Here is a 144,179-nt window from a genome sequence, read left to right as displayed (position 1 = left end):
TCTCATTCTTCATGCACCACGACCAACTCATTGCCACTAGATTTCACATTAGACGACTACGACTCCTGCGTAAGCTTCAGCAGACACAAGAGGACACTGGTATGCGCAGAAAAGGAAATGCAAAGGTAGGAAAAGAGGTATTGCAGCGTATCTGACGAGCAAAGGTGCTAAAGCCTGCACGAGCATATTTAAGGAAATGTAAGAGCGTTTATTTTGCAATTATAGCCACGGTAAACGTAAAATTTGGTCGTAAACAGTAGCTTCACTGTTAAGAAGTTCGCAGATCTTTAATTGCAGGCACGGTTGCGCCTTACAAATAAAACATTTCGTTGTTTAAAATAATACTGTGGCTCCTTCACTATCACTATTTCCAAGCAAATAAAACACGTTTAGAAAATGCTCCATGCAACAAATGTACGTTTTCAGAAACCACGTCCGATTCACTTCCAGGTGCCAGTATCAAAAGTAGACTCACTACCGATTCCATCACAACGACTATCACTATTCGATTCTGTGCCATTTCCCACATGTGGTCCAGTGAACCTTCATTTGAAATATACTGCCCTTCAAACTTATTTCCCTGCTCATTGCGTCGCTTGCAGCCTTCTTTCGTTATGGAAGCAATTTGTCCATATATATATTTCTTGGTGACGTGTCCATTCTGAATGCCACATTACGTTCAGCAACGCCGTTCTTGACTCTTGGGCATATCAGCCCTTCTGGATGGTATGGAGGAAATGGTAACATAGTAACACGTTCGGGTAAAACGTTCTCTACTTTAAAAATGATGTTTCCTGGTGTGTTAATTTTTATCGATGAATACAACTGCGATCTCAGCACGACGCTGTGGAAAGGAATTCCCTTTGTTGTTAACCATGACACTATGTCTCTTGTCGTGGAGCTTGATGTTGGAGCACTAGTCAGTTCTTTGTTGTGGTATGGGGAATTATCTATTACGAGGACGGTACGCGGCAACAGACTACGTATTACTCTCTCTCTGAGGCAGTTTTCGTAATTTTGAGAAGTCCATGTCGGTATGTTAACACTTGTTTTCTCGCCAGATTTAAACAATACGTAGCCATTCGGTGCAAAATTTCCCCCTTGCCAGTATGGATGATGACAATTCTTCTTTCTTTCGAAGCGGGTTTCAACAGACCGTGAGTGAATTGTCACGCCATGTGTATGTCATGTGGGTCATTGAAGTGAAATGGAAAGAAGACAAGGATTTCTGGCCAGATGATTGTAGGATTTGTATCAGCAGCAGCAGAAAATGATATAACTGGAGTTTGATTCGTTATGAAAAGGAAGCTAGGCAAGAGAGTGTGTTACGACGAACAGTTTAATGACACGATTATCCTTACCAGAATCTAAAGAAAACCAACACCGACAACAATATTTATGACGACAAGCTGTATATGAAGAGAAAGAGAAACTATGTGAGGATATGGAACGGGTAATTCAGCACGTAAAGGGTGATGAAAGTCTAATACTCACGGGGAATTGGAAAGCGGCTGTAAGAGAAGAAGTAGAAGGAAAGGTTACCTCAGAATATGGGCATCGTACCAGCAAGGAGCGAGGAGAAAGACTAATTGAGGTCTGCAGCAAATATCAACAAGTAATACCCTGTTCAAGAATGGCAAGAGGAGGGGGTAGTTCTAAAGACCGGGAGATACAGGAAGATTTCAGTTAGACTATATCAGGATCAGGAAGAGAACCCGAAATCAAATGTTAGATTGTAAAGCGTACCAAGAAATAGATATAAACTCAGATCAAAATTAAGAAGTGATGAACAGTAGGCTGAAGTTTGAGAGACTAGCCAGGAAGAAGCAATACGAAAAGTAGTGGGATGCGTAACTATAAAGGAATGAGGAGACAGGCTTAAAGTTCTCCAAGGCTACTTGTACTGCGATAAGGAATAGCTCAGTAGGCAGGACAGTTGGAGTTGAATGGACATCTCTAAAAAGGGGAATCACAGAATTTATATATCTTTAACATATTGCAGCGTGTCAGCAACTGTGAAATGTACAGCAAATAAACAATGTTTTCAGCCTTCAGTTGCAAGGTAATTTTACTCGTTTACCTAGGTTTCGATTCCAGTAATGGAATCTTCTTCAGAACAAAAAATTAAATTATTTTGTGAGCCAAACACTGGCCAAGTCACAGATTAAAAATTAAAACAATAAAGATGCATAATCGTAAGATTATGTCAGTCAAAATTAAAACCATTAAGGCGAACGTAGACAGAGCTACGCCGGCCAGAAATCAGGACCACACGTAAGCGGCTCGAGTTTTCGAGCCGCTTACGTGTGGTCCTGATTTCTGGCCGGCGTAGCTCTGTCTACGTTCGCCTTAATGGTTTTAATTTTGACTGACATAATCTTATGATTATGCATCTTTATTGTTTTAATTTTTAATCTGTGACTTGGCCAGTGTTTGGCTCACAAAATAATTTAATTTTTTGTTCTGAAGAAGATTCCATTACTGGAATCGAAACCTAGGTAAACGAGTAAAATTACCTTGCAACTGAAGGCTGAAAACATTGTTTATTTGCGGAATCACAGAAGTTGGAAAGGAGGAGGTAACATCGAAGAAACCATGGAAAGAGAACAAATACCGGGTGATCAAAAAGTCAGTGTAAATTTGAAAACTGAATAAATCACGGAATAATGTAGATATAGAGGTAGAAATTTACACACACGCTTGGAATAACATGGGGTTTTATTAGAACCGAAAAAATTCAAAAGTTCAAAAAATGTCCGACAGATGGCGCTTCATCTGATCAGAATAGCAATAATTAGCATAACAAAGTAAGGCAAAGCAAAGATGATGTTCTTTACAGGAAATGCTCAATATGTCCACCATCATTCCTCAACAATAGCTGTAGTCGAGGAATAATGTTGTAATGTTGTGAACAGCACTGTAAAGCACGTCCGGAGTTATCGTGAGGCATTGGAGTCGGATGTTGTCTTTCAGCATCCCTATAGATGTCGGTCGATCACGATACACTTGCGACTTCAGGTAACCCCAAAGCCAATAATCGCACGGACTGAGGTCTGGGTACCTGGGAGGCCAAGCATGACGAAAGTGGCGGCTGAGCACGCGATCATCACCGAACGACGCGCAAGAGATCTTTCACCCGTCCAGCAATATGGGGTGGAGCGCCATCCTGCATAAACATCGTACGATCCAGCAGGTGTTTATCAGCCAGGCTAGGGATTATGCGATTCTGTAGCATATCGGCGAACCTCTCACCCGTCACGGTAGCAGTTAAAAAACCAGAATCACGCATTCCCTCGACTAAAGACGGCCCAATAACGGGAGATGTGGTAAATCCAACCCATACCGTGACTTTCTCGTCGTGCAATGGAGTTTCCACGTCAGTTTTAGGATTTTCGGTAGCCCAAATTCTGCAGTTGTGTGCGCTGACAGGTCCTCGGAGCGTGAAATGAGCTTCGTCGGTCCACCACACGTTACTCAACCAATCGTCATCTTCCGCCATGTATTAAATCGCCCACACCGCAAATGCCCTCCGCTTAACTAAATCGCCAGGTAACATTTCATGATGCTGATGGAATGAGGAGACAGGCTTAAAGTTCTCCAAGGCTACTTGTACTGCGATAAGGAATAGCTCAGTAGGCAGGACAGTTGGAGATGAATGGACATCTCTAAAAAGCGTCGGGGGGTACGCCTCAGTCCCAACCAAACAGTAGTGTATGGAATGCCGGTGCGACGTGCGACTGCACAAGCGCTGAATTCCCCGTGCATAGACGAACCCGCTACAGTCTCCATTTCCTCCTGAACTGTCTCAGCAGCATTACGCCTTGTGCTCGGTCGGCCACTACGGGGTCTATCGTCTAAACTACCCGGGGCTTCGAACTTCGAAATCATTCTCGCCACAGCTGCATTTGTCAACGGACCTCTACCCGTTCGAATCCCCTTCCTATGGCGACAGGATCGTAACGCTGAACTAGCACATTCCCCATTTTGATACTACAGCTTCACTAAAAGCGCCTTTTCAGGTAACGTCAACATGCTGCGACTGCTGGTGCATCTGATTCTCTCTCTCATTACAGTTCCTTTTATACAGGATTGTCATGCGCAGTCACTGACATTTTGCTGTCCAGCGCCATCTGTCGGACATTGTGTGAACTTGGTTTTTTATGGTTCTAATAAAACCCCATGTCATTCCAAGCATGTGTGTCAATTTTTACCTCTCTATCTACATTATTCCGTGGTTTATTAAATTTTCAAATTTATACTGAATTTTTGATCGCCGAGTACTTCAGTTGATCGATGAAAGAAGGAAATACAAAACTGTTCAGGGAAATTCAGGGATCATCATCAGTTATCTGCTATATTAGCAGGTCCTTTGCCTCTCCATTTTCTGCGATCCATTGCTTCTTTCTTAAGGCTGCTGTATGTTGTACCGTCCATCATGTCATCCAGTATCTGGAATCTCTTCCTTCCTCGCTTCCTTTTCCCTTCTACATAACCTTCTAAAACTGTTTTTATCAGTCCGTCATTCTTTCTTAATATATGCCCAATCCAATTTCTTTTTCTTCTCTTTATTACATCTAGTAACTGTCTTTTCTCTCCCACTCTTCTCAGTACCTCTTGATTTTTTACTCTGTCCATCCAACTTATTCTTTCCATCTTCCGCCATGTCCAGATCTCAAAAGCCTCCAGCCTTTCTCTGTCTTTTTTCCTCATAGTCCATGTTTCAGCGCCATATAGAAGAACACTCCATACAAGACATTTTATGAGTCTCTTTCTGAGTTCTCTGTCCAGACCGCTGCAGAAGATTCTCCTTTTCTTATAAAACGCCTCTTTTGCCATTGCTATCCTTGTTTTAATTTCTGTGGTGCACTTCCAGTCGGTGTCTATCCTGCTTCCAAGATACTTAAAATTTTGCACCTGTTCTAGTGTTTCTCCATTCAGCACAATTTTTATTTCCTTATTTCCTCCTATTGCCAATAATTTTGTTTTATTTGTGTTAATTTTCATTCCATATTTTTTCCGTTAGTTGCAATGGTGTCCACCAAATCCTGTAATTCTTTTTCCCCTGTGGCTAGAAGGACCATGTCATCAGCAAATCTCAACCATCCTACTCTTCTTCCTCCAATTTCTACTCCTTTGTCATCTAATGAGCATTGGTCAATCATATTTTCCAAGTACAGGTTGAAAAGAGTAGGTGATAAACAGCATCCTTGTCTTACTCCTTCAGGGATACATAACTATAAGTCACTTAGGAATTAAATGAGTAGGAAATGCAAGGAGGCTAAGGGAAAATGGCTGCATGAAAAATATGAAGCAATCGAAAAGCAGATGATTGTCGGAAGGACTTGTTATGCCACTTCCTCGGACGAGAAATAGAAATCAAAAATTAGCTCCCAATACCCCAAAGATTTCCCCCCAAGTCCCAAATTCCCAGAAAAATGAATAAGCGAACGAAGTTCCATTTTTTACTATTATTAGGACAATAACAAGTAATTAAATCAGGAATCTAAGACTTGACAATTTAGCAATCTACGAAAGAAAGATTAAATTTCAGTAAAATAGAAACAAAATCATAATAAATCGCAGAATTAGCATAAATTAACATTCGTAAAGTAGAACCAACGATCCCAAAGAATACTCCGTATGAGTACTCTTTGGGAAGCGGGGGTAATGACTAAGTATAATTCAATGCATTATCACTACGTTACGAGAGTTAGCCGAAGTAGGTCATATATTTGAGTGCTCGTACATGTAGATGCGCTTAGATTGTTTTTGAGATTGAATAATTGCGATATATTATGGCGCAGTAATACGATCTTCTGACTTCAAATATCACGACATTAGAATTCGAACGGAGGACTTTTACCTACTAGAATAAAGTGAACTTTTAACTAGATAATTGAACTAATCATTACTTAGACAGTGATTTAGGCAACGAACAGTGATAGACAATTTTCATTCATAATAGCCAGTGGTTTATGGAACTTCAGTGATAGATCCGAAGCATATAATTTAAATCCCCCCAACACCTGGGAATGTTTTCTTCTCAAGGCTCGGTTAGGAAGTGACTGATATTGTGCAATAAAACACCCTCTCGTACCAAGTCGTGCATTTGTGATTTAAAATTCTATTGACATGAAACTCCCGAGTAATAATTACGCGCAGCGATAATATTTGACTGTAGCGCTCGGCGCTTGTGTAGAATCTTTGACTCGAATAACAAGCCCAGGTTACAATTTCTTAGATACTTGAAATTACGACCAACTTGTAGGGAATTTGTTGTGGATGTGACTGTATTGGTTTTATCATTAATATTTCATCATTAATCAGTTAAACATCGATTACGAACGATTAATTACGATTCTTGGTGAAGTGAATATTTCATGCACGTCGACGTTTCGGTTCAGCACTTATTTTGTGTAACGTCGTCTTCGTAACTTGATAACGATCTCAACACTCTACCGACTGTCGCCGAGTTTTAGCCGAGGCCAAGTACAAATCAAACCAAATCATCAAGAAGAAGAGGCGTTATAGACTGACTCAGTATACAGTAAAGTCAAGACAACATTCGGTGAAACTAAAAGCAAGAGTGGTAACCTTAAGAGTGCAACGGCAATTCCACTGTTAAAGCAGAGGAGAGCGAATAGGTGGAAGGAGTACATTGAAGCCCTTTATGGGGAAACAGACTTGTCTGATGTGACAGAAGAAGAAACAGTAGTCGATAGGGAACAGATAGGGGATCCAGTATTAGAATCAGAAGTAAAACAACTATGGAAGACTTCAGATAAAATAAGGTAGAAGGTATAGATAACATTCCATCAGAACTTCTTAAGCCATTGGGGAAATGGCAACAAAACGACTATTCACGTTGGTTTGTACAATGTATGAATGTGACAATATGCCATGGGATTTTCAGAAAAATATCATACACACAGTTCAGAAGACTGCAAGACCCAGCAGATGCGAAAGTTATCGCACAATCAGGTTCACAGCTCATGTATCCAAGTGGCTGGCAAGAATAATAAACAGCAGAAAGGAAGAGAAAATTGAAGATGTGTTGGATGAAGATCAGTTCAGCCTTAGGAAAAGTAAAGGGACGAGAGGCAATTCTGATGTTGCGCTTGATACTAAAAGCATGACTTAAGAAAAGTCAAGAAATGTTCATTCGATTCGTCGACCTTGGAAAAGCGTTCGACAATGTCAAAATGTGCAATATGTTCGAAATTCTGAGGGTAAATAGGAACATGCTCTAAGGACAGACGGATGATATATAGCACCTACAGGAGCGAAGAGGGAATAATAAGAGTGGAAAAAAAGAACGATGTTCACGAATTAAAAATAGTGTAAGACAGCGGTGAAGTCTTTCGCCCCAGCTGTTCAATCTATACATCGAAGAAGCAATGATGGAAATAAAATAAACTTTCAAGAGTGGAAATAATATTCATGGTGAAACGCTCCGTGAAAGTGAACAAGAATTACAGAACCTGTTAAATGGAATGAATAGCCTAATGAATACAGAATATGGATTGAGAGGAAATCAAAGAAAGACGAAGGTAATGAGGAGTATCAGGAATGAGAACTGTGGGGACGACATCGGGACTGATGATCACAAGTTGGATAAAGTTAAGGAATTCTTCTACCTAGGCAGCAAAATAACGCATGACGGACGGAGGAAGGAAGACCTCGAGAGAAAACTAAAACTGCCAAAAAAGCCCCCCCCCCCACCCCCCACCCCTGGCCAAGAGAAGTCTACTAGTGTGAAACACAGGCCTTAATTGGATTATGAAATTTCTGCGACACTTCGTTTGGAGCACAGCATTGTGTGGTATTGAAACTGTGGGAAAACTGGAATAGAAGACAATCTAAGAATTTGAGATTCAATGGTACAGAGGAATGTTGAAGGTTAGGTGGGCTGATACGGCAAGGAATGAGGAGGTTCTACACGGAATCGAAGAGGAAAGGACTATGTGGAAAACACTGACAAGAAGAAGTGACAGGATGATAAGTTATTAAGAAAGATACAAGTGTTATTAATAGAGCAAGTTTCTTACCAATTTGCGTACCCTGATTTATTTCCCTAGCAAGGAACTTTTACAATGTGTTCACGGTGTCCTTGTTACGTTGTTACCAGAATGAGCCTGAACTCTAGTGGCAAAAGGTCGGAGGTTATCGAGAGACATTTTCTTAGTATGTTAGTGTCAGGTACTCGTGGTGTCCGGTGGGTTGTAACTGAGTAATAACGTAACTAACATTTATTCGCTTGTTACCCCTGTTACTTTTGTTTCTGTGTAAAGTAAACAGGGCCGTAAGCAAGCAGAAAAACGTGCCACACAAAGCTTCGAGTAATGCAAAGGGACTCTACTGTAGTGGTCGTCGCTGTGGGAACACATCAGCGTAGCGTCATTGTGGCGCTCTTTCATTCCTTTCAGCGAATTCAGACACGAGGTGTAAGATCACTAAACCTATTGTTACTCCTGTGTGAGGCTATTACCTTATAAGAAATACTGCTAGATAAACGAACACGAGACAAATCCTTGTAGCAATGGATGCCAACATCAGGATGAAGAATTATGTGCACATTACTATCGTCAACTGCGAGTTCCGTGAGCAAATGGAACAAGTTTGGCTCCACAGGCTCGAGCCGACAGCCGCAAATGTACTGATAGAAAAAGATATGAAGCACCCAGAAGAGGAGGAAGGAATGAACGGAACCTTTACGGACTGAAAGATTATGTGATATCATACCAGCGCGTAAAATATCGACTCAAATATAGAAAAGGCTTGGCAGTATGACCCCACTTATCGTTCATTCAGGCCTGGAAGTATGCACTGATTGATTTGGTAAGCATGTGACGAAGTCGTTATCTCTTCTCCTGAGGCAAGCTCACAACTTTTGTAACTGGTCCTTCATATCATGGATATTGGCACTTAGCTTGATATCATGGATATTGGCAATGGGACGGAGTTGACGTCCGATCTGAACCGACACATCCTCTATAGGCAACTTGTCTGGGATCTTTTGCCCGCTGGAGTACCTCATGATCACGCAGACTGTTCATAGAGAACATGATCCTCGAATGCACGAATGTTCCACTGATAACAGATCTATGGACCCCGCTGGCCACGTTGGTGGCTTAACACTACGCAGACATTTCATAAAGACACGTTCCTTGTGTGGACCAACATTGTTCTGTTGAAAAATGTCACCGCAATACTCTCGCATGCGATGTAACACACATACAGTCATTTCATCAGAATCTACACATTCAATACAAGCTTTGTCGTAAACCCATACCGGGATGTCTCCCCCGGGCGCTGCCGCACTCGCCTACGGTGGTCATTCGGGGTAGTGCAGAACCATAATTCATCGCTGAACACAATGATACGTCATTCATCAGCAGTCCGTTCCTTCCGGTTACAATATCACTCCAAACGCAGCCGTTCGTGTTGTGGGGCTAGAGGCAGCGTATGTATCGGGCGGTAACTCCCTAGTACAGCTACTACCAGTCTCCGGTCAGTGGTGCAGGAGACCACAGAATGTGGCGAGGAGCCCGTTACTTGTACTTCAACTGTATGCGCAGATGTGAAGGGACTACGATGTGCTTAGTGCACAATACGAGAGTCCTCCCTTCTGATGTTCAGACTTGGTGGGCCGGTACCCTGATGAGGAGTATGCCTGTCCTCATGTTTCCGTACGGTCCCTCATCGCACCACTGCCACACCTGAATGGCTTACAAGTCTGGATAATGCATGATTCGAACAAATGACAAAACGGAGACACACAATGACGCCCCTTCCGAAGTCTGTCAGTTGGTGATACCACAGTCGCATTCGAGTTCGCGGTATCTATGTGTTTTTTCACAGTGATCACTCAAAATCTGATGCCGTTCACGCCCCTCATGTAAACCACCAAGCCTGGTAAAACACTAACCACGAACAACACTAATGGTCTCTAGTGGCCATTGTACCAGTCATAGAGAGTTGCAACTCTAATCAGTTACTCACCAGCTGATGGTGTCTACGTGTACGACAATCGATCATATTTTCTGGGTGCTTCAGTTATCAAGCTGAGTATTATTAGTGTGACACAGGTAAAAAATTACTGAAGCTAAGAAGTTAAAAAAGCGCTGTCGGGCGTGGCCGGCGCTTGGATGGGTCACCATCCCGCCGCCATGTGCTGTTGCCATTTTTCGGGGTGCACTCAGCCTCGTGATGCCAATTGAGGAGCTACTCGACCGATTAGTAGCGGCTTCGGTCAAAGAATACCGTCCTAACGGTCGGGAGTGCGGTGTGCTGACCACACGCCCCTCCTTATCCGCATCCTCCTCGGAAGATGACACGGCGGCCGGACGGTCCCGGAAGGGCCCCTTGGGGCCTAAAGACGGAGCTTTTTTTTTTTTTTAAGAAGTTAAAAGCAATGAAAATAGTCTGAAAGGAGACATTGGAGTCCACATAAGCCTGGCATATACGGAAAATCCTCGTGACCAACGTTCGAAATTTAGTTGAAAATCGAGTTCACCCTGTTTATTATACCGATATCGCAGTAGTGAATCAGTTCATTTTCTCTTGAAGTGCTCTTCCCTTACAAAGGTTAGAAATCGAACGTGATACAGAAATTACTTTGATGTTCAACTCAGAGCCACTATACTAGCGAAAGGAATTATTGTAGTTGTATTTCAATATAATAATCTGTGTGCTGTGATAAGAGTCTCTACGTTGTTTGGACAAGACTTTCTTATAAGTCATCTGGGTGTAAACAAAATTAAGACACGATTCCGGAAACATTTGAGATTAGGCGACTGCACGTATGCAAATCACCAATCAATTCTTCAGTTGGAATTTGTGTCCAGTACGCTGCGCTAACTGCAAGTATAGTGCAACGATGCACGTCTTCATGTAACAAAATTCTGTAGCGTATCTCGAATAACAGAAATTTCGAAATTTTGGCTCATTGAGATCCTCGTCCCGCTACTGCGAAAGCTGTATCGGATACGCTAATTATAAGCGATCTTGTTTCGACACTCGTTAAGCGTAACATGTATGTTCTGCACGTTTTCACGTCTTCTCTCTTAAAAAAAAAAAAACTATTATAGCTGTTGCCGACTTTTCGTTAATTGTTGCTTTTATAAAAATATATGGGAAGAGTGACGTGAAATTCTTTTAACAATGCTGTGCTTTTAATTGCTTTATCATCGTTACCTTTTTTAGCAAAATAAAATGATGGAAGTATTATTGTTCTGAATCTGGCCTACAATTTAAAGAACGATTTTTAGGTAACTGCAACTCATGCTAAGTATCAATATATCTTTCCTACTTCATAATTATTCAAAGTTGAAATTAATGTCCTATGATCACTGATGTTACAGTTCGTACGATCGTTCACAAATACAAGTTTGCAGTGGGTTTTATTTCTTACTAAAATGCTATTTCATACCACGGCTAGCCCAAGAACATGAGACTCTCATTAAAGAAAATTACGTATTCACTATAAAATTTAGCCAGATCAGAACGGAGCACAGCAAGTTTCCTATCAGATTCTTTAGGTACATAAAATTATTTGCACTGAAAATTATATCCTATCAGCAGCCCGCGTCAACCTGCAACACATCATAAAATCTGCTGATCTTCACTGCCAGCCTGGGATCTAAAAGAAATAATATTATTTTTTACTATTATTTTACCGCTTCCTTGCGGTATACTCGACTATATTGTAAGTCGTTTAAATACGCCGCGGCAGCGGCTCTTCTTTCTCCACACAGCTCAGCTCCACAGATAATATTTTTATATGGCTGAAAAATATCTTAACAGGATGGGATAATAGGCAGGCACACTTTAACATTTAAGTAATACAAGTTTTCATTCAAACAACTCTATTTAAACATTTAAATATCTTAATAATTACAGACCTGTGTACATTCACGCGCAATGGCGTCCAATTCACAATCTCGACAAAAGAATGCTACCTTCGCGCTCTCTACGACAACAACAGGAGATCTTGATCTCGCAGCTTCCAGATTACGAAGACAAAGACATTGCATTACATCATGCCTTATATACAAATTCAGTTGGTGATCTCTGTACAACATTTATCTTCTGTGTCGGTCTTATTACTCGCCGACACAGACGTTCTCAAAAATAAAAAATAAAGAAAATAATACATAATTTTACATAATGACACAATATGACACATCTAATATTTTAATTATTACATAATATATTGTCTTTGTTTATTACAAGACGTTACACTGCCCCCTGGCAGCATTTGACTAACGATGAAAATGTTCGGCAATATGCTGCCACTAACGTCTGTCTTGTTTATGGTTTATTACTTTGGTTGGAACATTCACTTTACACTACTCAGTTCTTTTACACTGTAGGTTTAATTACACTTCATATACTGTTCTTACACTTTGCGAGGTGACCGTCAACCTAGTCCCAGGGTCATTACATTTATTTGGCTCCCCCATTCGGGCTACGTGCGATCAGAAAACCTGGGAAAACTGCGCCGGAGCCATGGTCATCTCACGAAAAGTTTAGACTCTATTCAATGTCCACATATAACAAAGGCTATTTGTGATAGCATGCTACACTTTTAGTCTCTTTGTTATCAATATACTACTTGTATTCTGGATTGTTATGAAAGTCACTTATTACACATTTTTACAATAGTATAATGAACCGTCTTTGCACTTACTCGCGACAGTTGGTTTAAAATGTCTAGCATTCATGCGAGTACCTTTCATTAACATGACGCAAACATATTAGATCGATACATCACTAAATCCATGAATATTGTGAGTTCGTGTTGGATAACAACAAAAAAAGATGTTTATCACGTCATTGCGTGTCCATTAAACACCATTCATGTTAGCACATTATACATATAGTTAATAGTTCATTTGAATGACAACAATGTGGTATGGAGCTGGCGGCGCGAAGCAATTGTTGAGTAGCGTCGTCTGGAACGCCGCGTACCGACGGCCGCTGGGTTCGACGACCGGCTCTCAATAACAGTGAGGTCGTGCTAGCGTGGCGCCCAAGCAGTCGCGAACCGCGCTGAACCATTCGCTGTTGTCGGCGAGTGGCAGTAGTTTACCGCAACCGGCTGGATGGCGGCACGGCATTCGTCTCTGCTTCTCCGCATGGCTCCCCGTCGTGGCGCATGAAACAAACATTCCACAACGGTGTACTGTCTTTAAGGACACAGATTACTAGCTGTGGAAGAAGAGGCAATTTGTTAAAAGCGTTTATTGTTCAGTAAGCCGTCGCTTCACTGGTATGCACAGGATGTTTTGGCGTGATAACAGGTTTTTTCGTGGCATCGTGACACTGGTATTCAGAGTTCGTCACACGCACATTGTACTACACGTTTTCACTCACTTCCACGGTTGATGCACTGCCAGAGCGTCTTTCAACACGCGAAAATGGTTCGTTACACTCATACTACATATCTCCGTTGAGCGATGTTTGTGTAAATCGTCTCCGAACGGATCAATAACTACTGTTTTTATACACTGTCTATTGTTCGTTGAGCGCTGCACTAGGACAGTCTATCACTCAACACTAGATTTATCGACGTATATATTGGTGCAGATACAACAGTCATTTTCTGTCCCTACTACACACAATATTCCGTCCTGTCCTTAAGTGTTTATGCACACAGTTTATTTTTTAACACCTTTTAACTGTTATTTGCATAGTCACTCTGATTTACATAGCATTTATTTGTTTTCACTTTATCACAACATACTCTTCATATTGTTGCTAGGCGTATTTGGCCCTTTGTAAATTTATATATATTTTTTTTTTTTTTTTTTTTTTAATACATATTTTTTTTTTCTTAGTGTAGCTTGCCTGATTATCACCCATCTATCAAACAGATTTTACCATGTGCATGACAGCTTGACTTGGGCATATTGTTCAATAAATACTTCGTTCAGCAATAACATTATTTTTAATGATTTTTCCTATATGACTACAGTGTAGGTTCTGCATTGTCTGACTTAACTCGCGTATCGCGTAATGAATATTCAAGGTCGTGTACCAAGTACACAGGCTTCAATTGAAGCATTGCTACATACAGAACGGAGTTTCCACGGAACGGGCTCGTTTTTAATTAGGTTCTGCTCCAGTGTCGTTCTCAAATCACTACTGGCAGCCAACATCACATTACATCATTGTTGCATATTGCAAAGTTAATGTCTGGCTAGTAAAGACTCTCTCTCTCAGGGTTTCTTATCCTAATACAATTACAGCAATTCCCTTACTCTATAAGATTGCATCATTGATTGCACTTACACACTACACATAGAAAATGGTTCAAGAAATTAATCCTTTATACAACAAGAAAATTGTTCATTTTTTAATAAGCACATAATATCTTAATGACTAATCGTCTGTAAACAAAATCTGTCCTGTGTAAGCTATTGCTCACTTTCTGGTTCCACTTCCTCCCAGCTTCATTACACACAAATTTCTTTCTAAATACTAACACACTTATATTCTAAAACACAATTAAAATCTTTTTACACCTATTACTCTTTATATATTATGTGTCACTGAATAAATAACTTCACGTCTTTACGTGGATATAATCCTTTGATCTTCCCCGTATGGAGATGTGCTAACAAATAGCTACTAATTCCCTCCTCGACCAAGGGATGGAGTAGGTTGCGCGACAGTATGTATTATGGGGTATCACCTCTATGTGATAGTGGTACCCTTTGACTATTCCTGGACGGTCGGTAAATACTATAGTATATTCCGATAGCAGCTGCGTCAACTGTTGCTTTTGCGTATCATTTAAACCTTCCGATTCGTGCACTTTAGTCTGAAATGCCTCAACATTTGTTTCGAAATTTTGATCCTCTAAATTCGGGTAATAGAGGTCTGTTGCATGTGAAAAATCATCGATGTGTAGTACCCAAGGGTTCCTACCTTTAATATCGATTCGATTACAGCACGGCACAAGTACCTCCTTCGATTTCATCATAGATAATTCAATCCTTCTACCCCTATTAATTATGCTTAGTTTCCCCACGGAGAGGTCGATCAATGCGTCCCTCTCACGGAGAAAATCTACTCCCAGAATGCAGGCCACCTTCAATCCTTTAACCACGAGGAACGAGCTCACTATGGCTTCGCCCTCCTTATAAATCTCCACCTGCACCTGGTACTTAACTGATTGGCTCTGTGCACTAATGGCTCCAGACACCTTACAATTATTAACCGGGAAGGTCGGAATACTATGTCCCTTTCCCAGTGCTTTAAATAGCTCCATACTCATCACACTTACTGAGGCACCTGTGTCGATAATTATGTTTACTGCAACATCATTGATTCTAGCTTCAATAATAGCTTGCACATTTTCGTTATTATCCTTCTTACATTCGTGCGGTTCGTTCAGCAGATCTTTATCCATACTGACACCTTCGTTGTATCGCAGCATGCGTATCCCAGGTCTATTACTGTTATTACTCGAGTTGCTCTCACTCCATCCCTCGGCCGTCGATGGAGAGCATATCGAGGCCGATTCTAGTTTGTTGGATTAGTTACTTGGGAGGTACTTGGACGTCTATTGTCCGCGACCTCCACTATATGTACGTTCTGATTTGTAGGTCGCCACGGCTGCGCAATAGGCGCGTTTTGCGGTGGTGGTCTATTGTTGTCATACCGGTCACTAGCCTGTCGCTCTGGGCTTCTACACTGATTCTGTTGCCAATTTCGATTACTATCATTATAATTACTCTGCCACTGACCTCGCGCATTTTTCCAGCGGTTGGTCCCTGACATTCCGGATTCGTATCTGTCGTCAAATCGACGCTTTTTGTTATAATTTGGTTGTTCATACCCGTTTTGGCCTCTACCGTTACTACCATTTTGCGATTGTTCTTGTCGCTTGCTACCACCCCCACCATTTCTATGGTTGTGGTTCTGTGCACTACTGTTTCTGTCGTGATTACATCCTGACCCATTATTCCGCAAATGGTCGCCCGCCGATTTTACATCTTCCTGTATCAAATCTATGGAATCTAGGACCGACAGGAAGTTTTCCATGTCGCTTTCTGGTACATGTATTAACTTCTCCTTGATCTGAATTGGTAAATGGGATTTGAGTAGTCTTATTATGTCTCTCGGTGATATAGGCTCGTCCCAGTAGCGTGTTTTGTTTATATATTTTTCAAAGTACCGCCTCAAATTCCCAAGACGGGGTGAGTACGGTTCGGGATTATATACCTCTTTTCTTAGTCGCTCTTGTATACACGGCGACCAATATTTCGATAAAAATGCCCTTTCAAACTGTTCGTAAGTCTTGCAGCTGTCTGCTACTTCTGTAGCCCACAGTGCTGCGTCACCTTGAATGTACGACATTACGTATTGGATTTTCTGTGTTTCGTTCCATACACTGGGTAAGATATTTTTAAAGCTTTTTATAAATACTACTGGGTGTACTGATTTCCTTTCAGTAGTAAATGTTTGAAATTGTCTATTTTTAATTAAACTTTCTTCCACTAATATTTTTGAACTACATGGGTTTGCTGCTGGGACATATGCTGTGTGCTCCGAACCGGAGCTACAGCTCTTCGCATTATCGACTACAGATTCCCCATTGTTGTATCGCATATAAGTTTGTGCGTTGCCAAAGCCATGGGCTGTTGGCGACAGAGGTTCCTGTTCCACTTGTTTCCTGGTTTGTGCTAAACCTTTCTCCAGTTCGGATATCCGTTTGTTAACATTCACTTGCCACTGCGGAATATCCTCACTGAGTATTTGTTTAATGGTTTGCACTTCGTTCCGTACCTGACTATTTACGGCGGTACTGAACGATTCTGAATCTCTATTTGCTATTGCTGCTTCTACTTTAGAATTAATATTCGTGTCGATCTCAGTCTCCTTCACTTCTAGCCATGAGTTAAATTCTGTTTCAATTTTATTTGCCCGTTCATTCCACTTCTGCTCTACAAGCTGTGTGGAATCCATTTCTAGCTTTTCTACTCTGTTGGCTAAGACACCTATTTCATCTACCATGTTAGTGTTTGCTACTTGCAGGTGGGTGACCTGTTCAGTCAGCTCCTGCACGGCCTTAGGTATCGACTCGTAATTCTTTTTCATATCTGCTATCTCTTTTTTCATACTTTCTATCGATTGCACAAGTTGCTGGTCTCGCTCAGCTAGCTGTTCAAGTAAATTTTCTCTTAATTGTCGATCTCGCTCAGCTTGCTGGCGATCTCGTTCAGCTTGCTGGGCAAGTAAATTTTCTTCTAGCCTGCGATCTCGCTCGGCTTGCTGGGCAAGTAAATTTTCTTCTAGCCTGCGATCCCGCTCAGCTTGCTGACGATCTCGTTCAGCTTGCTGGCGCTCTCGCTCGGCTTGCTGTTGCGCAAATTTTGCCTGGTAATTTAGCACACGCTCTAATATAGCCTGAATTGCATACCCACCAGGCAGATTACCACTCTCTGGTTCCTGCTTTTCTGGTGGTGGTACAATTTCTTTATCAACATCGACTTGATGACTAGTGGGCGGTGGCACTACTTCCTGTGGCCCTGCCCCCACACTTTCGCCAGTTATATCTTCAAAGAGCGTACTAGTACTACTTGAGGCACCCGGTTCCACATTTCCTTCACTAGCTAATTGTTGTTCTTCAGTATCCATATTGCTTGGACGTTGACTACGCAACTTAACCATATTCCTAAATTGCTTACTAAAACACAAAATCTAACAGTTTTTCCCCTTGCACACAAGATACATCACTTTATATACACTACACGGCACACTAAAAATTACTATCTACATCAACTTTGTCCTGTCACAAATACTAACATCAAACTACGTACAGTATGCACACCACTAGCGATATGAGATTACTTCACTGGAGCTCAACTTCTACAAACAGGACAACTACACTGTAGTCTTACCTTTAGTTTCTATTATCTCGGGGTCCGGCTGCCCCCGGATTACGTGGTCGTTAGAGCTTCTCAGTACAATCAGGATCGTCTTCTCAAACTCGCTTGCAGTAGTACGTTTTGTCATGTAAGAGTGTTTGAACATTCATTAATACATAGTATAGATCATGATATACATACATTTAACACTAAATACATATACATATACACCTACATAACAATAGACACTGAAAGAAAATACATAAAATTTTATAATTGTGGCCACTGCAAATTCGGGCCCCGCGTTTTTGGGCGCCAGTTTCACGTCTTCTCTCTTAAAAAAAAAAAACTATTATAGCTGTTGCCGACTTTTCGTTAATTGTTGCTTTTATAAAAATATATGGGAAGAGTGACGTGAAATTCTTTTAACAATGCTGTGCTTTTAATTGCTTTATCATCGTTACCTTTTTTAGCAAAATAAAATGATGGAAGTATTATTGTTCTGAATCTGGCCTACAATTTAAAGAACGATTTTTAGGTAACTGCAACTCATGCTAAGTATCAATATATCTTTCCTACTTCATAATTATTCAAAGTTGAAATTAATGTCCTATGATCACTGATGTTACAGTTCGTACGATCGTTCACAAATACAAGTTTGCAGTGGGTTTTATTTCTTACTAAAATGCTATTTCATACCACGGCTAGCCCAAGAACATGAGACTCTCATTAAAGAAAATTACGTATTCACTATAAAATTTAGCCAGATCAGAACGGAGCACAGCAAGTTTCCTATCAGATTCTTTAGGTACATAAAATTATTTGCACTGAAAATTATATCCTATCAGCAGCCCGCGTCAACCTGCAACACATCATAAAATCTGCTGATCTTCACTGCCAGCCTGGGATCTAAAAGAAATAATATTATTTTTTACTATTATTTTACCGCTTCCTTGCGGTATACTCGACTATATTGTAAGTCGTTTAAATACGCCGCGGCAGCGGCTCTTCTTTCTCCACACAGCTCAGCTCCACAGATAATATTTTTATATGGCTGAAAAATATCTTAACAGGATGGGATAATAGGCAGGCACACTTTAACATTTAAGTAATACAAGTTTTCATTCAAACAACTCTATTTAAACATTTAAATATCTTAATAATTACAGACCTGTGTACATTCACGCGCAATGGCGTCCAATTCACAATCTCGACAAAAGAATGCTACCTTCGCGCTCTCTACGACAACAACAGGAGATCTTGATCTCGCAGCTTCCAGATTACGAAGACAAAGACATTGCATTACATCATGCCTTATATACAAATTCAGTTGGTGATCTCTGTACAACATTTATCTTCTGTGTCGGTCTTATTACTCGCCGACACAGACGTTCTCAAAAATAAAAAATAAAGAAAATAATACATAATTTTACATAATGACACAATATGACACATCTAATATTTTAATTATTACATAATATATTGTCTTTGTTTATTACAAGACGTTACAACGTTTGAAGCAGAAATAAAAGAGAATTAACACGTTATACGACAGAAATCAGCCGCTTATAATTACTCCAGTCGGAACGTTCGACAATAATTAAGTATACATAGAATGGGTGACGGCTGCTATGAATACAGGCAACAATTTGCTGTCCGTACGCACACTCGCTTACTCACACTGAGCTACGATGTAAAATGTATTGACGTAATAAAACACCCCCAGAGTGTTTACTCCCAGTGGTTGTATCAATGGAAAAGCTTTAAATTTACATCAAGTCAGTCCTAATAACTACTTCGTTGTTAATGGAACGAACAATAACATCAACTGAATTCCATTAAAGCAGCAGATAGTGCCAGTTACAACATTCCGGCTTACATGCACACTTTTCTCTAAACGCATAAGCGAAAATTAAACACATTAGGTCGAAAAATTTAACAATGATGCACTGACGGTTTAGTAAAATAAGGATGACATCACCCCAGTAAATTTACTTAAAATGCACTGATTAGCAGCAACTGCAGTACAGTAGCCGTTTATCATCATTTTCGTGGTCTTAAACAATTTCTCAATTTTTTAACAAGTATCTTCGAAGTCAAATAATGCAGCAGAACGTAGACAATCTAGAATTACTTAATACACTCGACACAAAGAGAACATATTTCTAAATATTGCTCAAAAACTTGAGATGGTGAACTTCTCCAGATAGACCCAACTATCCCTAGAAACCTTGCTTAGAAATAGAGTTAAGTGGCAGAACGTTAAGACACTATGTGGTATTTGGAAGGATGGAAGTTGCCGGCCGCGGAGGCAGAGCGGTTCTAGGCGCTTCAGTCCGGAACCGCGCGACTGCTACGGTCGCAGGTTCGAATCCTGCTTCGGGCATGGATGTGTGTGATGTCCGCAGGTTAGTTAGATTTAAGTAGTTCTAAGTTCTAGGGGACTGATGACCTCAGATGTTAAGTCCCATAGTGCTCAGAGCCATTTGAAGAATGGCAGTTCGAACTATGTTCCAGATGGAACCGGAAGAAACCCTTATACGTTATACAGCGGACTATAGTCTCCTTCATGCTGTACACAGTGGTTGGCCGATTATCAGTGTGGATATAGAAGCAGATAATTCAGGTACGTAGAAATATACTTGTTCGTCATATGTTAGCACAATCAGTGCCTGTCTTAGAGGCCGCTTAATAATCCCGTGGCATGCTGTTGACAACCAATGAAGATCAACTAAGTGTAGCAACCGGATGTACCGTGGAAGTAGGCACGCATTTCTGCACATTATCAGGTCGTAGGACTGGCCCATGTTGCTGCTTGGCATGGGCGTGTGTCTATCTGTGGTGCCACTTGTCCAGTGTTTTGCCCATTTTGCCCAACAGGCTGTTTTAATCGATATAGGACCTTGGCACGTAGTCCCACTCCGCAGAAGCTGGATAATACGGAGAAAATCATCTCGTTTTCAGCTGTTGGGGACGGTGGTGAGACGTTCGAATGGAGCACCTTTTCAGAAAGGATCAAACCACAAGTGCGGAAGACTTCTGTTGCTGGAGTCAAATGCGTCACTGAGTTACCTGAGACGATCACTTCGCAAATGCGGAGAGGTACCGTGGGTCGCTTCGACGCGCTGATATTCCGTTTCCTAATTGGCAGACGGTACGGAATGCAGGCCATCATCGAATAGCAACCACTGAGGTACGTTCGACTGCCGAGGTCGTAGTTGTTTCGCTGGCAGTAACTGTTCTTGAAACTCGAAAGAAATACCATAATGTCTCCAGTCGGCTACGATACATCATTCCACTCACACTAAATGAAACTCGCTGTTGCAAATCATCTAGGAAAGCACTTTTGCACTTCTGTCAACAAGGAATTAAATATCATTCAACAGTATGCCGTAGATTGTCATAAGTAAGCGCATACTATGATGGTTATCCTAGTAGCGAACTTTTTGTTGTACCTAGTTACACTCTTATCTGTTACTTAAAAATAATCAGTGTTTACAGCAAAATTTAAACTGTACATGTATAATTTAAGTTTTCTTCGAAAAATGTTGAATTGTAACGTGAAACAGAGGGAAGGGTTATTATAAATTAGAAACGTTACAGGTTCATCATATGAAAATAAAAAAAGTAAAATGAAAACATTTCAAATATCGCTTCAGTACTTGCTGAGTTTATATAAAACATGTTTCTTTTATTGATAACTAACTTTCACACTTATGAATAATAACAGGAAGCTCTTGCCTTTGATCTTGATGAAAAACGCTTGTTGAGAACGAAATAACAACGATAATTACATAGATTCCTTTATATTTGTCCATGTAAACTGTACTTGCATCAAAAGAAATTGCTTTGGTTCGATGAAAGCGCAGAAGTTATTCCATCAACTAATTTTCATTTAATATAAAATGCAATTTATATTTTGTAAAGATATAAAATGCACAATGGACTAACACTGAACGATTTACAATTATGTGCAAAACAAACGAAGAATCAAAAATTAAAAACAAAGGGAGGTCGGCTTCCAGTTTCTCTCTCACGCATTCATTTACGTTTCTTTCCCCAGTAAGCTTCCAATACTATCGGATATCCTACCGTTTACAACGTCAGTTATGTACTGCGCTGTAAGCACTAAATCGTGCTTTTGGTAGAACGCAGCTCAATTCAGAAATTTTTAATGGAGTACCCTATAATGAACCCAACATACACTGACGGATCTAGATCGATGGAAGGAAAATTATTTGCATAATTCTGTACCACTATGTGAAAGAGATGTGAACAAACCACGGAAACGAGAAGATTTACGCCGGTTTATAGGAATAAGAGAGGCATTCAGACACATACGAAATAATTTCAACGATATTCTACGACTACCAGATTCACGGAGCGTCCTCGAAAACCTAGAGCCTCAGTCCTGGACCTTTAAAACTAATTACTGTGTCTTCGACGTACAGTAGCCATCTATCAGGGCACTTCGCTGAGCTACAGGGCACTGCAGAATCATAGATAATGGAAGATATGCCCAATTAGTGAAGGATACCACCACAGAAGGAATACTTTTTACAAATAGGTGTCAGGAATGGCTTAGTGCGGGCGGTGATTCGCTACTGGAAGCTCACATAGGAGCAGCAGTGTAAGGTAGCTCGTTAACACAAGAATCTCTTTAGTGCTTTTTTTTTCATTCGTACCGCATTAGATCTGTACATGTTGATCCGGCGAGTGCAGTGAATACACAGACCAGGTGTCTCCCAGCCCTGTCAATGGTGGCGCAGAACGTGCGCCTCCACTGCTTCTGTTGTGGCCAAGCAATGGCTGCTGTCACCGGGAATATGGGAGTCTGCACCTCACTCCACTGGCACAGGACGATGAATCCCTCGGTGAGATGCTTGGCAAATGCGGACATGGCTGGAGAACAGCGTCGTAGACACGTGGAAGTGGCAAGGTGCTGAGATGTCCAAGTGTTCAGGTGGTCAGGTGGCGGTCGAGGGTTCGAGGCTAAGTGACGGTGGTGGCGGCAGCGTCATCGATATGGCGTTATTTGGCGCAGACTGTACGTCATATTATAGCCAAGCTGTTCGATGACGACAAGATGACACCAGATGGGTTTAAATGCAGTTGGTCAGGACGGGTCATGTGGAAGAAGTCACGTTTCTATGTCAGGCAGAAACGTTTCGATATGAGGCCAGCGACACAGACGCTGCTGTTGCGACACGCGAGGCGGTGGAATCACGAAGGAGCCTCTCTCATGCTGCGTGCTGCGTTGGTAGCTCGACGACTGTGCCCGGCTTAGATGGCTGCTAATGTCTTGGATGCGATTCTTGTCTGTGGCTCGTGCCGTTACACATTTTTCGTCTACCTCATACAAACGTGGCAGTTAATGTAACGATAGCGGTGTCTGATGAATTACACTAATTCTAGCAAATTTCTCAGGTGACAAAAGGAGTAAACTTTTCAAAAATTCAATCATTCATTCTTAATAAAAGTTGCTGTCAAAGTTAAAAACTCATATGCCCACATAAAACATCAATCATAATAATGCGAAATGGACACAGGAGTTATCTTTCACTTTTGTATAAAATAAGTTTTTTAACCTACCTCATCAAGAAGACTGTCCCTCATAATTGGCAGATCTAAATCACTTACTGTTCGGCTGTTCCCACGACGCCAGTCAGCAGTCATACTCAACAAGGCCATCGTTAAACGGTAGATCCTATCCACAAGTGTCAATAGACTTGTCAGGCAGCCAAAAATCGCATAACAAGGCGGATAGTCACAACTAACTTCAAAAACGTGAAGATACAGAGCCGCAGTACTCGATTAACTCCACAAGCGCACGCCAGCAACTGATAGTAGAAGAAGAAAACGTTTGCGGTAATTACACAACTGGTTATTTGTGAGAGTCTTAATCGCTTGCTCGACTGGTTATTTATTTCCAGTGATGAACCGCATAAATTTTGCTCAAGTGAAATATTTTTGCCAACTATAAACAGCCTCAGCATAAGAATAAAAAAAGCTTATCATTGTGCCATTTGGAGTCATAATACGTAATTAAGAATTAGAGTATGAGTAATTGCAAATATAGTAAACTAGCTGTGTACCTACTGTTTCGCTCGCATGGAATGTATGGTCTGCATATATTGTTTTTCTTCAATCAAGTCCTTATGTTGTTTACAAATTGTTCACACTAATTAAGGCCTTAGAAGCAAGGCCTTTCTGAAAGTACTTGTAACCAAAAAGCGATTATGGTGCAAGGTCTTCTGGAGATATTTCCATAAAAACTTTCATCCCCTACACACATTTATTTATATAATCGAGATGTGAAATACAAACTTTCCTAATTTAGCTTTAATTTTTTAAATGTAACTAGATATTTTCTTAAAAAACTTCATTCCCTGTTTCACTCCCTTAGGGGTTGAAATCGCAAAAACAATAAAATGCGTATTTTTATACTTCTAACAGAGGAGCCAAACACAGATTTTCATAGATTTACCGTCGAAAATGCTTGCATAACGAAATATTTCATTAAAAATTTGATCCGCTATTTCTCCCTCATAATGTTCGAATTCTCCAACACAGTGAAACAAGTTTTTTTTATCTGTAACCGAGAAGTCAAATACCGTATTTCATAGATCTAGCTTCAAAAATACTCTAGCAGTTCTTTAATAATCATTTATAAAAAAACTTCATCCACATTTCTTTATTTCAGACCGAGAAACCAAATAGCAGTTTTCATAGATCTAGATTCAAAATTGCTTTACATGCGACATATTTCCAAAAATGCTTTCCCATTTCACGGCCTTAGGGGTGGAATTTCGAATAATCCCTTCTTAAACGACACCTACAGTAGAAAATCAACAACCTCTCAAAAATATCGAGATCCTGTCCTTGGCGGCTTAGGCTGGGCGATAGTGAGTTAGTCACTCAAGACATTTCCTTTTACATGCACAGACTCCGCACCCGCTGTATCGCGTAGACTGCATAGTCTCCTGCGCAGACATTTTTTTCGTTAAACGAATATTTATGTTGTTCACAAACTGCAAGGCCTTCTAAACGTTTCACGCTAATATGGCCACAGCAGCATGGTCTTTTTCGATTGTACTTTTGACCAAATAGTGATTCTTGTAGCTTGAGTCCACGGTTTTTGTTAATCATGCCTTTTTGTGTTCTTGTGGGGACGTTTGCGTAGAAAGTTTCATGACCTAATACAGATTTCTTTATCTCTAACCGAGAAGGGAACAATTTTTATAGCTTAAAAATTTTTAATATATAAAATATATTTAGAAAAATTTTCGTTCTCAGTTTGACCCACTTATGGGTTGAATTTCAACAAAAAGGGAAACACATATTTCTTTCATTCCCAGTCGTGAAATTAAATTAAGATTCTCATAGATTTAACTTTAAAGATACTTTCATAATGAAATATTTTCATACAAATGTTTTCCTCTTTTACGCCCATTAGGGGTTGAATTCCCAAAAACACTGAAAAACATAATTTTTTTTGTAGCTGGGGAGTAGCTTCAAAAATATTTCAGTAATTCTATCGTTATGGTGTATATACGAGGCCTGTTCAGAAAGTAAGCTCCGATTGATTGCCAAATTGAAACCACAGTGAACATCAGAAATGTTTTACTTGTAACAATTAGCCACACCTTTCAGCTACTTCTCTACGTAGTCGCCGTTCTGACTTAGACTTTTGTCATAGCGTTGTACCAACTTTTCAATAGCCTCATCATAGAAGGCAGCCGCCAGTGCTTTCCGTCAATTCTCCACGCTGGCCTACACCTCGTTGTCTGTGTCAAAATGTTGTCTTCAAAGACAGCGGTTCATGTGACCAGAGATGAAACCCAGGGGGAGAAAATTGCGGACTGTATTGTGGGTAATCTCACATTTCCATTTGAAAACGATGCAGGAGCATCTTCATTGCCCCTGCAGAATGCGGCTGAGAATTGTCTTGAAGAAGAAACAGCACGACAGTTATGTAATGTTAGCTGCATAGCTTCAGGCGAAATTTCTCACCAGGCCCTCGTACTTGGCGGCAGACACTATTTTCTAGACATCTTTACGCACTCACTGCGAGCTCAGAAATGAGAAGAGCGACGTGATGCTAACTGGGGTTATACTAGAGACACTACTCAACACATCTGTGCAAAGCTTTATCGGATTTTCATAGTCGTTTCCATTTCGCGACCGATCGGAGCTTACTTTCTGAACGCCCCTCGTATATAAGAAAACGTTCACCCACTATTTCACCACCATAGGGGTTAAATTCCCAAAAATTCTGAGTACTTCTTCATTTATGATCCAGAAACCAAATACCTAGCTACAAAACTGCTTTCATAGCAACTATTTCTCAAAAACTTTCGTCCCATATTTTACCACCTTAGGGATGAAAGTTTCGTAAAATACCGTTTTAAACGACGCCCACGGTATACAATCAACACCGTCTCCAAATATCAAGTTTCTGTCCTTAGCGGTTTGAGCTGGCCGATGATGAATCAGTGAGGCTCTCAGTCGGGACACTGTCTTTCATATATAGAGATAACAATGATAGTGGCAGCATAACTGGGCGGTTAGAGGCCAAATAAAGACAATAAAATTTCCTTGCAGAAGAGTACTCGTGTGCACTGCCATCATAAAGTGAATTACAAACATAAAGCAAAGAAAACTGTTAGCCAAGACCCTTGGTAAAAGAAAGAAACTTTTAGTTGGATAAGTGCAACAGTAAGTGTGCGTAGTGGCACTGAATAGCGACGAACCGCTATGGGGAACTGATACCCCAGAAGATGTGGAGATTTGACAGTTAAGTTTACTAAAAAAAGAGAGAAAATACTCTGTCATAATGCACTGATAATCCAAAACATTATGACCACTGCCCATCGCGACGTTGGACGTCATATGGTGGCATTGCGGGCACACGAGGCGGTAAAAAAAGGGTGTGAGCGACAGACCTGGACAGAGGATCACCATCGAGAAGATATGGGCTACAAAGGAAAAATCCATTGAGACAAGCGACTTTGACAAACAGCAGATTATTACACTGCTGTCTATTAAAACTGCTACACCAGGAAGAAATGCAGATGATAAACGGGTGTTCATTGGACAAATATATTTTACTAGAACTGACATTTGATTGCATTTTCACGCAGTGTGGGTTCATAGATCCTGAGAAATCAGTACCCAGAACAACCACATCTGGCCGTAATAACGGCCTTGATACGCCTGGACATTGACTCAAACAGAGCTTGGATGGCGTGTACAGGTACAGCTGCCGATGCAGCTTCAACATGTTACCACAGTTGATCAAGAGTAGTGACTGGCGTATTGTGACGAGCCAATTGCTGGGCTACCATTGACCAGACGTTTTCAATTGGTGAGAGATCTGGAGAGTTTGCTTGCCAGGACAGCAGTCGAACATTTTCTGTATCCAGAAAGGCCCGTACAGGACCTGCAACATGCGGTCGAGCATTATTCTACTGAAATGCAGGGTTTCGCAGGGATCGAATGAAGGGTAGAGCCACGGGTCGTAACACATCTGAAATGTAACGTCCACTGTTCAGAGTGCCGTCAATGCGAACAAGAGGTGACCGAGACGTGTAACCAATCGCACCCCATACCATCACGCCGGGTGAGACCCCAGTATGGCGATGACGAATACACGCTTCCAATGTGAGTTGACCGCTATGTCGCCAAACACGTGTGCGACCATCATGATGCTGCAAACAGAACTTGAAATCATCCGACAAAATGACGTTTTGCCATTCGTGCACCCAGGTTCGTCGTTGAGTACACCATCGCAGGCGGTCCTGTCTGTGATGCAGCGTCAAGGGTAACCGCAGCAATGGTCTCCGAGCTGATAGTCCATGCTGCTGCAAACGTCGTCGAACTGTTCGTGCAGATGGCTGTGGTCTTGCAAACGTCCCCATCTGTTGATTCAGGGATCGAGACGTGGTTGCATGATCCGTTACAGTCATGCGGATAAGATGCCTGTCACCACGACTGCTAGTGATACGAGGCCGTTGGGATCCAGCACGGCGTTCCGTATTACCCTTCTGAACCCACCGATTCCATATTCTGCTAACAGTCATTGTATCTCGACCAACGCGAGCAGCAATGTCGCGTTACGATAAACCGCAATCGCGATAGGCTACAATCCGACCTTAATCAAAGTCGGAAACGTGATGGTACGCATTTCTCATGCTTACACGAGGCATCACAACAACGTTTTACCAGGCAACGATGGTCTAATGCTGTTTGTGTATGAGAAATCGGTTGGAGACTTTCCTCATGTCAGCACGTTGTAGGTGTCGCCACCGGCGCCAACCTTGTGTGAATGCTCTGAAAAGCTAATCACTTGCATATTACAGCATCTTCTTCCTGTCAGTTAAATTTCGCGTCTGTAGCTCTTCATCGTCGTGGTGTAACAATTTTAATGGCCAGTAGTGTAATACTGAAAGCATGTGAACCAATGTCTCGAAAATGGTGAAACTGTTCGAATGCTCGCGTTCTACATTTATGAGCATCAACGGAAAGAGGTAGAAACTACCATGAGGCGCTAAATGGTTGGACGTCCACGACTCTTGACGGAACTTGGGGTTAGGAGCCTTGTCCGCTCTATAAAGTAGGATACATGGTAATCTGTGGCATCTCTGCCCAAAGAACACAATGCTGGTGAAAAAATGTTCAGGAGCACACCGGTCATCGTACGTTGTTTGTCATGAAGCTCCACAGCACACCACCCCTACCCCCACCTGCTCACATGTGGACCCAACTACATCGTCAAACAGTGGACGCAGGAACATTCGCATTCGTCCAGAGATTAATAGAAACGTGTCAGCTCTTCGGGTGACTTACATTTTTGCTAAACTAGGTTGCTGGTAGTTTCCACAAACGCCATCATCGAGGTGAACGGTGTCTGGATATGTGCAGAGCGCCACAGACGCAAGCTGGTGGGAGCAGTATTGTGCTGCGGGAGACATTCTGAAGCGCTTGCATTAGACCAGCGGTAACAGTCGAAGACACACTGACAACGCGAACCACCAGATTCTTGATGTCTTATCCTACAGCGATGAAATCTTTCAGCGGAATAACTGTCCGTGCCTTGGAGCCAGAAGATACTAAGCTGGTTTGAGGGTCATGATAGCGAAATCACGTTGATGTCTGGGGGAGCAAATTTGCCTGATGTAAATCCTATGAAGCCCATTTGAGTCGCTTTCGAGTGCCATCACCACGTACGCAAATCAGCGGCCAGTTATTTAACCGAATTAGATGACCTGCGCGTAGGCATCTAATGCCACATACTTCCGCAAACCTACCAACAAACTAATGGATCCCTAATACGTATAACCAGTGATGTATTTAGTTTCAGAACGGACAAATAAGTTGTTAAGCAAGTGACCGTAATGTTTTGGCTCATCAGTGAATATGGGAAAGCGTATGGTAGCGGTAGGAAATTCTGTGACTATATGCTCTAAAATTTATTGATACGGTACATTTCGCTAGAGGGTCGTATGACTGTGAAATTAATGCTCAGGTAACAGAAAACTCTTCTTGTTCGGGGCTTTCATTTTGACCGGTATGCAGACACAAGAGATGCAAAAAGAATACGTAGCATCGAAATACACTCCTGGAAATTGAAATAAGAACACCGTGAATTCATCGTCCCAGGAAAGGGAAACTTTATTGACACATTCCTGGGGACAGATACATCACATGATCACACTGACAGAACCACAGGCACATAGACACAGGCAACAGAGCATTCACAATGTCGGCACTAGTACAGTGTATATCCACCTTTCGCAGCAATGCAGGCTGCTATTCTCCCATGGAGACGATCGTAGAGTTGCTGGATGTAGTCCTGTGGAACGGCTTGCCATGCCATTTCCACCTGGCGCCTCAGTTGGACCAGCGTTCGTGCTGGACGTGCAGACCGCGTGAGACGACACTTCATCCAGTCCCAAACATGCTCAATGGGGGACAGATCCGGAGATCTTGCTGGCCAGGGTAGTTGACTTACACCTTCTAGAGCACGTTAGGTGGCACGGGATACATGCGGACGTGCATTGTCCTGTGGGAACAGCAAGTTCCCTTGCCGGTCTAGGAATGGTAGAACGATGGGTTCGATGACGGTTTGGATGTACCGTGCACTATTCAGTGTCCCCTCGACGATCACCAGTGGTGTACGGCCAGTGTAGGAGATCGCTCCCCACACCATGATGCCGGGTGTTGGCCCTGTGTGCCTCGGTCGTATGCAGTCCTGATTGTGGCGCTCACCTGCACGGCGCCAAACACGCATACGACCATCATTGGCACCAAGGCAGAAGCGACTCTCATCGCTGAAGACGACACGTCTCCATTCGTCCCTCCATTCACGCCTGTCGCGACACCACTGGAGGCGGGCTGCACGATGTTGGGGCGTGAGCGGAAGACGGCCTAACGGTGTGCGGGACCGTAGCCCAGCTTCAAGGAGACGGTTGCGAATGGTCCTCGCCGATACCCCAGGAGCAACAGTGTCCCTAATTTGGTGGGAAGTGGCGGTGCGGTCCCCTACGGCACTGCGTAGGATCCTACGGTCTTGGCGTGCATCCGTGCGTCGCTGCGGTCCGGTCCCAGGTCGACGGGCACGTGCACCTTCCGCCGACCACTGGCGACAACATCGATGTACTGTGGAGACCTCACGCCCCACGTGTTGAGCAATTCGGCGGTACGTCCACCCGGCCTCCCGCATGCCCACTATACGCCCTCGCTCAAAGTCCGTCAACTGCACATACGGTTCACGTCCACGCTGTCGCGGCATGCTACCAGTGTTAAAGGCTGCGATGGAGCTCCGTATGCCACGGCAAACTGGCTGACACTGACGGCGGCGGTGCACAAATGCTGCGCAGCCAGCGCCATTCGACGGCCAACACTGCGGTTCCTGGTGTGTCCGCTGTGCCGTGCGTGTGATCATTGCTTGTACAGCCCTCTCGCAGTGTCCGGAGCAAGTATGGTGGGTCTGACACACCGGTTTCAATATGTTCTTTTTTCCATTTCCAGGAGTGTACCATGCATAAAAGTAACTACAAAAAAAGCAATTAATCTTGATCATGTTCAGCGCTTAATTTGACACAAATGTTGATAATTAATGGAAAGCACCTCAGCAGTATAATTACCCTTTAATTTTGCTACGTTCGATCTCGTTCATAGAACATTTTTAGGTTGCCGATATTCTACGAATGAAACGGTCATAACGTAGTAAATGTGTAATAATACAGCTGAAGTGGTTTTCATTAGTCATTAATAAAAGTAATTCTGATTTAATAACGATTTACCTCACTTTGTTTCGTGGCCTAGGAAGATTTTGATCACGGAAAATACGCATTAAATTATTGTACAATCCAAATTTCTATTCCTAGAAGACTTCGTGTGTTGCTGTATAAGATTATTTCCTCTAGCTGAGAATCCCGGTGGCGGAGAGGGCCGTGCAGAATTTCCTCAAGAGATGAGTAGAGAGACAGAGAGAGAGAGAGAGAGAGAAAGAGAGAGAGAGAGAGAGAGAGAGAGAGAGAGAACTCACAAGGGAAAGTGCAGTTGCAGCGACTACAAGAAAGAGCAATACTACTCCTACGAAACAACTCATTCAGAGCTGTTGTACTGTGGAACAAAGTTTGCACGCAACGGAACGAACGAGACTGCGCGGCTAAGTTTTCTCAACTAACTTGTGCTGTCGGGCTCTGTGCACCGCGCGTATGGTGACTCGCCGACTCGGGAAAAGTTCGTCACTTTACATTTAGCACTAATACCTCTGATAAATCTTCAGCACAAACTAAATGTTATTAGAAAAGCAGCTGATCTTTGAAAAGAGTAAATGGAACAGACGTCGCAATCATGAACTTGTACAACCCATCGTTTGATGATCGAAAGTCAGGCAGGAAAAATGCCGCCCAATATTTTAAGATTTCTCTACATCTACATCTACATGATTACTCTGCAATTCACATTTAAGTGCTTGGCAGAGGGTTCATCGAACCACAATCATACTATCCCTCTGCCATTGCACTCCCGAACAGCGCGCGGGAAAAACGAACACCTAAACCTTTCTGTTCGAGCTCTGATTTCTCTTATTTTATTTTGATGATCATTCCTACCTATGTAGGTTGGGCTCAACAATATATTTTCGCATTCGGAAGAGAAAGTTAGTGACTGAAATTTCGTAAATAGATCTCGCCGCGACGAAAAACGTCTTTGCTTTAGTGACTTCCATCCCAACTAGCGATCATATCTGCCACACTCTCTCCCCTATTACGTGATAACACAAAACGAGCTGCCCTTTTTTGCACCCTTTCGATGTCCTCCGTCAATCCCACCTGGTATGGATCCCACACCGCGCAGCAATATTCTAACAGAGGACGAACGAGTGCAGTGTAAGCTGTCTCTTTAGTAGACTTGTTGCATCTTCTAAGTGTCCTGCCAATGAAACACAACCTTTGGCTTGCCTTCCCCACAATATTATCTATGTGGTCTTTCCAACGGAAGTTGTTCGTAATTTTAACACCCAGGTACTTAGTTGAATTGACAGCCTTGAGAATTGTACTATTTATCGAGTAATCGAATTCCAGCGGATTTCTTTTGGAACTCATGTGGATCACCTCACACTTTTCGTTATTTAGCGTCAACTGCCACCTGCCACACCATACAGCAATCTTTTCTAAATCGCTTTGCAACTGATACTGGTCTTCGGATGACCTTACTAGACGGTAAATTACAGCATCATCTGCGAACAAACTAAGACAACTGCTCAGATTGTCACCCAGGTCGTTAATATACACTCCTGGAAATTGAAATAAGAACACTGTGAATTCATTGTCCCAGGAAGGGGAAACTTTATTGACACATTCCTGGGGTCAGATACATCACATGATCACACTGACAGAACCACAGGCACATAGACACAGGCAACAGAGCATGCACAATGTCGGCACTAGTACAGTGTATATCCACCTTTCGCAGCAATGCAGGCTGCTATTCTCCCATGGAGACGATCGTAGAGATGCTGGATGTAGTCCTGTGGAACGGCTTGCCATGCCATTTCCACCTGGCGCCTCAGTTGGACCAGCGTTCGTGCTGGACGTGCAGACCGCTTGAGACGACGCTTCATCCAGTCCCAAACATGCTCAATGGGGGACAGATCCGGAGATCTTGCTGGCCAGGGTAGTTGACTTACACCTTCTAGAGCACGTTGGGTGGCACGGGATACATGCGGACGTGCATTGTCCTGTTGGAACAGCAAGTTCCCTTGCCGGTCTAGGAATGGTAGAACGATGGGTTCGATGACGGTTTGGATGTACCGTGCACTATTCAGTGTCCCCTCGACGATCACCAGTGGTGAACGGCCAGTGTAGGAGATCGCTCCCCACACCATGATGCCGGGTGTTGGCCCTGTGTGCCTCGCTCGTATGCAGTCCTGACTGTGGCGCTCACCTGCACGGCGCCAAACACGCATACGACCATCATTGGCACCAAGGCAGAAGCGACTCTCATCGCTGAAGACGACACGTCTCCATTCGTCCCTCCATTCACGCCTGTCGCGACACCACTGGAGGCGGGCTGCACGATGTTGGGGCGTGAGCGGAAGACGGCCTAACGGTGTGCGGGACCGTAGCCCAGCTTCAAGGAGACGGTTGCGAATGGTCCTCGCCGATACCCCAGGAGCAACAGTGTCCCTAATTTGGTGGGAAGTGGCGGTGCGGTCCCCTACGGCACTGCGTAGGATCCTACGGTCTTGGCGTGCATCCGTGCGTCGCTGCGGTCCGGTCCCAGGTCGACGGGCACGTGCACCTTCCGCCGACCACTGGCGACAACATCGATGTACTGTGGAGACCTCACGCCCCACGTGTTGAGCAATTCGGCGGTACGTCCACCCGGCCTCCCGCATGCCCACTATACGCCCTCGCTCAAAGTCCGTCAACTGCACATACGGTTCACGTCCACGCTGTCGCGGCATGCTACCAGTGTTAAAGGCTGCGATGGAGCTCCGTATGCCACGGCAAACTGGCTGACACTGACGGCGGCGGTGCACAAATGCTGCGCAGCCAGCGCCATTCGACGGCCAACACCGCGGTTCCTGGTGTGTCCGCTGTGCCGTGCGTGTGATCATTGCTTGTACAGCCCTCTCGCAGTGTCCGGAGCAAGTATGGTGGGTCTGACACACCGGTGTCAATGTGTTCTTTTTTCCACTTCCAGGAGTGTAGATCATGAGCAGCAGAGGTCCCAGGACGCTTCCCTGGTGAACACCTGTACCGTTTAGCAGAACCAACGTTCACTTCTGAACATGATGTCAGGGTTATCGGCCGTTATCATACTTGGTTTTGAATGTCTGTCTAGAAGATTACATTTAATTTGAAATATTGATCATATCAATTACAGTCCACGGAATTACATGTTTCTCTTATTTTCGGTGCTCCATAACACAAACCAGCAATGGCCCTCTATTTAAGTGGACAGTGTGTTCAGTTCAGTGGCTAACTCTTCAATTACGAGTCTCAAAAATTCGGAAATATAGTGTTAGACCGAAATGAATCTGTCCGAACTTTTATAATATTTCGCTTTTTCCACGGTTCCAAAATGTGCACGACAAATTTCATATGCAACTACACCTCTCCTCTTAGACTCTAGAACTGAGCAAGTATTGTGGCTCGTGGACTGAGACGAGCATTCGACGGGGAATCTAGATGATAGGACAACACAGAGAAGGTGTTTCCGGATGCACAACAGACCGTAGAAATGTCGTCGGTTCGGTTATGGTGTCTACAGAATTCTTGTTGTTGGAGTGCTCGAGTATCACATATGCTTCGCTTTGAGTGCCCTGTACTTAGGATTCATCAAGTGCAACACCCCCATTTCAATGACCGTCCTCTATTTTAACGAAAGTTACGGAAGTACAGGTGATGTTCACGCCGCCTGCACACGGCGCTGTTATCGTATCGCTCCGCAGTCAGCCGAGTACACAAAATTCGGACTGGCCGACACCGGAGGCTGCACTCGCTCTGGAATCTCCACCACTCGCCGGGAATCGACGCGCCATTAGCTAATATAGCTAGTAGTATTCATCCGCAGCTCCTAAAAAGTAACCACATGTGATGAACCTGGAGGAAATCCGCGACAAACATTAGAAGAAGCCTCAGAGAGATACGGACTGCATCTCAGTCAACAAGTACATTATTTAGTCATATGAATAACTGCCAGTTCAACTGAGAGAGATACATATTTTCTGTTATTTCTTTCGCAAGCTTGGCTACTTGTAATATTGTAAATAAAACTACGAAAATTATATTTATGCGACTGTATGTCCTGTTTGTATTTAGTTGGTGCATAAGTACGTAGCGTTTTTCCATAAGTGTAATGAACACAACAGATATACCTAACGGAGACTGTATTCGTCAATAATTTAATCTCCTATCTGCCAAAGCTGGGATATCTTTTCGATTGAGCACGTTTTTAATCAGAATGGGAGTTCGCTGAAGGTTGCCTCAGGTGAATAGGGTGGGTGCGGGATGAATTCCAACCCATCTCCTGTATAGTGTTAACTGTCAGTCTAGTAGAACGCAGGCGGGCGTTATCGTGGAATAACATCAGTTCACGCGGTCTTCTCTGTCATTCTTCTTGGACTGCGTCTGGAAGACGACTCAGTTGTTGACAATAAAGGTAAGTGTGATGGGAAAGAACTTTGTGGAACATCACACCGTCGCCGTTCCATAACATCTTTTGTGGACGCACGCAGGTCTTTGTAAGGGGAATTGCTGCTTCGTTTGGACTCAACCATTCCTTTCTTTCCCTTTTGTCAGCATAACTGTTTCTCGTCACTAATGACGACAGAGGATACGAGTGGTTGGTGTTGTTCACGAACCAATTAATGACGAGCAAGCAGAGATGCACATATGGCCACCCGCTGATTTTTGTGGCCTTAGCTTAGAGAATGCAGTACCCATTTACTCGATTTTTCAATCTTCCCCATTATATGCAAGTCTCGCACGATGGTGGAATGATCACAGTTCATCCCATTTGCCAATTCTCGATTATAGTGACGTTCATCATTGATGAAGATCCTTTAAAGTCATATATCCGGAAACTCCGAAAGGGCTTCCTGAACGTGGAACGTTACTAATGTCAAAATTATCCTCCTTATAAGGAGAAAACCATTTTCTTGTCGTGCTCCGTCCAGTGCTATTATCCCCATACACAGCGCAAATGTTCAGGCTATCTCCTCTGCTGTCACCCCTCTACCGAACTCAAATAAAAGAATACTTCGAAAGTGTTCCGATTTATCCACTTGGCACTCCATTTTCTAGCGTCCATAGTTCCACTAATTATCTCCAAATGACAATATATAAAATCAAGTGGCAACAGTGAACTACAAATTAAAATGACAATCGATAAATAAACCCATAGCAACTGCATTAGCAATATGGAACACAATAGCGCGTATGCACCAACCTAATAGTATAAAAGATCTACCGCGTATCCACGTCGTACAGGTATAGACAGGAAAATTCTGCCGTCGAGGGTGATACTCAAACATTTCTGCTGGCGATTTTTTTCTTGTTTTAAGGTTGGAACCTGATTGTATTACTTGTCCTTTCCAAAGACTGTCAGAAGCGACCCAGGTTTTATAATTACAGCTGCCTAGAAATAATCCAAGCTCACATAATACGACGCGGGTCCTGCACTAATAGAAAACTTTTTTCCCCAGAAACTTGTCAGCAGACGTTAATCACAGGAATTGCCTATTTTATTTTTCTTTCAGAAGGTGCAAGAAGAGTTTAATAATTCTTCTCTTCCAGAATGAAGTGTCATATTTAATGCTTTGGTATAAATGGCACTCAGTGGTGAACAATCGCTCACGACAGGTTTTTATTTTCTAAGTCTTCAAATAAACGAGCTGTTGGCAGGTATTACGCAACTGTTTCGAGCACAACAGAACAAGAAAGTAGCACAGAAAGCAGCTAATGAAGCTCAGTGTTATGGAGGTCCAATGCCGCGTCCACAAATTCGCCCAGCCGACCATGGTGGCCGAGCGGTTCTAGGCGCTTCAGTCCGGAAGCGCGACAGCTACGGTCGCAGGTTCGAATCCTGCCTCGGGCATGGATGTGTGTGGTGTCCTTAGATTAGTTAGCTTTAAGTAGTTCTAAGTTCTTGGGGACTGAGGACCTCAGATGTTAAGTCCCATAGTGCTCAGAGACATTTGAACCATTTGAACATATTCGCCCAGTCGACGCCAAAACAGAAGAATTGCTCAATAAAGAGACGCAGCTTGAGCAGCACTTCTCTGCATGCAACATTTAAAGTGCATCTCTTGGTTCGTTGTTATCTTGGATTGGAGCGAAAAACTTCAATCTGTGACAAAAATTGAAACTTCCTGGCGGATTAAAACTGTGTGCCCGACCGGGACTGGAACTCGGGACCTTTGCCTTACGCGGGCAAAGGTCCCGAGTTCGAGTCTCGGTCGGGCACAGTTTTAATCTGCCAGGATGTTTCATATCAGCGCACACTCCGCGGCAGAGTGAAAATTTCATTGTGAAAAAAATATTCCGGTTTTCCCAAAGTCCTTGTTTCACTACCATACAATGCTATACTCCAGCCGTACAGTCTCAGAAATTTCTGCCTCACATTAACGTCAATATTTGATATTAGTAGACTTCTCTAGGGCAGGAATGTCCTTTTTGGCATTGCTAATCTGTTTTTGATGTCCATCATTGGTTATTTTACTGCCTAAGTAGCAGAATTCCTTAAGTTGTTGTACTTCGTGACCATGAATCATGATGTTAAGTTTCTCGCTGTTCTCATTTCTACTACTTCTCACCACCTTCGTATTTCTTCCATTTACTCTCAATCCATACTCTGTACTCATTAGACTATTCATTCCGTTCAGCAGATCATGTAATTAATCTTCACATTCACTCGGAATAGCAATGTCAGCAGCGAATCATATCATTGGTGTCCTTCCACCTTGAATTTTAAATTCCACTACTGAACCTTTCTTTTATTTCCATCATTGTTTCCTCGATGTACGGATTGAAAAGTAGGGGAGAAAAGCTACATCCTTCTGCCTTATTTGGTCTTAAGTACTTCAAAGCTCTTTTAAATTCTGATTCTAATACTGGAACCCGTATCTCTTCTAAATTGACTCTAGTTTCTTCTTTTTAATAAGAGCACTTCGTTCTTGGTCGTCTATTCTTATTATTCCTTTTGGCTCTTGTACATACTGTATATGACCCGTCTCTCTCTACAGCATACCCCTACATTTCTCAGAATTTCGAACCTCTTGCACCATTTTACATTGCTTTTTCCAGGTCGACAAATCCTATGAAAGTGTCGCTACTTTTCTTTAGCCTTGCTTCCATTATTAACCTCAACGTCAGAATTGCCTCTCTCGTGCCTTTACCTTTCCTAAAGCCAAACTGATCGTCATCTATTGCATCCTCAATTTTCCTTAAAATTCTTCTGTATATTATCCTTGTAAGCAATTTGGAAGCATGAGCTGTGAAGCTGATTGTGCGGTAATTCTTGCACTTGTCAGTTCTTGCCGTCAACGGATTTGTGTTGATGATGCTTTTCCGAAAGTCAGATGGTATGTCACCAGACTCATACATTCTACACACCAACGTGAATAGTCGTTTTGCTGCCACTAACCCCAATGATTGTAGAAATTCTGATGGAATATTATCTATCCCTTCTGCTTTTTTTAGTCTTAAATCCTTCAAAGTTCTTTTAAATTCTGATTCTAGTACTTGATCCCCTATCTCTTCTAAAGCGATTCTAGTTTCTTCTTCTATCACATCAGACGAATCGTCCCCCTCATAGAGATTTTCAGTGTATTCTTTCCACCTATCCGCTATCTCCTCTACATTTAACGATGGAATTGCCGTTGCGCTCGTAATGTGGTCACCCTTGCTTTTTACGGCACCGAAGGGTGTTTTGACTTTTCTGTATGCTGAGTCTGTCTTTCCGACAGTCATTTCTGTTTCGATTACTTCACGTTTTCCCTGCAGTCATTTCGTCTTAGCTTCCCTGCACTTCCTATTTACTTCATTCCTCAGCGACTTGTATTTCTGTATTCCTGAGTTTCGCGGGACATTTTTGTGCTTTCTCCTTTCAGCGATCAATTGAAGTATTTCTTCTGTTACCCAAGGTTTGTTCGCAGTTACCTTTTTTGTATCTATGTTTTCCTTCCCTACCTCTGTGATGGCCCTTTCTAGAGATGTTCATTCCTCGTCAACTGTACTGCCTACTAAGCTATTCCAAATTGCTATATCTATAGCCTTAGAGAACTTCAGTCGTATCTCGTCATACCCAAGTACTTCCGTATCCCACTTTTTTGCCTATTGATTCTTCCTGACTAATGTCTTAAACTTCAGGCTACTCTGCACATCTACTGTATTGTGTTCTGAGTCTATGTCTGCTCCTGGGTACGCCTTACAATCCAGTACCTGATTTCAGAATCTCTGAGTAACCATGATGTAATCTAAGCGAAATCTTCCCTTATCAATCGACGTCTTCCAAGTATACCGCCTCCTCTTGTGATTCTTGAAGAGAGTACTCGCTGTTACTAGCTGAAAATTGTTACAGAACTCTGTTAGTCTTTCTCCCTCTCATTCCGTGCCCAAGCCCCCATTCTCCAGTAACCTTTCCTACTACTCCTTTCCCTACAACTGCATTCCAATCTCCCATGACTATTAGCGTTGCATCTCCCTTTACATATTGTATTACCCTTTCAGTATCCTCATTACACTTTATCCCTTCATCTTCAACTTGCGACGTCAGCATGTATACTTGAACTATCGTTGTCGGCGTTGGTTTGCTGTCGATTCTGATAAGTACAACTCTATCACTGAAATGTTCACAGTAACACACTCTCTGCCCGACCTTCCTATTCATAACGAATCCTACTCCCGTTATACCATTTTCTGCTGGTATTGATATTACCCTGTACTCATGAAACCAGAAATCCTCGTCTTCTTTCCACTTCACTTCACTGACCCCTACTCCATCTAGATTCAGCCTCTGTGTTTCCCTTTTCTGATTTTCTAGTTTCGCTACCTAATTCAAGATTCTAACATTCCACGCCCCGACTTGTATAACGTTATTCTTCCGTTGATATATTTAATCTCTTTTTCTCATAGTAACTTCCCCCTTAGCAGTCCCCTCCCGGAGTGCCGATTGTGGGACAATTCCGGAATCGTTTGCAAAAGGAGAGATCATCACGACACTTTCTCTATTACAGTCCACATGACCTGTGGACAGACGTTACGTGTCTTTAATGCAGTGGTTTCAATTGCCTTCTGCGTCCTCATGCCGTTGATTTTTGTTGATTCTTCCACCTTCAGGGGCAGTTTTCCACCCCTGGGACATGACAGGACCCTGAACCTCTGTCCGCTCCTCCGCCCTCTTTGACAAGGCCGTTGGTGGAATGAGGGGTGACTTCTTATGCCGGAAGTCTTCGGACGCCAATGCTGATTATTAATCAAAATTTAAACAGCGGCGGGATTCGAACTCGGGACGGAAGACATTTTGATTATGAATGAAAGCGTCTTCGGTCCCGCGTTCGAGATATAATCGAGACGTCAGTTCCGGCACAAAATCCTGCACCGGCAACACTTTCCCAATTTTGGACTACTATGGAGGCGGCGTGGCTCAGTATTTCTGCAGGGGACTTGCAACGAGTTGTTGAGTCCACACCACGTCGAGTTGCTGCACTTCTACGGCAAAAGGAGATCCAACACGATATTTAGAGATATATATGAAGATAGTAACTGTTCTTGAAAGAACAGGTACCATCGATGACCGTGCGGATTCTCTAGAATAAATGATAATTAATTGACACCCTCAGCTGCCGAATGGGTGTTGTTGATATCCCTCGATGGGGAAGCTGAAAATGTGTTCGCCGACCGGGACTCGAACCATGGATCTCCCGCTTATATGGGGGACGCTCTATCCATCTGAGCCAACGACTACGCATATGAAAAGAGCGACTGCCGGGACTAATCCCTTGCACGCTTCCCGTGAGACCCACATTCCCAACTGGAAGCTTGCCAGGCAGTCCCGGCAGTCGCGCTATTCATCTGCGTCCTCGGTGGCTCAGATAGATGCAGCGTCTGCCCTGTAAGCAGGAGATCCTGGTTCGAGTCCCGGTCGTAGCACACATTTTCAGCTGCCCCCATCGAGCTGTATCAACAACATCTGTCGGCAGCCGAGGGTTTCAAATAAATATCATATATTTAGGGGTGTCCTACGACTTTTGTCACCTCAGTGAATATCCCAAAAGAAGAAACTGTAGTCCTGATTCCTGCAACCATTACAGCATAATACTTTACTTCTCTTACATAGAGGACACTGGGGTAAAGCCAAAGGAAAACAGATAGCGCGCCAGCACAGTACTGGGCTAGGGATGGGCAATCAAACTGGAGTAATGACTTCCCATTTCCGCTCTTGTCGGAGAATCAAACAGCGGCATACCGAGAGTTTTTCGAATGGACAAGACCAGGATGCCCATGGCAACACGTGCAGATTGATTTTGCTGGTCCATTTTATAACATTACGTAGCTGCTTTCCGTAAGCATCCTTTTGTAATTCCCATGAATTCCACAAGCAACACTAACACTTTCTGACTTCTGTTTTCGGTATCGAAGGATTGCCTCATGTCATCGTTACAGCCAATCATCCCCAGCTACCGTAATTTGGATTTCATAGTTTCTGTCAACAAAACAGAATAGAGCAAATCAGAAAGGCTCCGTTCTCTCCTCAGTCGAAAGGAGAAGCCGAAAACTTTATGTGCACCTTCAAAGTATGTCAAAACACCTTCCTTTTTTTTAGTTAGTACTTATCGTACAGTGCGCTTTGGAGACAAATGTCATTTAGAATGGTTGCATGGTCATCCTCATCCCACTTTACTCATAACGCTACTACACAAACCAATCTAACGAAGTTCCACAAAAGTGACAAAGTGTGCAGCAAACCACACAACTGGGAGTCATTAATTCTCATTTAGACAACCAGCGGAGCAAACTACACAACACAGACAGAAACAGGAAAATGTAGGTGACACCATAACCAAATTTGTGGATATTTTAATCCTTCCATAGACCTCTGTTTTTCAGTGCCATTGTCCAGAAAAATAGACCGCTGATTTATGCAGGCATTCCGGTTGACGAAGGTCAAGTCGCATGGATCAACCGAAGACAGAGTGTCCATGGAGCGTCAAATCAGAACACCTTCAGCCGTCTATATTTCCAACTGTGTCTACTAATTTTTACCAGTTTCGGCTTTATGTCCTGCCATATTCAGGCCACCTGATGGCCGTGTAGGAAGACTTCCACCTCTTGTACGATCGAAATAGGGGTAGCAGACAATCCCTGGTAAGCGCGAACTCGATCATTTCGTTCATCAATTTCTGACAGTTTGATAATGATAATGTAGGACTTATGAATTAAAACATATTGATAACGTGAATTAAATGAATTAAAGCATAAGATATTCTGAAATAAAAATAAAATAATAGCCGAACTATGGACAGTCTTTTTTATATTGCGCATGCCTGCATAATTGTGAAACTAATATCTGCTGCGGCTTCAATACCGTTTATCTGTCTTCCGTGTATTGTAACATTTTTCAATTCTCATTAGCCTGCTGTCTTGGTGGAGGTCGAAAAGTTGCAACTGAAGCCACATATGGGGGCCAACTTTTCAGTTTGTGTACTACAATGGTAGCGAACGAACTAAATAGATCTTATGTCAGCACATAACGCAGACTAATCCATTCCATTGATTCCAGCTCCTGGAAAAATGCGCGCACGATGCGCTCGTGTATGGTAAGAGGAATTTCCCCCGAGATGTTGACTGTAAGTTTAGACAACAGGTTGGAGCGTCCTACCCTGATGAGCGTTACGAGAGCAATGAATCTGAAAGTAAAAATTTCCGAACAATTTGAGTAGAAGTCAAGTTTTAGGCTTATGTACAGTCAGTAATGATGTGTTCTCTTACAAAGTCATTAGACGATGACGGAAAGCGAATGGCAAAATTTATTCTTCCTAAATTATATCTCCGCGGAACTTCGCAGTCTGTCCTTTTAATCATACCACCAATGCTATAATGGCAGATATTAAGACAAGATATCGTGGAATGGAGAATCAACTAAATCCACACAACAGTTAAATGGCATATGGTTCGGAAGAGATACCTGTGAGAATTTACATGATTTAAAAGAGAAATATTGCTCCCTCTGTAACAGCAGTTTATCCTAGTCCGATGTTGCATCGGAAACACCTAGCGATTAGGAAAATTCTCAGGTTGTTCCCGTTTTCAAGAAGTGTCGCCAGGTGCATGTGTATAATTTGTTATAGGTCTGTAACGCTGACGTCATATCTCGTGCAATTATGGAACGCATTCTATATTCATGCATTATGATAATTCGGTGGAATGAAAATATCCTCTGTTAAAACCATTATGTATTCTGTAAGCAGAAATTTCGCGAAGCAAAACTCTCTCTGTTCGTCCATTAAATCCATGGCGCCGTAGACAAAGACACCTTGGTTGCTGGCGTGCTCCTTGGCTTCCGGAAGGGATCGGATGCAGTTTCCACACTGTCATACAGTAATCGGATTACGAGCTTACAGAGTGCCGGAACAAATTTATGACTGATTTCAGGACTGGGTTACAGACATGATCTACTGGACAACGTTGCTTGCTCCGTCACACTATTCGAGGGCGATGTTGTTGTCTGTAGGAAGGCAGCAACAACAGAGGACTGCAGCGAAATGCTGTAGACATGCAGACAATCGGCGACCGGTGTAGGTTTCACCCTGGTCGTAAATAAATGTAACGTCCTGCGCTTATATATGCGAAGAGATGCACTACTGTTCGATTACACTGTTAGCAGCAAGTGGGTGGAAACAGTAACTGCGGTAAAGTACCTATGAGTACCATTTCGGAGCAACATAAAATAAATAACAGGAAAAGCAGGTGCCAGGTGAGATTCACTGAGAGAATCGACGAAATAAGTGGCTTATGAGACACTCATTCGATCGATTCGTGAGTATTGTTCATTCGTCTGGAATCCTTACGAAATAGGATTAATAGAACAAATAGAGAAGTTCCAACAAATAGCGGCGTGTTTCGTTACGAGATCGTTACCTGGCGCGAGAACTCCAGCAAGAGACGCTTTATTTCAGCATCAGTACCTCGCAAGCCACCTAACGGTGTGTGGCAAAGGGTACTTCTGGCACCACTAACTTATCCATACGCCCAATTCCATTGGCAAATGGCGCTTGGTAAGAATGACAGTTGGTTAGCCTCTTATTAGCTCTAATTTCTAGAATTTTCGCGTTATGGTTATTTGGTGACACATGTGTTGGAGGAAGTAATATGTTGTCCGACTCATCCCGGAAAGTACTCTCTTCAAAAATCAGTATTTAACCTCCTCGTAATGCACAACGCATTTCATGTAGCGTCTGTCACTGGACTTTGTTGAGCATTTCTGTAACTCTCTCGCGAAGACTGAAGGCTCTCGCGATGAAACACTCGGCTCTTTTTTTGGATCTTCTCTATCTCTTCTATCGGTCCTACCTATCAAGATTCCAAGATAGACGAACAATACTTAGGATTCGGTGGAATAAGCGCCTTATAAGTCACTTCTTCACCCGAATGAATTACATTTCCGTAACATTCCTCCTATGAATCTCAGTCCGACATCTGCTTCTCCTACTATTTGTTTTATATGGTCATTCAACCTAAGTTCGCTCCAGGTAGATGCTCCTAGGTATTTTACGGTGGTTAATATTTCCTCCAGCAATAAGTCATCAGTATTGTAGTTGTACAATATGGGATTTATTTTCCTATTTACGTTCAGGGTCACCTGCCTGTCCCTGCGCCGTGCATCAATACTCCAGGCGCCTGTATATCCTTCTGCAAATCGTTACTGTTTTCTGACATCGCTACCTTGGTATAGGCAGCCATATCATTTTTAAATAGCCTATAAAATCTTCCAACGTATTGTACTAGGTAATTTACACATACTGTAAACAGTAACTGTGCTATCACACTTCCTTGGATTACCTCTGAAATTACCTTTAAATTAGTCGATTTTGTTCTGCTGAGAGCGAAGGGCTGTGTTCTATCTGCAAGAAGTGTTCTACCCAGTCGCAAATCCGGTCCGATACTCAATAAGCTGGTATTTTGTTCGCTAAACGACAGTATGGGCTGTCTCAAATGCCTGGCTGAACCCTAGGAACACGGCATCAATCTGGGTGCCAATGCGGTTCTCACGGAGGAACAGAGCGAGCTGAGTTTCGAAATATCTCAGTTTGCCGAATCAATGTTGGTCTTTATATGAAGGTGATCTTCATTTTCCTAAAACGTCGTAATTCTTGCGCATAAAGCATATTCCATAATTCTACAACAGATTGACTTCAACGATATAGGCCTAAAAATATGTGCATCCGTCGTACGACCCTTCTTGAAAACTAAACCTGCGCGTTTTTCGAAGCGTTCGTTCGTTGCTTCACCGACCTACAACATTCTGCTACTAGAAGAAGAGCCAGCTGTTTCGCACAGCCTCTGTAGATTCATACAGGTAACTCATCTAGTCCTGATACTTTTCTACTACAAAGCGATTGTAATGATTTTCCTATTCCGCGATCAGTTATCTTAAGATCTGCCATATCGAAATTGTTCATCACTGAAGATTTACTATTGAAATTCCTAGAGATTATTGTTTGGGAGGAGCTGAATTGTGTATTACTTTCTCCAAAATACATCTCGTGAAATGATCGCGCTCCTAAAACATGGAAATTAGAGCTCATACGGAGCTCTACCGATTGTTCCTATGTTCCATTCTTAAATGGAAAAGCGAAGGGAGGATAGGGTTCTGATACCAGAAGGATACTCCACAACACACGGTAAGGTTCCGTGCACACGTGTTCAGATGGATATTGGGACAACAGCTATTACTGTATTTTGCAGCTAGTAAAGATAACACTAACCGCTGTGTTTAAAGATTTTATTCACACTCAGCTGTTGTGTGAGGATAGGGTTGTGATACCAGAGGGATACTCCACAACACACGGTAAGGTTCCGTGCATACGTGTTCGGATGGATATTGGGACAACAGCTATTACTGTATTTTGCAGCTAGTAAAGATAACACTAAACGCTGTGTTTAAGGATTTTATTCACACTCAGCTGTTGTGTGCGAATAAAACAAGTAAATGTAGCAGTTGGTGTTATCCGTAAATTAGATGTAGATTCAACTTTGCTCTCAAATTATACTCGACAGCGATAAGAGGCGACCGACATCTGTACGTGACACTGATCAAACATATCATTCTCCCATCTTCCTGATGTACTTGTGCGATTGCATCCCTCAGACATGCATTCACACACGGCTGCCTCAGCACTGCCTACCACGATCATGATGCGCAAGACCAATCCTGCACTCGTCAGTGAACTGAATCTGACTTCACTGATCCCTTTGCGGTTCTTGGTGATTCCTTTCCCACCTTCTTCGCACACCACGGTAGCGGAGAAGTGTGCATAATATTCGTAATGGACGCCTAGTTTGACGATTTCGTGTGAACCATGGGTGATGGAAGACAGGTAGATTCTGTATTCCCAGATTTCCGGTAAGCGTCTAATGCGGAGTCCCTTTCAGACTATTAACGGAGGTCCGAGCTCACGGCTTCCAGCTTCCGAGATAAGTCAGTGGCTACAAGACCTCTTTAGAATAGAAGCCATTGGGTTGTCCTGGATGACGAGTGTTCATCAGAAACGACAACACCGTCAACAGTGTCACAAAGAAGTGTGGTAGGATCGATCTTCTTTTCTATACACTTAAATATTCGGACAGTACATGTTTATCGGGGATGGTAACCTGCCTTATCAGAACTACCACTTCCTTACGCTTTTTCTGCACTCTTTCAGCGCTTTTCAAAACTCGCAATTTTCGCACTTTTTCTCATTTTCAAAACTTTTTGCACTCTTTTCTAAAATCGCACTTCCTCAAAACTCGCAATTATTCCACTTTTTCATGCTCCTTCTTAGCTATTTCGGCAAGTCACAATTTTTCCCAAATTCATTAAAAACTAAGTGACACAGTCAAAAAATGACGAAAAAACCGACTTTTTCTATCACATGTTTTTAGCGCAGTTATAGCGCAGTTTCTCAAATTTGTAAATGTAGGATGAAAGGTCATTGAAAACTAGCTGATTAACAGGTTTCAGAATTGCACTAACTTTTTATGTTTACATTATCAAATTTTTGTTTATTAATTGAAGAAAAAGTTGAAAATTTTCTTTTCTTTCTTAAACATAAAAGTGCATGAGTATTAGCTCATTAATTATACAAAAAACTGAAAATTTCATTTTTAAAATTTTTACTTATATAAATAAAAAGCTATAATGGAGTGAAAAAACTCAGAATCAAATAAAGTTTTGACAACTAAGGTATGTAGAATTTGTGGTGAGAACAAGAGTATAGATTATTATCATCGTCAAAAGACTAGAAAATTTGACTATAGTAGATATTGTAAGGAGTTTAAAAATAAACAGTATATGGAATCCTTTAACAATAATAAGGATAAAAGAGTACAATACAATAAAAACTATACAATGAAACTCCCAGATGTAGTAAAAAGATGTTACAGATTAACAACAAAAAATCATGCTGAAAGGTTCTTTGTGAATGTGGGAAATATGTATGTAATTCTTATCTCAACATCAACAAGTACTCATACACTGAAGACCATAAATTTGGATCCATTGTATCAGAAAACTCTTTTGTGAGTGTGGAAAGTATATAAAGGAAACGCATTACAGCAAACATCTAGACAAAATGAAATGTGATCAATATACCTTTTTTGCAAACCACCAAAATTTTACTTGTCTCAGTCTGGAAAAATTGATCCTATCTTAAATATTTTAGAAAAAAATATTGTTGTAGATACAGGCATTGAAACAGCAGACATATATGGTGAATGAAACCAATAATATAAATTTTATTGTGGACCAACATAATCTAACAAATTTAAACATATATAAATTAAAGTGTTAATTCTCACCTTCCTATTGCTAAACATAGCTGTGAAAGATGATGGTACTAACGAAGAAAAAGTTAGATTATTATGGTTATCTATATTTGGAAACTGATAATATTCAACTAATTTCACAAAATAATGATAAAAGTAAAGAAGCCATTACCTTATTGCAGCAAAAATATAATTTAAATCCTATTGGTGAAATAAGTAAAGTAACACTGTATTTCATGAACAGACCTAGATGCAGTGTTGAAGATCATGTTCCAACACTTACATCACACATTTCCAAATGGAATAAAAGAATATAAAATAGACATTCAATAAGTTTCATTTAATTTATGTCTATGGTCACAAACTTTTTGTTAACAGATTATCAGTTTCGGGCTATAATGACCATCATCAGATCTGTTTTATAAAAAAAAAGTCCTAAATATAGTTTGTGGTCACAGATGTAAATTAAAGGAAACTTATTGTATATATGTGTCACTGTTTTACTCACAATAATGTTGCAGCTTGTGAAATGGATATGCTTTGGTGGAACCAAATGAATGCATGAAATAGCAGAACTAGCTTTTCAGACATGGCAAGACAAAAGTAATTTAATTTTTGAAAAAGGTGATAGAAATTATAATATTATAATATCCAATAAAAGGCTCTCATATAAAAATGAAGCTTCTGGTTGACATTTTTGTCCAAGATGTTTTGATGGAAAAGACAAAGTGTTAGCACATGCATTTTGACCAAAGATTAATAATGACATTACAGAAATTCATATGGATCAAGATGAGGCTAGGTACTTCAACACTGATACAAATTTCCGAAGGAACAAGTAAATTTAATGCAGTTTTGATTCATGAAATTGAACGTACATTAGGTTTAACACATTCGAGCACAGAAGAATGTAATATATAATTGTTCAATTATCGAGTTACAGAAAGATGATATTCTTGCACGACAGATTTTATATGGAAAACTGAATGTTCCTGATCAACCAAGTCAACCAGCAATAAAACATTATGTAATTGAAACTGCAACAGAGTTGATTGAATTGAATAATAAATTGTTGACCTATTGTTCTATATTTACTATGATAAAAAGGTTTGGCTAATGTATTTAGAAAATATGGACATAAATACAAAGGCACAGTTGATAAGGAATTGGTTAAACATTTTTCCAAATAATTTTCAGAATATAAGAGTGGCATATCAAAGAACAAATAGAGTAATCATGCTGTTTATTAACAATATGATTTATGCTATTGAAATGCCATTCTTTAGATTGAAACGTGCCTATCCTAAATCGTTAACAAACTTGGGACTGAGATAGAACACAGTTTTACATATTGCATTTAACACTTATTCTGAGAAAAATTGGGTCTCTCTTGATATTTCATAGAAACTGATGAATGTAAAAGCACCTATAATGGATTTGGAAGCATGAATAGTGAATTTCCAGATTTACTAGTTATCATAGAAATGGCATTTGGATTTACAAATGGATTCTTGTATTTCTTTATGGGCAAAAATTTCAATGAATCTAATGAATTTATTAAGACATTAATTAAAGCCAACAACCGTGATCTTTCTTTGTTTGGTTTAGATGGTTCAAAATGGAGTTAAAAATTTCAGATATCACAAACAATTTAAAGGACACAGTTAATCAGTTGAATTGAATAATGAAAGTATGGTAAAGTGTCCACATTATTTTCCAAGACTACTCACTTATTATCGTGTAGCATTACTGACTTTTTATTCATTTCTACAGTGTATATTTCATATTCTCCACTTTTAATGAGATTCATTGTTCTATATTGCTCCTTATTATCAAAGAAGCAACATTTATAATCATCAAGCTTAATTCTATTCTTAGTGAGACATAACTCACACCTTTTATTTTTGTATTTTATTTTTCATCGACTCTACAGTCATAGATTTTTGCTTGTAATCCATCAATTTCCATCATAATTTTTGCACAACATTCGTCTTTCATTTTTCCTAACACTTTCATATTAACAAGAGGAGAACTGTAAATGTTCTCTTTTCGATAATCACTTGTATGGAACACTTGCAGAATATATTTTTCATTTCTTCATAAATGTCTTCAGTCTTTATATTGTAAATATATCTGTCAGTGCCTAAATAACAAAGTTCTACATTCATTCCATACTTTGGTTTCATAACATTATAATATAAATCATGCATTAGTTCCTTTGATAAATCCAATATGCCCATACCCTCATAAATTGGATTATTAAATGTTATTTTTCGCTTTCTGCATATTTATTGCAGGCAGATTGTCATTGAATATTGTTCTCCATTTAAAATTTGGTTTAGCTACAAACTGATCACATCCTTTTCCATCAGATACTAAACTTATATCAAGTCTGTGTATTATGTTTTCCATCATTTTTCTGTATACTCAATTGCTCAACAGCTTATAAAAGTCTTTATCGAATTCGTTTGTGGCTTTGATTCTCATCTGTCTATTAAAGTCAATATATTACTTTAAGCAGTCAGATTGATTAAAGTCAAGTACTCTCTGTATTATTGTCAATTTCATTCTTTATTTCAGTACTGTTTTAAGTTTCTATAGAGAACAATATATTTAATTTTATTACATTGTGTAGTTAATACTTTAGACTCATTTGTTCCAGGAATTATTTTCTTTTCAGATGCAAGAGACAAATAATTATGTTTATTGTGTAGTTTTTTGGATACTCAAAATCTACTTGAAGAATTAAACCATGTGCTGAATTAGCTCTAACATTCTCTCCTTAATTTCAGTCCAGATAATTTAACCATTGAAATCCTACATAAAGCAAATACTGTGACATTGCCTAGCCATACAGATTAATAGCATCTAAATATAATAGATAATTTAATTCTTTTCTTTGTCGCCATTTTTTATATTCTTATTGTTTGCCTTTGCATAGCTCTTACTGCACTGAGAAAATTCCTACTCTTATTCCTATTTCAATCATCAATACCATAACATAATCATGTAATAACTGTAATGATTGCTTTGTCATTTTTAACATTGCATCCAAACTTAATCCAGGAGCTGTGTAATACCAAGCTGGATCCACAGCATAGGCATTCATACAAGTTTTTCTATAGTTTTCAAACAATCAGCTAATACAGGTACATCTGTTTTCAGAAATAGATGACAATCTTCTCCAAAATTTTTCCTAAACTAATTTCCCATGCAGATAATATACACAGTAGTTACATCTTCTTCATTAAGTCTACTATATAATTATTTTATCCATGGTAGATTTGTTTCTTCAAATCTTTTCCAGCTATCTGCAAAATTATATGGATAATTTCCTTTATTCATAACCAGATCTACTTTATATTCTGGAAATAACTTTTTGATATTATTCATTTTATGTTTCAATAAATTTGATACCACTTTTTCTAATGATGAAGCCATAAATAAAAATGTTCTATAAATCTCATTTGCAGCTTATTTGTATGCTTTTGCCCGCATCTTGTGGTTGTGCGGTAGCGTTCTCGCTTCCCACGCCCGGGTTCCCGGGTTCGATTCCCGGCTGGGTCAGGGATTTTCTCTGCCTCGTGATGGCTGGGTCTTGTGTGCTGTCCTTAGGTTAGTTAGGTTTAAGTAGTTCTAAGTTCTAGGGGACTTATGGCCACAGCAGTTGAGTCCCATAGTGCTCAGAGCCATTTGAACCATTTTTGTATGCTTTTCAAAACTTATATATTTTTCTTCATTGTTAGAAATTAATTTTCTTTTTTTTCATTTACTAATTATTTAACAAAGAGATATGAGTCTTAAACGGATAAACTGGGAAGATAAATTGGAACCAAATTTATTAGCTTATAATTCAAATTACAATAACTATATTCAGCAACTCTAAATTTACCAGTTAGATTACTGTGATTTCTTACTTCACACTTGTAATCTTTATCATTCTCTAGAAGCTTTTTCAATCCTTTTTCATTGTCCAGAAGCTTTTTCTTCAATTCTGCTTCGTCATCTGTTGACTTTGTTACACATTCTTTAAGAACTCTTCTTTATGCTCTAATTTATTTTTCAAATTAACTAGTACTTCAGGTATTTCTATTAAATTCGTTCACAAATATAACATTTCCTTGCTTCAGATTATAATTTATTTTCTTCCAGTTTTAAGGGCTCCATTGCTACAGGATTTCGCTATATCTATACAATTTCTTGTACTTCTCTTTCAATCATTTCGATAAACTTTTCCAGAGCATTTGGGCCTGAATGTCTATGTAATGTCTATGAATATATTCGATATAATAACAGAATCCTGATGGCTCATGTTTTTGATATTCCATAGTGTATGATTCTTCTGGTTCTCAGTTACATGTCTCGATTTTCAGTAATAAACTCTCAAAATCAGCATAAATGACAATTGGAAATTTTGTAGTAATTTTTCAATATGATTATGTCTCCTTTGCTTGGTAATTCTATTTTAACTGTGTTATTTACTCTGCAATCTAGAAAGTGTACATTCAGATTTTCTTGCGAATTAAAATGCCATATACACATACCACATAATAAAACTGATTCCTTATGTTTTGTTAACTGCATGGATGTTAGTGTTGATAGGTCGATGACCCAACAATAATGACCATTGCTTTATTCTTTGTAGTAAAATAAATTTGTGTGTTTAACTTTCTTACAACTTGTAATTTTTAACTTTCTTGCAACTTGTAATTTTTAGTGGGTATACAACAAACCTTCCATCATAGGAATAAATATTAACAGACACATGAAGGACTTTTTCTATTTTATCAAGAACATTTACCTTAATTATATACTCAAATTTCTGTATTTTTCATCAATATCTAGACATACATTTTTATACTTAGAAACTCATTGAGGATTTGGTCCACTGGATTTAATGCTGATTTTATTCCACCACACAAAACATGTTTGATCATTATTCTTAACATTAAGAGAGGCTTTTTTATTTGCATTACCTTTTGGTAATTCAGTATATGATGTACCATTCAGTGGATTATATCTATTAATTCCTAGCCGTAACCCTGTAACTCTGTCTAAAGTCCACTCTAAACTTCCTGCTTGAAACTGTTAGCCTAGGTGAAACTTATCTTTTAGCAAAAAATGGTTCAAATGGCTCTGAGCACTATGGGACTCAACTGCTGAGGTCATTAGTCCCCTAGAACTTAGAACTAGTTAAACCTAACTAACCTAAGGACATCACACACATCCATGCCCGAGGCAGGATTCGAACCTGCGACCGAAGCGGTCTCGCGGTTCCAGACTGCAGCGCCAGAACCGCACGGCCACTTCGGCCGGCTATCTCTTAGCAGACAAAGAATCTTTTTCATATCTTTCATAAGTAATTATGCTACTGAATGGATGAAATTTCAATGTTTGACTTTGATTGTTGTTAGATTGTTTAAAATCGCGGAATAACAGCATATTCACTTTTAAAGCATTGTGATTCTACAGATTGGCTTTTATTAACTTAGAGACATCATCTTCAATAGAAGATAGAAAATGTCTCAGGTCCATTAAGTCGTTAGTATTTTCAATAAAGAAGGTTTGTAGTCTGCTTGCAAATGCTATCTGAACTAAATAATGTTTGTTTGTATTTCTTATTTTAGGACTTCAGAAGGTATTTGTCGAAAATGGAAATAGGTTCTTCAGAACTTTTGAGTCTGCTTCAAATATTTATTGTATATTCGCATCAGAAAATGGTAAAGCATCGAAATTATCCAATATTCTCTGACTGTTATTATGGTTATGTCTTATAATAGGTTGGATTAAAACATTTTTTCTAAGGTTGCACTAATTTTTTATCTTTAGCCTTTATGCTGTAGCTCTGAGCTGAAATACTTTCATTGCACTAAGATTTTGAGACTCCATTTATTACAGAAAGAATTTATGTACAAAAAATTTCGGTCAATTGAAAATTTTTGAGAACTTAAAATTCATGATGAAAACTATAATATAACACAGTACTCTTATGGACCCAACTGTCATGTGAACTATCAAATCCCAACCACTTAACATATATTTTAACACCTTTCTTTCTTAAAACTTTTTCAGCAAGATATAGGTAGGGGGTATGTAGTTTTCTGTAATTCATATTCATAAAAAGTACCATCTAATCTTTCAATTTGTATGTAACTGTATTAGATTGTATTACATATATTACTTCAAATACTTCAGTTGTCCAATTGGCTGTACATCCTATTTCCAAAATTCCTATCAGTTTACTTATACTCTCTTTATCACCAATTTTAAATCTCAATTTCCTTATTAAGTACATTTCTTTTTCAATACTCTTATTTGCAACTTTAGATTTAATTTTTACTGTTCTGTGTTTTGTATTATAATTTTGAAACCAAAACGATCCATTTATAACTATCTTGAAGAGCAAATCTTTTCCACATTTTCTCTTTGACTGTTCTGTTAAATCCTGTTACTGAACATGCTTGCTACAAATCATCAGCTGAGAATACATTCAAATGTATCAGCCACATTTTTACCTATTTTATTTTTAACTGGCTGAGCCCATGCAAACTTTGAGAAAATATTGATTATTAAAAACTATTTGTATTCTTTATTTATTACTGCAATACTTTTCAAGTTTTATGAACCCTTATTTACTAAACCTGCTTGCTATAAATCATGAATAGTAAGTGAAATAACACTTCTTCTAACAGAATTGTACTCATTGGCTTATGTAATTCATTTATGATTTCTTCATGAATTTTTACCACTCTAGAACCATGTTAACTCTCAACTAAAGTTTTTTTTACATATTTAGTTTTCTTTGTATTACACTTGGCACATATACCTTGAATTCTTTGACCATCATTTTTAGCTGTCATTCTTTCTAGATGATGAGTGTCTGTATACTTCTTACACTTCAAAAGACCAAATAGAATCATGTATTTATAAAAGAAAAAATTATAATAATTTAAAATAATTCAGTGTCTCATAATAACTCACCAAATATAGGAATTCGAATATCTACAGTGACTGTTTTAATTGACTCCTTCAATCTTGTAGTAAGAAAATTGCTTTAATATATTGTTAATGACTGACTTGTTTAAGTTATTAAATTTATTTTGTCAAATAGATTTATAGGAATATCAAAATCATGAAATGATAGCTAACTCTTTATGTTTTTACCTAACACTATGATCCATTTAGTGTAAATTTATACTTAAATATATACATCTGTGGTTCAAATCCTGTAAGAAAAGTGAATGCAAGAATTTGCTTATCATGTACCCTGTTTTTAAAATTGTCTATTTGTTAAATAGAAGGTGTCAAGTCTGCTTTCGTAAAATAAACTGACAAAGCTTTCTAAGTATGCTCCTTGGAATATACTTATTTCTCGAAATAATTGTAATGAAATGTAGTTAGCATATTTACATATTGCTGTTTAGGCTCTAAGAGCCATGATTCCAAATATCTCTTAGTAAATGCACCTAAATCATCAAGTGGATCATTTATGTTAACTAATCTTCTACCAAGAAAGTTGATGTAATATTTTGATTTCTTATAAGGTCAGAAAAGTACTTTTTAAGTAGGTTAATATTCTTTTGTACATTTTTTATTTTATTTAACTTAGCTGTCCTAATTGGAAACTTTATATCAGTATTATCAACTAATTTATTTCCAAAAATGTCTATTTACAAAGTATAAAAATTCACTAAAGTTGTAACCCTCAGAAAATAGCTTTAATACAAACAGGCATAAATGCCCACAAATACATTCATCAAAGTTTTGAATCCTCTATGCATTATAATATAAATAATCTGATCCCAAATTTTTATTAACTTCTTTAGGAATATTGCCACCAAATGAATCAAAATCATAAATACTGTTTTTATTTGTATAGTAACAAATCCACTGTGTACTATTGTGATTAGATGTATCTAAGTTAATGATGACATATTCAAAATTTTTCGATCTACTAGTAACTCACCTATAACAAATACACCTCTAGAATATTTTTCTTTAATTCGTTAACTATTATTTATATATCATAATTACTTAAGAGTTTTTGTATTTTAATATTACTTTTTGTACCATTCCTTGTTTTTTTTTTAAACCCTACACCCATCTTCTCCATCTCCAAGTTATGTCTCTTTAATTCAGCTAATTCTGCATCTTCATTTTGTTTCTTGTGAACATCTCTTGTAATTGCTGCAGCACCACCAGCTAAAGATCCTAGTGCCCTAAAGCTGCAAACAGTAGTGGAAGGAACCACCTTCATGTTCATTTAAACCAGATCTTTCTCTGTTGTGTGTCAAATATTCCATTAAAATAACTGTAATAGCAAAGGTTAACATTAATGACCCTCCATTTTAATTTGACTTAATTTCCCACTTTTCTATGCATCTGCGAAATAATTATCAAGGAAATCACATGCCTTCAGTTAATTCTTTGATAGTTAAACTTTAAAAGATTTTGGTTTAGTCTTGGGAGCTGAAGTAATGTTGTAACCAATGCTAAATGCTTTCATTTATATAGGATAAAAATGACATAAAATTAGTTTAAAATCCTAATCCATCATTGTCTGATTTATAGCCATTCCTAATTATATTATTCCACACATTATTTTTCTTATAGCTTTTGCAACTAATCTTTCACCAATTGAAGAGTCTGGAGCATACATTATTTCCTTTGCCTTTAGTTGTAAAACTTTATCTGCTTCATGTCTTGATGATAACTGTATCCAACTCTTCCACCCATGAACCATAGACATTGCCATTGGTGGGGAGGCTTGCGTGCCTCAGCAAATCAGATAGCCATACCATAAGTCCAACCACAATGGTGGAGTATCTGTTGAGAGGCCAGACAAATGTGTGGATCCAGAAGAGGGGCAACAGCCTTTTCAGTAGTTGCAGGGCAACAGTCTGGATGATGAACTGATATGGCCTTGTAACACTAATGATGGCTCAAAGCAAGGGGAAACTACAGCCATAATTTTTCCTGAGGGCATGCAGCTTTACTGTATGGTTAAATGATGATGGCGTCCTCTTGGGTAAAGTATTCTGAAGGTAAAATAGGCCCCCATTCGGATCTTTGGGTGGCAACTACTCAAGAGGATCTCGTTATCAGGAGAAAGAAAACTGGCGTTCTACAGTTCGGAGTGTGGAATGTCAGATCCCTCAATCGGGCAGGTAGGTCAGAAAATTTAAAAAGGAAAATGGATAGGTTAAAGTTAGATATAGTGGGAATTAGCAAAGTTCGGTGGCAGGAGGAACATAACATTCGGTCAGATGAATACAGGTTATAAATACAAAATCACATAGGGGTAATGCAGGATTAGGTTTAATAACGAATTAAAAAAATAGGAGTGTGAGTAAGCTACTAGAAACAGCGTAGTGAATGCCTTATTGTGGCCAAGATAAATACGAAGTGCACACTTACTACAGTAGTAAAACTTAATGTGCCAACTAGTACCGCAAATGACGAAGAAATTGAAGAAATGATGGTGAGATAAAAGAAATTATTGAGATAGTGAAGGGAGACGAAAATTTAATAGTCATAGGTGATTGGAATTCGATAGTAGGAAAAGGAAGAGAAGGAAACATAGTAGATGAATATGCATTGGGGGTAAGAAACGAAAGAGGAAACTGCCTGGTAGAATTTAGCACAGAGAATAAATTAATCATAGCTAACACTTCGTTCCAGTATCATAAAAGAAGGTTGTATACATGGAAGAAGCCTAGAGATACTGACAGGTTTTGCATGGATTATATAATGGTAAGACAGAGATTTAGGAACCAGGTTTTAAATTGTAAGAAATATCAAGGAGCAGATGTGGATTCTGACCACAATCTATTGGTTATCAACTGTAGAATAAAACTGAAGCAACTGTAGGAAGGTGGGAATTTAAGGAGATGGGACCTAAATAAACTGACTAAACCAGAGGTTGTGGAGAGTTCCAGGGAGAGCATAAGGGAACATGGGGAATGAAATAGTGAAGGCAACTGAGGATCAAGTAGGTAAAAAGACGAGGGCTAGTAGAAATCCTTGGGTAACAGAAGAAATATTGAATTTAAATGATGAAAGGAGAAAATATAAAAATGCTGTAAATGAAACAGGCAAAAAGGAATACAAACGTCTCAAAAATGATATCGACAGGAAGTGCAAAATAGCTAAGCAGGGATGGCTAGAAGACAAATGTAAGGATGCAGAGGTTTACCTTACTAGTTGGTTGGTTGGTTTGAGGAAGGACACCAGACAGCGTGGTCATTGGTCTCATCGGATTAGGGAAGGATGGGGAGGGAAGGCGGCCGTGCCCTTTCAGAGGAACCATCTCGGCCTTTGCCTGGAGTGATTTAGGGAAATCACGGAAAACCTAAATCAGGATGGCTGGACGCGGGATTGAACCGTCGTCCTCCCGAATGCGAGTCCAGTGTCTAACCACTGCGCCACCACGCTCGGTACCTTACTAGGGAAATGATTGATACTGCCTACAGGAAAATTAAAGAGACCTTTGGAGGAAAAGAGAACCACTTGCATGAATATCAAGAGCTCAGATGGAAACCCAGTTCTAAGCAAAGAAGTGAAAGCAGAAAGGTGGAAGCAGTCTATAGAGGGTCTATACAAGGGCGATGTACTTGAGGACAATATTATGGAAATGGAAGAGTATGTAGATGAAGATGAAATAGGAGATATGATACTGCATGAAGAGTTTGACAGAGCACTAAAAGACCTAAGTCAAAACGAGGCCCGGGATTAGACAACATTCTGTTAGAACTACTGACAGCCTTGGGAGAGCCAGTCCTGCGAAAACTCTACCATCTCGTGAGCAAAATGTACGACACATGCGAAATACCCTCACACTTCAAGAAGAATATAATAATTCCAATCCCAAAGAAAGCAGGGGTTGACAGATGTAAAATTACCGAACTATCAGTTTAATAAGTCACGGCTGCAAAATACTAACACAAATTATTTACAGATGAATGGAAGAACTGGTAGAAGCCGACCTAGGGGAGGATCAGTTTCGATTCCGTAGATATATTGGTACACGTGAGACAATACTGACCCTTTGGCTTATCTTAGAAGATAGATTAAGAAAAGGCAAACCTAAGTTTCTAGCATTTGTAGACTTGGAGAAAGCTTTTGACACTGTTGACAGGAATACTCTCTTTCAAAATCTAAAGAGGTCGGGGTAAAATACAGGGAGAAAAAGGCTATTTTCAATTTGTACAGAAACCAGATGGCAGTTATAAGAGACTAGGGTCATGAAAGAGAAGCAGTGGTTGGGAAGCGAGTGGGACAGGGTTGTAGCCTCTCTCCAATGTTATTCAATCTGTATACTGAGCAAGCAGTAAACGGAAAAACAAATTGGAGTAGGTATTAAAATCCTTGGAGAAGAAATAAAAACTTTAAGGTTCGCCGATGACATTCTAATTGTGTCAGAGACAGCCAAGGACTTGGAAGTGCAATTGAACGGAATGGGCAGTGTCTTGAAAGGAGGATATAAGATGAACATCAACAAAAGCAAAACGAGGATAAAGGAATGTAGTCGAGTTAACTTTGGTGATGCTGATGGAAATAGATTAGGAAATGAGACACTTGAAGTAGTAAAGGAGTTTTGCTGTTTGGGGAGCGAAATAAGTGATGATGGTCGAAGTGGACAGGATATAAAATGTAGACTGGGAATGCCAAGGACAGCGTTTCTGAAGAAGAGAAATTTGTTGACATCGAGTATAGAGTTAAGTGTCACAAAGTTGTTTCTGAAAGTACTTGTATGGAGTGTAGCCATGTATGGAAGTGAAACATGGACGTAAAATACTTTGGACAAGTAGAAAATAGAAGCATTCCAAATGTGGTGCTACAGAGAATGCTGAAGATTAGATTGGTAGATCACATAACTAATGAGGTGGTATTGAATAGAAATGGTGAGAGCAGGAGTTTATATCATAACTTGGCTAGAAGAAGGGATCGGTTGGTAGGACATGTTCTGAGGCATCAAAATATCACCAATTTAGTGTTGGAGGGCAGTGTGTAACGTAAAAATCGTAGAGGGAGCCAAGAGATGAATATACTAAATATATTCAGAAGGATGTAGGCTGCAGTAGGTACTGCTGGGTGATGAAGAAGCTTGCACACGATAGAGTAGCATGGAGAGCTGCATCAAACCACTCTCTGGACTGAAGACCGCAACAACAACAACGATCTCTGTATGCAATGCCATGTTCCTTACAAGTCTCATCTGTTGGTGTTACTCCTTGACTCCTACAGCGAATCTTTTATCTAGTTTAGTACCAAAACACAGCAATTGTAACCAGGTGGATGTGTTTCAGATGAAAGATTCTAATCATCCAATTAAAAACTCCTTTACCACATTTATCTGGTTTCCAAAATGTATGTAGTAAATTATTTAGATATCTAATTAAATATGTTATACCTTTAGGACTGTTGATATGAAAATCAGTAAATTTACTCTTTAACATTTCTTTTATACCAATTTTTTCATCATGATAATTATTGCTACCAGCCTTTCTTCACCATGAATAACCAGTAATCTGTCAATTAAGTCTTTAATATCATTCACCCAGACATACTCAACATATTTTCCAGTATATTTTTTAATCATTCCTTACCTGATTTTGTTGGAGACACACATAAATAATCTGAAGAATCATTATCTGTTGACTGATTTAATACGTAATCACAACAATTTCCTTAATCTATTTCTTATATATTTCACCTCCTGAATATTTTCTTTTATTGGTGTTTTTGGAAGAATACAGAGAAAGAGTATTAATTAATATGTCTGTGTATTTTGATGAATCTTCTCCATTAAATTCATCACCTAGATCATCCATAGTAATTTGCCATTTTTTTAATAGTCTCATTAATCCATCTGTATCTTTATAAGTTATTCCACCAATTGTTACGTTATCTCCATTGACGTCTATAGATAAATTACCACTATACTTAAAAATATCAATGTTCTTAATCCAAAAGTATGATCTTCACTGCAATTAATGTATTTCAACATCCTTTGACGTATATTTATAATTTGACATTTTCCAATATTTGTGCTAGTAGGATTTTCAGTAAGAATTTCTTATTTTTAATTTCTTCTACAAATTTTCCCAAAAGATTGTGTATTTCTGCATCACTTAATGTCTAATTTCGTAATGATCAATCCATTTTGTTATGACAAGGGACCATTTGCTTTTCAACTTCACTATTTTTTCACTTGCTTTCAATACATTATGACCTATACCCTCAATTCCTATTTTAACTTTTTCGATTGCATCAATAATAGCTTGATCTTCTTTTTTTATATTTTTTGTACTATGTTCTTGGTCATTTCTTCCATTGTCAAAAAGCTTCTTTTAAGTATTCTTTTTTCTTTCTGTTAGGTTTTCCTTTTGTAACAACTTCTGGATCGTATTTACCTAACATCTATTGCAGAAAAATTTAAACATTTATGGTCAAAAATTATGTTCAAAATTTATATTCAACATTTATGTTCAATGTTTATGTTCAACATTTATGTTCAGTGTGTCTGGTTTTAGAAAATCTATAATGTTGTTTCTATATTTTCTATAATTAGACATCTCTGTTATGTCAGTTGTAATAAATCCAAATTGAATCTGATCAGAACATTTACTACACTTTTTTTTAAAATTCATCAAACTTTAAATCTCCACCAACAAACTCCCGATAAATGTGATTTAATTTTGTACCGTCTTGTCTAAAGTTTTTTAGGAAATTAATATTATCCCTTACTATTTGTTTTGGAATCTTGGAATATGTTTGAGCTAATTAAAAACAAACTGCTCCTTTATGTCTACCTCTTGTAAAACATTTGTAGACAATGTCTTGATTTGCAGTAATGAAATAATCAAACAAAACAAATCAATTGTCTTGACATTTCTCTAAATTGATAATTTTATCTTGATTTTCTATAAATGTAAGAATGTTCTCCTTATTTTTCTTGTCAACATTTTCACATTTTTCATAAACTGCAGATACTTTGGTTAATCTAAACTTTTAGAATAAGCATATATGTGTTTCATTTTATCCCAGTTTAGCCATCCTAGAGGTAAAATATCGTTATCAATCATTAGAGTTATATTGCCACATCCACTTGGCCTACTTATTACACATCTTATTGAATTAGGTACTAATTTTCCATGTTTATTTATCACTTTCTTTTCCTTTATTCGTATCTTTGGATCCAAGTCAGCATCCATTTCATTAGTCGATTTTTTACCATTCTAAATGAATATAATATCTCTTTTGAATGATAAGGCATCAGTGCTAAAACGTTTGAATGTTCCCATAAGAGAACAGTTTGAAGAAGTTCCATTAATTGGATTTTATACTGCATTTACATTAAAAATAATAAGTTATATTGTGATGGAGGAACTGTTTTAATCCAAAAGGTCAATATACTCCACAAAAACTAGAAAAATATATTAACAGTGTAGAACCTACTATTAGTATTAAAGAAGATAAATTTTTAAATAGCGTTGTTATTGAAAGTGATGTTCAATTACATATCGATAAACGAGATAGTATTGGAGGTTTGTTAGGTTTCAGTAAACAGATTATTAAACAAAATTAACAGACAATTGCTAACAATGTATCTAAAGTCATCGCCTTTGAATTAAACAATATACATTTCAATTTGGCAAATGGTGTGTTTGTTAAAAATGGTGATCATTTCCACAGGGATATAAATATTATCGCATCTTTTAAACTAAACATTATGTTTGGTGCACCAATTACATATGAGGGAAATCATTCTTTATTTTTCCAATACATGATAAAGTTCACGATTTAGTAATAAATAAGCAATGAGAACGAAAAAGTTACTGATGTTAATGGAGCTACTTTTACAGGGATTTTGGAAATGAAATAATTTATCATAGATTTTTTTCTTAAATAAATGAACAAAATTGAGAGTTATCAAGTTCAGTCATTTCCTGCGAATGAAAAGAATAAATCCAATTTAAATATTTCTAATAAAGATGTAGAAATTAACAGAAACATTGGAGGCATATGGTTAAATGCTAATAGAGCTCAAGTGTATATGATTTTGAAATAATTCGTGAAGATGGAATGGCATTTACTGACTATGAAGGAACATGAAATGTGACGTTAATTGATAACTATATTATTAAGCTGGTTGATTTTATAACTATAAAGAAAGGAAATAATATTCCTTTTAGAATAGCACATCCTTTTATTTCTTCTTCAGTTTTTCTTGAGTTAACTTCATCTTTGATAGAATAGCATTAGAAGGACATATCACTAACAATGGTAAAATAGTGAGAAAAAATTATGAAGTATTATATCCACTATAATTACTTGGAGAATTTTTCAAAGATTATAAAGAAATGATGTTCGAAGGTGATTTAATTATTTCTTTCACATTTAGTAGTGCTAGTAATGATATTATATGATTATGATAGAGTAGCACAAATGAAGATGGAACCGAAGTTCCTGAAACAGTTCCCAAAGAAGATTAAATAGTTGTAAAAAATATGGAAATTAGAGATCCAATTTCTATACATGAACCACAATACCAACTCAAATTAGAACAAAATAGACTCAAGAATCCTAAAATACCAATATATTTTTATTATTTACAGACACATGAAGTTGCTGGTTGAAGTGGTAAAAGAAATCCTGAGTTAAATATTACCAATTATTATAATTCAATGCAGTTTGATATGCCTTTTTTTATTCTTTTAGTATTTAAAACAGATAGAAATAATAATCAGTTAGAAAGATACTTCACTTTTATATCGTGTAAAACTTAAGAATATTTACTTAAAAATGGAAGAAATGAAATTTTTCCACAGGAAATGTGGAATTTAGATTCACTAGATAACTTTCTAAGGGCTTGTGATTCGTCCATGATTTTAAATGTGTTAAACAGTTGAAAGGATATAATGATATGAGTCCATACAATGTTATCACTAACTATCCTATTTATGTTATAAATACGACATGCCAAAAGAATGTTGTAACTACACAAAAAACAACAATGAAATTGTGTGCCATCTTTAATGATAAAATACCTGATAAAACCTTATGTTGTACAGTAATGTGTGGTGAAAAACACATGACATATGACTCACAAGATAGAATATTGGGTATAAATTGTTAGGTGGATAAATGAATAAAAAGTTAAAAATCGTTATAGAAATGTTATCTGCGTGTTTATCTTTTATAGTGAAACATTTTAAGAGAAATAAACTTGAAAGAAATATAAAATTAGTTTTTTTTTCAATTTGAGAATGGTTTTTTATTTTTATTTTTTTGATATGGTTGGATAGATCTTTTGATGTAGATTATGTTAGCATTTTGAATTTTTAAAATCGGTTAATATTTGGCTGAGAAATTAAGAAAAATGTAAGTTTCTCCTTAAATTCTCGAGTTATGCAACCCGCCAAACTTCCATGTATTGCGGGTAGCGGATTTTTTGGGGTAAAACTATTGTCGAAATATGCAATCAGAATTTGTTTCAAAATGACGAAGTTTATTGTAAGAATAAGAATCTGCTCTCCCTAAGGGTTATGGAACCCAACTACATCTGTGTTTCACAAGTCTCTATACAAAAGTGATGAGCGAAATTTAAGTTTGAATCAACCACAGTGCTGCCATCTGGTGGTGGATGTGCTAATTATCACGTGACAAGAGCCAGCTGATAGCTAATCTGTAAAATATAATTCTTTGGTGACATCTTTAGCTGAAGCTTTTGTTTGTCAACTCTCTTAGAATATGACATTTTAAACTTTTATTTGAATTTAGTTTCGTGCTATGAATTGTTCTTAATTAACTGACATTAATTTTCCTTAGTTATCTTGGATAATACATAAAATATTTCAAATGTTCTCGTATCAACTTTGATTTGACTTACTGTGGTATATATACGAGTTCCTTGCAGTATATAGTGAAGTAAACTGGCGGTGGCATGCCTATTTGGTAAACTCATTCTCACTCTCACCTCTATACTTAATAACACCACGAAATAATGGAACACATCTGTTAATTCTGAGGGCAGGTCCCCTGCAGTGGTGTCTATGGAGGTTTACAGGAGTCTGAAAACTCGTTGATGAGTTCAGACAATGTGGGAAATAGTTTTGCACCAAGAAATAATATCAAGTTCCCATGTGTATAAAGTTGGTTGGTTGGTTTGTGGGATTAAAGGGACCAGACTGCAACAGTCATCGGTCCCTTTGTCCAAAAAGTATAAAGTATAAAGTATTAGAAGAACATCACGAAATAGTGGAACACATCTGTTGAGTCAGATGGCAGGTTTCCGTGCTGTGTGTGTATATAGTGGTAGAGGAACCCCCATGAAAAAATAGAACATCTGCTTATTGAGAGGGCAGGTTTCCATGCTGTAATGCATTAGAGGAGTCTGCGAACTCAGTAATGAGTTCAGACAATATGAGAATGATTTTGTACTGTTTAACATTGTTCTAATATGTTTTATTTTAGGGGTCAGCTTAATGACCTCTGGATTTTCATGGATTCTTTATCTAACACTTACAAATCTGAGAAACTAAGCTATAAGTGCGCTAGAAAATTTGTGATAGAAAAAGTCGGTTTCTTACGTCGATTTTTGATTGTGTCATGTAGCTTTTTATGACTTTTGGAAATATTGTTACTTACCAAAATGGTGCAAAAAGAGCCTAAAATAGCGGAAAACCTGAGAGTCTTCGGAAAGTGAGATTTCTGAAAAGCGTAGAAAAAGTGAGAAAAAGTGCCAAATATTGCGAGTTTTGAAAAGTGCGGAAAAAGGTACGGAAAAAGCGTAAGAAAGTGCTAGTTCCGAAAAGGTGCGCTACAATCCCCAATATACATCTGCTTCTGAAGGATTACGTGAATGGAAATCTGAGATTGTTTGCTCGGGACGTTGCGGTGAACATGAGAGTGTCGTCGTTGAGTTGGTGTGATGAACTGCAACTTGCGCTAAATTTAGAAAAAATAAGTTAATGTCAATAAGTGGGAAAACAACTCTACAATTTCCTAATAAATCACTGGTGATTTAATGAGTAACAAGAATTAAATATCTAGGCATAACGTTGGAATCCCAGCCTCCTGATTTCAACTGAGGAGCTACGTGACTGAGCAGTAGCGGCTCCACGATCTTGAAGGTCTCCAAGGCGACCGGGAGAGCGGTGTGTTGACCACCTGACCCTCCATACCGCATTCGCATGATGCTGCAGGGCCGAGATGACATGGCGCCGGTAGACACCCAGTGAACGAGAAGCTCGTTTATAACGGTGTAAAGCGATGTGAAATGTAAAGAGCACCTGACATCAGTTTTAGGGAATTGGGAGAACTGAGAAAATGTGTAGTTTATGCGTGAAGGAGATACGGTATAGAACGCTAGTGCGACCTATTCTGTAGTACCACTGAAGTTTATCTGACCTCCAACCAGGTCTGATTAATAGAAGATATTGAAGCATTAGACAGGCATACTGCTAGATTCATTGGAGCACATATGATCAACAAAGTGCTACGGAGATGCTTATTGAATTGAAAATAGGAGTCACTGGAGGGAAGACTGTTAATTTTTGCAAAACTCTGTAGAGAAAATTTTGAGAACCAACACTTGCAGCTAACTGCTGAATGATTTTAGTAACTCCAGCGTACGTTTCGCGTGGGGATAGCGAAGATTAAAGGAAATCTATCGACCATGTTACTGGTGGACCAGGAAACGAAACGTTCAGTAACAGTACAAAGTGTAGCACTGCTTATTTTTAGAAGCAGAACTGTCCGTATTTCATGCTTGAGTGACGTCAAGTCAGTAAGAAGCTGTAACTGTTGATATAAATGTGCTATATGTAATGTGCTTGTTAAAAAAGTCTTTCTTTTTGTTGGCCTCACGTTGACCGAGCAAGTTCCTAGCAAGCTTATCCATTGATGTTCTACCGACGCATCGATCGACAGAGCGTGTTACTGAACGAAGGGCGCCAAACGTTCGCGCCAGAGAGAACAGCTGGGGATCATCGTCAGGAACTATTATGCTGTCTATTAATAACAGATTGTAGAAAAAGGTTTGTGATTTACGTATCTCCTATGTCAGTGTTGGAAAAGTCTTTCATATGTAATGATCTACATAACACATCTCAGCGTGTGATTAAAAAAGTATTTTTTTTTCGTTTGTTTGCGTCGAGCACGTCTTTTGAGTTGAGTAGTACCCCTACAACTTCAAGAAAAGAAATACTTTTTCACTTTACCAGAAACTGGTTGATATGGCAAAAGTCTATTTGAACGACTTTGAAACCAGTTTCTTCATATTCGACCTTATTCTGAATGGGCAATCAACACTTGAAAGCCATTAATGTGAAGATACTAATCTGAAAACTATTACGAACTTCAGATAACACTGTTGAGTGTACTGATCTTTAAAGGGTGACTCATAACATTGAAATTAATGCTTTAGTTGCAGTAGTGACATTTTACTGTGATAATTAATTTCTTTTAAAAGTGACAGTCAGGAATACAGTTCATAAAAAGTAATTCAGTCAATGATTCAAATTAGAATTTGAAACTAGTTGCATGTAACCCAAATGATTGTAGAGCATTACGTGTACATTAAATTTGCAACGACTTGTAACATCTACGAATGGCTACTGAAAACTGATTTAATGCCCAAAAAAGTTCTGATGCCCAAAATACACTCTAAGATAAAAAGAAAACAAAATAAAAAGAAACGACCCACAACGAAGGACTTTTTAGAATGGGACGGAAATCGGTAAATATGATGTACTTGTAAAGACAAACACATGAGCACAATTTCAGGAAATTTGGATGATTTATTAAAGAGAAATGGCTTCACAAACTGAATAAGTAGATAACGTGCTAGGCTACCTGTGACCATTATGCAAGCAATTATTCGGCTTGGCATTGATTGATCCAGAGGGACATCGTGCCAAATTCTGTTCAATTGACGCGTTGGTTCGTTAAACTCCCTTGATGGTTGGAGGGTCCTTCCATAAAGCACCAAAGGCACTCAGTTGCCGTGAGATCTATTGAACTTTCTGGTCAAAAAAAGCTTTGGCTTCCCAGAGACAAGCCGTATAAATTACCGCCGTGTGCGGGCGGGCATAATATGTAAGCCCAGCATGGCTTGCCGTGAAGGGCAAGCAATGCAGCGATGTAGATTGGTGTGGCGGAGCATCGCGAGATATACGAGGGTTGCCCAGAAGGTAATGCACCGCATTTTTCATCAACAATCCTTTGAGAATTACAGACACGAAAGAATGGTGATTTATATACAACCCCTTTTTCCACGTAATCTCTATTCCGTTCTATGACCTTCCTCCAGAGCAAAACAAGGGCGTACATGGCCTGTCAGTATGTCCTTGTCTCGAGCACGGAGCCAGCGCTTTACTGTGTGAATCACCTCCTCATCCTCCTCAAAATGTCTTCCACAAATGGCATCGTTTTAATGACCCAAACAAGTGGAAGTCCGAGGGGGCTGCAACATGGCAGCCGTGACAGCCGTGGATAGTCTTCCCGACCGCTGTATATTGTGTGGCTCCGCCGAACCTCCTTCTGATGACCTCACCCTCCGTGCCCAGCTACTAACTGTACTTCTGTTGACAGCAGATGCTCCATAGACTTTGCAAAAGCATTTGTGAATATTCGCTAAAGTAATTTTCTCTGCAGTGAGAAATTCCATGACGGCACTTGGCTTGTTTGTAACGTACGTTACCTATAGACGCAATTTCAAACTGTCCTGCAGCTACGCTGTATGTCGGAAGTGACGGAAACTTGGTGCGCTTAGTCAGGAGACTTCAAATAACACATACGTAACGTTTCGCCTCCGTAGCATTCCTTTCGGCTGCCAAAAAATATGCGGTGCCCTACTTTCAGGGCAATCCCTATACACTGAAGAACCACAGAAACTGGTACACATGCCCAATGTCGTGTAGCTCCCCCACGAGCACGCAGAGTGCCGCAACACAACGTGGCATGGCCTCGACTAATGTTTGAAGTAGTGCTGGAGGGAACTGACACAATGAATCCTGCAGAGCTGTCCAAAAATCCGTAAGAGAACGAGATGGTGGAGATCTCTTCTGAACAGTACCTTGCAAAGCATCCCAGATATGCTCAACAATGTTCATGTCTGGGGAATCTGATGGCCAGCGGAAGTATTTAAACTCAGAAGAGTGTTCCTGCAGCCACTATGTAGCAATTCTGGACGTATGGGGTGTCGCCTTATCCTGCTGGAATTGCCCAAGTCCGTCTGATTGCACAATGGACATGAACGGATGCAGGCGGGGGATGCTTACGTACGCGTCACATGTCTGTCGTATCTAGACGTACCAGAAATCCCACATCACTCTAACTGCATGCCCCACATCATTACAGAGCCTCCGCCAGCTTGAACAGTTCCCTGCTGACGTGCGGGGTCCGTGGATTCATGTGTGATGGCAGCGGTTCAATGTTAGAGCTACATCACTTTGCTGTACCCCAGAAAGGTGAAAACTTCCCCTGCTGTCAAGATTTATGTAGTAAAACATCAATGTGCATAGCCCACGTTTAAAATATCTTTCGAAAAGTTGACTCAGTGAACAGTGTACAAAATTCACAGAATCCCGCTACGATTGGAGGCACAGCACTGAACTTGCGGCTCTATTTCACATTACTTGGTCAAAAGAATATGAAAAAAGGGTTTTCCGACAAAAATAATGTAAGCTAAGGTAGTCACTGTTGTTTCTTAAAACTTGTATTGTCTTCAGGAGTTTACATTGCGTTTCCCGGAGTGCACACTTTGCGAGCTCGAAGTATTGTCATATTATGACTGCTTTACACTCTTCTTAATATGCAGTCAGAGATTCTCAACAACTCCTACTTACGTTGTTTCATCTTCCACTGTGCTGAAAGCACAAGTTTACGACGCTTGTATGAAAATGGCAGACGTGCAAAAGACGTCTCTGGTGAGAAAACTACGTTCAAGTTATAGCAGCGAATAGTCCAGGTACCCTCAACTAGAAGCGTAACAGTCGTAATATGAGCATAAAGACGGAAACTACAATTTATCGTGGAGGTTTTATGTGTGTTTACGGACGTAACGGTCGTAGTAAAGGTGGAGTTAACGCTGTTATTGCGCACTCCTCTTGAAGATCGCATCACCTCAGTCTTGCAAGTCACCGCAGTGTGTGCCTCAAGTAACAGAGAGACCTAACAGTATATTATCTGTGCGAGAGGTGTATTATCGGGGATTAGCCCGAGCTGGGCATAGTGAAGTGAAACTAATTCAGTGAGATAGTGTGGCTTTGCGGGAAAAGCAATTTCGGCAAAAGACGAAAACCTCGTGCCACTGCGCGGTGCAGTTTTGAATTACAATTAACATCCATATGTATTTAATCAACACAGTGGCTCTATACAGTGATGTGATGCAATTGCGACACGATTACAGTCTATGTGTTACACCAGTTCCGTATGTTATTGTGAAAACACTTTCATAACAGTGAACAAAATGGCTCTGAGCACTATGGGACTTAAATGCTCAGGTCATCAGTCCCCTAGAACTTAGAACTACTTAAACCTAACTAACCTAAGGACATCACACACATCCATGCCCGAGGCAGGATTCGAACCTGCGACCGTAGCGGTCGCGCGGTTCCAGACTGTAGCGCCTAGAACCGCTCGGCCACTCTGGCCCGCCTTCATAACAGTGGAAAAACCTTTAATATTCAATGACCATAACGTGTAACGCAAAACACAGTGTAGTGCAAAATCCCTCAGGTAAAACATGTATACTTTCACCGCAGTCGTTGGCAGAGCAGCTTAGCATTTAGTCTTTCTCCCTCTTCCATTCTTTTCAGTAAATAAGTATTCGGAGTGTATACCGGCGAACTCTTCATCTGCATACATTTCCATAATGCTGATTTTCCACCATTAACGGACATTTAAAACTACTCGATTACAAACACTGCGCCCGCATCTCGTGGTCGTGCGGTAGCGTTCTCGCTTCCCACGCCCGGGTTCCCGGGTTCGATTCCCGGCGGGGTCAGGGATTTTCTCTGCCTCGTGATGGCTGGGTGTTGTGTGCTGTCCTTAGGTTAGTTAGGTTTAAGTAGTTCTAAGTTCTAGGGGACTTATGACCACAGCAGTTGAGTCCCATAGTGCTCAGAGCCATTTTTTTTTACAAACACTGCACACAAATGAGAAATAGCGAAAGCAAGTTGAGGACGAAGCGTAACGTGGGCGTTACTGGTGTCAGCAGGCACTACCGTGAGTTAACTGGAGCAAGTTTGCTTCCCATAAGGAAATATAGAGCATACCCGCACCATTCCCACCGTTGAGCAGATGCAGTACAGACGAAACGATATGTAATTATTGTGTAGCGAGCTGCCGGAGATCATCGGCTCCTAGTATCGAAGTAGTCAGAAAATATTCGTGAACAGCCTCCGAAATTTTATCTGTGGAGCTCAGCTGCAACTCATATAAGAGATTTTTCATGTTTTTAGAGATTTAGGGGAAGCATAGCAGCTCCATGAAAAGTACGAATTACCAGAAGACAGTTCTCTAATCGAATAAATAACGACAGAAAGAGGCAGAAAGGAGGGAAGCCCCTCCACCAACCAGTAATGTTAAAAACGATATTCAAATTACGTCCTATGAATCTATGATTTCGATATTAAGGAATTGCAGCCGGAATCAGTCAACTGATGTAATTACCTGACTGTAACACTGTGTTGCCATATGAAATTGAGTGATCGCCGACGCACCACCGCAGGTAACAGTCTTCTATTAATTTGTAGGATAATTTTGGAAATTTGTGGTAAGGTTTTATGGGACCAAACTGCTGAGGTCATCGGTCCCTAAGCCTACACACTACTTAATCTAACTGAAACTAACTTACGATATGGACAGCACAGACACACATGCCCAAGGGAGGACTAGAACCTCCTACGGGGGGAGCAGTACGGACCGTGACAAGGCGCCTGAGACCGCGCGGCTACCCTGCGCGGCTCAGTGTAGGATAATGGTACTGGTTAAATACTATCAGCCTACAAAGGGGATCGCCTACAGTTAGTAATCTAGCCCTTCTTAAAACACTATTCAAGGTTTTGGTGATGGTGATTATGTCCGACAAGTGGAAAGGATCGGAAAAACCGATCGATTGTAACCGATACCCGTAGTTTCACTCTTAATAACCAACATTTATCAAAATTTGTTTGGTATCGGTTGAAACAGGTTGAAACTAGCAAGGTCTTGAAAGGCCTACGGAAGCATGTAACGTTGAATGTTTGATAGTAATAGGCCTCTGAAAAGAAAAAAAAAAAAAAAAAAAAAAAAAAAAACAGAACTTAACTGCTCTTCCTATAAATTATAAAGAAATCAATTCGCAAATATATGACAATATTTTCTAACAATCTCTAACAACTGTTTTGCAACTGTACGCAATTGGCAAGTTACCTCGTTCTGCCGCTGCAGCTGCGTGATCGGTAACATGTTAAAAGTACTTCAAAAGCGATACTGCGATCCATGCAGGTTGCAACGCATGGCCATAATAATGGCAACAACTACTGCCGTTATTATTATTTTCTTAATAGAGCAATTGAATGATCGGGGGGGGGGGGGAGGGGGGAGGGTCAACTAGTCTTAAACAGTGTAAGACAATGGAAGAAACCAATTAGGACTTTAATTTACTAATTCGCAAAATAGATTACTTAAACACTGACAAACTTTACACAGACCTTAATTATTTCACAATGCCTATACTCAATAAACACGTTCCTGGCCACCTCAAAAATACGAATATTACTCTCAATATGCATACAAAAATGTGACAAAATCCCTCCAGTGTGCCAGAAAGCAACAACCACGTGCAACAAAAGAGCAAATTAGCAAAAAAGTCCTCAATTAATGCCAAAGTCTCCTCTGGCGCTACTTGCACGATCACGGCAGTCTTTGAGCTCTCATGTCGCGCGGCTTCTCTTCAACGCAGGCTAGCTCAGACCACTTCCGACTCCTTTCTACAACTGTTTGCTCGCTACTACTCGCTATAATAATATCTCAGACTCAGAGTTTGTTTACGCACACCACAGCAGAATCATTGGTCAACTTTGGAGAAAATTATTAACGTCGAATTTTCAAGGTGTGTTTCTATATGGGTAAAAAACCGTTAAATCAATCAGCCATAACAGCAGTGCGAAAAATTTTCATTGTTAAATAAACATTTTTCCAAAAAACTGTAATTTTTTTAAAAAAATTGGTTTGGGTTCAAAAATTGCCTTCTTACAGAAAATCAGAAAAACGATCAGTGCTATTTTCATAACAGCGCCGACAGAAACGAGCAAGTAATACATGGCATAAGAATGGGAACAGCATCGCTAAAATAATAATGTCCCTGTTTCCGTGTGTCGTGGATAACCACAATTCATTCACAGTGTATGATAAAAATAGAAAGTGGCGAATCTGCTGCCTGTGTCTACGTAATATGCCTTTATCTGCTTGTAGGTATCACCCGTGGTCTAGGGGTAGCGTCTTTGATTGATAATCGTCTTCGGTCCCGCGTTCGATCCCCGCCACTGCCTAAATTTTGATAAATAATCAGCATTGGTGGCCGAAGACTTCAGGCATAAGAAGTCAGCCTCATTCTGCCAACGGCCTTGTCAAAGAGGGCGGAGGAGCGGATAGAGGTTCAGGGCACTCTCTTGTCCTAGGGGTGGGAAATTGCCCCTAAAGGCAAAAGAATCAGCAATGATCAACGACATGAGGATGCAGAAGGCAATGGAAACCACTGCATTAAAGACACGTAACGTGTATCCACAGGACATGTGACCTGTAATTGGCAAAAGATTCCGGAATAGTCCCCCATTCGGATCTCAGGGAGGGGACTGCCAAGGGGGAGGTTACCATGAGAAAAAGATTGAATAATCAACGAAAGGATAACGTTCTACGAGTCGGGGCGTGGAATGTCAGAAGCTTGAACGTGGTAGGGAAACTAGAAAATCTGAAAAGGGGTCAGTGAAGTGAAGTGGAAGGAAGACAAGGATTTCTGGTCAAATGAGTATCGGGTAATATCAACAGCAGCAGAAAATGGTAAAACAGGTGTAGGATTCGTTATGAATAGGAAGGTAGGGCAGAGGGTGTGTTACTGTGAACAGTTCAGTGACCGGGTTGTTCTAATCAGAATCGACAGCAGACCAACACCGACAACGATAGTTCAGGTATACATGCCGACGTCGCAATCTGAGGATGAACAGATAAAGAAAGTGTATGAGGATATTGAAAGGGTAATGCAGTATGTAAAGGGGGACCAAAATCTAATAGTCATGGGCGACTGGAATGCAATTGTATGGGAAGGAGTAGAAGAAAAGGTTACAGGAGAATATGGGCTTTGGACGAGGAATGAAAGAGGAGAAAGACTAATTGAGTTCTGTAACAAGTTTCAGCTAGTAATAGCGAATACCCTGTTCAAGAATCACAAGAGGAGGAGGTATACTTGGAAAAGGCCGGGAGATACGGGAAGATTTCAATTACACTCCTGGAAATTGAAACAAGAACACCGTGAATTCATTGTCCCAGGAAGGGGAAACTTTATTGACACATTCCTGGGGTCAGATACATCACATGATCACACTGACAGACCCACAGGCACATAGGCACAGGCAACAGAGCATGCACAATGTCGGCACTAGTACAGTGTATATCCACCTTTCGCAGCAATGCAGGCTGCTATTCTCCCATGGAGACGATCGTAGAGATGCTGGATGTAGTCCTGTGGAACGGCTTGCCATGTCATTTCCACCTGGCGCCTCAGTTGGACCAGCGTTCGTGCTGGACGTGCAGACCGCGTGAGACGACGCTTCATCCAGTCCCAAACATGCTCAATGGGGGACAGATCCGGAGAACTTGCTGGCCAGGGTAGTTGACTTACACCTTCTAGAGCACGTAGGATGGCACGGGATACATGCGGACGTGCATTGTCCTGTTGGAACAGCAAGATCCCTTGCCGGTCTAGGAATGGTAGAACGATGGGTTCGATGACGGTTTGGATGTACCGTGCACTATTCAGTGTCCCCTCGACGATCACCAGTGGTGTACGGCCAGTGTAGGAGATCGCTCCCCACACCATGATGCCGGGTGTTGGCCCTGTGTGCCTCGGTCGTATGCAGTCCTGATTGTGGCGCTCACCTGCACGGCGCCAAACACGCATACGACCATCATTGGCACCAAGGCAGAAGCGACTCTCATCGCTGAAGACGACACGTCTCCATTCGTCCCTCCATTCACGCCTGTCGCGACACCACTGGAGGCGGGCTGCACGATGTTGGGGCGTGAGCGGAAGACGGCCTAACGGTGTGCGGGACCGTAGCCCAGCTTCATGGAGACGGTTGCGAATGGTCCTCGCCGATACCCCAGGAGCAACAGTGTCCCTAATTTGCTGGGAAGTGGCGGTGCGGTCCCCTACGGCACTGCGTAGGATCCTACGGTCTTGGCGTGCATCCGTGCGTCGCTGCGGTCCGGTCCCAGGTCGACGGGCACGTGCACCTTCCGCCGACCACTGGCGACAACATCGATATACTGTGGAGACCTCACGCCCCACGTGTTGAGCAATTCGGCGGTACGTCCACCCGGCCTCCCGCATGCCCACTATACGCCCTCGCTCAAAGTCCGTCAACTGCACGTACGGTTCACGTCCACGCTGTCGCGGCATGCTACCAGTGTTAAAGACTGCGATGGAGCTCCGTATGCCACGGCAAACTGGCTGACACTGACGGCGGCGGTGCACAAATGCTGCGCAGCTAGCGCCATTCGACGGCCAACACCGCGGGTCCTGGTGTGTCCGCTGTGCCGTGCGTGTGATCATTGCTTGTACAGCCCTCTCGCAGTGTCCGGAGCAAGTATGGTGGGTCTGACACACCGGTGTCAATGTGTTCTTTTTTCCATTTCCAGGAGTGTAGATTACATCATGGTCAGACAGAGATTCCGAATTCAGATACTGGATTGTAAGGCGTACCCAGGAGCAGATTTAGGCTCAGATCACAGTATAGTGGTGATGAAGAGTAGGCTGAAGTTCAAGACATTAGTCAGGAAGAATCAATACGCAAAGAAGTGGGATACGGAAGTACTAAGGAATGACGAGATACGTTTGAAGTTCTCCAACGCTATAGATACAGCAATAAGGAATAGCGCAGTAGGCAGTACAGTTGAAGAGGAATGGACATCTCTAAAAACGGCCATCACAGAAGTTGGGAAGGAAAACATAGGTACAAAGAAGGTAGCTGCGAAGAAACCATGGGTAACAGAAGAAATACTTCAGTTGATTGACGAAAGGAGGAAGTACAAACATGTTCTGGGAAAATCAGGAATACAGAAATACAAGTCGCTGACGAATGAAATAAATAGGAGGTTCAGGGAAGCTATGACGAAATGGCTGCAGGAAAAATGTGAAGACATCGAAAAAGATATCATTGTCGGAAGGACAGACTCAGCATACAGGAAAGTCAAAACAACCTTCGGTGACATTAAAAGCAACGGTGGTAACATTAAGAGTGCAAAACATTCCATCATAATTTCTAAAATCATTGGGGGAAGTGGCAACAAAACGACTATTCACGTTGGTGTGTAGAATATATGAGTCTGGCGACATACCATCTGACTTTCGGAAAAGCATCATCCACACAATTCCGAAGACGGCAAGAGCTGACAAGTGCGAGAATTATCGCACAATCAGCATAACAGCTCATGCATCGAAGCTGCTTACAAGAATAATATACAGAAGAATGGAAAAGAAAATTTAACAGCTCATGCATCGAAGCTGCTTACAAGAATAATATACAGAAGAATGGAAAAGAAAATTGAGAACGCGCTAGGTGACGATCAGTTTGGCTTTAGGAAAAGTAAAGGGACGAGAGAGGCAATTCTGACGTTACGGCTAATAATGGAAGCAAGGCTAAAGAAAAATCAAGACACTTTCATAGGATTTGTCGACCTGGAAAAAGCGTTCGACAATATAAAATGGTGCAAGCTGTTCGAGATTCTGAAAAAGTAGGGGTAAGCTATAGGGAGAGACGGGTCATATACAATATGTACAACAACCAAGAGGGAATAATAAGACTGGACGATCAAGAATGAAGTGCTCGTATTAAGAAGGGTGTAAGACAAGGCTGTAGCCTTTCGCCTCTACTCTTCAATCTGTACATCGAGGAAGCAATGATGGAAAAAAAAGAAAGGTTCAGGAGTGGAATTAAAATACAAGGTGAAAGGATATCAATGATACGATTCGCTGATGACATTGCTATCCTGAGTGAAAGTGAAGAAGAATAAAATGATCTGCTGAACGGAATGAACAGTCTAATGAGTACACAGTAAGGTTTGAGAGTAAATCGGAGAAAGACGAAGGTAATGAGAAGTAGTAGAAATGAGAACAGCGAGAAACTTAACATCAGGATTGATGGTCACGAAGTCAATGAATTCTGCTACCTAGTCAGTAAAATAACCAATGACGGACGGAGCAAGGAGGACATCAAAAGCAGACTCGCTATGGCAAAAAAGGCATTTCTGGCCAAGAGAAGTCTACTAATATCAAATACCGGCCTTAATTTGAGGAAGAAATTTCTGAGGATGTACGTCTGGAGTACAGCATTGTATGGTAGTGAAACATGGACTGTGGGAAAACCGGAACAGAAGGGAATCGAAGCATTTGAGATGTGGTGCTATAGACGAATGTTGAAAATTAGGTGGACTGATAAGGTAAGGAATGAGGAGGTTCTGCGCAGAATCGGAGAGGAAAGGAATTTGTGGAAAACACTGATAAGGAGAAGGGACAGGATGATAGGACATCTGCTAAGACATGAGGGAATGACTTCCATGGTACTAGAGGGAGCTGTAGAGGGCAAAAATTGTAGAGGAAGACAGAGATTGGAATACGTCAAGCAAATAATTGAGGACGTAGGTTGCAAGTGCTATTCTGAAATGAAGAGGTTAGCACAGGAAAGGAATTCGTGGCGGGCCGCATCAAACCAGTCAGTAGACTGATGACGAAAAAAAAAAAAGCTCTTGAAACCGGACAAATTAACTCGAAAACACATTTCTTCAAACTCAGTTTTCACCCTTCAGCACTGACCATTTGTAATACCAAAGTAGTGGTATGATCCGGTATTAAGATTTTTGAGCGGAAATTCATAAACTTAGAATCAACAGAAGTATACTGGTGATCTTTAGTATTATTTAACGATTTATGTTTTTTAAGAAAAGAAACGAATAGTGAACGGACTGTTTTTTCCTTTATTTGCCTACATAATTTAATATTTCGATTTTATGTGTCTTGAAATTGAGAGAATGGAGATTTTTTAAATCATTCTTAAATTTTTTTTCGTTTATTACAGGAAGCAACAGAAATAAAAAACCGAAAATCAGTTATTTGAGTAACTGGTTATTTGGAGCAATGTCATCAGTCAAATCAAACTGGCATGGAAACAAACCGATGCAACAGAAAACCGATTGTTTCAGTGAGAACGATTTCTAAGAAATGATGATTAAAAGTTCACTTGATTAGCGATCAGTCTCGTTCTTAGAAACGGTCCTTCACAGTCCACTGCGAGTGCGGTCTCTGTCGTTCTTAGGAAAATACGTTCACAGTTCACTTCGACAGGTCTCGTTGTCGCCTCAGTCCAGTTCCTCTGCTCCTCGTTCCCTCCTCGGTCTCGTCGGCCGGTTTCGTTATTTTTGTGAAGACACTCGTTCAACTTTTTTATAATTATATAACTTACATAAAATCTGCTTCTCTCCTTATCATTTTTATCAACTGTAGAACACACGTTTATCACATTGATAGTTGGCTTTTTGTTTGGCCAAGCAAACTTTTTTTATTTAGTAGATTGCATTTCATTTCCTTGATTTAACGACTGGTTTTTAAAGTAACTTTTAATACTTGTTTTAACTACAGGTTATATAAAACTTACTTTTTTTATCTTTACTTTCAAAAGTATAACTTGGCACTTAGGGAGGCTCTTATTTTACAAGTTGCATTGTTTCTTTGTAAGACACCCTAGTTTGGTTTCTTTGCGCACAAAAATGAGTAGTACATGTTCCCAGGTCAGGGAGAAAGGAGAAGCGGTGCCTCCCCACATAGAAAAAACCGTAGAATTGCATAAAATAGTATTTACTTTTTTGTCTTGATAAACACCGTTCAGAAGAAGCTTTTCAATGAATTATTGTTCTTTTTTTATTTTTCAGCTTCATTATTAATACGATATTACTGTAGTTCCTTTAATAATACAACCTACAAATGTAGTATTTTCTAAATGTGAGGCAAATATGACGAGAAAACCACATATTATTTTAAGCTTACTTCTTCTTCGATAAAGTCTCTGTTTTGCCCTGAAAGCTTAGGGAACACTCAGAAACAATATGAAGCATATGTAGCTTCAGTTCCTTGTTTTCTTATAAATTATTTATTGTAGTGTCCCGTGGGTTTTGCGCCGTTTCAGAGCCGGGTAATTTACAATTCTTACTTTAGTAACTGGGTGTAGACCGCTGACGACAGGAAGAGGACCTTTAGGAATGACTCAGGCACTCTGAGACCCATTAAAACAATTCTGCCCAGTAATTTGGAAGGAGAATGACCTACACACAAAATCTTTTCAACAGCAGAAGAATAGCCCTCAAGAGAAACTGCTTTGCCGGCCGCGGTGGTCTAGCGGTTCTAGGCGCTCAGTCCGGAACCGCGCGACTGCTACGGTCGCAGGTTCGAATCCTGCCTCGGGCATGGATGTGTGTGATGTCCTTAGGTTAGTTAGGTTTAATTAGTTCTAAGTTCTAGGGGACAGATGACCACAGATGTTAAATCCCATAGTGCTCAGAGCCAATTGAACCATTTTTAGAAACTGCTCCTCCCGAGTCGGGTTACAAAATTCAGTCAAGTTAAATGAGCCACATCGACACTGGCGCGCCACATATATCGCTACTGATTCCTGCACTGACGAGGAGAACACGGCAAGTGTCGTAACCTGACTTTCCAGAAACTACGCTCAGGGGAACGTGAGTCACAATAAGCGACCAGTCTCTGCTTACCCGTAGGTACTCTACCGTTTCTGAGAAAACGACCGTGAAAGTTTTCGACATAATTTGGATGTCTTTCACTGCTTGGTAAGCCTAGCAAAATTGGTGGCATAGTAGCTAGTGTCGTAGCCTTTCACCTTCATGTCTCTTGTTCGAAACCCGATTTCTGTTTGTATTTATTTTATTTTTCATTTTTGTACGTAGAAGGACATTACACGAACGTTTCTTGACAGGATGAGGGATACAAGGACGCCAGAGATAACAGTTTTTGTAAATTGTCATATTCTTATATTTTATTCGGCTGCGCGGAATTAGCCGAGCGGTCTGTGGCGCTGCGGTCGGACTGTGCGGCTGGTCCCGGTGGAGGTTCGAGTCCTCCCTCGGGCATGGGTGTTTGTGTTTGTCCTTAGGATAATTTAGGTTAAGTAGTGTGTAAGCTTAGGTACTGATGACCTTGGCAGTTAAGTCCCATAAGATTTCACACACATTTGAACATTTTTAAATGTTTTATTCTTATATAATTTCTTAATTCATCTTTTTATTCTTACCTTTATTCTTCAGGAAAAATTGGTGCATTCCCTTCGAGAATGATTGTAGAAATAATCGACACCTAGAAATTCTTAATAGCACCATCACTGCGCAAAGACAGGTTTGCGTCAGCAGCTTTTCTTCGTACGAATCTCATTCGCGAAAGAAACTTCGTTAACACTGCTGAAAATGTCCCGTTTTGGCAATAATTTCGCGCAGGCTAGGCACAGTGGATCACTTTCCCGAAAACTGCGCTTGCAATTGAGTATGGATCAAGGTACACTACAGCTACCTTAACAAAAAAATATTAAAATTATTTTTCTATTTATTTACTGTTCCTTTAATCGTTCATCATGCATAGAATTAGCAGATGAATAACCACAACGTTATTAGAGTATACATTGGAAAACATTCCTGTAGAAAAATTCTACAAACATGGCTGCGTAAATGAAAAATAAAAATGAAAATAGGGTTTCTAACACGTGGCGCAACGATGTGAAACCGCGAAGCTGTCACTGTGTTATAGCTACGGTTCAATTTACTATTCACTTAACGACATGTAAAGTACCGCTAAAACTTTCACCGTCGTTCTTTAAGAAAAGGCCGAGGATCTACAGCTAAGGCAAGACTCGTTAACTCTTATTTTGACCTCTTCTCCATTGAGTTAAGTTTCTGGGAAATCGGATTAGGGCAGTTTCCGTGTTCTCCTCGTGAGACATAATTATACTCTACAAGACAAGTGTCAGCACCCAAGGGGACACATTTCAAAATCACTCTTACCTTTCTGCCATGTCAGGTTTGTTATGCCCTCAGAGTCACAAATAACCTGGTACCATGTACAACGATCCCTCCTTTTCCGTTGTTGTACGTATATGAAACGTTATGTAGGTATTTTTGACGTCAGTACGAAAGTATCGGATAATGCGTCATGGAATTTGAGTGTCCCTCTTGCTGCACTACAAACTACGGCTAGCACATGCTCTATAGCCACCACATACAAGGGACTGAAGTCCCACCGTACCCCATCTGCCAATCCCTGTCTGCACTGAATGCGGTATAGTCAATGTCATTCATTGTCGTAAGCATTTCGGCGTTGTTTAAACGACAACTTCAGACGAAGTGATTGGAGTACCATAGTCCTGTACGACGATACTGTGTATATATTACCATCGCCATTTTTCTTCTCATTCATTCCATACCGTTACTGAGGATAAAAGATATTTTAGAGACAGTAAGACTTCTTTTGATGACAACCATGCTCTCTCTGCTTCTACGTCTCCATTTCTTTCCGAGCAACGGAGCGTGATTGTCAGAAAATGAATTACGCTAAAACTTAGATTGTCGGGAGTCGGTAGACGTGGCTGACGGTCGCACTTTCCAAGCGCTCTGACATCAGCACCAGCAGTTGCTGTAAGCTACATGTAGTTGACTTCTATAATTTGTTCCCGTGCCCTTCGGTTTGCTTCTGACCTGGTATTCCTTAATTCCATGTGCCTATGAAGGTTTTCGTAGTTGATTTGTACCTTGCTCATAACGAATGTATAGATGGTGAGAGATGGTTGGTTGGTTGGTTGGTTTGGGGAAGACCAGACAGCTTGGTCATCGGTCTCATCGGATTAGGGAAGGATGGGGAAGGAAGTCGGCCGTGCCCTTTGAGAGGAACCATCCCGGCATTTGCCTGGAGTGATTTAGGGAAATCACGGAAAACCTAAATCAGGATGGCCGGACGCGGGATTGAACCGTCGTCCTTCCGAATGCGAGTCCAGTGTCTAACCACTGCGCCACCTCGCTCGGTAGATGGTGAGAGACTTTATAGCAAGTTAATACATGCTTTTTTAGCGCTTACAATACCTAAGACCATAGTGCCTAGATAGGTAAAGCCTAGCATACAGGTTTTAATCTCTCGTCACATTGTACATAAGTCGTGTTATGGTTCAAATGGCTCTGAGCACTATGGGACTCAACATCTTAGGTCATAAGTCCCCTAGAACTTAGAACTACTTAAACCTAACTAACCTAAGGACATCACACACACCCATGCCCGTGGCAGGATTCGAACCTGCGACCGTAGCAGACCCGCGGTTCCGGACTGCAGCGCCAGAACCGCACGGCCACCGCGGCCGGCATAAGTCGTGTTATGAACAGCTTTCTGTGTGCATATTCCTGACGTCCTTATATGAATAAAGGTAAATCATAATATGTAGTTTTGTAAGGCGCTAATGGATAATATCTGTGCCTTAGATGCTTTTAATTTGTAATTGACGTACTTTATAGTGATTATACAGGGTGTTTCAAAAATGACCGGTATATTTGAAACGGCAATAAAAACTAAACGAGCAGCGATAGAAATACACCGTTTGTTGCAATATGCTTGGGACAACAGTACATTTTCAGGCGGACAAACTTTCGAAATTGCAGTAGTTACAATTTTCAACAGCAGATGGCGCTGCAAGTGATGTGAAAGATATAGAAGACAACGCAGTCTGTGGGTGCGCCATTCTGTACGTCGTCTTTCTGCTGTAAGCGTGTGCTGTTCACAACGTGCAAGTGTGCTGTAGACAACATGGTTTATTCCTTAGAACAGAGGATTTTTCTGGTGTTGGAATTCCACCGCCTAGAACACAGTGTTGTTGCAACAAGACGAAGTTTTCAACGGAGGTTTAATGTAACCAAAGGACCGAAAAGCGATACAATAAAGGATCTGTTTGAAAAATTTCAACGGACTGGGAACGTGACGGATGAACGTGGTGGAAAGGTAGGGCGACCGCGTACGGCAACCACAGAGGGCAATGCGCAGCTAGTGCAGCAGGTGATCCAACAGCGGCCTCGGGTTTTTCGTTCGCCGTGTTGCAGCTGCGGTCCAAATGACGCCAACGTCCACGTATCGTCTCATGCGCCAGAGTTTACACCTCTATCCATACAAAATTCAAACGCGGCAACCCCTCAGCGCCGCTACCATTGCTGCACGAGAGACATTCGCTAACGATATAGTGCACAGGATTGATGACGGCGATATGCATGTGGGTAGCATTTGGTTTACTGACGAAGCTTATTTTTACCTGGACGGCTTCGTCAATAAACAGAACTGGCGCATATGGGGAACCGAAAAGCCCCATGTTGCAGTCCCATCGTCCCTGCATCCTCAAAAAGTACTGGTCTGGGCCGCCATTTCTTCCAAAGGAATCATTGGCCCATTTTTCAGATCCGAAACGATTACTGCATCACGCTACCTGGACATTCTTCGTGAATTTGTGGCGGTACAAGCTTAGTGTGTGATATAACTTTCCTCTTGATACGTCTGCCCGTTAATGAGAAAAAGGGTTTTTATCAGTTGGGCAGACATTGAGATCGAGGGGCAACAAAGTGATCTTATAAGAATTAAGTTTTTACCGATAGACGTACGTGCAACATTTAGCATTTTTCATGATTTTCCTTAATAGTTACAGAAGCCATATTACTACATTAAGCAAAACCCATCAAAAATGTTTAGTCAGAAGTTGGCGTGAAAGTTTCAAGGAAAAATTATAGGTGCAGATCGGACCTGCAGCGCGATTCTGTTGTCGATGTTAATTTACGTGAAATGAACCGAGAAACGATGTACACGCCTGTTGTTATCCTACCTGTGACTAAATGTTACAGGTAACATTGAAATAGGTCTACAATAGCAGCATGGACGAAACTCTATCCACAATAAACACGAAACAGCTCCAAAAAGAATTGGGTCCTAACATTTTAGCCAATCACGGTCGAAATCACAACACAGTATGTATAGGATCTCTATTATATGCCAACTGTCAGTGCCACCTGCTGGAAAGAACGTGAAACTTGCTAAACAAAATTTGAATAAAGGAAACCCAGTAGCTGTATATCAATTACTGCACTGTCAAAGTTAAATTGAATCAGCGTGAGTACCGTAAACGCTCTGGAAAATTTCTGCAATACATGTTTCGAGAATTCATTCGAGCGTTTTTGTACTGTAAAAACTGACCTCCATTTCAACTTTTGTTTTGCTGTTGTTCCTAGTTTCTGTAGCGCATTCACCCTCGCAGACTGCAAGACAACCGATGAAAAATAATATTACGAAATGTGACGTAGCAGAACGAGTCTCTTGGTTAGAATCTAGTTTGTTGCTACAACAGAAACGGGCACAAGCGGCTGAAAGCGTCGAATTCCGCTGCGGCAAGGGGTCGGCAGAACGCACTGGGCCGGTAATCACGGAGTCGTTGGCAAATCACGGCGATCAAAGCGCAGCTGGCGCCTACCCGCTACCAATTAACGCGTTCTGCCGCCGCCTTTGTCCACGCGCGAGGCCGGCACCTGCCCGCACCGCCAACTGAACGCTGCAACGCCCCGCATTGGCTCAACAAAGGCCGTGAACCTCAGTACCCAACAGTTGTGCAGACACCTTTTCGCCGTTATTTCCTGTGGTGTCGTCCGCAGGGTAACGGCACTACAAGTACAGAGAGTTGCTGCAAGGTGATTCAACGAATCGGAGACGTCGGCGTAGACGCGCCCCCATGTGCTTCCTTACGTTGCCTCAGCCAGAAAGTTATTCGAGTCCGAGCGCGGTGCCGCTTAAGCCGTCGGCACACGGACCGTGCTGTCGAACGTTAACGTTGAGCGTGCCATGTTCAACGTGCTGCTGAACGATCAGGAACGATGCGACTTGTGCATACGGTACGTGGGCCCCAACGTGGTACACGCGATCGCAACGTACTTCAGCGGCAGTTGAGGGATGTTTGTAGTTCGTAAATCATACTGTTTACTCAACGGGCGCGCGTAAAATTGCCACGATAGCTCTGTTAAAACGCACATTTCCTCCATCGTCCAAGAAAAGGGAAGTATCATGTCCGATCAATAAGGACACAGGCTTATAAAAGTTCCATTACAAACAGTGCGTTACAAATTTGGAATACTTCTCCGCATAAGATACACATTATTTCATCATTCCCACATTTTAGTAAAAGCCCAAAGTCAGTCTTACTTGATCACTGTTCGTACCCAGTAGCAGAATCTTTGCAACATGTGAATTACGAAGCGTAAATGAAAAAGGAGCAAAATATCTTTATACAAGTAGCGCAAGCTGTCCTGTAGATTAAGTCAGTCGAACAAAGTCACCCCTCAAAAAGAGATGAACTTATATTTACATAACATCAAATATTATAGTACATACTTATATTAAACTAATAATAAAGAAAAACGTAATAAAAACGCGAATACTAGGAAAAAAAAAATATCTTGGAATTTCCAAGACGCGAACCGCGGCCTCAGGATACAACTACATACAGGACACTGACACTATTCATCACGCTAAACCAACAACTCATTCTTTAGGTCTAATCATATTATCTTACTCTATGCTGGAAACCTTAATCGTAGATATGTTAGTCTTTTAGGTCTTTAGGTCTAGATATGTTAGTAATTGAAATTTAACTATAACAAATTGTACCAAGAACAATGCGTTTCGGGTGGATCTTCAGTGTGTCGCTGGCTTCAAATAGCCTACTCTTATAATACGCAAGTTACAATAATTCTTTTGCCACGAATATGATGTTTCTCATTATTTTATTGGAACGAATCACAAGTTAACAACGGGTTTTCCAGTGATTCTCAATTTGCTGGTGCTCAGAAACGGCAAATATACGTATAGGCTAGAAATGAATGCCAATATGGCGCCTCACAACTCTGTACTGAAGGGAGACGGCGTGCGTGTGACGTAGGTGGCGTTGTGCCACCTCATTGGTCAACGCTCAGACGCACGCTCACAATATCTGACATGCCAGATACTGCTCTGCACGTTCGGAAAGACTCCCGAGCGTGCTATTACACGCTATGACGTCAGGAAATCGGCACGCTCAACGCTCAACGTTCGGATGCACGGTCCGTGTGCCGACGGCTTTAGCGAGTATCATTGTAATCAGCGACCTTTCGTATTCATCACTAACGACGACAGTGTACCATATTCGGATAGACCCGGCTGCGTACTAATACAACAGTTATTCAAAATTTTATGTCGTTATCGACAATTGTACTCTAATAAAAACTATCATTCTACAATGAACGAACTACACTACAGGCCATTAAAATTGCTACACCAAGAAGAAATGCAGATGATAAATGGGTATTCATTGCATATTATACTACACTCCTGGAAATTGAAATAAGCACACCGTGAATTCATTGTCCCAGGAAGGGGAAACTTTATTGACACATTCCTGGGGTCAGATACATCACATGATCACACTGACAGAACCACAGGCACATAGACACAGGCAACAGAGCATGCACAATGTCGGCACTAGTACAGTGTATATCCACCTTTCGCAGCAATGCAGGCTGCTATTCTCCCATGGAGACGATCGTAGAGATGCTGGATGTAGTCCTGTGGAACGGCTTGCCATGCCATTTCCACCTGGCGCCTCAGTTGGACCAGCGTTCGTGCTGGATGTGCAGACCGCGTGAGACGACGCTTCATCCAGTCCCAAACATGCTCAATGGGGGTCAGATCCGGAGATCTTGCTGGCCAGGGTAGTTGACTTACACCTTCTAGAGCACGTTGGGTGGCACGGGATACATGCGGACGTGCATTGTCCTGTTGGAACAGCAAGTTCCCTTGCCGGTCTAGGAATGGTAGAACGATGGGTTCGATGACGGTTTGGATGTACCGTGCACTATTCAGTGTCCCCTCGACGATCACCAGTGGTGTACGGCCAGTGTAGGAGATCGCTCCCCACACCATGATGCCGGGTGTTGTCCCTGTGTGCCTCGGTCGTATGCAGTCCTGATTGTGGCGCTCACCTGCACGGCGCCAAACACGCATACGACCATCATTGGCACCAAGGCAGAAGCAACTCTCATCGCTGAAGACGACACGTCTCCATTCGTCCCTCCATTCACGCCTGTCGCGACACCACTGGAGGCGGGCTGCACGATGTTGGGGCGTGAGCGGAAGACGGCCTAACGGTGTGCGGGACCGTAGCCCAGCTTCATGGAGACGGTTGCGAATGGTCCTCGCCGATACCCCAGGAGCAACAGTGTCCCTAATTTGCTGGGAAGTGGCGGTGCGGTCCCCTACGGCACTGCGTAGGATCCTACGGTCTTGGCGTGCATCCGTGCGTCGCTGCGGTCCGGTCCCAGGTCGACGGGCACGTGCAGCTTCCGCCGACCACTGGCGACAACATCGATGTACTGTGGAGACCTCACGCCCCACGTGTTGAGCAATTCGGCGGTACGTCCACCCGGCCTCCCGCATGCCCACTATACGCCCTCGCTCAAAGTCCGTCAACTGCACATACGGTTCACGTCCACGCTGTCGCGGCATGCTACCAGTGTTAAAGACTGCGATGGAGCTCCGTATGCCACGGCAAACTGGCTGACACTGACGGCGGCGGTGCACAAATGCTGCGCAGCTAGCGCCATTCGACGGCCAACACCGCGGTTCCTGGTGTGTCCACTGTGCCGTGCGTGTGATCATTGCTTGTACAGCCCTCTCGCAGTGTCCGGAGCAAGTATGGTGGGTCTGACACACCGGTGTCGATGTGTTCTTTTTTCCATTTCCAGGAGTGTAGAATTGACATGTGATTACATTTTCACGCAATTTTGGTGCATAGATTCTGAGAAATCAGTAACCAGAACAACCACCTCTGGCCGTAATGACGGCCTTGACACGCCTGGGCATTGAGCCAAACAGAGCTCGGATGGCGTGTACAGGTACAGCTGCCCATGCAGCTTCAAAACGATACCACAGTTGATCAAGAGTAGTGACTGGCGTATGGTGACGAGCCAGTTGCTCTGCCACCACTGACCAGACGTTTCCAATTGGTGAGAGATCTGGAGAATGTGCTGACCAGGGCAGCAGTCGAACATTTTCTGTATCCAGAAAGGACCGTACAGGACCTGCAACATGCGGTCGAGAATTATCGTGCTGAAATGTTGGGTTTCGCAGGGATCGAATGGAGGGTAGAGCCACGGGTCGTAACACATCTGAAATGTAACGTCCACTGTTCAAAGTGCCGTCAATGCGAACAAGAGGTGACCGAGACGTGTAACCAGTGGCACCCCATACCATCACACCGGGTGATACGCCAGTATGGCAATGACGAACACACGCTACCAATGTGTGTTCACCGCGATATAGCCAAACACAGATGCGACCATCATTATGCTGTAAACAGAGCCTGGATTCATAAGAAAAAACATGACGTTTTGCCATTCGTGCACCCAGGTTCGTCATTGAGTATACCATCGCAGGCTCTCCTGTCTGTAATTCAGCGATAGTCCATGCTTCTGCAAACATCGTCGAACTGTTCGTGCAGATGGTTGTTGTCTTGCAAACGTCCCGATCTGTTGACTCAGGTATCGAGACGTGGCTGCACTATCCGTTACAGCCTTGCGGATAAGGTACCTGTCATCTCGACAGCTAGTGATACGAGACCGTTGGGATCCAGCGGGGCTTCCCGTATTAGCCTCCTGAACACACCCATTCCATATTCTGCTAACAGTCATTGGATCTCGACAACGCGAGCAGCAATGTCGCCATACGATAAACCGCAATCGCTACAATCCAACCTTTATCAAAGTCGGAAACGTGGTGGTACGCATTTCTCCTCCTTACACCAGGCATCACAACAACGTTTCAACAGGCAACGCCGGTCAGCTGCTGTTTATGTATGAGAAATCGGTTGGAAACTTTCCTCATGTCAGCACGTTGTAGGTGTGAATGCTCTGAAAAGCTAACCATTTGAATACCACAGCATATTCTTCCTGTCGGTTAAATTTCGCGTCTGTAGCACGTCATCTTCGTGGTGTAGCAAATTTAATGGCTAGTAGTGTAATTCTAAATGTTTTAAGTGTCAGCGATGGTATCAAATACAGGTTATCTGTGAGGACAATAACTGTATCCAAAGTTTTATATTTACCATACTCAAGTTTTATTCCATACATACATGCATTTCGCGATCGAGAAGTCTCTTCATCCTCAGTGGGTGACTGTGAGGTGCGCAATGTCCAGTCACGGAATAATCGGTGCGATATTCCTTGACGGTGATTACCGATGGCAATGTGAAGGTTTTTGAAGATGACTTCATCCCCATTATCCAAAGTTACCCTGATTTCGACAAGCTGTTCTTCATGTAAGATGGAGCTCGATCCCATCGAACCAGGAGTGTGTTTGATGTCCGGGAGGAGAACTTTGGCGACCGCATTCTGGCTCTCGTGTACCCAGAGGGCACTGGCATGGGCCTGGATTGGTCGCCATATTCTCTGCATCTGAACACATACGACTCATTTTTGTGGGGCTATATTAAAGACGAGTAACAGCACCGAAACCATTTCTGAAGTGACAACAGCCATTCAGAAGGTCATCGACAGTATCGGTGTTCCGACATTTCTGCGGGTGATGCAGAATTTCACTATTTGTCTGCGACACATCATCGGCAGTGATGGCAGGCATATCGAACGTGTCATAACCTAAATTCGGGTATCTGTAGTTAAGTTTAAATGTTGAATGAAGTATGGGCACGGCGTAATTTGTAAGTAATTTAAGTGTTATTTTTATATGGTTCAATAATTGTCACCCTGTTCAATAAATGGTTTAAATGGCTCCGAGCACTGTGGGAGTTGACATCTGAGGTCATCAGTCCCCTAGAACTTAGAACTATTTAAACCTAACTAACCTAAGGACATCACAAACATCCATGCCCGAGGCAGGTTTCGAACCTGCGACCGTAGCGGTCTAATTGTCACCCTGTATCATAGTTCAGGCGACATGTCGTTATAAAAGAAAGAGATGCGTGAAAAGTGCCAAATCATGCATAACGTTCAGATTTATTCTATATGTGCTACTGATTCTATTCGCAATAAATTTCGCGGGCAGTATCCACATATGCCGTTACATGCACCTACAAAATTATATAATGGTACCACACATATTTCAAGAGGTATGACGTCATACACACCCAGATGTGTGAAAAATCCCGCACCATGCATAAATTTTTAATACATTAATCCTTTACTACTAAGACACTCTTAACAGTTGAGTTAACTCCCTGACACCTGATAGCGCTTTTGACATCTTTCAACTGCGAAGTGCAAATGGCTGTAAGTCAAAAGAAAAGCGTGTTTAGAGCAATCAAGAGGCGTTGCCATAGAGACGTTTACAAAATGGCTCTGAGCACTCTGGGACTTAACATCTGTGGTCATCAGTCCCATACACTTAGAACTACTTAAACCTAACTGACCTAAGGACATCACACACATCCATGCTCGAGGCAGGATTCGAACCTGCGACCGTAGCAGCTGCGCGGTTCCAGACTGTAGCGCCTAGAACCGCTCGGCCACAACGGCCCGAAGACACGTGTACAAAATCGCTTGATAGATAAGAGAAGCAGTTCCACCCAGTGTACAGAAACTGTCCGGGATCATCTTACATCGTGTCTTCTGCACAGTTTCAAATGTTTCAAATGGCTCTGAGCACTATGGGACTTAACTTCTGAGGTCATCAGTCCCCTAGAACTTAGAACTACTTAAACCTAACTAACCTAAGGGCATCACACACATCCATGCCCGAGGCAGGATTCGAACCTGCGACCGTAGCGGTCGCGCGGTTCCAGACTGTAGCGCCTAGAACTGCTCGGCCACTCCGGCCGGCTGCACAGTTTCAAAGGTATTTTGACGAATACGTAGAACTGAAATGTTTTTTTTATATAGTTCGCTACAAACGCGGTTCTTTTTTGTTTTAGTTTCTAGTACAAAACTGGCGAAATGAATACCTGCGCATTGCCGGGTTTGTCAGTTAGTGTGTGTGTTGTAGTATCCGCTCCCCCTCATCCTCAAATCAACTAGACTTGCTACAATGCACTACATTTCCAGCTGTAAACAGAATGGACAAGTACTTTGAACTCGTGTATATTTCATTGTCGTCTGAGGCATTTGCACTTTCTGTGCAGTCGAGGCTGACGCTTTAGCAACTGTGTCACCAGTAGACTAGAGCTCGAAGCAAGTGACGCCAGACTGTCGACATTCGTAGTTTGTAATTATTGTCCCTGTCTGTAGTTTTGGTAGTTGTTTTCTAGTAACTAAAACATCTTTGCTGCGCATAATTCGAGAGAGTAATCTCATGTTAATATACATATGATTTTATAGGCAAATAAACAAACAATGAGTAGTAAAAGTCATAAATACATACTGGAAAAAGGAAGAAAAGTTTTTCGGATAAAGGAGAATATTTTTACATCTTACATAAATTTAGGTGTTGGTGAGTCTTTTCTGAAGGTACCTGTTTGTAATGAAGCTTTATATAGAAGTGAAATGATAAGCAATGTAGTCCAGGAGAAAATAGAAATTTTTGAAATGTTGTGCTACAGAAAAATGGCGAATATTTGATGGATAGATCGACTGATTAATGTTGTGACTCATATTGGGGAGTAAAATGTGCTAGGGCACAACTTAACTTTATGAAGTGATCGGCTGATAGCACACTTCCTGACGCGTTAACAGTAGTCATTTAGGTTACGGAGCGAATCATGGAAGGGAAAACTGTAGAGGATGACGAAGCTTTGACTACGGTAATCGGGTTCAAATTCATGGACGTTGCAATAGTTATGCAGAAATGAAGAGGTTGGCAGAGAAAAAAGTGACATGTAAAAGTCCATCAAACCACACTTCGCAATAAGCATTGCACGAGAGCTACTCGGAAACAACGGTCCGACAGGCCGGGAAATGGAAGGACAGTGAAAATCCGATGATGCTTTGGACAGATATAATGGACAGTGTCTCTAGTATGCTGGTAGATAGCATTATGTTGCTCTTTTCAGTTGTGAGCACACAGTGACAACGAAAGGATGCCTGGAACAATAGTGTCTCACCCCTAAATATGTGTGACTGCTGCGAGGTTTCGCCTGATTTCATACAACTCCACATAGCGTACCTGTCACACATTTGGTACTTCATGACAATTCTTGGCCGAAAAAAGCAGGTGCAATGAGGACACTCCTGCAGCATTTACAATGAGAAGTGTCTGATCACCCACAATACAGACCGGGCTTGGTTCCCTCTGATGTTCGTTTGCGCTCACATGAACCGCTGACAATGGAAACAACATTTTCGCACAGACAACGAACTGCAGATCAGCGTAGAGATGTTGCGGAAAGCACAGGCGTCTGCCTCATATGACGAGGGTATTGTATAAAGTTAGTGCAAAGTTAAGACAGATGTCTAAATCGGTGCTGCACGAAAATTAGCTTCCATTCCGACACAATTATAAAAACCTAAATGGGACACAAATTAGTAGACAATCAGGAAATCTTAACCACGTATACATATATCATTCTGCATAAATACTTCGCCCCAATGAGATTAACTTTACGAACAGGGCACTTAGCACAATCTACCACAACACACACCAGTCAATAAGACAGCACAGAGGCAGACCACCACCTGTAACACCTTAAGCAAAAATGGACAGACTACACAGACAACATGCACGATCAACACTGACACAATAACCAAACTTCCATCAATTAGCAAGGCAACCTGAATAATTAAAAGGCTAGAACCTAAATACAGATCCACAGATAACTGACTGCTTTACAATGTTGTTGTTGTAATCTTCTGTCCTGAGACTGGTTTGATGCAGCTCTCCATGCTACTCTATCCTCTGCAAGCTTCTTCATCTCCCAGTACTTACTGCAACCTACATCCTTCTGAATCTGCTTAGTGTATTCATCTCTTGGTCTCCCTCTATGATTTTTACCCTCCACGCTGCCCTACAATGCTAAATTTGTGATCCCTTGATACCTCAGAACATGCCCTACCAACCGGTCCCTTCTTCTCGTCAAGCTGTGCCACAAACTCCTCCCCTATTCTGTTCAATACCTCCTCATTAGTTACGTGATCTATCCATCTAACCTTCAGCATTCTTCTGTAGCACCACATTTCGAAAGCTTCTATTCTCTTCTTGTCCAAATTATTTATCGTCCATGTTTCACTTCCATACTTGGCTACACTCCATACAAATACTTTCAGAAACTACTTCCTGACACTTAAATGTTTACTCGATGTTAACAAATTCCTCTTCTTCAGAAACGCTTTCCTTGCCATTGCCAGTCTACATTTTAAATGCTCTCTACCATCGTCAGTTATTTTGCTCCTCAAATAGCAAACCTCCTTAACTACTTTAAGTGTCTCATTTCTTAATCTAATTCCCTCAGCATCACCTGATTAACTCGACTACATTCCATTATCCTCGTTTTGCTTTTGTTGATGTTCATCTTATATCCTCCTTTCAGGGCACTGTCCATTCCGTCAAACTACTCTTCCAAGTCATTTGCTGTCTCTGACAGAATCACAATGTCATCGGCGAACCTCAAAGGTTTTATTTCTTCTCCATGGATTTTAATACCTACTCCGAATTTTTCTTTTGTTACCTTCACTGCTTGCTCAATATACAGATTGAATAACATCGGGGAGAGGCAACAGCCCTGTCTCACTCCTTTCCCCACCACTGCTTCCCTTTCATGCCTCTCGACTCTTATAACTGCCGTCTGGTTTCTGTGCAAATTGTAAACAGCCTTTCGCTCCCTGTATTTTACACCTGCCACCTTTAGAATTTGAAAGAGAGTATTCCAGTCAATATTGTCAAAAGCTTTCTACAAGTCTACAAATGCTAGAAACGTAGGGTTGCCTTTCCTTAATCTTTCTTCTCAGATAAGGCGTAAGGTCAGTATTGCCTCACTTGTTCCAACATTTCTACGGAATCCAAACTGATCTTCCCCGAGTTCGGCTTCTACCAGTTTTTCCATTCGTCTGTATAGAATTCGCGTTAGTATTTTGCAGCCGTGACTTATTAAACGTTTAGCTCGGTAATTTTCACATCTGTCAACACCTGACTTCTTTGGGATTGGAATTATTATATTCTTTTTGAAGTCTGAGGGTATTTCGCCTGTCTCACACATCTTGCTCACCAGATGGTAGAGTTTTGATATGACTGGCTCTCCCAAGGCCGTCAGTAGTTCTAATGGAATGTTGTCTACTCCCGGGGCCTTGTTTCGACTCAGGTCTTTCAGTGCTCTGTCAAGCTCTTCACGCAGTATTGTATCTCCCATTTCTTCTTGATCTACATCCTCTTCCATTTCCATAATATTGTCCTCAAGTCCATTGCCCTTGTATAGACCCTCTATATATTGCTTCCACCTTTCCGCTTTCCCTTCTTTGCTTAGAACTGGGTTTCCATCTGAGCTCTTGATATTCATACAAGTGGTTCTCTTTTCTCCAAAGGTCTCTTTAGTTTCCCTGTAGGCAGTATCTATCTTACCCCTAGTGAGATAAGCCTCTACATCCTTACATTTGTCCTCTAGCCATCCCTGCTTAGCCATTTTGCACTCCCTGTCGATCTCATTTTTGAGACGTTTGTATTCCTTTTTGCCTGCTTCATTTACTGCATTTTTATATTTTCTCCTTTCATCAATTAAATTCAATATTTCTTCTGTTACCCAAGGATTTCTACTAGCCCTCGTCTTTTTATCTATTTGTTCGTCTGCCTTTACTACTTCATCCCTCAGAGCTACCCATTCTTCTTCTACTGTATTTGTTTCCCCCATTCCTGTCAATTGTTCCCTTATGCTCTCCCTCAAACTCTCTACAACCTCTGGTTTAGTCAGTTTATCAAGGTCCCATCTCCTTAAATTCCCACCTTTTTGCAGTTTCTGCAGTGTTAATCTACAGTTCATAACCAATAGATGTGGTCAGAGTGCACATCTGCCCCTGGAAATGTCTTACAATTTAAAACCTGGTTCCTAAATCTCTGTCTTACCATTATATAATCTATCTGATTCCTTTACAATGAATAGACCCTAAACGGCCTCATTGTGTTCCATCAAAATGCAGTGCACTTATACAAAGCACTGCTTTTCAAATTACAGACCCAGTAGCGCCCCCGCTATGTTAAAGCCATACAAAACCTTGGAGATACACTAAGAAATCCACAGACTCCTAAGTCAGCATATTAATTTGGCACAAATCACACTTATGCACAGCTTTGCAGTCATCATAACGGGTATCTTTCTTCCGCAAACGCTTCCTAGCTCCCAGCTGCCTTATCCTCTGTACGTACACGGGCAAGTACCATCTGCTGCTCCAACTAAATGATGTCTCACGTTAACAGCAGGCCACACGCAGTGTTGACAGCCCGCTACCCCCCTGTCTTGCTGACTTCAGTCGGTATTGTATAGCTTCCCCCAGGACACATTCGCTTTCGTTGGCGGATTCTACTTGCCAGCTTCCTCTGAAATGCCTCCTGTCGCCGATCAAAGAAGGCACTTGTAGCACTGGTTGCACATTTCTGCAGACTTCATTTGTCTCTTGCCATAGCGTCCAACCGAAAACCCCCACGAGTGTGGGAAAGACAAATAAGCTGCAATACAGGGCAGAACAAACAATCACGCATAGGGTTCCATAAAATAATAATAATAACAATAATAATAATAATTCCCCGTACTTGCGACTTCCTAGGCGCCCCGTGTTTGTCTCTGGCCCGCTACTGCTATACCGGTGGATCCCAGCCTTCAAGAGTTCACGTAAGCAGCAGTGGACCAATATATAGCGGCATGCTTAGATAGCTATGAGGAAGTGACTTGCTGGCAACGGTGTGGTGTGTTTGAGGTCCGGGGTTACTGAGGACGTGTGAGTGCTCTGTTGAGCCGAACGTAGCTGGCGGCCTGGCTTGTAGAGTGATAATGGCGCCATCACGCTGATTGAGATTTAACTGTCAGCTAATCGATCGTTGTACGAGGCGAGCCTGCATGACGACCCGTTGCGTGCCCATACTGTGGACCATAAGATGAGGCCTTTGTTAAAGGGCCATAATTTTGTTCTTAACTCATATCTGAGGCACTGTATCAGGGTTCCTTTTGGGTCTAGCTAGTATTTGTGGTCTTTGTTCCAACTGGATGTTGTGAGCCAGACGCACTCGTTTGTGTTTTGCTACTAGGATGTGTTCAGCCGATTTTCTGGACAATGTATTCGCAATTTGTGGCGAACGTACACTAGACTTTTAATTTTGGTTCAACTCGTTACATTACTGAGTAGTGCACCTGCGTAGTTCGTGTGCACAAGCTACACTTTCCGCAAAATCAATCTGTAAGTTACCTGTCGGGCGTATTACGTATCCAATGCTCGATAGCCTTCTCTAATTCATTGGAGTCTTGCGTTTTATTAGAAGAGTATTTGATACACGTAATGTTAAGAGTAACTGTAAGCTAACTGTCTGAAGTGTTCTCTATTCAGTGCTCAGCAGCCTTCTTTAATTCGTTAGTGGTTCTGGTATTTTATGAGAGTGGTGGTTTACGCTTTCAATATTGACCAAATCGACTTAATTAATTGCCCTTCTGTATTTAATTACAATACTGTTTGATGCCTCTTGTGCATATTAATCTTGTTTTATACATTGGTGTTTTCATTTTATCAGGATAGCGTTCAATTCTACTCATACATGTGTTTTACAGAGTAATTTAATGCATCATTTACCTGGAACAAACGCAGAAGAGACCTCATGATAAGCTTTGGTCGCCCTGTGGCACACACCTGATTGTTTTGTAGCTTCCTCATGCATCTGTGGAGAAGATACCTCTTGTCGTAAGACGGCTGATCAGCTGCTTATAGTAAATCCGCATTGTTTGTCATTTTCTGTTTTCTGGACTAGCTACCTGTATGATATTTATCTTGCGATATACACTCCTGAAAATTGAAATAAGAACACCGTGAATTCATTGTCCCAGGAAGGGGAAACTTTATTGACACATTCCTGGGGTCAGATATATCACATGATCACACTGACAGAACCACAGGCACATACACACAGGCAACAGAGCATGCACAATGTCGGCACTAGTACACCACCTTTCGCAGCAATGCAGGCTGCTATTCTCCCATGGAGACGATCGTAGAGATGCTGGATGTAGTCCTGTGGAACGGCTTGCCATGCCATTTCCACCTGGCGCCTCAGTTGGACCAGCGTTCGTGCTGGACGTGCAGACCACGTGAGACGACGCTTCATCCAGTCCCAAACATGCTCAATGGGGGACAGATCCGGAGATCTTGCTGGCCAGGGTAGTTGACTTACACCTTCTAGAGCACGTTGGGTGGCACGGGATACATGCGGACGTGCATTGTCCTGTTGGAACAGCAAGTTCCCTTGCCGGTCTAGGAATGGTAGAACGATGGGTTCGATGACGGTTTGGATGTACCGTGCACTATTCAGTGTCCCCTCGACGATCACCAGTGGTGTACGGCCAGTGTAGGAGATCGCTCCCCACACCATGATGCCGGGTGTTGGCCCTGTGTGCCTCGGTCGTATGCAGTCCTGATTGTGGCGCTCACCTGCACGGCGCCAAACACGCATACGACCATCATTGGCACCAAGGCAGAAGCGACTCTCATCGCTGAAGACGACACGTCTCCATTCGTCCCTCCATTCACGCCTGTCGCGACACCACTGGAGGCGGGCTGCACGATGTTGGGGCGTGAGCGGAAGACGGCCTAACGGTGTGCGGGACCGTAGCCCAGCTTCATGGAGACGGTTGCGAATGGTCCTCGCCGATACCCCAGGAGCAACAGTGTCCCTAATTTGCTGGGAAGTGGCAGTGCGGTCCCCTACGGCACGGCGTAGGATCCTACGGTCTTGGCGTGCATCCGTGCGTCGCTGCGGTCCGGTCCCAGGTCGACGGGCACGTGCACCTTCCGCCGACCACTGGCGACAACATCGATGTACTGTGAAGACCTCACGCCCCACGTGTTGAGCAATTCGGCGGTACGTCCACCCGGCCTCCCGCATGCCCACTATACGCCCTCGCTCAAAGTCCGTCAACTGCACATACGGTTCACGTCCATGCTGTCGCGGCATGCTACCAGTGTTAAAGACTGCGATGGAGCTCCGTATGCCACGGCAAACTGGCTGACACTGACGGCGGCGGTGCACAAATGCTGCGCAGCTAGCGCCATTCGACGGCCAACACCGTGGTTCCTGGTGTGTCCGCTGTGCCGTGCGTGTGATCATTGCTTGTACAGCCCTCTCGCAGTGTCCGGAGCAAGTATGGTGGGTCTGACACACCGGTGTCAATGTGTTCTTTTTTCCATTTCCAGGAGTGTATTTATTTCCCGTTTCTGCCCGCCGGACTTCTTGATTCCGGTTGAATATTTGAGCTGCTATTGTCGCTGTTTTCTTTGCCGTAATCTCTGAAATTAAGTGTTTGCCTTGCTTTGGTGTTTTATATTTATTGTAAAGATTTTAATTTTTTTATGCTAATAAATTTCCTTTCAAGTATACTTCATTTTGTGGCTTCAGTAACTATCTACTGCAGAACCAGTTCCCTACTGCTTCAAATAAACTACCAACAAAAATCCAGGAGCCAAATAGTATGTGGACACTTAGGTTTGTAGTGTCAGCGATTCAGTGGCCACCGTCTTCAGCCATCGGATGGCACTCAGGAGGTCTGCCTATGTGTCCTGTTTGACTCTGCAGGCAGTAACTGTGCTGATTTTAGGAATGAGCAGCGTCTGCTATATTCAATCTAGGGTACAAGCACACCACACCGACAAGTACGTATTCCTGTATACCATCTTCGCCTATTTGAAATGGGACGCATTATCAGCCTTCACAAAGCTGTAGGGACGTATCGGCGGATTGCTGCACATGTATATCACAGTATATCAGTGGTGTGTGACCGCTTTTAACAGTGATCTCTGGAACATTCCCACCCCTGTAGACCTGGTCCTGGATGCCCGCGTAGGGCAGAGACGCTTAAAGATCTACGCACTGCGCGAGCAGTCTTGCCGATGGAACATCATCCAGGGGGAAATCCCAGCACACGTTGCACATGTTGTGCCGTCAGGGACAACTGGGAGCCGTTTTCCTGCAGCAGGAATGAGATAACGTGTGCTTCTGGTCAGGCTACCACTGATATCACGACGCTGCCAAGCACGTCTACTCCGATCTCGTGAAAGAATTGACTGGAGAGCGGAATGGCGCTCTGTTGTCTTCAGTGATTAGAGTAAATTCTGTTTATATAAGAGTGATGGAAGTACATGTGTACGGCGTAGTTCTTGTGAGTTGCCTAATCCAGAATGCATGCGCCCACGACAAACTGTTTCCATCCCAGGCTTCATGGTGTGGGGACCATCTGTCACAATTCCCAGTCTTATCTGGTTTTTCTGCAGGGTAAAGTAATCTGTGCCCGCTACATTTCACAAGTTGTTATCCCCGCGCTATTGCTATTTTTTTCGGCAGGAGTTCTTTTACATCGGGACAGCGCATGTCCACATACAGCTGCTGCGTCGGAACCTGTTGCTCGTGGTGTGCAACTGTCCTGGCCTGCAATACCACGGTAACTATCGACAATTGAACACATGAGACATGATGAAGCAGGAGCTTGTCGTTCTCCAGGGCCGAATTTCAGAGAAAGGTGCAAGATGCATGGGACAATCCGTCGCTGAATGCGACTATCGTTGATAGTTACTATGTCTGTGCTTATACAGTGACTGTATCTTACCAATTCAATGTTATCCAGACATGCCATCTTGTCTAGGGGAACAGGCTCTGCCACTGACGATTGCTTCACAATACAATGACCTTAAGGCAAGCGTGCTTGCCTGAAGAAACGAGCACTGTCACTGACGATAGCAGCTACGGTCAACATTACGAACAGACTCGTATATTGCGATTATACAAACTATACATTCATATGTCACATAGTCAGACCCTTATGTACGCAGAATTCGTAATCCCCACACAGGGAGACAAATGCACGTTCCAGTCACATTAATGTGGCCGCCATCTGTGTTCGACGTCGACATACAGTAACTGCTTACAGATGGCAGCTGACAGCACTAGCAGTGGGCCGTATACAGGCTGGTCCATTGATAGTGACAGGGCCAAATACCTCACGAAATAAGCGTCAAACGAAAAAACTACAAAGAACGAAACTCGTCTAGCTTGAAGGGAGAAACCAGATCGCGCTATGGTTGGCCCGCTAGATGGCGCTGCCATAGGTCAAACGGATATCAACTGCGTTTTTTTAAAATAGGAATCCCCGCTTTTATTGCATATTCGTGTAGTACATAAAGAAATATGAATGTTTTAGTTGGACCACTTTTTTCGCTTTGTGATAGATGGCGCTGTAATACTCACAAACATATGGCTCACAATTTTAGACGAACAGTGGGTAACAGGTTTTTTAAATTAAAATACAGGACGTAGGTACGTTTGAACATTTTATTTTGGTTGTTCCAATGTGATACACGTACCTTTGTGAACTTATCATTTCTGAGAACGCATGCTGTTACAGCGTGATTACCTGTAAATACCACATTAATGCAATAAATGCACAAAATGATGTCCGTCATCCTCAATGCATTTGGTAATACCTGTAACGACATTCCTCTCAACAGCGAGTAGTTCGCCTTCCGTAATGTTCGCACATGCATTGACAGTGCACTGACGCATGTTGTGAGGTGTTGTCGGTGAATCACGATAGCAAATATGCTTCAAATTTCCCCACAGAAAGAAATCCTGAGACGTCAGATGCGGTGAACGTGCGGGCCTTGGTATGGTGCTTCGACAACCAATCCACCTGTCATTAATTATGCTATTCAATACCGCTTCAACCACACGTGAGCTATGTGCCGGACATCCATCATGTTGGAAGTACATCGCCATTCTGTCATGCAGTGAAACGTCTGGTAGTAACATCGGTAGAACATTACGTAGGAAATCAGCATACATAGCACCATTTAGATTGCCATCGATAAAACGGGGGCCAATTAGCCTTCCTCCCATAATGCCATACCATACATTACCCCGCCAAGGTCGCTGATGTTCCACTTGTCGCAGCCATCGTGGACTTTCAGTTGCCCAGTAGTGCATAATATGCCGGTTTACGTTACCGCTGTTGGTGAATGACGCTTCGTCGCTAAATAGAACGCGAGCAAAAAATCTGTCATCGTCCTGTAATTTCTCTTGTGCCCAGTGGCAGAACTGTACACGACGTTCAAAGTCGTCGCCATGCAATTCCTGGGGCACAGAAATATGGTACGGGTGCAATCGATGTTGATGTAGCATCCTCAACATCGACGTTTTTGAGATTCCCGATTCTCGCGCATTTTGTCTGCTACTGATGTGCGGATTATCCTCGACAGTAGCTAAAACACCTACCTGGGCATTATCATATGTTGCAGGTCGTGGTTGACGTTTCACATGTGGCTGAATATTTCCTGTTTCGTTAAATAACGTAACTATCGGGCGAACGGTTCTGACACTTGGATGGTGTCGTCCAGGATACCGAGCAGCATATATAGCACACGCCCGTTGGGCATTTTGATCACTATATCCAACACAGCCAAAAGTCACACGGATAAAGATCAGGCTGTAGGAAAATGGCGGCTGATAGTTCTAACATCTCCGCATTGGCGCTTCCACAGCTGCTTCACTGGATTTGCATAAAAATGATCCCATCCACACATCCACACTGTTGGATAGCTCATAGCGATTACCAGTAACGGTACAGATAAAAGGACCGGAAGAATCTGACTCTTCGAAAAAAATTTGGCCCTATGATAAATGATGCCATAAATCCGCACCACAAAGTGACCAAAAATGGTTTAAATAGCTCTGAGCACTATGAGACTTAACATCTGAGGTCATCAGTCCCCTAGACTTAGAACTATTTAAACCTAACTAACCTAAGGGCATCACACACATCCATGCCCGAGGCAGAATTCGAAACTGCGACCGTAGTGGTCGCGCGGTTCCAGACTGAAGCGCCTAGAACCGCTTCGCTACAACGGCCTGCTACACAGTGACCATTTGCTTGTGGGTTTTCCGTTACCCATATTCGATAATTCTGTATACTGAGATATCCTGTCAGATGGAAATGGGCTTCGTCTGTCCACACAACCTTCCACGGCCAATCACTGTCCACATCTATGCGAACAAGAAATTCTAAACCAAATGTCTTTCTTGCTGGCATGTCAACAGGAAGCAACTCGTGCACATTGGTAATTTTGAATGGATAGCGAAGAACGATGTTTCGTATGATTTTACGCACCGTGCTCACGGGTATGTCAAATGTTCGGGCAATTCTCCGTCCACTACACGTTTGCATACCACCACCCGTCTCCTCCTGCATCCGGCCGCTGTGGCCGAGCGGTTCTAGGAGCTTCATTCTGGAACCGCGCGGCTGCTACGGTCGCAGGTTCGAATCCTGCCTCGTGCATGGATGTGTGTGATGTCCTTAGGTTAGTTAGGTTTAAGTAGTTCTAAGTTCTAGGGGACTGATGACCTCAGATGTTAAGCCCCATAGTGTTCAGAGCCATTTGAACCATTTTTTCCTCCCGCATTGCTGTGGCCACTGCTTCCACTGACTTCGAATCAATTCATTTCCTCCCTCTACCAGGTGGCACACCAAAATAACCCGTCTTTTCGAATTTCCGAATTATTTTCTCCAGACCCACGGCAGTCATCGGACCAACTCCTTTTTTTAAACTCTTCAGTGTCCGGAACTTAATCAGAGCAATGTGTACACAGTCATCATTCTTGGAAGGCAGCTCTAGAAGCAGAGCGCGATTCTGCATTGAGACAGTCATGACGAACGTCACAGAAGCAAAAGCAGGAAAAGCGCTGTACCTGGCGTGTTTATACCAACTTTAATGGGTCGTGCGGATTGCGAGTGCTTTTATTTACATATTCTGACACATACAGCACCATCTGTTAATCAATTTCCACACTATCTTTTTTCTTATGACATATATTTTGCCCCTTTTCCGATAATACTCCGTTGCAGTTTGACGTCATTCAGATCAGTGGTGTTATTTCTACAGCGTTTTGAGAGTTTATCTTTAATTATAATCACTCTGTATATGAGCGGAGAAGAGACGATTGGGGAATCATTTTAGAGATGATAAGTGGTGCAGATGCAGAAATCCGCCGACTTAAGAGACTGTGGCAAAAGTCAGGTTATTGTAGGCCTGTTTCTGGGAGCGATCAATCGGAAACGGTGGAGTTGGTCGGCTGTTCACGTTCTGCTATGGCGAGCAGCAATGGAAAAGTGCCTGAAGAATCTTGAAACAACGGCTAGGCGACAAGAGGTTCGACGTCCATACCTCCTAACAGAACATAGGAATCGGAGACTTGCCTGCCTTCTAAAGCAGGGTAGGCGGTGATCTACGGCAGATCTGATGACAGAGTACAGTGCCAGCGCAGGCAAAAGTGTTTTGGAACACACAGTTCAGCGCGCAGCGTTGAACATGGTGTACCACAACAACGACCCCTATCGGTTCCCGCGTTAACCCAACATAACATCGTCAGTTTTGATTACAGTGTGCTCGGGATCATCGAGACTGGACCAAGGATCAATGGAATCATGTCACCTGCTTGGATGAATCACGTTTCTTGTTAGACCAGGTCGATAACCGTGTTCGGATACGTCGGCATCCAGGCGAGCGCCTGGTCGAAACATGCCCCGCGCCACGAACTCAGGCCTTTGGGAGCCGTATTGTGTTAAGGCGGACATTCACCTGGGCTTCCATGGGGCTTGCGGTGGTAATCGAAGGTATGGTGACAGCTGTAGACTACGGGAATATTATTAGAGACCACCTGTAACCCCTTATGCTTAATGTACTTATATGTATATGTTGTCTGTTCTTTCGGACATGTCCGAACCATATCCATATAAGTATATAGTTCTGGCAATACTGGCCATGACCTTCCGCTTCTGTGCGGACGCACACATATTACCCGAACTCTTACGGGACTAGGTAAGAATGTCTTCCACGAGTAATGAGTGTGTTGGGTAAGGACACTACGAATGTAGTGTATGGACATATAAGGTGAGAATGTGGGTATCGCGGGAGGCGTGCGGGGGATAGTCCCTGCAGTCGCACTGTCCTCTGTGCAGTCGGTGGCTCAGATGGATAGAACGTCTGCCATGTAAGCAGGAGATCCAGTGTTCAAGTCGCCTGGCAGGAAACGTGTCCAGGCGCTACAGTACGAGACGTCCACGGTGTTCAACACCACAATAAGACCGATATCTCACCATTAGTGCCCGCAGACGGCCACGGAGTACTGCAGGTAGCCTTGATATATATCAACGCCCGTCAGCAACTGAATGTATTAATATATAATTCTAATTTCCTTATGCCTGATGTCTTCCTCTTCCAGCCGGATAACTGGCCATGTTACAAGGTCAGAATCGTGCTGCAGTGGTTTGAGAAGTTTTAGCGAAATCAAGTAATGTCTTGGCCATCAAATTCGACATATATGAATCCAGTGGATCACAACTGGGACGTTATTTGGCGCCACCTCCGTGTCCACAAACCACCCGCCCGTAGATTACGGTAAGCTTGTGACCTGTGCGTGGGCATCTGGTGTCACAAACTTCTGAAAACCTGTCAAGTTCTTGTCGAATCCATGGCACGCAGAATTGCTGCTGAATTGCATTCCAAAGATTGATCACCACACTTTTAAGCAGCTGCTCGTAACGTTTAGTATTGTAGTGTAGCACTCTAGTGTCACCTTGTTCATTTCTCTATTTTACAATGAAACTAGTACAGTTACAGTTCTTGACATTCTTAAGTCTCTTCTGTTCTCCGCCCCATTACCAAGTTTTCGGCTCACAACTCTTTCACGTTAAGTCACGTCTCATTCTCATTTCACGATGACAAGCCATACTAATGCTGGTATTAATGGGTCATATCTACACTTATGCTCATAAATTATGGATAATGCTGATACATGGTGAAACAACGCTCTGGTGGGCAGTTTGAGCGTTTCAACAAGCTCGAGGTATGACCATGCGGTGCATTTGACCTGCGGTCGTCGCACGGTGGGGCTGGCAGCAGTCCACATACGCAGAGGTGTGTTGGTGCATGCCAGAGTACGGTGCAGCGAGTAAGTGTGCACACGTTTTCAGACGTGCTAATAGTGACTGTGTGTTGAAAATAGCTCAAAGAATACATATCTATGACGTTATGAGGGGTAGAATTCTAGGGTGACTGGAGACTGGTCAAACACAGCAGGTCGGAGCACGGGCCCTCCGTGTGCCACAAAGTGTGATCTCAAGAGTGTGGCAGCGATTCCAGCAGACAGGAAACGTGTCCAGGCGCTACAGTCCTGGACGTCCATAGTGTACAACACCACAAGAAGACCGATATCTCACCATCAGTGCCCGCAGACAGCCACGGAGTACTGCAGGTAGCCTTGCTCGGGACCTTACCGCAGCCACTGGAACAGTTGTCTCCAGAAACACAGTCTACAGACAACTGAACAGACATGGTTTATTCATCCGGAGACCAACAAGGTGCATTCCACTGACCCCTGGTCACAGAAGAGCCCGTAACTGGAGTCGAGAACACAGTACATGGTCATTGGAACAGTGGTCCCAGGTTATTTCCATGGTGGAGCCCAGGTATAGTCTCAACAGTGATTCTCGCGGGGTTTTCATCTGGCGTGAAACAGGAACCAGGTACCAACCACTTAATGTCCTTGAAGGGACTTGTATGGAGGTCGTGGTTTGATGGTGTGGGGTGGGATTGAGATTGGTGCACGTACACCCCTGCATGTCTTTGTCACAGGAATCGTAACAGGTCAGGTATATCGCGACGTCATTTCGCACCAGTACGTCCGCCGATTCAGGAATGCAGTGGGTCCCACCGTCCTCCTGATGGATGATAATGCACGGCCCCTCCGAGCTGCCATCGTGGAGGAATACCTTGAAACAGAAGATATAAGGCGAATTGAGTGGCCTGCCTGTCCTCCATTCCTAAACCCCATCGAGCACGTCTGGGATGCTCTCGGTTGACGTATTGGTGCACGTCTTCAAACCCCAAGGACACTTCAGGAGCTCCGACAGGCACTGGTGCAAGAATGGGAGGCTATACCCCAGCAGCTGCTCGACCACCTGATACAGAGAATGCCAACCCGTTGTGCGGCCTGTGTACGTGTGCACGGTGATCATATACCATATTGATGTCGGGGTACTTGCACAGGAAACAGTGGCGTTGTCGTGCCACATGTGTTTCGGGACGGTTTTCTCAACTTATCACCAATATCGTGGACTTACAGATCTGCGTCGTGTGTGTTCCCTATGTGTATATGCTATTAGCGCCAGTTTTGTGTAGTGCCACATTCTGCAATTATCCTTAATTTATATGCGTGAGTGTATATTAACGCCAAACAAAATGCAGTTCTTGATGCTAATGATACCGATAATTACTCTGGAACACGGTACTACAGTCTCTAGGTAAATGAGAAGAAAGAATTCTGGCTATAGCAAAAAGGAAGCTAACGGAAGGAGAGAAATAGAATTTCGAAGGAGAAATATCGAAAGGTCGGATTTCGTATTACAGGTATTCTTTCGCAAACAATTAAACAAAATTTTTTACTGACGTGTCTCATTGCAGAATAATCGTGAAGATATTTTCTGATAATTTCTTTGAGATTAAGAACGGCTCTTAGCAAAATTAACGTATTTGTGTACAGATGAAGCGATATTTTGTACAGTAAAGGAACCATGGTGCTAACTTTAGTTTCGGAAACCAAGTACCGATGAATATATACAAATACATAATGCAGAAAGAAAGAAAGCATGCACGTCTTCCACATCTATCAGAAAGGAGGTTCATAGAAGAAACAAAACAGTGGAGGCCTGAAAGGCATCAATACGGAATTAGGAGCTCAAAAGACGGCAGCGAATTGCAGGAAGTCCCGGATGAACACAAGACCGTTACAGCCATTCTGTCTTACAACGGGCGTTAGCAGTACACGAACCAAATGCAAAACGGTTTTTTGCTCCCCTTAGAGGTACATTAATTGAAGTATTAAATTGTATCACATTTTTCGTCCACTGCGCTTGCACTCGGGGTCCCGTTGAGGATAATTAAGACTTTCGCTTATTTTTACATGTCCACTTAATTCCAGCTGTAAATACTGGCAACGAAAAATTTCTCGTGTGGAAAGATTAAACTGGAACTCGTATTAGGTTTAAAGCCCGAACACAGTTTCACAAATATATGCGTGTTCTCCCGATGACGCGGTATGTTTTCCTAAAAACAAAAACCACGGTATTATTGGAGAAAGTAATGCCTGATATAGTAGAGAACTTTTTTAAATTACCTTCTGGTTCTGAATATAATTAACTGGATGTAAAAATATACTTCTCTCGCTCTAGCCTCAAAATAATAAAAGAAGCTTTGAATCTAACTTGCATATGGGTCATTGTTTGGACGGGTGGTGGCGATATCGTGTGGAGGGATATACGGAGCGTTTCAGGCATGGTTTTTGTAGCTTACAAAATATTCAATGAAAGGAACACTTATTCAGAAGTTGTGAGCATAGAGTGAAGCGACGAGGTATAATGTATAATTCGAAAACGTTGTCAATTTCCTGTGAAAGTACATATGTAAAAGCATAACTGCATGCCGAAATTTCGGCATATATTTCTCTTCTTTGAGAAAAAGATCGCATCTGCACATCCATCAAAGAACTTGGAATTTTAAACAGTATCTAAAAAGGCTATATTTTGAAGTCTCTCCTCCTAGCACGGCTGAGACAACGCACCGTGTATATGAGAGATGCCTTATGATCGTATTTTCTAACTGATACATTTATTTATAACGAGTCTGGCAAATTGGTTTACAACTAGCTTAAGGAGTTTTATTACAATTTTAAGCCAATCGAAACAATGATGGAATCTAAATAACACTTACATGTTACAAATGCATGTGGTAATTGATCCAGACTTAGAAATTGAATGAAATTGTTCATTGAAAGACATCAAAATAAAAATAAATTTCCATATAGGAAGTATTATTCTGCTTTTTTATAATTGTAGTTTTGATACTTTTTCTTTCCATTTCTTCCACAAAGAGCACAAATGTTCTTGTAAACTGAATAGTATTCAAACACCTTTTGCACGCTACACATTGTAGCCAGTTAGCTTCCGGCTGCATGTCACAGTAAAGTTCCAGATGTACTACACATTAATCTTCATTGAATCTCTCTGACCCATCATCAGAGTGAAGAACTATTTTCTGATCGTTATCATTATCTGATAATAACTCGAATATCAATCTTCTCTATGCCTTCTTGAAGATCCTCGCACGTTTCTTTGACAGATTAGATTCATTTCTATGTTTTTATGAGGTACTTTCCTCAGTGTCTTGTTTTTTTTCTTGTTTTCTTCTTTGATTTTCCGTTTGGCAATGGAAGTGAATCAGTTATGTTTTCATTTTGAACCAAATGGTTTTAAGTTTCAGGGAATAGGCCAGGTAATCCTCAGAGCCTTGTGTGGTGTTACTTGCACATTCTGGTTGGTATTAGAAGCAGAGATTGGAACTAAGAATTCATTTACTAAAGACACCTTAGCAGAACTTGATGTGCTTGTACTTTATAAAGGGAGAAATGGGAACAGGAAAATGAGATTAGGGAGAAAAAGCTATTGAAGTTCTTGTGTCTGAGTGGGAAGAAGAGAAACAGGAAAATTAGACGAGGAAGGTCTGATTGAAGGAGAATGATTAGAATGGCTTTCGTCACAGGATGAAAGATAAACTTATTAGCGTCCATATTAAATGGATAAACAACTGTAGCTCTAAATGCTGAAACGTCATTTTGAACAATAGCAAAACGAATCCATGCTGAATTCAACAATCCCCCAAAATGAGATGTGGAAATATTCTTGATGCCGTTGTTCACCCTCACAATCTTCTAGCAAACACCTTTCCAACATTTCTTCTGTTGTTTGAAAGCAATATAGTTCAATGGCTGAAGATAATTTGTGACATGACTCAGATGGCACATTGTAGTGATGTAACTGTCTCCGATTGCTTCTAAAAAAAATAACATTGTTCATATTTGACACACGGCCATTGAAAGGTGGCTACACTGAGCCACAGCGCCAGAGATGGCGCTAGAGAGTATTGTTCCGCCGCCTCCACTGGCAGTGATTCTTGAGATGTCGTGGTAGGCAGTGCGTGTCGAGAACTCGTAGTAGGCAGTGATTATTGAGATGTCGTAGTGGGCAGTGCTTGTCGAGGACTCGTAGTAGTCAGTGTGTGTTGAGATGTGCTAGTGGGCAGTGTTTGTCGAGATGTTGTTCCATGTTTTATGCAGTTGTTTGATGGGCTAGACAGCAGATGGTTCGAATGGAAATACTGTAATGATCAGAGTGCTTTTCGTCAATATATATGAAGGTAAAATATTCCATGTTTTTTTTTCATTATTTCAGTGTCTTAAATAATGCGTCATTACAGGTTCAGTCAACAAAGCATCTGGCTTGTGTTCTTGGATTAGAGTGTAATTCTGGTTTTCTTGAGTAATTATGGTATTTCTATTTTCTTTAATTAATTCAGTATAAATGATATTTAAAATTTCTTGTGTTATTGAAGAAGAACCGTGCCAGATGCATACGTTCAGTCATACTTCCACACACAGAACAGTTATACTTGTGCTTTGGTTTCGTAGGTTTTATAGTTGCTGGGGACTTAATTAATTAATTGTGTTAATGAAAATTTCCATTTCATTCTTTGTTGTTGTTCTATGCAGTCAGATTGCGTAATAATACTAGTCAGGGCCAACCGTTTACGAGACTTCGTAATCGGACAGACAGCTACTAAATCAATAAATTAAAATTATTTGCATTTTATTTTATAATTAAGCCCCCATGCACGTGGCGACCGCTGCTTCGGATCGTCCCTTGGAATTCTTCTGATTGTAAAAATAGTAGACAGTAGTATTGTTGTAGTAATTTGTAGTTTAGTAATTGTAGTCTATATTGCATGTGTAGATTTGGTAATTGGCATTCTTCTAATGGTATTTTTCAAAATTTACTTTTGTTGTCTTGTCTATGGGTTTGACAATTAGTGCAATTATTTCAATTGTTCGATTAATCGTGTTTGAGGGAAACATTTCGTGTGAATGGTATTGTTGGAGATAAAGTGTCATTGTGTGTAATTTTCATATAGTGACGAGTTTTGTACGTTTTGTAAATGATTACGCGATCAATGAAAAAGGCGAAAATGATGGATAGCGAGAATGACGCAATTGTTAACATGGCGAACTCGCCAACAGAGGAAAACAGTATCATGAATAATGAAGTGGAAAACAATTTAATAAGTCGGGAAAATAGTCCGGAACCATTTCAAAATTTTTCTCAATCAGAAAATTCACAGAATCCGAGATTGACGACAGAAGATTCTGGAATAGTATCGAACACAGATAGCTTTATGGCTATGCAGAAGGAAGTTAGTTTTGCGGGGAATGTTAGGGGCGAAAGGAATTGCGAACAAGTTAACACGGAGCAGTTGATGAGTGCAATATTAAATTTGGGATCTGAATTAAAAACAGTGGTAACACGGTTAGACTCACAAAAGGGAACAATGGAATCACTGGGATCACAGATGGGAACTTTGGCAACACGATTAGAAACTAATAGGGAAACAAAGGAAACACGGTTAGACTCACTGGGATCACAGTTAGGATCTGAATTAAAAGCAATGACAACACGGTTATGCTCACGAATAGGGACATGTTTCAAAAATACGAAAGATGAATCAAAGAAAGAAATTAGAGAAGAAGAACAATCGATTTTGAATGCTCACAATAATAGTTTAATTTCAACAGAAATCAGACAAGAGGAACAGGACAGAGAACGGGAAGAAAAAGATCGCGTGATAGTACAAAAATTTTCAGAATTAAATTTACAACGCGCACACGATAAGGAAGAAGTATTTGAAAGAATCGAGGAATCCGTACCAAATGACTTAACGCAACAGTGTGAACAGTTAACTACTAAATGTGACAATACCGAAACCCGAGCCGCGACACTTACGGAAGACGTAAACTTATTGGAAAGAGATGAGGAGATTTCAGATAAATTGATAAGTCTTAGTTTAAATGGGGATAGAGATTCAGATGACATAGCTCCATTACCATATGCAGAAACCGAAGAGTACCAGAACATAAATAAACATATTGAAAATCAGGGAAAATTTAATGAACGTGTTAAAAGGGAAGTTGAGGCATTACGAAAGCAAGTCAAACAAATCGAAGGCGAAATTGTAGGAAAAGACAGCATAAGAAATTTGGAATCACAGCAGAGGAGTTTGAAGAAAGTAATTTGTCTCATTTACGGGATACAACAAGAGAGCGCCCTGCGCGCGAACTTGACAATAATCGACATTCGGACTGGAACAGACGCGGTAGGTCTTTGTCGCCGCGAGGCGGAAGCTTTGACTGTAAACACTTCTTGACTGTTCGGAAATTTAAATTCTTTTGCAATTCTAGGAATGACATACGTCCATGTTCATGGTTGGATCGATTTACGTGCGCACTTCCACCGAATTGGCCACTAAGTCACAAACTGAAATTTATGTGCAGCTATTAAGTCCTCAGGGGATTCACTACACTAAGTGAATATGTGCCGTAGCGTTCACAGGGCCCCGAGCTGTAGTGGTGCTATTTCCCTTTTAGTTTTCTGCACCGCTGCCTACTCTTTCACTATTCTTTGTATCTATAAAAACAACTCTTCAACTATCAATCTATCTAGACAGTAGGTAAAGAAAAACCGGATATGACTGTTTTACCCAAAAGTGACTTTGGAAATTACCGTTTGGACTTACTATATTTTCTACAGCATTCATTCGTAGTTTAAAGGAAATTTTACCTGTTTATCTTCGTGACAATATTACTTCATATGTTGACGATATTCTTATTGCTAAACATTCTTGGAGAGAGCACAACAAAATTTTGGATTCATTATTACGTATCTTCGCAAGAGTTGGCATTACAGTGAACTTGGAAAAATCTGAATTTGGTCGTTCTCAGGTGAAATTTCTCGGTCACATTATTTCTACAGAAGGTATTCTTCCTGATCCAGAGAAATTAGACGCTATTCGTAATTATGCTGTTCCTACCACAAAACGTGATGTTTGTAGTTTCGTTGGTGTCTGTAATTTTCTTAGACGCTTTGTTAGATTGGACAATTTGGCCACACCTCGTTTATGCAAATTATGTTAACAGGCTAAGCCGCCAACTATTTCTCACAGAGCACCGTTGTTTCCTATCATTCCAGCGAAATTAAAGGACATGGCTGCAGTCGATTTGTTCGGTCCAGTGGTTCGTTCTACTAATGGTTTTGCGTACATTTTCGTAGCAGTGGAATTGACATCAAAATATGTGTGTTTTACACCTTTACGCAAAGCAACAGCTCGTTCAGTATTTAATGCTTTCATCAAACATTTTCTTAAAGAAGTTGGTCTTGTTGATAAGGATATATCAGATAATGGATCACAGTTTCGCTCTAAAATTTGGCTTCGTACTCTACGGCGTCGTAAGATTAAACCAATTTTCATTTCACTTTTTCACCCTCAATCTAATGCTTCAGAAAGATGGATGAAAGAAATTAATAAATTGTGTCGTCTTTTATTGTCATCAGAATCACAGAACTTGGGATCAGTATCTTCATATTTTTCAAAACATTCTGAATGAACTTCCTAATGATTCAACTTCTTTACCGCCTAACTGATACTAAAAAACAAAGCACCGTCAAATCGCATTTCTGAAATAGTTCCTTTTCCGCCTTCACGAAGACTGCGGCATTCTGATGTTGTCAACTTGGCTCTACAAAATATTGCGTCTGCGGCTGCTAGAAGAGAGAAATCAGCGAAACGTCCTGGTCGTTTAAAAATCTTGTCAGTTGGTCAGAAGGTGTTAATTAAGTCCCATCGTTTGTCTCACAAAGGAAAAGGCTTGTGCCGCAAATTTTTTCTGCTTTATAACGGTCCATACAGAATTCGCAAAATTATCCATGATAACACTGTTGGAGTAGAAACTCTTAAATCTCGACGCTCTAAGGGAATACATCACATATGTAACGTAAAAATTTTTGTGGAATGACATACTTTTGAGAAACCAACAGCTACATGTAAACATGCAGAGAATACAAGGATACCGCGCCGTGTTCCGGCGGCGGCACGTACTCAAAGCAACAGTGAAGTCTGCGCGCCGCACAAGGCTGTCGTTGACCGCGAACAATCACTTTCTACGTCCACGCGTCGACAGCTGATCGAGCGCTCAGTGCGAATGCACTGACAGACGTAAACAAATAAATAGTCTAATTTCTCCGACTAAATTCTGTATAAAGCTATGGTGACTTTATAAATTATGTTATTAACGTTCAGTATTTTTCAGGATACGGTTGTATAAAATATTTAAGACCATCAGGTAAATTCTGTGCGTGTCCGACGTTAAGACGACTTGCTATGGAGAAAATTCCAGGAAGAATGTAATTTCGAAGAAAAAAAAGTAATAAATTAAAAAGGGTAACTATTAATTGAGTTTATTTTTCAGGTAACATAATTCCACTTAGGTACGTATTTTAGATGTAATTTGCTGCTCGCGATTACGTGATTTATACTTTGTGCTAAATTTTATGTTCTATGAATTTACTTGTGAAGCGACGTGCTTGTGTACATTTGCTGATTTTGACAATTATTGATTAATGAACAGTGTTATTACTTATGTATATTATGCATCGCTTGGCTGCTATGCCTTTTCACTGATGTCATATTTTTTTTATTATGTGCCTGCTGTGCTTATTTATTTAAATTGTAATTGTCAACTGATTAATTGTGCTGACTGTGGTTATGTATGTAAGTTATACTTTGTGATTTATCTGCTTGCGCCTTCATGATTACTTATTAAGATTACGTATGAACATTTATTTGCTTATGCTGATATGATGATAATGGCCTGTTTATTATGTAAGATACATATTTGCTGCTTTGCGTATGGATTGCATATATACACATTTCTGTTTGTTGTCATAACTATTCTTTAATTTGCTATATATAGAAATGCTGATATGAGGTGTATGAACATAGAATTTAGGTCACATTATGGTATTAATTATAGATTGTTCGCTTGGCAGAGCCTCGTTGTAGGAATTGTGCTGCATCCACTTGTTGACATTCTGTTCTCTACTGGTATATTTACTCGCTATTGCATGTTTTGCTTACGCTCAGTGCCTTATATTTTTAAGATAAGAAAATGAACTGCTATAATTCTACGAACGACATTGGTACAAGAAACTGAATAGATGTCACATGAGCTGGAGGTTTTATGGAAGCTGTATAAATTTATGCTAATAGGAAGGAAGCTAACGACATGACATACCAACACTAAGTTAGACCATTAACAGTTATTACACTGCATTCTTCGTGAGCAGTTGAAATAGGAAGTGACACTTGACACAAGAAATACTCCACATGTTTGCTTCTGTTTGCCATAATTTTTGAAGTGGTGTACACACTGAAATATCACGATCATTAACACTTCGTAATCGTACTTAATTACTGAGAGTTATTTGAACTAAGTCTGTTAGAGGTCACGTATGCATTTCTTTTATTTAATGATGGACAAGGAACCAAAATGTATCTTATAATTTATAATGAGTAGAAGATTTGGGTCAGATGGATTACACAGAGGTTGTGTGTGGACACTGTGTCTTCAGATTGAATGGGATGCCGAATTGAGGTTTGCACTAGGATTTTGTCTGTACTTGTTCGAGGAGACTGACTAGAGGAAAGAGTTATTATGGAAGTGAAATGATATTGGTGCTGAGGTTTATATGTATCGACGTATTGAAGAGGTATTATTGAAGTATTAAGATTAAGTGATGATTATTGCAGTTTTAGTGGACAAGAGGTAAGGTAAATGATATTGATGATAAGGTTTATATGTATCGACGAAAGAGGTATTATTGAAGTATTGAGATTATGTGATGCTGAGGATTATTGGAGTTCTGGTGGATAAGAGGTGAAGTAAGTGAGGAGCATATTTTTTTTTTGTTGGTCTATATGGAACAAGGAGGATGAAGATGGCAGACTAGAACACTCAAGTAGAAAGAAGATTGTCTACACACACACTTTGTTAAATCACTAAGCAGTATATACTTTTTTTTTGAAGAGAGGAAGCTGACAGTTGTTCAGCAACCTTACATTTTGATCTGGCTTGGCAAACATTGGTCTTGACATGATGACTATGACGTTGACTAACTATTATTGACTGTTATACATTGCTGCCACTACTACTTGATACACATGATGAACATAAAATTTTGACAGAATTGCATTTACACTGTTAACACTATTCAACTACACAGGAGCACTAAATGTGGATGAAAGATGAGTGAGTGTGTTTTGTGTGTTTTCCTTTTTAATCCCAGAGAATTGATCCCAACCTATCTCCTAAATATTATTTTACTTGTTTGTTGTGGCTTGCACTGACACCCATAAATATTATAGGTTTACTGCTATTTGTGTATTGTAATATTTAATATGACAATTATCTGATATCATTTGTGTGTTTATTATTATTTGTATGATGAACTGTCTAATTAGTGATAGTGAATATTATGGACTGTTACCTGCACTTGTTCAACATAATGGGTGCCACTTGAAAATGTTTAATTTGTGCTAATTAACTTTGATTAACTGACTGATTAGTGATAGGGAATATTATGGACTGTTATTTGCACTTTTCCTACATGATTGGTGCCACTAGAACATGTTTAATTTCTGCTGATGAACAGTGTGATTAGTGAAAGTGAATATTATGGACTGCGGTCAGCACCTGTTCAACATTGCTGGGTGCCACTGGTGGACTGCTTCTACTGAAATGATGCACTTGTTGCTGTCTGCACCTGCTCAACATTGCTGGGTGCCACTGATGGACTGTTTCTACTGAAAAGATGTCACCTGTTGCTGTCTGCACCTATTCAACATTACTGGGTGCCAATGATGGACTGCTTCTACTGAAATGATGTCACTTGTTGGTGTCTCCACCTGCTCAACATTGCTGGGTGCAACTGATGGACTGCTTCTACTGAAAAGATGTCACCTGTTGATGTCTGCACCTGTTCAACATTGCTGGTGCCACTAATGGAACTGCTTATACTGAAATGGTGTTACTTGTTGGTGTCTGCACCTTTTTAACATTGCTGGGTGTCACTGATGGACTGCTTCTATTGAAATAATGTTACTTGTTGGTATTTGCACCTGTTGACCATTGCTGGGTGCTACTGCTGGAACTGTCAACTGCTTATTCTTGAACTATGGAAAGCGTTTATGTGAATATTTGTATAAACTGATTTTTTGTGTATTACTGTTTGTGAAAAGTTATGAGACTCTTACCTGCACATATTCGTCATTGCTGACGCTATTGATTGAACTGTTTAACCACATAATACTTGTGTAAACTATTATGTAAAGTCACATGTATGAAAGAATTTGTATTGCTTACTGTATTCTATATATTAGGTTATTGAAAGGTCAGTGCAAAGCCAAACTTTTATCTAGTTATATGATATTTACGCATTAATATTATCTTTTATTTTTGTCTGTATTTTTTTTGACGAATGGTGGTATTTTCACCACCAATGCTGGCAAAAATACCATCAAATTGTAGCCCGTGGAGGAAGGGTATATGAAAGGTGGCTACACTGAGCCACAGCGCCAGAGATGGCGCTAGAGAGTATTGTTCCGCCGCCTCCACTGGCAGTGATTCTTGAGATGTCGTGGTAGGCAGTGCGTGTCGAGAACTCGTAGTAGGCAGTGATCATTGAGATGTCGTAGTGGGCAGTTCTTGTCGAGGACTCGTAGTAGTCAGTGTGTGTTGAGATGTGCTAGTGGGCAGTGTTTGTCGAGATGTTGTTCCATGTTTTATGCAGTTGTTTGATGGGCTAGACAGCAGATGGTTCGAATGGAAATACTGTAATGATCAGAGTGCTTTTCGTCAATATATATGAAGGTAAAATATTCCATGTTTTTTTTTTCATTATTTCAGTGTCTTAAATAATGCGTCATTACAGGTTCAGTCAACAAAGCATCTGGCTTGTGTTCTTGGATTAGAGTGTAATTCTGGTTTTCTTGAGTAATTATGGTATTTCTATTTTCTTTAATTAATTCAGTATAAATGATATTTAAAATTTCTTGTGTTATTGAAGAAGAACCGTGCCAGATGCGTACGTTGAGTCATACTTCCACACACAGAACGGTTACACTTGTGCTTTGGTTTCGTAGGTTTTATAGTTGCTGGGGACTTAATTAATTAATTGTGTTAATGAAAATTTCCATTTCATTCTTTGTTGTTGTTCTATGCAGTCAGATTGCGTAATAATACTAGTCAGGGCCAACCGTTTACGAGACTTCGTAATCGGACAGACAGCTACTAAATCAATAAATTAAAATTATTTGCATTTTACTTTATAATTAAGCCCCCATGCACCATCCAAGATAAGATTTTTTCCCTGGAGGCTTTCTGGGAATGAAATGGTTTAGTAATCAATCCATGAGCAGTTCACTACTATGGAGATTACCTCAGGCCTCATTCTAACAACTGCCACTGGAGACGCTCGCTTTGGAATTCTTGTTTGCTGCCACATCATTGTGCAGTAAAAGATGGTAAAGTTTTATGGTCTAGCCCTAGACTGGCCATTTAGATCCGTCACACCAGCAAGGCATCCTCTGCCAAAGGCGTCATCGGTTTCAGTATGGAGGGGCATGTAGTCAGCGGACCGCTATCCCGATTTTTGAATGGGTTTTTTGAACTTGCGACCGCTTGTAACTGGTCGAATAGCTTCTCAGTTGGCCCCTCGAAGGCTTCCCTAGTTATGGATATACAAACGAAGTTAGAAGACGCTCCAGAAACGCCTTAGAAGGGAGGAAGCTTTGGCGAAGGAACAGCATGACCCCACCGAAAAGAAACCTGGTTCTGGTCTGGAATCGTCTACAGTGAGGCCAAGTGGAAAATAAAATTTCTAAATTCTGCTTTTGATAGCACATTAAAAGTGGAAAAGAACCTAAGTCATATTTTTTACGCAGTTATAGGCCCTATCACTGGTGCTGAGAAGAGATTCCACTGTATGGGGAATGTAAAATTGTTTTTAATTAAGACATGCCCTTTTGATAGTCACTGTGACGAGTTTTTATTTGCTGATACATGTCCGAAAGAACAGACGCCAAAAATATATTTAAAAGGCGTGAGGGCAACCAGTTTATCAGGGCAGATGCACACCATGTTCGACCTCTTACGGGAATCGGCAAAATGCCGCGAGTAATGAGGATGACGGAAGTTGACTTCAACTGCTTTCCAGGTACAACCCAACAATTTCAGTTACCTATACAACCGTTTGACTCATTGTACCCTATATGGTGTTGCGTTGCCAGGGAGACTCGTTCACATTCGTCAATCATTTGTTTTGAGCATGACCACTACATAAGTGTATTACGAGTAGCAAGTTAATTGAAAGTGTTCTGTTCAAGCCGGCCGCGGTGGTCTAGCGGTTCTAGGCGCGCAGTCCGGAACCGCGCGACTGCTACGGTCGCAGATTCGAATCCTGCCTCGGGCATGGATGTGTGTGATGTCCTTAGGTTAGTTAGGTTTCAGTAGTTCTAAGTTCTCGGGGACTGATGACCACAGATGTTAAGTCCCATAGTGCTCAGAACCATTTGAACCATTTTTATTTTGTTCTGTTCAAACATGGCAAGATATTGATGTCCTGAGCAGATTTGCATGACTTTTATGGCCATTCACGCCAGTAGAAATGGACACGAGGCCGCATAGCTGTATCAGACGGTGTTGTCAGACTGAAATCAGCCGAGTCATTCAACCTATGCTACTGTATATCGTCATGCTGTAGAGCACGATCCGTAATACCATTATCGGTGGAGGAAGATATCGTGTTGCTCGTATGCCTGACCAGGAAGAGCACATTCCACAGGATGTCGAAGAAGAGCCAAGTATCAGCGCAAGACATGCGACTGTGGCCTGTGGTACATGTCCAGTTCAGCATGGAGGATACTACGTGAGTGATTCATGTACCTGTATCACCTTCAAAGTATGCAGAGCCTTATGCTGCCAATCACGCACTACTAGAGCGCTTTTTCCGATGGTTTGTTGCCCAAACTGCCAGTCTATAGATTTTCCCTTCAATTTTGTTTACATGCGAGACGAAGTCTGGAAGAGATGGAACAGCATATTTCCAAAACCATTACAAATGAGCTGATCACAAACCTCATACTACCGTACAGGCTAGACATCAGCATCAGTTTGAGATTAATGCGTGGGCTGGAATATTAAGTGACTGCGTTTTAGGGCCTTACATTATCGCAGCACGCCCTACAAGGAACTCTATTCCGTCTGTGTGATAATAGCCCTTTTTCTCAGTGAAGAGTAGGGGTATGAAGTCTAAATTTATGTCACATCAAAAGATACGGACATTTACGTCACATATGTTGATACTCGCTAACTCACTCATTGAAAATTATAGGGTGTTTCCAGTTGTCCTAGAATCACGAAATTTGGAAGAAGCTAGGTCTCACAATAAAAGTAAAGAAAAAATTAAAAAAATGTTAATCTGTAATTATATCGCATAAAAAATGTTTGTTTTGGGGTTGGTTATCCGACTTCAAAATTAAAATTGAAACACGCTCGGAATTTACTGGACTAATATCTTGCCAGTATCAATGCCGATAACAAACCAAACCCGCCGAGATTTTCGATTCCCGGGATGTATGAACTGTTTATAAAGACAATTAAGTTTGTTCGTAAACCCGAGAGCCCGAGACCTACTCGCACCTGACGAACTGTATTTATCTGAACGTTTGTCTTTCCATCAGTTAAGACCCAATTCGAGTCGAAATTTAGCCTAAAGATAAGGCCATTTACGTTGCATATTTTGATTTTGTCATCAAACCTTATAGGGTACTTCCTGTTGATATAGTATCAATAAATTTTAAAGAAGCAAGGTTTCACAGTGAGAGAAAAGGAAAAAAATTTAAAAAAGATGTTAATCTGTAATTATATCACATGACAAAAATATCTTTTTTTCATTCTTGTAAGCCTTGGAATTCCTGGGACGATATCACGGAATTACTGATATCTATAGCCTAACGGTCAAAAATCGTCGAAACTCTCCTTTCCTGGTATGAATGATCTATCTATAATCATAAGTAAGTTCGTACTGAGTCCTCGGTGCGCGAGTTATCCGGACTTTTTCTTCTGCGACTTTGTCTTTGAATATCCGTTACTGCCCAACGGGAAAGATTTATTGACAACTGATCTGCCAGCTTCTTCAGTAAATAAACGTACTATGAAGCCTCGGTTAATAATCCCAATTTACAAAACACGTAAAATAAATACCTGCAAATGTACGTGTGAGAACGCCACTTACTACTCAAGTCATTTCCTTTAATGTTAATTTTTCTGTAAATAAGAATCCATCCAGATTATTGTGCCGTATGACATTAGTGAATGGAAATATGAAAAAAATGAGCTTAATTAGTTCTATGTCCCCTAATTTGGTACCTATTCTTAAGGTGAAAGTTTATGAAAGTGAGCGTTTTACCAGATGTATATGATTATTCCAATTTATGTTTTTATTAATATAGGTACCCATGGACGATGAGCTACTTATCGTAGTTGAAAACTGCGTAAGTAGTATTTTTTACAATTAAAACCTAGTCCGTTTGCGCAAAACCTATTAAGAAATTAAAAAAGATCTTTACTCACTGCCGTTTGGATGCTTCTTAATGTAATTTGACAATAAGGTTTGTATACTCTTCAAAGAGGACTAACCTAACTTCTGTTCCAGATAAAATTGTTGACCATTAACATACTATAACAACATTAAAAGCACACGAGGGAACCTTGCAACACGCCAATAGTGATTTTCCACCATTGACACGATGTTGCGTCTCGATTTATATTAATCTAACATCCACGTGCAAATTCCTGTACCCTGTTTCATGAATAAGAATTAAAGGAGACCTGTGTTCAGCTACATAAGCCATAAAATTTAACGTCTTTAATAGATTATTTTGATTTCATATTTAGTTTCAACCACTATTGCGCTATAGAGAGGAGCAACAGCAGCTTGAAGCTTTGAACTGGAGAGTGAGGCGCTCTCGGGTAGAACAACCACTAGCGCATTGTCTACAATAGGTAAGGATCCGGGTTCTACTTCCACTCTAGCACACAGTTGTCTTTAATCAATCTATGATGCTAAGCAGTAATGATATAATGTATCAAACACAGATCGTTAGCCACTCTTTCCTTTTTCGGTCTATTATTTTGGTATTTATCATTTCGGATCTGTAATCTGTCAAACATGTATTCAACTTTGTCTTCTTATAATAAACTTTTCCAATAAACACTTTAACTTAAGCCCGTACTGACAGAGATTACTATGTATTTCCATACAGACATCTCATTCACTCACAGCAATTGACGTCCGTGTAACAGGAAAACGACGACTGTAGTGTTTCACGCCACGTGTCACCGAATAAAGCGCTGCTGTTTGTCACTAAACAAAGGCTTTGATTATGTAAATGGGCCACACTTCGGACAATTTGGAAAACCGACGCGGAAAATGTCACTTGTTTGCCACACACCTGCGGCATTTGAAACTAATCGAGAGCTCAGCCGCACGCCAACGGATTTCTCGGTGAATAACTGCAAACAAAACGCCCCGTACTGGCTGAATACAATAGCCAGAGCAAACGATGCACGAGAATGTGTTCTTTTAAGTCCGCCCTTTGACCGGACTGGTTTGCTACTGAATGACAATAGAATTCTTAAAGCGGCTTCCCATTTACCTTAGGCTCAGGGGTAGGCTCAGTAATTATGTCCCTCATTTTGTTCTATTCATTTTTGTAGCTACAGAATGAACTGTTTCAGGCTAATAGTCTATAGTATCATGCTTTACAAGATACATTTTATTCATTACTTGCTTAACCATGGTGACAAAGTACTTTTAGTCAAATATTTTATAGTGATTATTAGAAAAAGTGCTCAACTATCTATGAACGGCAACTTAGTTTTACCACAGTGGTGAATAACTGGGGATACGGTCGACTTCGACACAGTGGTTCAGTAACACTCTTTAATGTACACTAAGTGTTTAAGCTGCCGCTTTTAATTTTCCACTGTTCTTCTTCTTTTTTATTTTATGTCGTATGCATGAATGAGTATTTCAATTAATACTTACAAAACGAAATTTTATGACAGTAACAAAGTGATATGTCCCAGTAATACAGACACTAGTCTGTTATTCATGAGGAGCTGACTGAAAATTCCTGTTCAGGCAACCTCTTTCTTTAAGAACATTCTGATTTCATCCACTATCACTGCCCACCTGAGCTATTTCTCATCTCAGAAAATACGGAATATTGTCGTTCGGGAATTAAACGATTAAGTTTCATCTTCGTTGAGTTTTAGTGGCTTCGTTTTATACTACGATGTCTGTCAAAATGATTACTCTTTCCTGAAACTGCCATGTGTGTAATTCTGTATATCTCACAATTGTTAAACGATTTAATTTTAGGTTGTGTGATCCTTTCAGCTAAGAGTAAAGACGTGAAAATAGCAATAAAAAATTATTACCATTTTGTGTTCTCGTTTCAGTTGATTTTTTTCTGTACATTCCTATACCAACTAATGTGCTTCGGTACAATATCTTTCACTGTTACACCATCTAAGTTAACTTTGATTCACGTGAGTTACGAAGACCATACACGTTCTGTATGAATGTGAAAACATTTACTAAGGCGTTGTCATTTATAGTATCACATTTAATAGCCATGTGTTTCAATGCTTGTATCACCTCCATCGATCTATTCGCTTCCGTTTCCACACTTAAAAAAAAGTGCACCTTGTTATTTACTTGCAGTCATTCGTATTTATGTCACTTTGATGTCCATTTCCATGTTTGAACAGTAGCTATAGACAAAAGGTCTCAACTGTCGTAGCCTACCTATCACAAAGCGCCAAAGTGATCACACCTGTTAAAAGATCCAACTTTCACCTAGATTTGGGTATTCGAAGTCTTCCCTTAATCGTTCTGGGCTACCCAAGAATGATACTTTTAACAAGCTTATTATCGATCTCTCAACCCGTACTTGTCCGACGTAAGCCCCGTCTCTCTTGAATACGACGTCTGTGACTCGTTAAAACCCAATCTAACTGCGATCACATCCACTGTATCTCTCCATTCTCCATTGAAACAGCCATGGATGACCTAGCCTGAGGTCTCAATTTAGTTTTCATTTCTTCTGACGGATAATGTTCCATTCCGTAGTTTCTTGCGTGTGTAATTGATACATTTCAAATTCAAAAGCCACTGAATAGATCACTGTATGCAAATAGAAGTGTTTCCTTGCTGGAGCTTAAGTTATTTTCGGCAAGCAGTGTTTGTAAATGACATAAAAGACGTTTTACCGTGGTTTGTGTGACATCGTAAAACGTGGATTCCTCCACAAATTTGTTGCTGCGGACGGGTCAGGAAGGGAAAGCGAATATTACCTCCCATAGGACCAAGTCTTGCGAAGCGTTCCGTTACAGCTTAACTCACTCCTAAATACGTACACCATCAGTTTACCTAGTTCACAACACCCTTGCATAGCACAATGTTTCAGACAACTTCAGATTGACATTCCCCACTGTCTCAAGTCACATGTTTCGTTCCCGCAAAAGATTGTCTTCGACCACTGCCAACAATCAGTGCATTTTGCTGTTTGTTCTTTTTGTAATATTGTGGACACAAGGGTAAACGAGGGCGTAGCAAACGGACCAGAAGCTGAGGTAAGATAATAAAGCATAGAACAGTCAAGTGCAAATTTATGGAAAAGATTTGTTGAAAACCATTTAGGGAAATTGCGAAAACCAACATCATGGTTATGGGCACCGATTTGGACACCGCTTATACGGCGAAAGTGGCTTAGCGAGTTGGCCAAGTTGGAAGTCTTAATTACTTTCCGGCCGGATTCGACGTAATTGCAGAAAGTTACCTTTAGTAAATACAGGGTGAACATTAATAAAAGCGGCAAACTGCAGGGATGGATTCCGTCTGTAAATGGAGGAAGAAAAGTCCTATAAACGTGTGTCTGGAGATGGACGGTGTGCGTGCAACGGCAACAAATCGTCCCGGAACACAGTACAGAGCTACATTGCAACCGCGTCACAATAGATGTTGAAAGTGGCCTTCATGGGAGGCAAAGCACGCGTTCACACGTCGCATCATAGACAGCCGCTCTGTTTTGCACGTTCCGTCCTGTCTCTGAAAAGCGTCACAGGCATCGTGAACACGCTACTGAACGGTCTGCAGATCAGGAACTGGTTCAGCATACGCAACGCTTTTTAAATGACCGAGAGGTAAATATCCAGGGTGTTTAAATCCGGTGGTGTAGCAGACCATACTACACGACCTCCGCTTCCCATCCAACGTCCGGGGAAGGTGTTGCTGACGTGTCGGCGAGCTGTAAAGCGGAAGTGGAGTGGTGCTCAATCATGCAGAAACCGCATAACCTATTGTATTGCCAAAGGCAAATTCTCAAGCAGCCTAGGCGGAGTATTCCGCAGGAAGTCCAGATATGTTCCTCGTTCGAGGGGTTGTGGAATAATAACCAGTCAAAATGTGTGGTTCCCGAGAACACCTGCCCGCACACCGATGATGAGCAGATGCTGATGAGACGTTTCAACCACTCCCAGAGGATTGGCTGTAGTACACAGATGACGATTATGCAGACTGATGATGCTGTTTCTTGTGAAATTTGCTTCGTCGGTAAAGAGAACTGATGACAGAAGTTCCATATTTGTGATAGTCTGGTGCAAAACCTATCAACAAAATCTTTCCCGTATGGCGTAGAGAGAAATCCGCTTGTGGTAAGCCTTGCTCTCATTCCAGGTAATAGGGATAGTAGTGGTTGTCAAGCATGATATACATAACCGTACTTTCGCTCACACCGTGTCGGCGGCCCTCGTGCATGGAGCTTGTAGTAGGGATAGTCTCAACATCCTGTAGAAACCAGTAATCCAAATCTGCACGTTCGTCTATTTGAAAGGTCCTTGATCACACAGACGCCCAAAAAGGGTTTTAAATGTTGCGTGTTGTGTTTGGCGTCTGTGACGGTACTTGTTTCCGTGTAGTTGTTCTGCATCTCGACCGTTTTATTCTGCTAGATCGTACACAAAAGGGATTTCGGCTTGTTCCCCTCATGACTACCGGACCACTCTGCTGTCACGGTAAGCTGCGTCCATCAGGCAGCCTACAACACACAAGGAACACAAGCCACGTCAGCTCCATCTACCGTGACAACGATGCGTTTCCGGACACATTTTCATAGGACCTTTCATTCTCCACTTCTAGTCAGAGATCCGTCCCCGTAGTTTGTCAGCGAAAAAAAAAAAAAGAAAAGAAAAGGAAGACAGGTTAGTGGACTTAGGAATCAGTTTTCAAAGGAAGTGGAACTCATCCACTTTCCTTCATGTTGTGAATAATTGTGTCCCTGTGTCAGGTCGTGAAGTCACTGATATTACTCCCGACAGACAGCTTCAGATTTACTATGTAGGAGATTAAATAGACAGAACCGTTCCCGAGAGATAATTCTGAGCACATGCGCTTTAATGGATCATATATTTTATGTTCCGAACACGAATATTGAGAGGACAAGGTAAACGTCTGAACGTCTGTCTAAGTGGACGAATCACTCTTGTATGGTACTTACGCAAAGAGATGGCAGCATATAAAGGGTTAGTAGCCTGTCTCAAATATTCTCTTTAAGCAAGATAAAAGCGTTTAGAGAAAGAAACATTTCAGCTCCGCCAAGACTGCCAGTGGTCAGGAAGAACAGTCGAAGCGTTTCTGAGAATAGGTTATAGCAAGAATAGTGGTCGCGATAAGTCTCTCGTGTCAGGGTCGGTGATACGGGCTTTCGACGCAGGTTACACAATTGGATGACTTGACTGAAGGTTATCACCCACTACCCTTCTCCTGGGAAAACGATGGCAGTTGATATGGGTCACACTCGGGAAACCTCGCCCCTTACCCTCCTCCACTCCCTATACTCTCCTTTGCTTCTCCCCACCTTCGACCAATGTGACTGAAACACCTTCTCACCATCTTCGTATCTTATAACTGAGGCACCTCAGTGGCGCGTTTCACTCTGGAGCTGTTTACCTACATCTGCATCGGTACCCCGCAATCCACCTTACAGCACGTGGCAGAGGGTACCTCATACCACTATTAGTCGTTTCCTTTCCTGTACCACTCGCAAAAAAAGAGATATAACTGTCTGTCGATATATACCTCCGTGTCAGCCCCAATTTCTCGTATCTCAGATCCATGGCCCTTACGTGCAGTGTATGTTGGTGGCAACAGAATCGTTATACAGTCAGCTTCAAATGTCAATTGTCTAAGTTTTCTCAACAGTTTTCTTCGAAAAAAACGTCTCCTCCCTTCCATAGATTTCCATTTGAGGCCCCGAATCATCTCCGTAGCACTTGCGCAGTAGCAGCACTAGAGCATTTGCCCGCGAAAGGCATAGGTCCCGAGTTCGAGTCTCTGTCCGACACACAGTTTTAATCTGCCAGGAAGTTTTGTAATCAGTTGTTTGTCTACACTTGTGCATCATATCTACCGATTTCCGTCCCATTCGGTTGATTTCTTTGTGATGCGTCATTTATTTTCCCCCTAGAGCGTACTTCGAACGACCATGTGGAGCAATGACCAAAGTTTTTTTCGAACCGTTTGTGAAGGACCACTGTTCACACCAGTAACGTTTACTGCCTCGTCGTAGCCACGAACCAGGACATTCACAATGGTTTCGTTCTGTCATAGTCGTAAGGTGTGAATGTCACAGTACCACTAATATAATAAATCATGGTTGCAAGATACTGAACCGAAACGTTTAGAAAAGAAAGAGAAGATTGGCAGGACCTGAACTCGCAGAAGACCAGTTTAGGTTTCCGAGAAATTTGTAAAGTGCGAGAAGTTTCAAATTAATGTAAATAAAGAAAACTCTGACGTCATCCACATTAACAGTAAAATGAATCCGTTCTGTTGCAGTTACGCGATAAATCAAACGAATCTAAAGGCTCTCAATTTAACCACATACTTCAGTATAACCATTACGAACAACTTAAATTGGAACAGTGACACAGATGTAACGCTGAGGGGAAGCCGAATCAAAAACTAAATTTTGCTTGCAGAACACTTATAATCCGCAACAAATCCGTTTAAGAGACTTCGTATACTAAGCTTGTACAACCTCTGCTAGAATACTGATGTGCAGTATCGGACTCTTAGCCGTGAGAATTGCCGAACGTCATCAAAAATTTCATAGAGAGACAGTTCGTTTTACATTATCGTGAAGTAGAGGAGACAGTGTCACGGATATGATACGCGACTTGCCGTGGCAATCATAACAAAGGCTGTTTATGATGCGGCGATATCTTTTCCCGGAATTACAATCTCCAACTCTTTCCAGCAATTGCATATTTATTCGTATTTTGTTGGTGCCCACCTACATAGAAGAAATGATCATAGTAATAAAACAAGAGAAATCAAAGCTTGCACGGAAAGAGTTAAGTGTTAGTTTTTTCTACGAGCAATTCGAGAGTGGAACAGTAGAGAAACTGCCGGAAGGTAGTTCGATGAAGCCTCTGCCAGGCAATTAAGCGTGAACTGCATAGTATTTATGTGGATGTCGATGCATGTGTATAGGAACACACGAGGCAATGCTGACGCTGCAACTGATTTTAGAAAATAAATTTATTTACAGATTTAGAGCAAGCCCTCGACACTGCTGAATGCGATATACTCCTTAACATTCAATAGGTAGTAGAGATAAAATATAAAGAGTGAGAGGCTATCTGCAGCTTATAAATAAATACGACTGAAGTTATAAGAGCCGAAGGACATAAAAGGTTTGTAGTAATTGCGAAGGTAGTGAGACATGGTTGTAGCCTGGTTCAAATGGCTCTGGGAACTATGGGACTTAACATCTGAGGTCATCAGTCCCCTAGAACTTAGAACTACTTAAACCTCACCAACCTAAGGACATCACATGCATCCATGCCCGAGGCAGGATTCGAACCTGCGACCGTAGCGGCCGCGCGGTTCCAGACTGAAGCACCTAGAACCACTCGGCCACAACGGCCGGCGGTTGTAGCCTCTCTGAGATGTTATTCAATATGTAGATGGAACAAGCAGTAAATAAAGTCAACGACATGTAAAATAGTTAAAGCTCAGGGAGAAGGAACAACAAACTTAAGGTTTGCTGATGATGTAATTGTCCCAGAGATGGCAAAATCCTTGGAAGATTAATTACCTACACAAGCACATCTATGAATGTATAGGTGAATTTTAGCGGCACACTTTGAATTTTAATTTCCCCACAAAGTGGGTCTAAACACCTATAGGAGAGAAAACTACCTGAGATATCAAGAAATCGTTGATTTGATAATGGAGGAATTACAGGAGGCAGGATGGCGGCGATAGGAGCAGTTCCTGTTAAGGCTACATAATGAGTATCTAGAAACGTTTCTGTTTGGTTTCAGCCAGCAAACATTAAGTATCCCCTTTCAAAATAAGCAGGAAACAATTTAAAACGCAAATAAAACACCACTAACTGAACACACCACAGGAACTCTGAATTTATAACGATGGACAAACTCCACATTGACTAAACAGTTTAACAGATTTTAAAGAATAGGAAACAGTCGTAATCAAGCATTCATTGTATCAGTACGATCAAGTCTCATTCATAAACATGCGTTTAGGTAAAAGTCAGTTTCAGTTAGTATTACAGAGGTATAGCAGAACGGCGAGAAATATAGTGCAATATACGTAGTTAGCCTATTAAGAATTTTAACAGCACCAGCACATAATTCTTAATTTATTCGTTTACCAAATAGATTTAGTTAAGTTTCAAATTAGTCGGACTGGTGTTGATAACAATTTTTCTGTTTAAACCCCATATTTAATTTACTTTAGCAGACAAATAGGTCCGTTAGCGTGTCCATCACAAAATTCTTTCTATACGCATTGAACACTTCCGTCCTGTTTTGATTACCTGGTGGTAATCTTTCTCTGCTATAGTTCACACGAAGTACTCGGGCAAACAATCGGAGTTCAAATACGACTACAATAACTTGACTTCTCTTCCACTTATGGGCATAAAGCAGATAAATACAGGCTTCCACTAGTGAAAGTTAATGAAAATATTATGATAGCTCATTTTTTATAAATAAATACACAGTTATATAGAATTTAGTTACTGAGGTACAGCAATAATGGCAAATTCAAATCACAGATTACATACGAAAAATTTACCTGTTTCAATAAAATGTTAAATCATTTGTCAAGGTCTTTTATTACAGCCTAATTCAGGTAAATATGTCTCATTCGTGTTGCTTATGGCAACAAAATATTGCAGAAGCTAATTATGACCATGTGAAATATTCTTTACAGTATTCAGGGTATTCGTTCGGAACTTGCCGTAAATAGGCCGATGGCTTTAGGGGCTGTGGCGTTTCACTAGATGTAAACTGTCTGCTGGCAGGAAATCGGATGTTTATTTTTCGAAGTTTACACGTTTCAGCAGATATCGTCCCACGTTGCCAGAATTATCCACATTCTCTCCGGTCGCGCCAGCATCGAAATCGCTACGCACCTCAAACTCCCACCCTCCTCTCGTTTTTCCCTCTGTTTTTGCACTGCTTCTCCTTCAACGAGGCTCGCATTTGCACATACCGGCGCGCAGAATTTTCTGAGAGAGGAAGAAAATAGGAGGCTTACACAGCGGTGCTGTATTGGACGGAATTCGTTCATGCATTCGACATGAACGGAAACCATTTCCGCAGACGCTAGCTGCGAGCGAAAAGAGTACAATCGGCTGTATATTTTTGAAATTGCTGTGAAATGTTTTGCTTGTTCACTCAGTGCCTCTAGCTATTAATGAAGCTTTTCAGTGTTCTGTAGTCATTTATGGGTGGCGATATTTGCAGTCGGTTTTTCTGACGATCTGAAAGAAGAAACACGTTTTTGTGGGTAGGAGAAACAATACAAAAATAAATAGCAAACGTTTACAAGATCAACCGACTGGCTGGAAAACAACAAGCACTAGGAAGGAGTGCAACTTCGATAGTTACGTATACAGGCAGGACTACAATAGTGAATGGTGCAAATAAATAATAGGGCAGCATTGTTCGCTTTGGGGGCCGGGTAGTGACCTGTCCACTGACACTAACTGTGAGCAACTCAGTTGTCAAGCTACAAGTGTTGATAATTCTCGAAATTGTTAAGCGACATGAAGTTATTGATTGGCTGACTAATCAGCTGTAACTCCTTTGGACACCAGGTCAACACCATCTGTGTCCATCTCGCCTTACTGTACATATGAAGTATTTTGAAATGTAGAGACAAGTGTGCGTCTTGAGCGATGTGATGTGAAACTAAGGTATGGATAAATCATAATTATCTGGCCACAGGTCGTAAGAAATGTCCTTCCTGGTGATACTTCCTCGGAGATTAAACCTATCTGCCAAACTGAGACTCGAAATCGGGACCATTGCCTTTTGCGGGCAACTGCTCTACTGACTGAGCTACCCAAGCATCACTCATGGCCTGTCCTCACAGCTTTACCCCCGTCAGTACCTCATCTCCTACCTTTCGAGATTCACAGAGGTTCTCCCGCTACACTAGCACTACTGGGAGAAAGAATATCGTGGAGACGTGGCCTACCCACAGGCTGAGGGTTGTTTCCAGAATGAATTTTTCACTCTGCAGCGGAATGTGCACTGATATGAAAGCACCAAGCAGATTAAAACTGTGTGCCAGACCGAGGCTTGAGCTCGGTACCTTACTGAAAACATCCTCCGGCTGGGAGTAAGGCATGTCTGCGCAGTATCCTCTCTCGCCGGACTGTCAGCCCCACAAGTTAAGCGGTAGAACTTCTGTCAAGTTTGGAAGGCAGAGGATGAGGTACTGGCGATAGTAAAGCTGTGAGGTCACCTCATGAGTCGTCCTTGGATAACTCAGTCGATGAGCACTTGTTACACGACTGTTTTTCCCAAAATTGTGATGTAACTAATGCAAATCCAGAGTTACAGATACCCATTAAATACGAGTAGTTTATCCTCACAATTGTATGAGGTGTGTATCAGTCATTACCAGCGATCGCTAGTACTTAATTGACATAGGTCAGATTTTCATAGCGAATTGAATAGTTCACCCAAATAAGAGGCCACAATGAAGGTATATTGAACTCGGCCATAAGCCAGCAGACGTGTAGCATGTAACATTAGCCATGCAGAGGAGGGAGACCCTATAAGAATTCCAGAAAGGGCTACCTGGCGGTTGCAAAGATTAAAGACACTTGCTAAGGCTGGCCTTTGCTATGAAGAGCAGCTCCTGGGCACTGCTCGCCTGTAGCCACAAAGCAGATATGATTTCCCATAGAGTGAGACTGCACCGGCGACGTCTGTTTTTGTGACCTGAATGTGGATGGAGGAGCTGAAGCATTTTTGACGATCGGACCTTCTTTGAAACACACCGATCACAATATTCGCGTCGGGAAGTGACCGCGCCACCTTTAAGAGCGCGGTATGCTGCCAAGCTCAGACACTGAGAAACACAGAAGCTTAACAGAATGTAAGACCGGCCAGGATTTGATAATATAAATAATTTAGAACAGGCGTGACCTAGAATTCGGCCTGCGGGCCATGCCCTCGCACGAGTGCCATAGAGATCAGCGTGGCTGGCATGTTTCCCCACCGCCACCTCACATGTCTGAGCGTGAGAATGGGGGAAACTATGACAGCGACACATTTAAATGGCAATGCAGTCATACCGCGTGAGACTTGGTTTCGCCTTTCACATTTCTCAACGACAAAGAAAAAAAAATTTTTTTTTCGAGTTATCTAATTACTTTTGGCGCGCTGAAGCCACAGTTTTTACAAATGTCTGTCAAACACATATGTTGATCGAAATTTTGTAACACTTTTGCAATCTGAATATGGACCAGTGAAAACTCTACCTGAGGAAAGCAATGTAGATGACCTGAACAGTGCTTACGTTAAAGCGATTTGCCTTTAAAACGGGAATTACCCTGCAGATCAGTGAGTTATATTTGCACATGGACACGGGAGCATTCAACTCAAACGGTAAATGGTCTTGAAAGCAGGTCGAGAATAAATGTAAGACTAGCAGTGCCCTCAAAACGTGTATGAAATTAAACTTGTAATTCTTTCAAAGCGACAATTAATTCTTCAACTCTTCTGTTTTCTTTAACGCCAGTGAGCGTAGGGAACTGGATTCTGTTTGTCGGAATACGTCCTTTTTACAACACGATTTTCTCTTTAAATGTATCCCTAGCAAATCAGGAGCAAGTTGTGTATCTATATATAGTGTTCTACAGTGGACAGTGTGCATTCAAGTCCACCTCAAATGGTCTGCCGAAGTTGCCGAACGGGTCTAGGCGCTACAGTCTGGAACCGCGCGACCGCTACGGTCGCAGGTTCGAATCCTGCCTCGGGCAATGATGTGTGTGATGTCCTTAGGTTAGTTAGGTTTAAGTAGTTCTAAGTTCTAGGGGACTGGTGACCTCAGAAGTTAAGTCCCATAGTGCTCAGAGCCATTTGAACCAAACCACCTAAGATAAAAGGTTTGCAATCTATTCAGAATGTTCTAATTATTGTTCCTGCGTTTCTTTTTGCTTCATAAAGTCAACAATAATGAGTCTGTAGTCTACAAATCGTTCCAAGCATGCCCATCAACTTGACAAATCTATTATGAAGTAATTTATAAAGTGTACACGCTCTTCGTTTAGTTTAATTCAAAAGCTTAGCAAATGCCAGAGGAATAACGCGTGTGACTTCAGAAATTTAACTGTTTCTTTATGGGCTGCACGCCTGCAAATTCAGCGCAAACAAGTAGAGAACACTGAATCCCATCTGTCGGTCTCTGTAATTTTTTGCTCTTCCACTGCCAACTAAATCTTTAATTTTTTTCTATGCAGTATTGTAATGTCATTTCATAACAAATTTGCAGTACAAGTCGCTTATACGACTACATAATATATAGGTATAGTGCGAATTCTCATCCCTCTCATCGATAATTCTCATTCGTTTTTAAAGGGTGGTGACGATAGATCGTTGTTGTTGTTGTTGTGGTCTTCAGTCTAAATACTGGTTTGATGCAGCTCTCCTTGCTACTCTATCCTATGCAAGCGTCTTCATGTCCCAGTAACTACTGCAAATCACATCCTTCTGAACGTGCTTAGTTTATTCATCTACCCGTCTCCCTCTATGACTTTTACCCTCCACGCTTCCACCCAGTACTAAATTGGTTATCTCTTGATTCCTCAGGACGTGTCCTACCAACCGTTACCTTCCTCTAGTCAACTTGTGCCAAAAATTCCTCTTCTCCCCCACTTCTATTCAGATTCCCCCCCCCCCCCCCCCAAATAGTTGCGTGATTTACCCATCTAATCTTCATTTCTTCTGTAGCACCACATTTCGAAAGCTTCAATTCCTTCTTGTCTAAACTGTTTATCATCCATGTTTCACTTCCACACATGGCTACACTCCAAACAAATACTGTAAGAAAAGACTTCCTGATCGTAAATCTATACTCGATGTTAACAAATTTCTCTTTCATGAGGGTATTTTTGATCCATCATTGCAACTACAAAAATACATCATTTCTTCACCAGACCCGTTTCGCTTTATTTAGGTAAAGCATCATCAGTGTCTGTAATTAAGTTTATTTATTTTTTCATAGCCATTTTAGGTCGAAAAACAGTTCGTAATGAAGAGCTTGGTTTGTACTTAAGGTGATTTTTCGGCTTTTTTCTCGCTTACATCGGAAAATGCCGTCTGCTAGCACATAGTTGTTTTTCTGTGTTACACACTGATAATTTTCGTCTACTTTTAGTTTTTCTGCAGCACTATGCGTTTCTCACAACACACTTTTATGCACACCACTGTATTCTGTTTGTTTCGTACTTCAAGTACACTACTGGCCATTAAAACTGCTACACCAAGAAGAAATGCAGATGATAAACGGGTATTCATTGGACAAATATGTTATACTAGAACTGACATGTCATTACATTTTCATGCAATTTGGGTGCATAGATCCTGAGAAATCAGTACCCAGAACAACCACCTCTGGCCGTAATAACGGCCTTGATACGCCTGGGCATTGAGTAAAACAGAGAGCTTGGATGGCGTGTACAGGTACAGCTGACCTTGCAGTTTCAACACGACACCACAGTTGATGAAGAGTAGTGACTGGCGTATTGTGACGTGCCAGTTGCTCGGCCACCATTGACCAGACGTTTTCAATTGGTGAGAGATCTGGAGAATGTGCTGGCCAGGGCAGCAGTCGAAAATTTTCTGCTTCCAGGACCTGCAACATGCGGTCGAGAATTATCCTGCTGAAATGTAGGGTTTCGCAGGGATCGAATGGAGGGTAGAGCCACGGGTCGTAACACATCTGAAATGTAACGTCCACTGTTCAAAGTGCCGTCAATGCGAACAAGAGGTGACCCAGACGTGTAACCAGTGGCACCCCATATCATCACACCGGGTGATACGCCAGTATGGCAATGACGAAACACGCTTCCAATGTGCGTTCACCGCGATGTCGCCAAACACAGATGCGACCATCATGATGCTGTAAACAGAACCTGGATTCACTCGAAAAAATGACGTTTCGCCATTCGTGCACCTAGATTCGTCGTTGAGTACACCATCGCAGGCGCTCCTGTCTGTGATAAAGCGTCAAGGGTAACCGCAGCCATGGTCTCCGAGCTGATAGTCCATTCTGCTGCAAACGTCGTTGAACTGTTCGTGGAGATGGTTGTTGTCTTGCGAACGTCCCCATCTGTTGACTCAGGGATCGAGACGTGGCTGCACGATCCGTTACAGCCATGCGGATAAGATGCCTGTCACCTCGACTGCTAGTGATACGAGGCCGTTGGGATCCAGCACGACGTTCCGTATTACCCTCCTGAACCCACCAATTCCATATTCTGCTAACAGTCATTGGATCTCGACCAACGCGGGCAGCAATGTCGCGATTTGACACGAACTTCAATGCGAGATGCCTTTAATAGGTTCCACAACGAAACATTCTCTCGAAATTTGGTAGAAAATCCGAAGAAATTCTGGTCGTATGTAAAGTACACAAGCGGCAAGACGCAGTCAATACCTTCGCTGCGCAGTGCCGATGGTACTATTACTGACGACTGTGCCGCTAAAGCGAAGTTATTGAACGCAGTTTTCCGAAATTCCTTCACCAGGGAAGACGAATGGAATATTCCAGAATTTGAAACACGAACAGCTGCTAGCATGAGTTTCTTATAAGTAAATACCTTAGGGGTTGCGAAGCAGCTCAAATCACTTGATACGGGCAAGTCTTCAGGTCCAGATTGTATATCGATTAGGTTCCTTTCAGATTACACTGATACAATAGCTCCCTACTTAGCAATCATATACAACCGCTCGCTCACCGATAGATCTGTACCTACAGATTGGAAAATTGCGCAGGTCGCACCAGTGTTTAAGAAGGGTAGTAGGAGTAGTCCATCGAACTACAGACCTGTGTCATTGACGTCGGTTTGCAGTAGGGTTTTGGAGCACATACTGTATTCAAACATTATGAATCACCTCGAAGGGAACGATCTATTGATACGTAATCAGCAAGCTTTCTGAAAACATCGTTCTTGTGCAACGCAGCTAACTCTTTATTCGCACGAAGTAATGGCCGCTATCGACAGCGGATCTCAAGTTAATTCCGTATTTCTAGATTTCCGGAAAGCTTTTGACACCGTTCCTCACAAGCGACTTCTAATCAAGCTGCGGGCCTATGGGGTATCGTCTCAGTTGTGCGACTGGATTCGTGATTTCCTGTCAGGAAGGTCGCAGTTCGTAGTAATAGACGGCAAATCATCGAGTAAAACTCAAGTGATATGTGGTGTTCCCCAGGGAAGCGTCCTGGGACCTCTGCTGTTCCTGATCTATGTAAGTGACGTGGGTGACAATCTGAGCAGTTCTCTTAGGTTGTTCGCAGATGATGCTGTAATTTACCGTCTAGTAAGGTCATCCGAAGACCAGTATCACTTGCAAAGCGATTTAGAAAAGATTGATGTATGGTGTGGCAGGTGGTAGTTGACGCTAAATAACGAAAAGTGTGAGGTGATCCACATGAGTTCCAAAAGAAATCCGTTGGAATTCGATTACTCGATAAATAGTACAATTCTCAAGGCTGTCAATTCAGCTAAGTACCTGGGTGTTAAAATTACGAACAACTTCAGTTGGAAAGACCACACAGATAATATTGCGGGGAAGGCGAGCCAAAGGTTGCGTTTCATTGGCAGGACACCTAGAAGATGCAACAAGTCCACTAAAGAGACAGCTTACACTACACTCGTTCGTCCTCTGTTAGAATATTGCTGCGCGGTGTGGGATCCTTACCAGGTTGGATTGACGGAGGACATCGAAAGGGTGCAGAAAAAGGGCAGCTCGTTTTGTATTATCACATAATAGGGGAGAGAGTGTGGCAGATATGATACGCGAGTTGCGATGTAAGTCATTAAAGCAAAGACGTTTTTCGTCGCGGCGAGATATATTTGCGAAATTTCAGTCACCAACTTTCTCTTCCGAATGCGAAAATATTTTGTTGAGCCCAGCCTTCATAGGTAGGAATGATCACCAAAATAAAATGAGAGAAAACAGAGCTCGAACAGAAAGGATTAGGTGTTCGTTTTTCCCGCGCGCTCTTCGGGAGTAGAATGGTAGAGATATAGTATGATTGTGGTTCGATGAACCCTCTGCCAAGCACTTAAATGTGAATTGCAGAGTAATCATGTAGATGTAGATACGATAAACCGCAATCACGATAGGCTAAAATGCGACTTTTATCAAAGTTCAAAGTCGGAAACGTGATGGTACGCAATTCTCCTCCTTACACGAGGCATCACAAAAACGTTTCACTAGGCAACGGCGGTCAACTGCTGTGTGCATGAGAAATCAGTTGGAAACTTTCCTCATGTCAGCACGATGTAGGTGTCGCCACCGGTGCCAACCTTGTGTGAATGCTCCGAAAAGCTAATCATTTGCATATAACAGCATCTTCTTCCTGTCGGTTAAATTTCGCGTTTGTAGCACGTCATCTTCGCGGTGTAGCAATTTTAATGGCCAGTTGTGTATGTGTTGATGTTTGTGTTTTCTAGTGTAGCCAACACAACCTTTCCACTATTTTGTCTTTGACCTACAAACATTCTTTTTTAAATTAGATTATTGTATGTATGTAATTCTATTTAAGTATGTTTCTGTGTATCTATACACTGTGTAAGGGTAGAGAAGGAGTAGCGATAGAGGGTTTTTCTTTCTTTCTTTGTTTTCTTTTTTTATACAACATAGCTATATAGCAGTGTGATGGAATGTGAGTTAGCGGAGATGGTGAGGAGCGAGAGATGAAATGAAACTGTGAGTGGGGGGGTGGGGGGGGGTGGGTGCGGGGTTGTGGGAGAGTGGGAAGGGGTGTAGGATGAGAAGGATGGAAAAGGCTCTTTCTTTTTCATTGATTTCATCAATTATTCTAAATAGAAAACAAATTTCTCTTCTTCAGAAACGCACTCCTTACCATCGCCAGTCTACATTTTAATTCGTCTCTACTTCTATCATCATTAATTATTTTGATGCCCAAATAGCAGTACTCATCTACTACTTTAAGTGTTTCATTCATTAATCTAATTCCCTCAGCATGATCTTATTTGATTCGGCTACATTCCGTTAACGTCGTTTTGGTTTTGTTGATGTTCATCATATATCCTCCTTTCAAGACACTGTGCGTTCCATTCAGCTGCTTTTCAAAGTCCTCTGCTGTCTTTGACAGAATTGCAATGTCATTGGCAAAACTCAGGGTTTTTATTTCTTCTCCCTGGACTCTAATTCCTACTCCAAAGTTTTTCTTTGGTATCCTTTACTGCTTTCTCAATATACAGATTGAATATCTGGGATAGGCTGCAACCCTGTCTCACTCCCTTCCCAACCACTGCTTCCCTTTCATGCCCTTCGACTCATAATTGCGATCTGGTTTCTGTACAAATTGTAAATAGCCTTTCGCTCCCTGTATTTTACCCCTGCCACCTTCAGAATTTAAAAGAGTATTCCACTCAACATTGTCAATTGCTTTCTCTAAGTCTACAAATGCTAGAAACGTAGGTTTGCCTTTCCTTACTCTATTTTTTAAGATAAGTTGTAGGGTCAGTATTGCCTCACGTGTTCCAACATTTCTATGGAATCCAAACTGATCTTCTCTGAGTTCGGCTTCCGTCAGTCTTTCCACTCATCTGTAAAGAATTCATGGTAGTATTTTGCAACCGTAACGTATTAAACTGACGAATCGGTAATTTTAACACCTGTCAGCACCTCCTTTCTTTGGTATTGGAAATTATTATATTCTTCTTGAAGTCTGAAGATATCTCACCTGTCTCATACGTCTTACCAGATGGAAGAATTTTGTCATTTCTGGCTCTTCCAAGGCTATCAGTAGTTCTAATGGAATGTTGTGTATTCCCGGGGCCTTGTTTCAACTTAGGTCTTTCAGTGCTATGTCAAACTCTTCACGCAGTATCATATCTGCTATCTGGTCTTCATCTAAGTACTCTTCCATTTCCATAATATGTGCTCAAGTACCTCGCCTTTGTATAGACCCCGTTTATACTCCTTCCACCTTTCTGCTTTCCCTTCTTTACTTAGGACTAGTTTTGGATCTGAGCTCTTGATATTCATACAGGTGGTTCTGTATCCTCCACAGGCCTTGTAACGGTGGCTCCGAGCCGTTTTTGAAGATCGGACCGTGAGATAACCTAATGGAACAAGAACAATCAATCTGGGATTCGTTTCCGCAACACTCCAGCAGAGTATAAAGAACAATAAACAGGTGCATTACGGACAGACGTTCTCCCAGCACAAAAGCAAGTTGTAACATTACATATCATAACCGGACGCCAGCCCAATAGGCATTCTAGTGTCAAGCGAAATGATAAAACAGTAGGCAATACTAAGGCCAACGTAACTTTCCTTGACACACACACACACACACACACACTAAACTCTTTCCTTATAACTGTTCATACTACAACACAGTAACCTAAATTTGCAGATAAATGAGCTACTAACAAACCAATGGCCAACGAGATAGTAAACAATAACATATGCCTCTCAACAACACGTACCTTAAATGAGCTAGGTGTAATAGTTTATAAAACCAGTTACTGACACAAGTGAAACTAGTAGCAATACTGAGCAGAGAAAAGCTTGAAATGATCCTGAATTTAAACCAAGGGGTCTGCTGATGATCAAAATCTATAACATCATTGCTTAGTACAGGGTCTCTACGCTTGCGCATTAACCAACTTGCATTAGAACAGATAACACAATAAACAGTTTTTTCTTAAACTCGGTTTGAAGCTCCTACACAGAATACAAATCTAACTACAATGGCTCTGAAGGAGCCTTTTCATTGCTTCATTAACTAACTAGCCTAATAAATGAGCTGGTGGGGGTGGCCGAGTGGTTCAAGGCGCTACAGTCTGGAGCCGCGCGATCGCTACGGTCGCAGGTTCGAATCCTGCCTCGGGCATGGATGTGTGTGATGTCTTTAGGTTAGTTAGGTTTAAGTGGTAAGAAATCTTATTATTATTAGTTATGTAAAGCACAACAAACTATAAGTTAGTTAGGTTTAAGTGGTAAGTAATCTTATTATTAATTATTAGTTATGTAAAGCACAACAAACTATAACTCTTCAAATAACAAATGTGCTTTCATAAACAGTATTTCACCTACTCATTGCCGGCCGCGGTGGTCTAGCGATTCTAGGCGCTCAGTCTGCAGCCGCGCGACTGCTACGGTCGCAGGTTCGAATCCTGCCTCGGGCATGGATGTGTGTTAGGTTTAAGTAGTTCTAAGTTCTAGGGGACTTATGACCTCAGCAGTTGAGTCCCATAGAGCTCAGAGCCATTTGAACCTTTTTTTGACCTACTCACAATTATAATTGGCTATGCAAATAACATCACAACATTATATTTAGGTTCAAATACTCTCTCATAATAAATTAGAACATTCAGAATTAAATTTACTAGGTTAGGATTTCTGTCCAGGTTTGTGATTTGGGATAATCACTGGTGTAAGATAGAGTTTTTAGCAACACCACGATTATTGTTATGAAATCAACAAATTTTCAGAAATACCTGGTCTAACTACAGAGTACTAGATGTAACAATTTAGTGAAAGGTTCCTGGTAATGGTGGCTGTTACCGTGGCCCTTCTGGCCTCAAAACTCCAGGGATATGAGCCACAATGATCCGCTACTGCTAGTGAGGTGTTAACCACAGCACTGCTGCGGGACTTCCCCATATCTTTTACATTTAACCCTAGGTTCCCTAATTATGGACCAAGTCATTTGCAGTACATTGCAGAAGTATCATTTCGGTAGTTATTTAAATTCACAAGCATAAATTAAACAACATCGTTCAAAAATGACACTGAAACATTTATACGCAGTCATAGAATTTCCGTGGCAGATACAACATTTTATAAAAGCAACACTACAAATTGACATAGAAATATCGATACAGATACAAAATAGATCAAAAATAGGTTTTACAGCCGCTTTAATTTTTCTGTAAGCGGTATATATCCTACGCGTAATGAATTATGCTTCTACATTCTTGCATATGTCCTTCAGCCACTCCTGCTTCCCCATTTTGCACTTCCTGTCGATCTCATTTTTGAGACGTCTGTATTCCTTTTCGCCCGCTTAATTTACTGCAATTTTATATTTTGTGCTTTTATCAATTAAACTCAACATGTCTTGTGTTACCCAAGGACTTCTTATAGCCCTCGTCTTGTTACATACTTGATCCTCTGCTGCCTTCACTATTCCGTCTCTCAATGCTACCCATTCTTCTTCTGTCTTCATTTCAGCTGTTCTTGTCAATTGTTCCCTAATGCTCCCTCTGAAACTATGTAAAACCTCTGGTTCTTTCAGTTTATCCGGGCCCCACCTCCTTAAATTCTTACCTTTTTGCCGTTTCTTCAGTTTTAATCTAATGTTAATAACCAATAAATTGTGGTCAGAAACCACATCTGCCCCAGGAAAAGTCCTACAATTTAAAACCCGATTTCTAAGTATCTGTCTTTCCATTATATAATCTACCTGAAACCTTCTGGTGTCTCCAGGTCTCTTCCACGTTTACAACCTTCTTTCATGATTGTTAAGCCAAGTGTTTGCTACTATTCAGTTATGTTTTGTGCAAAATTCCACCAAGCGGTTTCCTCTTTCATTCCATGCCCCTAGTCCATATTCACCTCCTGCTTTTCCTTCTCTTCCACTTCCTTCTATCGAATTCCAGTCCCTCATGACAATTAAATTTTCGTCTCCCTTGACTATCTGAATAATTTCATTTATCTCATCGTACATGTCTTCAATCTCTTCATCATCTGCATAGCTAGGTGGCATATAAACTTGTACTATGATGGTAGACGTGTCTGACTTAGCTACAATAATGAGTTCACTGTGCTGTTCGTAGTTTCCTATCTGCGTTCCTACATTTTTATTCGTTATTAAACCTACTCCTACATTACTTCTGTTTGATTTTATATTTATAACCCTGTATTCACCTGATCAGAAGTCCTGTTCCTCCTGCCACCGAAGTTCACTAATTTCCACTATTTACTAACCTACCAGCACGATTAAGGGATCTGACACTCCACGCGCCAATCCGTAGAACACCAGTTTTGTTTCTAGTGATAAAGACGTCTTTCTGAGTAGTCCCCACCCGGCGATACGAAAAGGGGACTATTTTTCACAGGTATATTTTACCCATGAGGACGCCATCATCATTTAACCGTACAGTAAAGCTGCATGCCATCGGGATTAGTTTCGACTGTAGTTTCCCCTTGCTTTCAGCCGTTCGCAATGTCAGCACAGCAATGCTGTTTTGGTTGATGTTGCGAGGTCAGTTACATCAATCATCCAGTCTGTTGCCCTTGCAACTACTGAAAAGGCTGCTGCCCCTTTTCAAAACCACACGTTTTTCTGGCCTGTCCACAGATATCCGTCAGTTGCGGTCGCACCTACGATACAGCCATCAGTATCGCTGAGGCACGTAAGCCCCCCCATCAACGGCAAAGTCCATGGTTCATTACCCTGTATTCACCCGACCAGAAGGGATAGATCGCTTGGCTGGCTAATTTTCTGCCAACAGCCACGGGACTTGTGGACATCCTCCATACTGCGAACAAATAGTGATGGGTAAACAGAGCTGGCACCACTACTCTGGCGATCTTTTAGAGTTGTGCCAACTAGAAAATGCCACACCGCAAAACTAACTGAAATGTGTCTCTGTTCCGAGGAGAGGGAACGAGCAAAGCCGAGACAGTCCGGGTATTGGCTTTCCCACGGCCCATATACCCTGCACGCAAGAAGTTTGGAACCCTATCGCCAGCCCAAATTTGGAAGTTGGAGATACTCTCTTGCGCTGCTGACGTCCAAACTCATTGGCCATAAGCAGTTACAGAAACAGAGCAGGACACAGTTTTTCGGCGCGAAGTGTTAGGCAGTGTGTTACTCGTTAACTGCCTGAAACAAGAGTCAGGGATGGGGACCATCTTCTTTTGAGGCCTCTTCTATACTGGTCGACCCTAGAAATATCCATAGTTTAGCGAATCGAAATGATGCGATGAATGAAAAGCAACAAAACACAAGTCTTCCTCTTGGGAAGTAGACAGTACAAAATCACTTTTCGGCCAGAATTCTTCTGCGCAAGCGTTCCTCTCTGCAAATGTCCTTCTCCGCAGGTTTCTTCTCTGCCAGACGCCTTCACCGCACCTCACAAGCCAAGTATCTCAGCAGCCAGACGCCTCTTCCAGCTGATGAGAGGGAGACTTAAAAAATGTCCTGACAGAGTTGAACTTAGCTGTAAACACAAGTTTTTGGTAGAAAACCAGTGACTGACTTTGCAGCCACTTCAGCCTCCATATGAAGATTAACAGGGCGAGATTTGGTCGCAATAGTGAGATAAGCCATAGGGTTAGTCGATTCTGAGTTTCAATAATTTCCAGTTTCATTCTGAAGACTTGCTTACAGAATTTACGACAAACACGCTTTCATCTCTGACTCTGCTTTAAAGCTATCGGGATTTTAATTCTAAAATCTCGGCTGCCACGGCATGACTTTAAGAATATAATTCTTTCAAACTAATAAGTGTTTGAAACTTCCTGGCAGATTAAAACTGTATGCCGGACAGAGACTCGAACGCCGGACCTTTGCGTTTCAAGGGCAAGGGCTCTACCAACTGAGCCGGCCGAAGTGGCCGTGCGGTTAAAGGCGCTGCAGTCTGGAACCGCAAGACCGCTACGGTCGCAGGTTCGAATCCTGCCTCGGGCATGGATGTTTGTGATGTCCTTAGGTTAGTTAGGTTTAACTAGTTCTAAGTTCTAGGGGACTAATGACCTCAGCAGTTGAGTCCCATAGTGCTCAGAGCCATTTGAACCATTCTACCAACTGATCTACCCGAACACGTCTCACGACCCGTCCTAACAGCTTCAACTCTGCCAGTACCTCGCTTCCTACCGTCATACAAAAATGGCTCTGAGCACTATGGGACTCAACTGCTGAGGTCATTAGTCCCCTAGAACTTAGAACTAGTTAAACCTAACTAACCTAAGGACATCACAAACACCCATGCCCGAGGCAGGATTCGAACCTGCGACCGTAGCGGTCTTGCGGTTCCAGACTGCAGCGCCTTTAACCGCACG

The sequence above is a fragment of the Schistocerca nitens genome, chromosome 4, assembly GCF_023898315.1.
Source record: "Schistocerca nitens isolate TAMUIC-IGC-003100 chromosome 4, iqSchNite1.1, whole genome shotgun sequence".
Taxonomy (NCBI): domain Eukaryota; kingdom Metazoa; phylum Arthropoda; class Insecta; order Orthoptera; family Acrididae; genus Schistocerca; species Schistocerca nitens.
Note: the sequence above shows the minus strand (reverse complement) of the source record.